The following is a 144,179-nucleotide window of genomic DNA, read 5'->3' as shown; positions in this document are numbered from 1 at the left end:
ACCTAGGATAAACAGTGACGAAAGATGTGGCCCCTCTTCTGAAGATCAAGGATTATAAAAGAAAGAAAAAAATTCAGACCTACATATATTTATGTGTTGTCTTTTTCAGGTATTTATTTAGACTTTACGTGTTTTTTTCAGACTTTATATGTTTTTTCAATGTTTTTAAAAATCAGCCATGATCTAAAACTTTTCATTGAATCTGTGCCTTGTTACCATTTCTAAACCACAGGCTGGACTGTCTTTGACCTTTTCTGAAGGGCATACTCTTTGAATACTGTGTTGATTCTTCTGCATGTAAATAGACACTTTTGATAGCTTATGAATTCTTTCTAATACATATACAAACTAGGAAGGATACAGCTTTGATTTCATTACCCTGTTTTCCTCCACTCTTTATTACATGTATTAAAGAAATAAGAAAATGCTTGACAGGTTACTATATATATAGCTACTTTAGAATGTAGGAATTAGACTTGAAAAGCACCCTTTTAAATTGTTATCAACTGATCATTAGTTTCTCACCATTTCTTCTGGGTGCTCAGAAAAATATGACCAGATGTAGAAGAGGAGTTTCAGCAGCCAGTACTGAGTTTATGTTCTTTATCCCACAATATGATTTTCACCCAGTCACAGAAACACTCCAATTATAGTCCTGGGACTTGGAGGACAAAAGGACTCCTGCCCTAGTGCACCACAGTCCTCATACAGGGAGGCTTCGAGGGGGTACTGTGCCTTCCCCACCCTCAGTTCTCTGCCCAGCCCAAATAAAACCAACCTGGGACATATCCCAAGAGATGGAGAGAGATGGCCTCCCAGAACTCAGGCTTTCGTGATCATCATCACCCAAGATAACACCAGAACATGCTTGAAAGTTGGGGCAAATCAAAGATTAGAATCAAAGCTTTGGAGAAGTGCCCTGGGATAGTGAGCAAGCCGGAAAAAGATGCCACTTACTGAGAGCTTGAAATACACGGCAGGCATCACGTTCCTCACAACAACCCCACATGGTAGATAAGAAAGCAGAGGCTCAGGGATTTACCTGGAGCTAATAAGATATTGGAACTGGAATTTGTACTTGTGTTGGCTGTGAATTCCACAGTTTAGACAGTTAACACAGGTGGTATGAGAACCTACACTCTTAACCACTAAACCACCTTGCCCATCAGATGCCAAAATGTCACATCACACTATCTGAAGCCTACATCCTTCTTTTTTAAAATAAAATTTTAAATCTATTATTTATCTCTTGAGTAACAAGAGAACCCATCCTTATGTGAAAACTAAATAATTGTGGCTACATTTCAATGCTGTTTCTTTTTACTTGGTGATGCCAAGCTACGTTTGACAGACACTATTACCACTGTTGTAAGTATACATTGGAATTGAAGATGCTCTCTAAGATAGCAAAGAGTTTGCCCTGTTTTATTGCAAAACCTGCCTCTATTTTAGAAAAGTAGATTAATTTCACCCCAACTGGATTGTTTCTATTTAAACCATCTTACAACCAGAGGCAATTTTCCATAATTTATGTTTAGCTTTTTTTCTAATAATGTCTCTCAGATCAGAAGGACTTTATAGTTTTGTGTGTGAAATGCAGATTGATTCCATCCAAAACAAATCTAAAAGCAGGTTTGTATGTATTCTGTATTATTTAGTGATGTAAAACTCTAGCTCCTGAAGTAATTAATTAGGGATCATTGGGAATTATCATTTTGGATCATGGTCAGGGAACATTTTAAAAATCAATCAACATTGGAGGCTTCACTTTCTCCACACCCAAAAGAAAGAAAAACGATTAAGAACAAATTTCTCGGGTGTCGTCAGGCATTCTCAGCACACTCACATCTGGCATCTTCTGCAACAGCTCAGTCAATAGGGAAGAGTAATGTAATAATTGCTGCAACATTTTCTGTAATTCCTCATTGTGGTAGCAACAGCATTTCAATAATATGCAGAGAGACTATTTATGGTGCTTAAGGTAAGAGGTTTCTGCCATGTGTAGAATAACAAAAAATTCAGCGCTGATATTTAACCCTTAATGTGAAAAGCTCTTAGTGAGAGCAAAGAAGCAGTTAAGCACTCTTTGTAAACTTATGCTATCAAATACTCTCTATGCCAGACAATAGTCCCAGGACACTAAGCCACAGGGCATTTGAACAGACAAAATAGTATTTGATGACCATTAATTAATAGAGGAGCAGTCAAATTAAAATATGGTAGAGCCACACAATAGATGAGTTTGCAATTGTTAAAAAAAAAATTGTCAAAGCAAAAAATGAGGAAGCTCGCTGTGTGCTGGTATGAGAAATTCTCCAAGATATTTAATTGAGTGGACAAAGCAAAATAAAGGATATTTTGTATATAGGAGTCTACCTTTTACATATACTAGGAAGAAAATGAAGAACCTACATTTGCATGTTTTTCCTAGGTGTATGCATGGTGGGGTGGGGGTTCTGGGGTAGATGGAAGACATTAATGAGTGCAAGATATGGAAATATCTTTATGTATATAAATTATATATATATATATAACTTTTGAACATGTGAATGTATTACTTATTCAGTAAATTAAATTGAAAGTTGCTTAAGTGAGGTATGTACCATCAACAGGAAACTGGTTAAATAATATGGCAAATTCATAGAGTAGAATATTATGTGGCCACAAAACAGAATAAGGAAAAGTCTTTATGTACTGATGTAGAGAGGTCTAAAATGTGTTCCTGTGTTTAAAAGAAAATTCATATGCAGAAAATTCATATGCAGGCTATCATGTTTATGGAAGGAGGAGAAATAAAAATTTGTATTTGCTTGCATACGATTAATTAGCTCTGAAAGGACAGACAGGAAATTAATAACTGCGGGTCGGTTGTGTGGAGGGAAACAACTGTGATGTGGCTTGAGGATAAAAGGGAGACTTTTCATTGAAGAGTCTTTGATGCTTTTTTTAAACCATTTGAATGTATGACCTTTTTATAAAAATAAAATCCAAACATTTGATTTTTCTAAAACAGTATTTAATTATAATTACTCTTTTTCCTAAAGAAAGAAAAGAACAGATCAGTAAATTGATCTCAAAGAGAGGAAAGAAGAAAACCAAGCTCTAATTTATCAAACTATCTAGTTTATCCGATTTATCCAGTTTCAAATCCAGCTACTCGCAAACTCCTAACATTTCTCCTAACTTTTTTCTATACTAGCATAACTGTAGTGTACTGTCTTTGATTCAAACTAGCTTAATAAACTTAACTGGATTCATATTTTCCAGGTGTAAATACTTGTCAAATTTGTCTCTCATCCACCCACCTCCCACTCCAGGAAGGAAAGACTAAATGGATTGAGACGGACGTTAAATTTTACCTGGTTCATTATCACTTTCAAATAATTTATGCATTTGAAGCAGCTGCTTTCCTTCTCCTGTGTGTCAATCATGCAAATTAGCAAGACCTCAAAGAAACTAGCCTATAATAAATCAGTTGTTAAACTGAATCTTTCACAGGGTTATCTTTCCCTGTGCAGATTTTAACAGTTGTAAAGCACCACACTTCCACGCTGGAAACTAGTGGAAAGATCATGCGCTTATAGTTAAACACACTTCAGGCTTAATCTTGCCCTGCCATTTATGAGCTACCTGTCCTGGGACAAAGCATTTAATGTCTTTGAGTTTATCTCTGTTTTCCGTATTTGTAAAGTAGGAATGAGAGTGCCTATTCACAGGGCTGTCATTTAAATAAGGAAATAGATTTAAATGTTTAGTAGAATTTCTGGTACTGGGGTGACCAATAGTCCCAGTTTGCCTGGGACTTTTTCCTCCAGCACCTCATGTCCCACATCCTGGGAAACACTTCAGTCCAGGGCAGATCAGGACCAAATTCCTACTTGGTATAAAAGGAATAGTCAACATGAATTAAAATCTTGAGTGCACAAACTAGAGAGGGTAGTAGTGTCCAGAGTAAATTATTTTTGTTTCTTGAGAGGGTTCAGTGGGGACACAAAAAGTCAGTCCTGAAGCTTTCAGGCAATGGAAGTACAGGATAGGCAGAGGGGGTGAGTCGTGACTTGACTTGGGAGCCATCTGGCTGGGCTCTATTTCTAGTTCTATTGAAGACCAGCTATGCGTCTGGCCTCGATGCCATTGGGCCTTGGGTTCATCATCTGTAGGTGAAAAGTTTAGATCTGCTCTATTTTAGCTCTAAAATTCTATTTTAGGGATAGTCAGAAATCCCCAACTGATGTGAAGAATCTCTGAGCACCACTAAATGGAGATGGAAAAACTCAACATCACTTGTTTTATCAGCACCCCCACCCCCATGCTGTGAGCAGGTATCCAGCACTGTCTACTATGTGGAAAACTTTCTGCTGAGTAGAAGCAAGGTGAATAAGACCTCCCCCCATATAGGACCGAGTGAGAATTATTTTTGCCTGCCGGAATCTGAGAATCTGTGGCAAGAAGTGGGTTACCGGCTGGGCCCAAAGGTTGGGTAAACCGTTTATAGGCAGCAGATGACAAGGCACCGGGGGCAGAGACAGCAGCCTGACCAGAGGGGAGAGTGTAGTTGTCTAGAATCTACTGCATACTGCAAAGAGGTCACAGGGTTTGGTGAGAGTTGATAATAAACATTACAGAGAGCTATTTTACTAGGGTCATAGCAATACCACCCAGACTGCTAAGTGGGGAAGAAAATGTAGGCCATGGATAGTGACAGGGCAGGAAGAGGGAGAGAGAGGTGAGACCTGAATTAGAAGCCGAGAGGCTTGGCCACAGAAAGGTTTCTATGGAAAAGAGGATTCGGACATGTTTGTAAATAATAGGGCAAATTAGCAGCAGAAAGAGAACAATGTAGAAAAATTCACTTTGGGAAGGAACAAAGGGTTTTTTCTTTCCAGACTTTAGCTGTGGGAAGGGAAGAAAACCTGGAGATGAAACGAGTTGATGAAGGGTGGGGAGAGGGGGAATTGGAGGAAGGTGGTCAAAAGTTACAAAGTTCCAGCTGTAAGTGTACACCGTGATGACTATAGTTAGCACTGCTGTACATATGGTACATAGGATTTACTCTCTTAACACTTTCCTAACAGTTTCTCACAAGAAAAACAATTTTTTCTGTTTCTTTAATTCTGTATCTGTATGAGGCGATGGTGGATGCTCACTAAACTTGTGCTGATTGTTTCACAGTATACAGAAGTCAAATCATTTTGCTGTACAGCTTAACCTTATACAGTGCTGTATGCCAATTACATTCCAATAAAACCAAAAAATAAATATATTTAACTATAATACTACGATAAAAGAAAATAGTTGGTGGAATTTGGGTTATATGGTCTCAATCAACAGAGTAAAGTAACAGATGGTCACACTACACCATCCTTTTTAATTGATTTAATTTTCACCTCAATTTGGTGAATTGTTCATGTTTATATAACAAGGACAATAGCACTCAATTAATGGGATAATTCATTTAATGTTTTGGTTAAGTAAAGGTTTATTTCAAAGAGAAATTCTACCTTTGTTCCAACTCCTATTTTTAAATTTTGTAAAAATCCATTGGTCGACACTCCTTTCTTGGCAATTACAGTATAAAAATGGGCTTTACATATTAGGATTTATTGGATTGTTAAAGAATAAAGTACTCTTAATTTAAAAAGTGATAATTATAGAAAATAAGAAAAGTATGAGGAGGAAAAATTCTCGCATAGCCCAAAACCCAAACATTACTAATATTTTGGGGCCAGTATTTTCCTCTTTTTTTTTTTTTCCCCAGGCACTTTTTACTATTTGGTCTTATACAAATAATATGTGTCAAGGTTTCCTCCATTTAACCATAGGAAAAAGAAATTTTCTCATATTACAAACTCTATCAAGAGTTTGCTTACACTCTTTATTTTAATGTCTGAATTCTATGATGAAACTATGCCATGAATTATGTAGTCACTCATCTATTTGAACATTTGGGTTGTTTTTAATTTTTCACTGTTATATATAATGCAGCAGTATGCAAATTAGAAAGGGGTATTCTAATTTATTGTGGATAATTTTCTTTGATTTCTCAGAAATGAAATTCTTTTCTTAACAGCTTTTTTTGAGTATATTTCACATAACATACAATTCATCCATTTAAATTATACAATTCAATTGTTTTTAGTATATTCACAGATATGTGCAACCACCACCACAGTCAATTTTAGAACATTTTAATTCCTCCAAAAGAAATCCTGTAGGTTTTAGTATCACCTCCCCACACCTAAAACTACATCCACCTCCCACCAGCTCTAGGCAATGACTACTCAACTTTCTGTCTACATAGCTTTTCCTGCTCTGGATATTTCATATGAATGGAATCAAGTCATAAGTGGTCTTCTGTAACTGACTTCTTTCACTTAGCATAATGTTTCAAGGTTGATGAATGTTGTAGCATGTATCAGAACTTCATTCCTTTTCATGGCAGAATAATATTCCACTGGGTGGATATACCACATTTTGTTTTTCCATTTGCCAGTTCCTAGGCAGTTGGGTTGTTTCTACCTTTTGGCTGTTGTGAATGATGCTACTATAAACATTTGTGTACATGTTTCTGGGTGGACATTTGCTTTCATTTCCCTTGGGTATACACCTAGGAATGGGATTCCTGAATCACAGGGCTCGAAATGTAAATTCCTGCTTAAAAGAGTTCAAACATGTTTAAGTCTCTTAATATGTCTCTCCAAATTACTTTTCAAAAATGTTTCACATTAAGTTTTAGTTGTGTGATTGAGGCTCTTGCTGTTATTAATGGTCATTTGTTTCTCAGGGAACAATGATGTCCCAAAGTAAAAGCCCAAGACAGTACTGTCCAATAGAAATAAAATGCAAGTCATGTGGCTTCTAGTAGCCACATTATTAAAAAGCAACAACAGGTGAAATTCATTTTAATAATACAATTTTATTGAACTTATCTAAAATATTATCTTTTCAGCCTGTAATCAGTATAAAAATTATTACTAAGATACTTTACCTTCTTTTTTATCCACATTCAGTTTCCAAAATCCAGTATGTATTTTAGACTTTAGCAAGTCTCAGTTTGAACTAGTCACATCTTAAGTGCTTGATAGCCACCTGTGACAGATGCTACCATATTGGATAGTGCTTACAGGTCTAGGAGTTCGGCTGACTACAGCTTCTTTGGAAGGTAACAGGAAGTTGCTTTAAATGTATCCTCATATTTATTTCCCCGTGTTACGTTCTTTTTTTAATTAAAAAAAAAAATGAAGCAGGAGCAAAACTTAGCTAACTGAAAATTCCTCCTAGATAGAGAATGGTTAACTAAGTAGTTACTACTTTCACATACAACTTCATATTCCTACCTGATGAATAGCAATGTATAACATGTGAGAAAAAAACTGATGGTTTTAAAATATCCACTCTTTCATTCCAATTAACTTGGACAGACCCTGGAGCTTTTTTTGTTCCTGGAATCTAGGTGATTGTGCTGAATACTAAACATCAGTGCTAACATTCTCCCAAAATTGGTAAATACTTTTCTTTATTGGCTCTTTAATGATGAAATAAACAGGAAAGAGAAGAAAGCAAGAAATAGAGCTCACTGTTCTATGCAGGTGAAAACCATGCTTTTCAATTTATTCTTTTCACAATAAAAAGTATTAGATCTGAGATCCTCTATAATCCCAGGACACAATCCTTCTCTGTTGTACGACAACTTCCTGCTATGCATAATTATTTTCCAAAAGTGTATCAGGTCAGAGATATAAGAGAGAATGGGGGAAAGAGTCCATGGTGACCTTAGGCAGATTTTTTTACTAGTAGGAATCAGTTGGCTAGTTATTACCACCTGGCGCTGCTAATGAGTCTAGTTGGGAAAAGAAAGCTGCTAAGCATTCCACAGCAGACTGCACTGTGATCCAGGTCTGGGGAGTCCTTGGGGGTCTGGTGAGCATCTGAAGGTACATTTTAAGGTGTTTTTGCTATTAGAGAACTTGAACTCTTAGTTCGTCAGTTTTAAAGGAAACATATTGCTTAGAAAGCATTATCAATTGTTGATTCATTTATGCTTCTGTAATCTAAGTATTTTACTGTGTTCATAAAATACTTGTAAAAGCTTAAATATATCTTCTGCATTAAAAGCCATTTATTTGTAATATTCTCAGAGGAAGTAGACTAGCTCTTCCAAGAAAGTATTTCTACTCCTAATTCAAATTGCCTCCAGCAACCTAAATAAAGAGACAATATAGTGCAGCTATTCAGAGCAGGAGGGCAAATGTCAGAGTCCTGGATTCAAATTTGAGCTCCACTGCTTACCAGCCCCATAACCTGAAGCAAGTTATTTTCCTGTGCATAGGATCCCTCTACTGAAAATAGGAATAGTGAGAGCTATTTGAAGGATCAAATGAGAAAATGCATATATGGTACTTAGCAGAATGCCCATCAACGCTGTCTTTGTTGTAGGGGTTTTTTTTCTGGTTATTATTATTACATACAACTCATGTATTCCAAGCTATCACAGCATAGAGAGTACCAAATAAAATGCCCAAGGAAGAGCAAATAATCAAGCATCAATTATTATGTGACCCAACTGCTGTGCTACGTAAAAGGAAAGCATGGCGATCCCACAAGTTGTGAGAACCAGGGGGGAAGGACTGGAGTGATGGAAAGAAGCAGCAGGAAACATTAAAGTAACTTATTTGCTGAGGAGATGCTTTATTAATATGCTCCACATATTGCTAATTAGTGGATTCAATACATATTTGTTGAGCAGTAACTATATGCAAAACACTGTGCTTGGTATTGAGGTTACCAAGATCAGGTTTGTTACCTGCCTTCAGTAATTTTAAAACCCAGCAGAGTATTGCCTTTATTATTGTATGTACCACCTTGCCTTGTAGTCCTTGGCGTGCTTATCAGCCTTGGCCTCTAGATGACAAGCAGGAATACTGTCTTATTCACATTTTTTCTTCTGCACTCAGTACAGTACCTGGCTCATAATAGATACTCAGTAAGTATTTGCTCAAGTGAATTACTTAGCATGAAGAGGGGAATCAATCAATCAATCAATCACTATTGGATTTCCAACTGTAATATATTAGTTCCTTGAAGGGAAAGACGCATGCTTGTAAATTTCTTGATGCCAAGAAAGGTAGATTTTTGCCATTAGATTAGCAGTTATGCCAATATTAAAATACCATTATTAATATGAGAATTGCTATGTAATATCTAAATCCCGTTACTACAGTCTCAATTTTCAGCATGTTCCTTTAGTCACAGGTGCATAAAATAAACAATTGCATTGCACTGTTCTATCTAATTAAGGGGAATAAAGCAATGAAAATATGCTCTCTGATAAATAGGTTTTTTCTTGAAGTTTGGAAAACCTTTAATTTTTCAGTGAGAAACTGTAAATAAGCTTTTCTATGAATCATAAATGCTGGCCTTCTTGATTTGTTTCCCACTCACATTAGTCTATCCTCCTATTTTAAAAAGTGATCATATGTAGATAATGAAATACATTTAAATGAGGAAAACTGATTACATCATATGTGTGTGTTTTCCAGTTCTCATGTGAAGGTTGTATAGTCAATGAGAGCAATTCGTAATACTGCTGCAGTGTATTTGATAAAACTATGTTTTGAGGGTGTATCCTTTCTGATGTCCAGTGAAGTTGCACCTTGTGATATTATTACTGAACTTTGTTAGATTGTGGAAGTTTGTAGCTGATGCCTTGATAGGATGAATGGAGGCTGGCTATAGATATTCCTAGCCTATTGAAGCTCATTATAATTGGTAGTCGAATCCAGTACTAATCTATAGCCTAATCCAAGAATGATGACTTTCCATTAATCTGTGATGGGTTTTTATTTCTGAATTATGAGCTAAATGTGTAAACACAGAAGAATTAACAAAGCTATCTTGGCACGATTTAATTCTCAGGGCTCCCTCTGCTGGTAGTAAAAGACAACAAATTTGCAGAGAGTTTAAGAATGAGGGTAATACCATTGTTACCACAATTTTGCCATTTATAGCAAAGCTAAATTTATTGTTAGACCTTTATGCAGTAAAACCAAATGTTTTGGTTTACAGCTAGCCAGTTTTCCCACTAAAGATTAAGTGACATTTTTGTGGTTGAATTAGTCTTTTCATCATAGAAATTTGAACTTTTCTGTATCTAAAATAAACATTTGCCAGCAGTATAAAGTATAATTTATAACATCACTTATACAAATGATTACCAACAGCTTACATAAACAGGAACAGGACATTTAAAAGAGAAAGTGAAGATTTAATAGCCACCAAAACTACTTCATCGTCCCCTCTATAATTCCTATACAGCATAAATACACATCCCATGTACCATTCAATAAAAGGATAACTTTCTGAGCTATAATGTCTCAATGTAATACATAAAAATACAATTAAAATGGAAAAAAATTCAACTTGCAATCCTCTGAGACCAAATACTTGTATATATAGTGCTCTTTTAACTGTGAAAAGTACTTTCATATTTATCATCATATTTCATCCTAACATCCCTGAGACAGAGCAGGTAATATTACCTCCGCTTAAAAAGCACAGTAACTGAGATCAGAGAGGTTAAGCAGTTGGCCCAAAGTTACACACTAGTTAGTGGAAAGGAGCCTTGGGCTCTTCTAATAACACCTCAAGGCCTCCTATCTCTCAAGGACTATTTAATAAAAAGTCATCAAGAAAATTATTAAAATTATGTCATTTTTTATGAACCATGTTGTCTTGAATTGTCTGTCCATATTTATGTTTCACATTACCCTATTTAGACCGCCTTTTAATAAACCCAAATCTTCTGAGAGTTCTAGACAATTTTCAACTAAGTGTCCTGGCAATGAATTAGAAGAAAGAGAAGAGAACTGGCAGGTGGGGGTTATATTACCATCATCCACTATGTTGGTACAGAGAAGGGTAGGCTATGTTCTCCTAACTCTGAGTTCCAAGACCATTTGGGAAGTGGTGAGAGTTATGCCTCTGTATGTAACTATAATCTGGGTTCTAATTGGGTCAACCTCAAAATAAAACAAATAAATATTCAAGTTCCCAGGAGTCACCCAGGCCTATAAGCAGAAGATCTTTTAAAACCAAATCACGAACTTAGCTTTTTTTTTCCATGCATAAGTGAACAACCTTTTAGCAAAATTTAATGACAGAGTTGAGACCAAAGATTCTGATCTAACTAACAATCCTCAGTGAAATAGGTTTGATGGTTTCAGTTCAGTGCATATCATGAAAGCACTCTGGCACAATTGATAGGATGTTCATGAGGAGGTAATATACAGATCTACAGATTAAATTACTTTTCACCCCAAGAGATATTTATAGGGGCGATCTATCAAGGTTACAGGGAAGAGCAGTGACATGACAGTAAGAATGCTCAGACTAAGCTTATATGCTGGAACGTGAAGACACCTGCAGTTTTATCCTTGTTAACTATTACAGTTGACAACTTTTCGTTAAGAAGTGTTTTGGTGCAGAAATCAGTTCTAAAGATTTAAACTTGTTTTTCAAGTTGAATAAAAATGCAAAAATGTATCAACCTATTTTATTATAGAAGCGAAACTACCTACAACTTAAGATATATGAAATTACTTTCTCCATAGCAAAAAAAAAGTCAATTTATTTTATTATAGAATAGATGCTACTTATATCTTAAAATAAGGAGTAAAGACCAGAAATATGAAATTACTATGTTTTCACAGTCATAAACCCATTCTATTGCAAAACATTATTTTTCTGAATAGAAATTTTAGCAAACATTTTGCCTTCAGAAAGCCTACCATGAGATCAACTCTATTTCAACTACATTTCTTTTTTTTTTAACATTTTTTTTTATTGAGTTATAGTCATTTTACTCAACTACATTTCAATGTTAGTACAGACAGATGAAATTGTTATCTTCTACCCCACTAACCCTACTCCAGTAATTCTTAATTGGGATGAAATCTGGTCCACTTGACCTATAGACTTCACACACACACACACACACACACACACACACATTGTATTATTTTCTTGAGCTTGTCAACAATTGAGAAAATAGACCCAACTGTGCTTTCCAAAGTATAGTAACACTTAAACACTTAAGCTATATCTCCTGTATCTGTAACTTTATTCTTCAGAATACAACAACCAAGGAACCAGAAGAAAACTGAAGACTTCTAAGAAATAAAAGTAAATTAGGCCCATCCACTTTACTTGTGAGGAAAAAGTTCCTTGGCCCCTCTTTTATAGTCTGTTTACTCTTATTTTACATACATTCTAGTAAGCTTGGTCACCACAGAAAAAAAAAGTATTGCTAGAGGTGGGCAAACTGACATTAAAAGCAGCATTCTATGTGTATCAGATAGAAATCAGACTACCACTCAGGTCCAGAGAAAGGGAGAATTGTAAAACGCACACACACATCCATCTCTAGTCTAATCGTAATATCAGAGAGCAAGATTGAATTGTACATGTTGTAATCCCTAACGCACGATAAGTTGAAGTGTCTACACTGCCTGCTAACTCAAATAAGGAGTATTTACTCCACCTCTTGGCTCAGACTGGGCTGTCACAAACCCAGAAAGAGACCACCAAGAAGATTTACACTAGGGAGGGGAGGACAGGCTTCTTTCTCCATGCCTGAGTGCAAACCTAGCTTCAGAGGCCCAGGCAAGGGCCCAGCCTGGGAGGAGGGCAGCCAGAGTTGGCAGCCCATGTAATAGATATTCACTTATCCGGGTAGGGCCACTTCTGCAGGATGTCCATGAAAGGTTCTTCTGCTCTACCTGTACTTTGGCACAGGAAAGCTGGGTCCCCTCTCCTGGGCAGCCTCAGGCAGAGGTGGGAGCAAAGGAAGATTTTCTCCTTTTGATGTTGAGGCAGTCCGACAAGAGCAAGAAAAGGAGACTCGGGGATACATACATGGTGACCAGTTGTTCCCCCAAAGCGGTATACATCATAGTCAGAACAGAAAGTCATGCCAAGCAGATTTTGCCAATCTACCTTTTCAATACTGAATTGAAGTCCCATTTTTCCCTGCTTAAATAAAACCTTGATTTGAGGAAGTTATAGTTTCTGTATTTCTTTGGTTCTCTCCCAAAATGTAGAGCCCAAAAAGGATGGGAATATTCTACAAAGACTATGGAATTTCTAATTTTGAGTGAATATCTTTGAGACTTGACATTTGAAAATCTCTAGTGATTATTTAGAGAATCTCAAATCCATCATTTGAAACTGGGTTTTGAGCCTTCTTAAGTATGAGGATCACTTGGTGGAAGTCCTTTAACTTTCAGTATCTGCTGATTAGGAAGCTGCATAGTGATGACAAGCTACTGTCAGGTTAACAATTAATTTAATTTTAAATTAACTTGCATTTAATCAATCAGAGCATCTACATATATTTGAAAAGTAGTAGTACATACATACAGGAGTCCAAATTCAGAATCCGTTCACACATCTTTTACAGTAAGTCCAAGGGCTCCTAGAAACTGAGGTCCGTAGGTAGAAACTACTCCTGTAGAATAACTAAACTTATGAAAGTAAGTAACTGAAGGAACATCTGACCATTTTGAATGTGGGCATGTTTTAAGTTGGCAGGAATCTGAAAACAGATCAAACTGAGTACCCTCCCCTTTTTCTAGATCAAGTGCATTTTGACTATGAATAGGAACATGAATATTTGACTGGCACTGAGGCAAAAGAGATTTTGCATTTTAATACAGGAAAGGATGGCAATTGAAAAACAATCCTTGTGTGGGAAAAAAAGTTTAGGTTTTCTTTCCTTTTTCTCCTTTATTCTAGGGGAATAAAGAAAGAGGCAGAAATACATCAGATGATTAGGTAGTAGAATCATGTAGTGGCTAAGCGCCCATTTTGTGTGTGTGTGTGATTGAAGTATAGCCAATTTACAATGTATGTTTCTGGTGTACAGCATAATACTCCAGTCATACATGAACATACATATAAGAACCAGATAAACCTGAGTTTGACATCAGGCTTCAACCTTAAACAACTGTAGGATCTTGAGTCTCTTCACACCTATTTTTCATGTGTAAAATAGGAATTGTACCTACATTAGAGAATGTGAGAAGGGCTGAATGAATTGTCAAGTGCTTGGTGCACAGTAAGAGCTCAAACAGGGGTGGCCATTAGTATTATTAGTGAATTTTGCTTATAAATAGATATTCTAGTTAGGTTTAGCTTTAAGAAACTAAAATTTTTTAGTATACATAGAGAAAGGACTGCCTGCAGACAGATCGGAAAGCTAGATCTCCAAAATGCAAAGAGAGGGCACTTAGGTAGATATCCTCGCTCCACTTAAGTCAACTCCAGGAGATGAGAAAAGGAGAGAAGGAATTTTTATCACTGTTTATTTTGTGCTTGGGCTCTTTGCTGACGCCACAGGTACTAAATGGTCTCTATACTCTTGGTATCATGGGTACCACTTACAGAAGAATTAAACCATTTTCTTAAAAAAAAAAAAAAAAGCCTATAGATTGAACAGAATGTCTGAGACAAGTGTAGATTATGACAGAGACAGAGCTTTCAGACCTTCTTAGTGTTTGAGTGAAATTTACAGGCTTCATTTGTGAGAGGAAGCCAGGTGTCCATGTTTAAGTAGGCATTATGGGGGGAAAGGTATAGCAGAGTGGTAGAGTACACGCTGAGCATGGTTCAATCCCCAATACCTCCATTAAAATAAATAAATAGACTTAACTACCTCCCCCCAAAAAACAAAACAAAAAATAAATAGGCATTATGTATCCCACTGCTAGGTTTGAAGATTGTTTATTGTCTAAAAGGATCTTAGATGGGCCCATATGCTGACACTGCTTTTTTCCTTTAATAAAACATTAATTCCTTGCCATCACCCCTTCAGAACAGTTAAAAAATACAAATCACAAATATGCTGTGGCTTTAAATTGGAAAACCAAATTTCTTCTTCTCATCCTTATATAACTCTGAATATTATGCATTTCTTTTACCTTGACAATAAATAGGTATAAAGATCGATTTCTTCATGTGTGGTGGTAAGGGGCAGAGACTCTCAACCTAGAATTTCCTTTTTTCTTGAAACTTGTTTAAACACTTCAGAGCCAAACATTTAACTTCAGTTGAAATAAGGATTGTAACACCAAGAAAAGTGTCTTTGGCCCTTCAGGGATTTTCTTGAAGTCTGCAGAAAATCATCCTGATAGCACCTGAAGGATCAGGAGGGGATAGTTCAATTACAGTCGGAAAGTGCTGCAAAGAAGATCTGCACATAATTCTCACAGTGCTCATTACCTCTGGCTTTCTGCCTTAGCAACTGCCATGTACTACATCAAGCGTGTAAATGTTCTATGCAGACTGCTTTTTTGTCACAGCCTAGGGGGCCCCTGGGGCACAGACAGAGCTAAGAGAAAGTTAGCATAAGACAATCGGGACCCAGTTCCCCAACTTTTCCAAATATTGAGGTGTTAATCATAAAAAGTATGATGAATAAAAATATCTAGATGTGCTATATAACAGTCAGGTGGTTAAATCGTACAACAATTTTGTAAAGGGTATAAATACTGTTACCATCTTAACCTGGGTTTTTATGGTGGTTTGTTTTCCCCTACAAGGTTTAAGAATTCATTCAGTGTCACCCATCATATTAAGCCCACCTGTCCTTATCCATCTAATCTGGTATGCTTCCTGCAGTCATGTAAGGTAAATTCCACGGCAAGTCAGCACTGTGCTGCTAACCAAACTTTGTGTAACACATGTAAGCTCTGTCCAATTACTTTATTTCCCTGAACGTTGGTTTTTCTGGAGAAAATTGCCAACCTTGAAAAGTTATATTGAGGATTAAATGACAAAATTCATGAATGTGAAGCATCTACTACCATGCCTGGCACAGAGTAGGTACTCAGTGAATTATATTGTTACCATTTCCATAAAGTAGTAACTTCTTATGACCCATAAAATCGCCGTTTTCTAAAATCATCAGTATCTCCATTTCTAAACATAAGACATAGAAATTACCTCTTTTAAATGCTTTTCCATCTTCTTCCTTTTTCTTGTACATCTTGGAGTAGAGGCTGATTTTGCAAGAAAATGAATAATCTATTAAATATATGAAAATCAATCAATTCCTTTAAAATGTTAAAGTATATTTAGTGCTATCCTGGTAATAGTTTTCTTTTAATTTCTGGTTAACATGTAGGACACATTTTATATTCCCATCTCTGTTTATATACAAATGGAGTAAAAAAATTCAAATATGAACTTGTATCCTATTTAAAATTCTGCTTCCTGTTTTAATCAATTGTTCAGTAAATCTGAATTATATATTAAGAGTCAGTATGTCATTTAATGACTGCACTTGAATTTTACATCATGGAATCATAAATCAAATATTAGGAGTCAAGTTCAATTAACATTTTAACTCACTAATATTTATACTTAAAATACTAGTGTGCCCTTGTCAGCAAGTGGTTATCCTTTACAATAGATAATATAAACAGTATTCTGACTAACATTTTCCATAGTCTGTCTTAGTTCTTTAATCCACGTTCAGTTTTTAGCTATATAAACAAAGATATTTAGCCTGATTTCAGAAGAAAAAAAGTAAAATTCTGAATTTGGGAATATTGGATCAGGAATTCCTTGAAGGGTATCCGAAAGAACTCCAAGAGGATTTGTGGCCCAATCATAAGAGAGAGAGTCAGAAGAGCCTGCAGCCACACAGGGCTCGAACCTAACAACATCCAATCCTCAGATTTTTCTCTTCATTTTTCCCCCTCGACTGACCCACATACAAAGAGAAAGGCCAATTCATGGTTGGGCAGATGTTTGAATTTAGTGCCAATTATAGAACCCTTTATAAAGGAATGTGTTATTGATAGAATATAGGTCATATCCAAAGAGGACCTCACAAATATTTCCAGAAAAAAATTGGATTAAAATTGTGTTGGTGAATAGTTGGTGAATAGCAGGTTCTAGTTCTATTCCCCAGCACTATTTGCCCTTTTTAATGAAGAGTCTTGTTTCTAATGTTGACTTGTGAATCATCAGTGTGCCTCAGGTCAGCCACAGAATTCCTTTTAACATCAAATTCAGGTGAAATACAGAATCAAGCACTGCAGAAAATAATCACAGCTTGTCTCAATCTTTCCTGGAAAAGAACTTCAGAAAATAAAGCAGAGATACTGATGATGCATTTTCTCTGGCTGCAGCTCTGGAAGGGAACAGGGGCTCTGTCTTTCCCCTTCTCCTTCCCTGTCAGATAGAAGGGGTTGGGTCTTCCAAGCTCCATTATACAAGCCATAAGCACCCCCGAGGAGTGAATGGCGAGAGGTGATGGAACTCTGAACCACAAGAAGGAGCTAGAAATCTAAGAAGTAGGAATGGGAAAGGGACTCGAGGAGGCAAGAGAAGAGTTCTAGAAAAAGGGAAATGCAAGGAGGTTCCTACTCTAATTTTTAAAAAGTCTTACCCCAACCCCTGAGGAAGCTGGCGAATGATGGCAAGTGGCCCAGTTGTGCCCCAGGTAGAAGCAAGAGCAGGATGAGGACAGGAGTGACACTGATCATCACAGTCAGAGACAGGGCAAGAGGAGAAGAAAAGAGCAAATGCTTAAGGCCAACCATCCAATGAGGTATGTCCCCAGGTGCACATGACAGTAACAATGCAACATAAGAAAAGTAGGAAAAATTGGTGACATCATATTCTTCATGTCAGTTTTAGATGGGATGTTTACTGTTTCCATGCTTCTCAGAGGTTAGAAGCAACACGGATTGATTCTCACTGCTAAAAGTGGTTTTTCTAGACTATGGTAGCCTCATGAAAAAAATAAGGAAAAGCTTATATTTCTATCAGAATTATGTAAATTATCTTTGAGGATATTGAAGGGTTTTTTTTTTTCTTTTTCAAATTTAGGATGCAAACTGTATCTCAGAGTTCCAACAGTGAAGGCTGGGAATTATCCAATGCTCTTTTCCTCTCTTGACCATATGTCTCAGTCCCTTGTAGAGATCTGGCATGTAGAAAACTCTCAATAAATAGTGGCTGAGAAGATGATGATAATTCTTGAAATCAAAAGCTCTAGACTTCACAAGTATGATAATCTTACAATGAGCATAATAGTCACCAACACATTCAGAGAACAAGAAACTTTGAAAGATTAGGTTGGCCATGTCCGGACCACAGGACTACTAATCCAAATCATAAAAGAAAACAGATCACAGAAAATATTTTGTCAAGAGAAAGCCTTTTATAAAGTTTTTAATAAACTTTATTTTTTAGAGCAGTTTTATGTCCACAGCAAAATGGAACAGACTCTGCTAATTCATTGCTGGTGGGAATGCAAAATGGTACAGCCACTTTGGAAGACAGTTTGGCAGATTCCTACAAAACTAAACATACTCTTACCATTCAACCTAGCAATCTCTCTCCTCAGTATTTACCCTAATGAACTGAAAACTTACATCTACACAAATACCCACACATGGATGTTTATAGCAGTTTTATTCATAATTGTCAAAACATGGAAGCAACCAAGATGTCCTTCTGCAGATGAATGGATAATGAATGGTGGTACATCCAGACAATAGAATGTTATTCAGCACTAAAAAGAAATTAGCTATCAAGCCATGAAAAGATATGGAGGAACTTTAAATGCATATTGCTAAGTGAAGAAAGCCAATCTAAAAAGGCTACATTCTCTGTGGTTCCAACTATATGACATTTTGGAAAAGGAAAAACTATCAAGACAGTAAAAAAAAGATCAGTGGTTACCAGGGTTAGGTGGGGAGGGATGAACAGGCAGAATACAGAGGATTTTAAGGGCAGTGAAACTACTCTGTATGATACTATAATGGTGAGTACATGTCACTCACATTTGTCCAAACCCACAGAATGTACAATACCAAGAGTGAGACCTCAGGTAAACCACAGACTTTGGGTCATAGGGACATGTCAATGTAGGTTCATCAATTGTAAAAATGTACCTCTCTGGTGGGGGATGTTGATACTGGGGGAGGCTGTGCAGGGAGTGGATGGGAAATCTCTGTACCTTCTGCTGAATTTTGCTGAGAAAGGCTTTTTATAAGTAGCTTGCTCACCATGTCTTACTATTTGACAGTTGCTAACTTTGCTGAGTTCTTACCACATGTCAGGCACAGTAATAGACCTGGTCACATGTAATCCCGGACTCAACTCTGTAAAGTAGGTACTGTTCTCATCAACATCCCCACTTTATAGAGGAGGGAATGAGACTCAGAAAGACTGAATAACTTGCCAAAGATCACCGTGTCATAATGGACAGTGCCTACACTTGTCATTATGCCAGGCTGTCTCCATCCACAGATGCTAATGGAAGTCAGTGCTTTGTCACAGGAACATTGTAACATGCATGCATGACCAGTATCTGTGGTAGGATAGGAAAGACTGTGGACTGAAATTTTGCATGATGCTCTTTATAAGTAAGTTGTGAAGATCACACAGACTGCCACCAAATGAGAGATATAGGGAAGATGTCTACACGATTCACTTAGCATCCACTGTCTGAGCATCAAGAAGGGTTTTGTGTGTGCGCTGAGGTAAGGTTCGCCATGGTTTTTCTGGCAAAGCAAAGCAATTAAAAGTCTTCTAGTGGCAAGAATTTAAATAGATTCTAACTGTTTAAGCTCTGACTAAGAAAACGTGTTCTGTTCCTTCATTATACCTGAAATAAAGTAAAATATGACTTTTTCACTTTTCAGCGATTTATAGACTGTACCCCACTGTGCCCTCCCGGGGCATGTACAAAGGGAAGACTGAAATCATTAATAATGTAAAGGACGCCCACATCTGGCTGATTCTCCCAGGTGAGTGAAGCCAAAGCCTGATTTAACAGATGGACACTGCACTGTTTCCTGATGGTAAAATCACCAGATGTTTAGAGATTCCAGAAGTACAAAGGCAGAAGGAAGTGCACTAATGATGAGGTTTCTGGCACACCTTTGAATTTTCTTACTTTTAACACTGCATTTTCTTGCACATCGTGTACATGTGCAGGTCATGCCATTACTAGAATTTTAATTAAAATCAAATTTTACTCTAGAATATTTTATTCTAAGAACAAGGAACAAGGGAAATGTTCTTATGGACCATCACCAGACAATATCAAGCATTATTTAGAGCTTGGGGAAAAAAAATCAGTTGTTTTATTTACCATTGATTTTCTTTTGCAAAAGCCCTGGAAGGGGCCTGGATCCTTGTGGTGAGGACCTGCCCAGTCCTCCCTGGCTCTACCTCCCCCGCTGTGCAGGGGCGTCGCAGTAGGTTTACTCCAACTCCTTACTAGGCTGTATCCATTATTTTTAAGCCTCTGACCCTAACGGGAAGTTGAGCCCAATCTCATTCAAGAAGGGGAAAGTATAGAGGCCATAATGCTGGGAAACTGGCATGAGGACTTGGGTTCCAGTAGAGCTGTAGAAGGAGATTATTCCATGTGGGTCAGAGCATAAGAACAATAGCTGTGCAGAGAGTAAGACCTGCATTCGAGTCCCGGCAGCCTCATCCTCTAACCACATGGTCTTATCCTTGGGCCAGTTCTTAACCTCTCTCTGTCTTGGTTCTGTTTTCTCCTCTGTACAGTGGGGATTATAATGCATACCTCATAGGACTGTACTGACAAGCAAATGAGGTAAGGGATAGGAATGCACTTTGCACACTGCCTGGTATAGAGTTAAGTCCTTAAATAGGAAGAATTCAGAGGGAGAAAGCTGTGCATCATGAATTTCTACGTACACATCCCATCTTTCCTATACTGCAGGATATTTCCATTTTGTTGCTTGGGATGGCCCAGCTTCAGCTGGTTTGTTCCAAAGCTGTCTTGATCGTTCCAGTAATCAAAATTCTGGGCCCTATGCACAGTATAGTTTATATGGACAACAATATTGTATTATAATCATCAAATTTGCTAAGAGACTTGATCTTACTTATTCTTACCCAATTATTCCCACAAAAAAGAAATTATGTGACATGATAGAGGGGGCTAGTTATCACTACAATAGCAATCATATTGCAATATATATATGAATGAGGTATCACCTCATACCAGTCAGAATGGCCATCATTAAAAAGTCCACAAATGATAAATGCTAGGGACGGTGTGGAGAAAAGGGAACCCTCCTATACTGTTGATGGGAATGTAACTTGATGCAGTCGTTATGGAAAACACTGTGGAGACTCCTCAAAAAACTAAAGTTAGATTTACCATATGATCCAGCAATCCCACTCCTGGGCGTATATCTGGAGAAAACTATAATTCAAAAAGATGCATGCACCCGATGTTCACAGCAGCACTATTTACAATAGCCAAGACATGGAAGCAACCTAAATGTCCATCAACAGATGACTAGATAAAGATGTGGTGTGTATATATATGTATGTATGTATGTATATACATATATAATGGAATACTACTCAGCCACAAAAAAGAAGGAAATACTGCCATTTGCAGCAACAGAGATGGACCTAGAGATTATCATACTAAGTGAAGTAAGTTGCACAGAGAAAGACAAATATTATATGATATCACTTATATGAGGAATCTAAAAAAATGACACAAATAAACTTATTTACAAAACACAAACAGACTCACAGAAAACAACTTACAGTTGCCAAAGGGGAAAGGAGCAGGGAGGGATAAATTAGAAGTTCAGGATTTGCAGATACTAACTACTATATATAAAATAGATAAAACAACAAGGTCCTACTATGTAGCACAGGGAACTATATTCAATATCTTATAATAACCTATTATGAAAAAGAATATACATGTATGTATATATCATATATTATATATGTGTATAACTGAAGCACTATGCTGTACACCAGAAACTAACACAACATTGTAAATCAACTGTACTTCAACAACATATATATACATATATATATATATATATATATATATATATATACACACGTATCAAATCAATGTGTTGTGCACCTTAAATTTACACAATGCAGTATGTCAAATATATTTCATTAGTAAATAAAAGCTCAGGGCCCTGGGCTTCCCCCAGACAAAGCTCTTACTTCAGCCCTGAGAGGGGGCTAAGGGGCCCACCCAGCACCACTGTCTTGTGGCTCCTCTTTCAGATGCTCAGAAGTTTAGCCTTCTGAGTCCACCCGAATACAGAGACAAATGACAAAAAAAAAAAAAAAAAGGCAAGACAAAACAAGTAGCTTTTTCTAAGAATCCTTTATGTGTGCTTTCCATGGGGTGCAGCTGCTCTAGGGTTCAGTACTGTGCTATCAACCTACAGAAGACAGAGGCGCACCCTGGAAGAGTCAGACCCAGCTTCCCTGTTTCACATTCTATCTCAAACTACCTGCTGGGTGACTTTAATTAGTGGGCAAACAGCGATTCCCAGAAATTATGGCGTCTTCAGTGTTCACAAGGATATAGCTCCTAATGTTTTTTCCCAGCAGTATATATAACCGTTTCCTACTATTAAATAGTAGGCTAATCTGAATATTAACTATCTGCCAATTTCAACACACTTCTCCTATAAACATTTTCTTCCTGGGCAGAGAGGAAGCCCAAACGATGTGGTCCTGTGTAGTTCTTTAACTTTCTTTTTTATGATTGGTGCAGAGCATCTGATTATTTCCAGGTGTATCAGATTTTTCTCATGGTCTCCTTGTTATTTCTCCCCTCTTTGAGCTCCTTTGGCAATGAATGTGACCATGAGGTCCAAAGCTATAAAGGATGTGTTCACCACTTCCCTCTTATGTCTGTCTCTTTATTTAACCACAAGTTCACTGTCTTTATCCATGTTAATTCCCTGAGGTATTCACACTGTATTTGTGTTGACTGCCTTAATTTTGATCTTCTCTAATCATTCCCTGCCAGATGGTAGTTAAAGTTTAATGGCCCCTGTAAAAATAGTTCCCTTTCTTCTTTCATCAGTCATGTGTGTTTACTTAGCTAACTGCTAGATGTTCAGAGTGAACACAAAGTGACCACCAACAAAATGAATTCAACAAACACACCGGCTTAATACTTTCCATGGTAGCTAAAGATGTTGCCTGCCTGCCATTATCCACTCAGCCATTATCCTTAGGTTTTATTGTCTTTCCTTTCCTGTTTTGTTAGTTCTCTTTCCTTTTTATCTCCCTTCTCGGGTCATCTGATGGAAAGCCGCAAGACCATGAGGCCTGGTAGTTATCTTACGCAAGAATTAAATGTGTGGACAGGTCCTGCTCCAGCAGCATTCAGTGCCAGGTAGATGACACTGGGCAGGGCCATAGAGCTTTCCTTGCCACGCCCACGCACGGTGGGGAAGCACCGTTCTTTGCATGCAGATGAAGAAGCTGCGATAACTCTCAGGCCACACAAGAGGCTGGGATGGAAACTTGGCATCCTTGAGAAACAAAACAAAGAAGATAGAAGAAATTCACCTCTAAATAAACAGCATGCCCTCTGTGTCTTTAGTGCATCCTACTGTCATTCCTGAGCCAGCCAGTTCAGAAAAAGTGACTAAATAAGGACGATATGCTTTGCCGCTGTACAGACGAGGTAACTGAGATGATCCACACCATGTGACTCCCGCCAGGCCACACGCGCTTCTCTAGACATATCCTGCCACTTAGATTTACATGGGGCATATTAAAATATGTAGGCGCTATTTTAAAAATAAATAAAACTAACCAAACAAAAGCTTAGCGGCATTTTTAGAGCAAGCATTCTGGGTGACTTTATATACACACACTACTTAAAGCCTATAAAAATCTAGGACTCTAGGGCAGGGGTCTGCAAACTACAGCCTGAAGGCCAAATTCAGCGCAGAGCCTGTTTTTGTAAATAATGTTTTATTGGAACATAGTCGGCCTCATTCTTTTGCATCTTGTTTATGGCCGCTTTCACACTACAATGGCATTGTTGAGTAGTTTTAATAGAGACTCTAGGACCTGCAAAGCCTAAAATATTTACTGTCTGGCCTTTTACAGAAGTTGCCAACCCCTGCTTTGTGTTAGGGCATCACATATTATTTCTACTTAAATGATTAATTTTTTCTTATGATTTAGGAATGTTACTTGGTATTGTTGCTGAACATTGCTTAAAATATGTCCATTTTAAGTAGCATTTCACATGCAAAAGGATCCTAAAATCGTCTACAAAAATGTCTGTCTCAATCTTAGTGACCACCTTGAAGGGTTAGGAAACTATGCAAATATTCAACAATTTCTTGGTAATTTGGGCGGCAGCTGATGGCCACTATACATTCCATAGTTGGTAGTATTTTAGAATGTGGGCAAAAAATATCCCAACTATTAATCAGGGAAAAAATTCGTGTTAATATTTGGCCAGTTTTGTGATTTGGGGCAAGAGCCATCCTATCTCTGGGCTTTCTTTTTTTATCCATGAACTGATGCTGTGTATGAAATGATCTCTAGCACCCCTATGCACACTGCTGTTCTGTTGTTCATATTCTACCCAAAGTGTAAATGACATCCCTCTCCTCCATCCCCCTCTGAAAATAAGTTTCTAGGCTCTCATGGGAATACAGTTAGTCCCAATTTTTTTTAAAAACCTTCCTGCAGGAAGATTTTAATTTTAAGCAACTTTGACCTGAATCTTGTGAAGGAAAAGGCAGGCAGGAAATCTTGTGAAGGAAGGCAGTGAAGGAAAGATTCTACTCTGAAATGAAGAAGGGTAAGTACTTTCATACCAAATAGCATAACTGCTACTATAAAAATGGGAAACCTGTACCCTTGTGGACCTGAGGGAGTGTATCCAGACACAGGACAAATAAGACATCAACTTTCCACAAAGATTTTGAAGGGAGATTTAAGAAATTTAACTGATGGTTTAAAAGATTCTTTTTATGTTAAAAACAAGTGAAGCCATGTTGTGAAGTAGCTTGCAAAAATCAGCAAGAATTTTAAAAATAACATTCAAAGAAATTTTGCTCCTGAGGAAGGAGCTTTACATTTTACACTCAGAACCCTTCTCTCACCTTGTCTGCTCACACAAAGAGCTCGGTCACTGGGGAACTTGAAGGGGAAAGTTGGAGAGGCATTGCCTTATGGAAAGTAAATTCTCATCTTCCAGTGTGAAGAATCACACTCATGCCTTTGAGACAGTGCATCAGAATTTATATTCAGATTTGTTACTGTGTCTCAAAGCTTCTAACTAGCTCTGAGAAGTTTATTCCAACAACAATGTGCGTAAGTGAACATTCAGAGTGGCCCAGATTTATAAATTCCTGGGAGTGTGTGTATTTTGTCCTGATGTTTCAATAAATTACTGTGGGTGGAATTCAAATATCATTCATCAACCAAATTATCTCTCAGTTCCTTTCCAAGTAAGGGAGGCAGTGGTATGAGGGGAGGAATGGAGTGGGAATAAACCAGGAGGCTCTGCCACTAACTCACAGTGTGAACTTTGCCAAGTACAATAACTTTAGGCCATGGTTTGTTTTTTTTTTAATTGAAGTATGGTTGTGTTACAATGTTGTGTTGGTTTCATATGTACAGCAAAGTGATTCAATTATATATCTATATTCTTTGTCAGATTCTTTTCCATTATAGGTTATCACTAGCTGTTGAATATTGTTCCCTGTGCCATACAGTATGTTCTTGTTCATCTGTTTTGTATATAGTAGTGTGTATCTGTTAATCCCAAATTCCTAATTTATCCCATCCCTACTCCGCCCCTTGGTAACCATAAGTTTGTTTTCTATGTCTGTGAGTCTTGTTTCTGTTTTGTAAATAAGTTCATTTGTATCATTTTTTAGATTCCACATATAAGTAATATCATGTGATATTTGTCTTTCTCTGTCTCACTTTTCTTAATATGATAATCTCTAGATCCATCCATGTTGCTGCAAATGGCATTATTTCATTCTTTTTTATGTGGCCATGGTTTCTTCACCTGGGATTGAGAGGTTGGAACTAGAGGTAGGCCCACATGGGCCAAATGTGAAATTCTTAGTAAATTATAACTACTATGAAAATGTTGTTTGTATAATCTTCAACTCACCATCCTATGTCTGGCAGTTTAAAAACTTCTTATTTTTATATTGCCTCAAGAGGAGTGAAAATTACTATTATTTTATATTTACTCCTCATCCCTTAATTTAGTAAAGAAAGTAATAAACACTGTAAACAATGCAGGTATCAGAAAACTAATTTGAAACAAAATAAGGGGGGCAAGAAAGATGATTACATAGCTAAAGGAGCTGCCATAATGAAACTCAACAAACGAAAGGCTTAAGAAACTAAGAAGTTTATATCTGTCTCAGATAACAGTCACAGGTGGCTGGGCAGCTCTGTTCTACACAGCCATTCGGAGACTGGGGCTGATGGCAGCTCTCCCTCTGCCACGTGTGGCCTCCAAGGCCACATTGCTTGTTGCCTTTCCAGCTGCCAGGAGGGTGGAAGCCTGGAAGTCCAGAGCCAGGAATTTGTGAGAGGCAAGTTGCTCACCTCCCTTCTACCCACCTTCCATTGGCAAGAGTTTAGCCACACACCCACTAGTTACAAGAGGGACTGAGAAATGGGAAATCCCACCCAAGCCACAGCTCTATTATTACATAAGAGAAGGACAGAGAATCCTTATGATCATTGGAATGAAGAGGCTGAAGAGGCAGGCTAGTCAGTTACTCAATGTACAAGAGGTATATATTTATAGAGTGTTTTAATATTTTAATACTTCATATTTGATACATAAAATCTAGATGGTGATTAAAAAAAAGTATAATAATAAAGCAAATTAGTGATACTCACTCAAGCTTTAACAAATCTTAGAATGTGTGCAGTTAAAGACCTCCAAGTCTCTCTCCTCTCTTATCAGAGGGAACAAACTCTTGAATTTCACATGAAGCCTTCCCCTCTGTGTTTTTTTTAATTTTACTACATTTTTAAATCAAGAAAGGATACATGTAAGCAGTAGGATTGCTGAGGTTTAGAGTATACTTAGCCTCAATTTTAAGAGACATTGCCAGATTGCTTTCCACATCAGTCAAGATTCTTATAACCAACAAAAAGCCATTATAGGTCATTTAAACAAAAAAAATAATTTTTTAAAGAATGTTGGATAGCTTACAGAATCTCAGGAAGGACTTGAGAACCAACTTGAAGATAAACTACCTAATATACACACCATGGAATTGATCTAATGAGGACAATTCTTCTCTGCTTAAAGGTACAAGTACCGCCCACCCCTTTTATTTCCAAATGACACAAGCTCAATGCTGGTGCTATTTCTAGGACTGTAGTCATTGCTGACTGCAGAAATTGTATGTAGGTGCTGTCTCTGCTTCCACCTTCACTATAGGGGTTCTGCTTGGTCCCTATTTTTTAACATCATTTTCAGATTCAAAGTTTAGAGCTGATGCACCTGTTTGGCAGACTGGGTCAAACACCTGCATCCCATCTTTACAGAAGGCAAGGAAGGCAGTGTCTTGTAATTTTCAATTTCTGGGAGATGTGCAAATTTTCAGACTTACTAGCTATTACCCAGTTGGTCTCCACAGTAGATATAAAATTTTGATTCGTACCATAGCAAGGGACAGTTCCCATTTCTCCACAAAGTTTCCAACATGTGGTGTTATCCAGCATTTTAATGTTTGCCAGACTAATGGTTGTGCAAAGATGTCTCAGTGCGATTTTAATTTGCATTCTCCTGATTAGCGGTAAAGCTGAGCATCTCAATGTGTTTCATAATCATAAACTGCCTATTCATATCCTCTGCCCAGTTTTTGAGTTGGATTTTGGCTTTTTTTCTTATTGATATTAAGAACTTTTTATATATTTGACTTTTTTTAAGTTCTAGGCATTAAATATCTCTTCCCAAGTGGTGGATTGTCTTTTCAGTTTAAAAAATATCTTATTATAGAAACCTTCAATCATATACAAAATAGACAGAATGATGTAATGAGTCCCAGTGTACCCATCACTGAGCTCATCAATTTTGATTCAGCTCCATCACCACCCAACATGCCCCAGCACTAGGTTATTTAGAGGAAAATTCTCAAATATCATATCACTTCCTGCTTAGAATTTCTGAGAGAAAGAACACTTTGTAAAACCAGACCCATAATACCATTATCAACTTCATGTGTAAGAAACCATGCCTTAGTATCATCAAAATTCTCCAGTGAATGTTCACATTTCCTCAGTTTGCTCTGTGTTTTTACAGTTTTTTTGAGTCAATATTCAAATAACCAATTACAATCAATATCCAATGCTCAATATTCAGTAACTGTCACAATTGGTTGATATGTCTCAAGTACATTTTAATCTGTAGGTTACTCCTCCATTCCATACTTCTCTCGCTCTCTGTTTTTTGAAAATGTTTTTCTTATTGTTGAAGAAACCAGATTTTGGTCTTATAGAGTTCCTAAGGTTAGAATTTTGCTGTTTAATTCTGTGTGGTACAGTGTAACATGTTCCTCTGTTCATTATATTTTCTATAAATTGGTGGTTAGATTGAGACACTTGAATAGACTCAACTGTTTTTGGGGGGGCCAGATTGCTTTGTTGATGGTGTAGTGTAATTGAGATGCTAACAGCCATTGACGATCATTGCCCAGGTCCATTAATTTGATGGGGATTGCAAAACAGCAATATTCCAATGATACCAGTCCATCTTCTTTTGTTAGCTGAAATATTTCCATTAAAAAACAAAACACAGAACAGTAAAACAAAAAAAGTTCCCTTTATGAATCCTGAAGTACAGTTCATGTAGAAAAGGCAAGATAAATGTTATTTTCCCTTAGCAGTTTTCAATATCATAAGTTAGTTTCCTAGAATCCTATAAAGAGGAACCGGTTGTGGGTGGACTGTTTCTCACTGAGCAAACCAAGGACCCTTGGAGAAGTGGCTACCTCCTGACCTGGAACAGGAGATGTACAGAATGAGTCTACACATCATAACTGAAAGGGAGGAAGCTATAAAGCCAGTTAGAGTTGCATCAGTAGTGCTAGGAGCCAACTGGAAAGATTTCCACTGATCAAAGATAGGGTAATTTCAGCACTCAGAAGAATAATAACTAACGGATTGAAACACTAAATGTTAAAATTCACAAGTTTATAATGACACCAAACAAAACATTCTTTTTATATTTTGAATGGTGGTCTTTTTTGACCGGATTTTTTTTAACCTGTATATAAGTCAGATTCATTCATATTTTCCTCTAAGTTTGTGTTTTAGTATGTCTTATTTAAGAAATCCTTCCTTACCCCAGTCATAAAAATGTTCTTCCAAAATTAAAAAAATTTTTTAACTTTCACAGTTTTGTGAAATGGTGTGAAATATGACTCAGTGTTTAACTGAAATACCAGCAGGAAAAATTAAAGAGAATCAGAGAAGAAATCTTTGGAGAAATAGTGGCTGGAATTTTTCTGGAATTGAAGTATAAATTAAAAGAAATTCGTGCTAGGACAGATTATGTAAAACTGCAAAAAGCAAAGACAAAGATTTAAAATCATTCCAAGAATAGAGAGAAATAACTTACAAAGGAATGACAATTAAACTAATAGTATATTTCCCAATATCCATAATGAAAGCCAGAAGCCAGTATTTCTCTCAGATACTGAGAGAGAAAAAAAGTCTCACCCTACAATTTTGTACCCTACCGAATTACCTTTCAAGAGTGAAACTGAAATAGTGGCAATTTCATTTAAGCAAAAACTGAAAGAGTTTAATTCCTACAGATCCACCCTGAAAGAACTTCTAAAAGGGATAGTTCACGAACATTGAAAAAGACTCCACACAACCACTCAAAACCTATGGGACACAGCAAAGGCAGTGCTAAGAGGGAAGTTTATAGCGATACAGGCCTTCCTCAAAAAAGAAGAACAATCTCAAATAAACAATTTAACCCACCACCTGAATGAATTAGAAAAAGAAGAACAAAAAGCCCCAAAAAGCAGCAGAAGGAAGGAAATAATAAAGATCAGAGAGGAATTAAATACAATAGAGATTAACAAGACCATAGAAAAAATCAACCAAACCAAAAGCTGGTTTTTTGAAAAAGTAAATAAAATCGACAAACCTCTGGCCAAACTCACAAAGAAGAAAAAAGAGAGAGCACAAATTAGCAAAATAAGAAAGGAAAACGGAGAAATTACAACAAACAAAATAGAAATACAGAATATCATACGAGAATATTATGAAAAACTATATGGAACCAAACTGGATAACCTAGAGGAGACGGACAAGTTTCTGGAAACATACTGTCCACCAAAACTGAATCAAGAAGAATCTGAACACTTGAACAATCCGATCACTAGAAAGGAAATAGAAATAGCAATTAAAAACCTCCCTACAAATAAAAGTCCAGGACCGGACAGCTTCACCGGGGAATTCTACCAAACATACAAAGAAGAACTCATACCAGTCCTTCTCAAACTCTTCCAGACGATTGAAAAGGAGGGAATACTCCCAAACTCATTCTATGAAGCCACCATCACCCTGATACCAAAACCAGGCAAAGACACTACAAAAAAGAGAATTATAGGCCAATATCACTGATGAACATAGACGCCAAAATCCTCACCAAAATTTTAGCAAATAGAATCCAACAACACATAAAAAAGATTATACATCATGACCAAGTGGGGTTCATCCCAGGGACACAAGGCTGGTTCAACATACGCAAATCAATCAGTGTAATACATCACATCAACAAGAGAAAGGACAAAAACCACATGATCATCTCAATCGATGCAGAAAAAGCATTTGATAAAATTCAACACCCATTTATGATAAAAACTCTCGCCAAAGTGGGTATAGAGGGAACATATCTCAACATAATAAAAGCTATATATGACAAACCTACAGCCAGCATAGTACTCAACGGTGAAAAACTCAAAAGCTTCCCACTAAAATCTGGGACAAGACAAGGATGCCCACTATCACCACTCCTATTCAACATAGTCCTGGAAGTCCTAGCCACAGCAGTCAGGCAAGAGAAAGAAATAAAAGGGATCCAAATTGGAAAAGAAGAGGTAAAAGTGTCATTATATGCTGATGACATGCTACTATATATAGAAAACCCTAAAAGGTCCACACAAAAGCTACTAGAGCTGATTGAAGAATTCAGTAAGGTAGCAGGTTACAAAATTAACGTTCAAAAATCAGTTGCATTTCTTTACACTAACGATAAATCAACAGAAGAAGAAAGTAAAGAAACAATCCCCTTTAAAATATCACCCAAAGTAATAAAATATCTGGGAATAAATCTAACCAAGGAGGTGAAAGAATTATACACAGAAAACTATAAACCATTGATGAAGGAAATTAAAGAAGACTTTAAAAAATGGAAAGATATTCCATGCTCTTGGATTGGAAGAATCAATATTGTTAAAATGGTCACACTGCCCAAGGCAATCTACAGATTTAATGCAATCCCTATCCAATTACCCAGGACATATTTCACAGAACTAGAAAAAATCATAATAAAATTCATATGGAACCATCAAAGACCTAGAATTGCCAAAGCATTACTGAAGAGAAAGAAAGAGGCTGGAGGAATAACTCTCCCAGGCTTCAGACAATACTATAGAGCTACAGTCATCAAGACAGCATGGTATTGGTACCAAAACAGACATATAGACCAATGGAACAGAATAGAGAGCCCAGAAATGAACCCACAAACTTTTGATCAACTCATCTTTGACAAAGGAGGCAAGAATATACATTGGAATAAAGACAGTCTCTTCAGCAAATGGTGTTGGGAAAACTGGACAGCAGCATGTAAAACAATGAAGCTAGAACACTCCCTTACACCATATACAAAAATCAACTCAAAATGGATTAAAGACTTAAACATAAGACAAGATACAATAAACCTCCTAGAGGAAAACATAGGCAAAACATTATCTGACATACATTTAAAAAATTTTCTCCTAGAAGAAATAAAAGCAAGAATAAACAAATGGGACCTAATGAAACTTACAAGCTTCTGCACAGCAAAGGAAACCAGAAATAAAACAAGAAGAAAACCTACGGAATGGGAGAAAATTTTTGCAAGTGAAACCGACAAAGGCTTGATCTCCAGAATATATAAGCAGCTCATACGACTCAATAAGAAAAAAATAAACAACCCAATCCAAAAATGGGCAGAAGACCTAAACAAGCAATTCTCCAAGGAAGACATACAAATGATCAAAAAGCACATGAAAAAATGCTCAATATCACTAATTATCAGAGAAATGCAAATCAAAACTACAATGAGGTATCACCTCACACCAGTCAGAATGGCCATCATTCAAAAATCCACAAATGACAAATGCTGAAGAGGCTGTGGGGAAAGGGGAACCCTCCTACACTGCTGGTGGGAATGCAGTTTGGTGCAGCCGCTATGGAAAACAGTGTGGAGATTCCTCAAAAGACTAGGAATAGACTTACCATATGACCCAGGAATCCCACTCCTGGGCTTGTATCCAGAAGGAAATCTACTTCAGGATGACACCTGCACCCCAATGTTCATAGCAGCACTATTTACAATAGACAAAACATGGAAACAGCCTAAATGTCCATCAACAGGTGACTGGATAAAGAAGAGGTGGTGTATTTATACAATGGAATACTACTCAGCCATAAAAACCGACAACATAATGCCATTTGCAGCAACATGGATGCTCCTGGAGAATGTCATTCTAAGTGAAGTAAGCCAGAAAGAGAAAGAAAAATACCATATGAGATCGCTCATATGTGGAATCTAAAAAACAAAAACAAAAACAAACAAACAAACAAAAACAAAGCATAAATAAAGGACAGAAATAGACTCACAGACAGAGAATACAGACTTGTGGTTACCAGGGGGGTGGAGGGTGGGAAGGGATAGACTGGGATTTCAAAATTGTAGAATAGACTACACTGTATAGCACAGGGAAATATACACAAAATATTATGATAGCTCACAGAGAGAGGAATGTGGCGATGGGTGTGTATGTGTCCATGAATGGCTAAGGGATTGTGCTGAACACTGGAATTTGACACAACATTGTGGAATGATTGTAAATCAATAAAAAATGTTTAAAAAAAAAAAAAAAAAACAAGGTCCTGGGTTCAATCCCCAGTATCTCCTCTAAAAATAAGAGTAAATGAAAAAACCTAATTAACTCCCCTCATAAAAAACATCATGTATCCAAAATTGAGTCTTGGAAGGACAGAAAATTCAAACAGACCACTTTCTTAAAAGAAACAGAAAAGTTGGTCACACATCCACCGCGGGGTGGCCTGAGGAGCTGATGCCTTTGAGTTGTTGGAAAGCTTGGCAACTATTTTACAAAGGTAGCTTCTCCCCACCCCAGCATCCACCAACACCCCCAGGATGAAACTGGGGCTTGTTTAAGTTTAAAACATACAAGTAAACATTCCTATAGACACAGAGCTTATTTATTTTATATGTAGTAGTTTGTGTCTCTTAATCCTTTATCCCTTCTTGGCCCTTCCCGCTTCCCTCTCACCGCAAGTAACAACTAGTTTGTTCTCTATATCTGTGAGACTGTTTTGGTTTCATTATATACATTCACTTGTTTTATATTCCAAATGCCACATATAAGTGATAACATCCAGTATTTATCTTCTCTGACTGACCTATTTCTCTAAGCACAATATCCTCTAGATCATTCCATGTCATTTCAAATGGGAACATGTCATTCTTTTTTATGACTGAGTAGTAGCCCATTCTATATATGTATAAATACAAATGAAATAAATTATATACATATTTATTTATTCATCTATTGTTGGACATTTAGATTGCTTACATTTTTTGGCTATTGTAAATAATTCTGTTATATATATATATTAGGATGCAACTATCTTTTTGAATTGGCATTTTTCTTTTCTTCAAATATATATCCAGGTGTGGAATTTCTGGATCATATGAGTTTTATATTTAGGTTTTGAAGAATCTCCAAATGTTTTTCAAAATGGCTGTAACAATTTACATTCCCACCAATGGTGTACAAGGGCTCACTTTTCTCCACTTCCTCACGAACATATGTTATTTGTGAACTTTGTGATGTTGACTATTCTGGCACGTGTGAGATGACATCTCTTTGGGGTTTTGATGTGCATTTCTCAGGTGATTAATGATGTTGAGCATCTTTTCATGTGCTGTGGGCCATCTGTATTTCACCTTTGGAAAAATATCTATTCAGAATTTATACCCATTTCTTTCTTTTTTTTGGCATTTTTTGTTGACTTATAATCATTTTACAATGTGTCAGGTTCCAGTGTGGAGCACAGTTTTTCAGTTATACATGAACATATATGTATTCATTGTCCCATTTTTTCTCTGTGAGCTACCATAAGATCTTGTATAATAGATAAACAAGATTATACTGTATAGCACAGGGAAATATATACAAGATCTTATGTATGCATTTCTTAATGAGACTTTGTGTGCTATTGAGTTGTGTGAGTTTTTATATATTTTGGATGTTACCCCTAAAAAAAAAAAAAAAAAGAAAAAGACTCCAGAATGATGATCTGAAATATGAGAAGGAATAGTAAGGAAATAAAATAGTAATGATGTATGCATTTCCTATCTGTTTAAATAATAACAATAGTAATGTCTAATTTGTGAAGTTGGATAAAAGAAAAGGAAAAAAAGTAAGATATTTGGCAATTGCCCATAAGTCAGAAGAGGAGAGTGTATGATCCAAGTTTAATTGTTCTAAGGACCTGTATTATTCAAAGGGGAATTATGATATTGTGTAACTTTAGGCTTTGTTCAGTTAAGTATGTATAATGAAGTTTTGAGGATAACCAATAGAAATAGATGTTATAAATTCCATATCAGCAGAGGGGGGAAAACAGTGAATAAAAAGGAATACACTTAAGAATAGACATATAAACAAATAGAGTAGAACTGAGAGTCCAGAGATAAATGATTACATTAAAACTGACTATGGTGTTGGTTACACAACTCTGTGAACATACTAAAAACTACTGAATTGTACACTTTGAATGAGTGAGTTGTATGCTTTGTGAATTACATCCCAATAAAGCTGTTAAGAAATAAATAAAACCAAGAAAAGAGAAATACAAAAAGGATGGTTGGAACCAGTGCCATCAGAGCTTATCCTCAGCCTCTTTTCCCTGTTTTCTCATACCTCTGCTGCAGATTGTTTTCAACACAGAGAGAAATGCATGGCTAATCATGACTTCCAGACTTCTGCCTGCTTAACTCCACAATTATACAAGAAGGGGGCTTCACTTTTGAGATCCCGTTTGAAATACCTCAGCCAAAGGCTATGATTGGCCCTGCTGAAGTATTATTCCCACTTTTCAAGCCAATCACAGTGGCCAAAGAGATGAAGAAGTATGATTGGTCAAGTTTTGGTAGGTGGGGTAAGGTGGGGGAAAGGCTATCACCAGAAGGGAAAGTAGAGAACAAAAAATAATAATAAAGAGGAAGAGGTGGAGGGGCATGTGGAAGGGGAGGAGGAGGAGAAGAGGAGGTCTGTTCTGAATATATAGTTTACCTATAGCCTCATCCTTAAATAATGTAAGGATGTATAAATGTAATAATTTAAATAATAATGTAAATAATGACTCACAACCAAGAATCTTACTTAAAGGTTCCTGACCAAAAACACTTGATCCTGAGTGATGATAGACTAGACTCTGGTTTGCAAGTCAACCTGCAGATGCTCAACTTTAAATAAGTCTGGCCAGGTATCTCTTACACGGGCCTGTTATAACCCTTGTGTTCCAATAGGGCTATTCCTGTTGGGTATTACAAGATACAAAAAGGTTACACAATTGCATGATTTTGTCAAACTTTACGATGACATTTATGCGATTGCTTCTTGGCAATGACCAAGGCCAGAGTCCCTCTGATAAATTAATTTCCTTTTATACCATCCTTAATTATTCTCTTCAGAAGCTCATGTACTTCAGAATTTACTTGTATTAATTCACTTCCTTTAAAAAATCCTTTTTTTTAAGCTTCACATTTACTGTGCTTCTTAAAGTCAATTCTATCATCAGAACTTCTGAAATTGCCAAAGTACAAAGATGAATGTCAGGATGTCAAGGGATTTTAAATGAATTCTGACAAGACAGGAAAGGTCAAAGCAGATTTCTTCAACATCTTCAAATGTGGTCCTGATTATAAAGATTTTTAGAAGAGTATTTGGGTTATTCTTTAAAATGACTGTAGAATTCTGCTATACTTGATAGGTCAAAGTTGGTGTGGAACACTCTTCTCTCTAGGGCCCCCAATTTCTGCCCTGCTCACCTCCTCATCCTTCTGCTCTTGGTTGAGATATCAGCTTTTGCAAGAAGTCTTTCCAGGCCAGTTGCCCCTTCTAATATCCTCTTCATACTCAGAGTTTACCTCTATAATAGCACTTATTACACTGTGTTGTGATTACCTGTTAATTTGTGCACCTCTGCTCCTCTTTACTGTAAGACCAGCTTCCTGGTGGCAAACACTGAACTTAGACTGAAGCACCCCAGAAAATAGCACAGCACCTACAAAAACTAAGAATCTACTATGCATTTAGTTCAACTAAAGGACAGTCTTCAAAACAATTGTCCCATATCCTATAAGAGTGTCAAGGTCATGAAAGACTGAGAGACTGTCCCAGACTGGAAGAGATGACGAAGGCATGACTTTGATCCTGAATTGGATCCTGGGCCAGGAAAGGAACATTAATAGGACAGTTGGCAAAATTGAATAAGGCCAGTGAGTTAGTTAATAGTATTTGGTAAGTATTAATTTCCTGGTTTTGGTTATTGCACTGTGGTTTTGTAAAATAACATTTGGGAAGCTGGGTGAAGGGCATAGGAAAATTCTTTGAATGATGTTTGCAGTCTTTTTGGTAAGCCTGCAATTATTTCAAAACGGACAGTTTAAAAAAATTAGTAGGAAAAAAACAAGCATATGTTGACTCATGAATAAAAAGGAAGGAAGGGATAGAAGGAAGGAGAATAGGAGAAAAGAAAGAATGAAAGTTAGAAGGCTAGCTGGCTTTAGGAAGCATAGCTAGGGTAATACAAGGTGGATTTGAGAGCTTTTATAACCATAGGTGCCTCAAATGCCATTTTACCAATTCTTAGCTGTTTAATTAGGAAACGCTGTTCTTGACCACAGCCTATGTAATCCTGTCTCGCTGTTTACTCCTTAGCTTTGTTCCATGTGCTTTCAAAAATTTGATTTAGCAAGCACTTCCTGAGTGCCTGCTGTGTGCAGGCACAGTGATGAGCATTGAGGGTGGATGCAAATGTGGTAAGATATGTTCCTTGTCCTCAGACAGGAGCTCCATCCACAGGAGAAATCGAAGCATAACACAGTGGCCATACAGCGAGAAATGTGCTGCTGTTCCCCCAAATACCAGATCAAGGCAAGACTTTGAGGGCATTATGCTAAGTGAAATAAGTCAGATAAATACAGCATGATCTCACTCATATGTGGAATTTTTTAAAAAAGAATTTATAGATATGGAGACCAAATTGGTGGTTGCCAGAATGCCAGAGGCAGAGGTGGAGGGGTGAGCAAAATCAGAGAAGAGGGTCAAAATGTACAAATTTCCAGTTGTAAGTCCTGGAGATGCAATGTACAACATGGTGACTATAGTAAATAATACTGTACTGCATATTTGAAAGTTACTAAAAAAAAGCAGATTTTCTTTTTTAATGGAAGTACTGGGGATTGAACCCAGGACCTAGAGCATGCTAAGCACACATTCTACCACTGAGCTATACCTTCCCCCTAAGAAAGTAGATCTTAAAAGTTCTCATTGCAAGAAACAAATTTTGTAACTGTGTGGTGATGGATGTTAACTAGACTAACTGTGTTGATCATTTCGCAAGACACAGAAATAGCAAAGCACAGAGAAAGGCAAATATCATATGATATCTCTTATATGTCAGTCGAATCCAAATCATTCTGTTATACACCTGAAACTAATATAATGTTATATGTCAACTATATCTCAATTTTTAAAAAGAGGCAGCACAGAAGAGTGTTTACTTTCCTGGGAGAACAGAGGCCTCACAGAAGAGGTGATGTGTAAATTGGGTTTTCAGAATAAATCAGAATTTACCAGTAGACAAAATCGGGAAGAACATTCTAGGCACAACATGTATAAGATCTCAGAAGTGGGAAACAGCAAAGTAAGTTCAGCACAGCTAAAATAAAAAGCATTCACAGAAGAGTGGATTCCTTTTTATCAGCTTTATTGGGATATAATTCACATCTCATAAAATTTACCCATCTAAAGGGTACACTTCAGTGGTTTTTAGTATAGTCACAAAGTTGTACAACCATCATCACTATCTAATTTTAGAATATTTCATCAGCCCCCAAATGAAATACCATATCCATTAGCAGTCACTCCCCATCCCTCACCCCCAGCCCTAGGAGACCACTAATCTACTTTCTTCCTCCATAGATTTGCCTATTCTGAACATTTCATAGTAAAGGAATCATATAGTATATGGTCTTTTGTGATTCCTTCATTTAGCATAATGTGTTTAAGTTTTATCCATTTTGTAGCCTGGGTCAGAACTTAATTCCTTTTCATTGCCAAATAATATTCCAGTGTATGGATACATCATGTTTTGTTAAATCATTATGCTATACACCTGAAACTAATATAATGTTACATGTCAATTTGGGTTGTTCCCACTTTGGGCTGTTATCAAGAATGCTGCAATAAACATTAATGCACAAGTTTTATCCAGATTTAAGTTTTCATTTCTCATGGATATATATTTAGAAGTTGAATTGCTAGGTTTTATGGTAACTCTGTTTACTTTTTGAGGGATTGTTAAACAGTCTTCCAAAGTGACTGCACCATTTTACATTCCCACCAGCAGTCTAGGAGGGTTCCAATTTCTCCACAACTCCACACTGTTATTGTCTATCTTTTTTACTACAGCCATTCAAGTAGGAGCGAAGTGGTGTACTAGCTTTCTAGGGCTGCTGTAACAAATTACCACAAACTGGGTGATTTAAAACAATAGACATTTGTGCTTTCACAGTTCTGGGGGCTAGATGTCTTCAATCAAAGTGTCAGCAAGGTCATGCTCTCTCTAAAGCCTCTAAAGGAAAAGCTGTCCTATACCCTTCTCTTAGTTTGCTGTGTTGCCCACAATCCTTAGCATTCCTGGGCTTGTAGCGGCATCACCTCCCTCTCTGACTTTGTTACCACACAGAGTTCTCCCCTGTATCTTTCTCTTCTCCAGTCATGTTGGTGTAAGCCCCACCCTAATCCAGTATGACCTCATCTTGAGTTGACTACATCTGCAAAGATTCTATTTCCAAATAAGGTTCATTCACAGGTTTCAGAGTTAGGACTTCTATGTATCTTTTGCTGGGGAGGGATGAATCCCTTTCTTCAGAGTGGATAGCGGGGGCCATGTGCAGAACTCATGGCACCTCCTACAAAGACAGCAGCAGGGAGGAAGATAAACCCCAGGAGTCCCTGTGGAGCCATCGCCACAACCCTTTGCCCTCCTCCTCCAGAGCACCATGTCCCTGGCTCCCACAAGGAGTGCAGCTCTAGAGCCTGTGGGCAGACCAAGTCCTGTTGTTGATTTTTGATTTAATTCCATCGGGGTTTGAGAACCTATTGTACATGGTTTCAATCCTCTTACATTTATTAAGGCAGAAGAATGGACTCTCAATCTCAAAAGTCATGAAAAACTTTCAAAGGGTTTTGATTGAGATGTAAGCGGTTTAACGTGTTATAGAAAGGTCACTCCAGAAGAAGTGCAAAGAGCGGATTGCAAGATGAGGTGGAGGTGGGAAGGCCAGTCAAGAGGCTATTGAAAATCACTTAGACAAGAGATTGAGGTTGTGATAAGGAAAAGAATGAGCAAACCAAAATTAGATTCAGGAAGGAGTATCACTAAAGATGAGAATAATTAGCTAAAAGGAGGAAATCTAAACTGACTGTTGGGATTCTCAGGGCAGTGAAACTACTCTGTATGCTACGATAATGGTGGATACAAGTCATTATATATTTGTCCAAACCCACAGAATTTCTGACACCAAGAGTGAGCTGTAATGTAAATTATGGGCTTTAAATGATAATCCAATGCTGTGTTGATGTAACAAATGGTACAAATGTTCTACTTTGTTGCAGATACTGATAGTGGAGGAGGCTATGAGTGGGAGGGGATGAGGGTATATGGGAACTCTCTGTACTTTCTGTTGAATTTTGCTATGAACTCAAAACTGCTCTGAAAAATAAAGTTTATTTTTAAAACTTTAAATAAAAAATAATAAAATAACTCTTGTATTTGAGACTGGAGCGACCAGGTACATGCTGTGACCCAAACTGGGCCAGTCAGTATCTTGCCTCCTAGAATTTGAATCTTGAGCAGTGAAATTCACAGTAGTGAGGGTTGATCTGCACTTCTGCCATGTCCCAAAGAAACTGTCCTCCTGATAGAACCCAGAGCTGCCCCAGTGTTTATCCAGCCAGAGCCAGGACAAGGATTAGGGTGAGGGGCTGAAGTAAGTGAGGCACTCACCTGGAGGACAAAATTTAAGAGGTGCTCCAAAAAACTCAATAGTCAAGGTAAATAATATTTAATGCAATATTTTTAAAAAGCAAAATTAATGCAAATTTCCACAGTGAACAAAATATCAAAATCTTAAGGACAAGATCACCATTACTGATTTTTCCTTTTGCCTCAGGCTCCAATATGTCTTGAAATAGCACTATAGAGCCCTGGTTGTTCACATTTTTCTTTGTTTCCGTAAGTCGGTCCCTACCTCTCTGTAGTTCCTCCTTTCTGTAAGTTAACCAGAAAATGTTTCCCTTGCTCACAACTCAAAACCCAACTGCCATTATAAGTAAAGGGGACTGGCTGGTGATTCCTTGGCTACCACGGATTACAATTTACAATTGTAATGGATTAGCCTCCTTTTGGATAGACCCTATGTTGTCCTGATGCAAACCTGAAACTCACTTTACCTGAAGACTCCTTGAAATCAGAGATAAAAAGCCACCAGTTGGGAAAGAATCTCAAAATAACTATGCTGAGTGAAAGAATTCAGACAAAAATGAGTACATACTGTGTGGTTCCATTTATATAAAAGTCCAGAAAATACAAACTAATCTTTAGTGACAGAAAGCAGATCATTGGTTTCTTGAGGGTTTGAGGGTGTGGGGTTGGCAGGGAAGAAAAACAAGGAAACTCTGGGGGCTGATGGATGTGTTCACTACCTTGGTTATGGTGTTGGACTCAAGTGTATACATATGTCAAAACCTATCAGAGTATACACCTTAAGTATCTGCAGTTTATTGTATGTCAAATATACCTCAATAAAAATATTTTTAAAAAGTCACCAATTGGCCTCTAGACTTTAGAACTTTACTATAAGTAAACTTCTGAAATTTCAAAAGTTTTACTTGAATACAGTGTTTTAAATTGATGTCTTTGATGTTTGACACATTTGGTTTTTTCCATTTCATCCTTTTTCTATAAGGAGGTAGATTTATTCAGATATTTAGAAATTGTTCCAAGGGAGTGTTTCCCTAAGGTTGCAATGGAATAGTAATTTAGTCTATGAACTGCATACTATCCCAAGAGAATGAAAAGTATACTGTGCTGATTTCCTGCTCAAAAACTCTAATGTGCAGATGATTCTCAACTTTTGAATAGATTGTCTTCCCAAAATTTTCTGTCCATTTCTAAGTTATGTACTCCATTCTTGGGTCATACTTTCTCCAAGGAAAGATGTTGTATAATCTAGATGTGTCCATAAATAATAAGGAATAATAAGGGAATGTTAACTGACTCACTTCTAAATCCACTTTCCTCATTCAATCAAGTAGGGATAGTTGATAAAAATGATTTCCCATAGTCACAATTCATTATTCTGCTTTGCTTTAGGTCTTATGGCCAGAGGTTCCTTTCCCTGGAATTTAGGGTCCATAATGCTTCAGACTCTGACTCCTCTTTCAAGCCCACTTAATCAAATATAAAATCCAAACAATAGTAAAGAGAAAGAGCTGCCTCTTCTCATTTTTCCTTGCCCTCTTCATTCTCCAGGCCCTAGGTTCCTGTGTACAATCCCAGCATAATCTGTATGATTTCTTAAAAGAAAATAGCATTTTTACAGGTCTTATAAATCAGTAGGTTTCTTTTATTTATTTTAAAGAGCTCAAAGAATTTTTCATCTGAACACTAATGTTTAAATCTAAAAATGTTCAAAGATCTTCTCATAGCCCAAGTTTGATTATGAGACAATTGAAATAATAAATATACATTGATTTATAATTAGTGTAATTGATTTACAATGTCCTGGAATTCTGTAGCGGAAACTCCCCTATTCCCAGTCTAACTTTTTTCCTATTTTTTCCCTAGTCTAAATTTTTAATAGGACCCTTCTGTATTTTAAAAGTCAAATCAGAGACTTAAGAAAACTGGCGATAAAAGGGAAAAAAAACTATCTCAGAAAAAGAGTGAAAACCTAATTTAAAATAAAGAAAAGACATAAAGAGAAATAAATTATTTAAATTAATTTTAAAGTTAAGATAAAGAAAAATTTAAATAAATATAAAGAAAGAAAACCCACAATAGTGACATCTACAAACAAAAAAATGCAGCTGATCGAAATCTTGTAGTTTTCAATCATTACATATGTAAAGTCCTTAGGAATGGCTTCCAGCTCACCAATGAGAGTGCTTCTCTACATGCCAAATTACAACGCTAAGGCAGATTGAGGGAGAAATATAATCAACCATTTGTTGATTATTTATTTTTTTAATCATGTCCTGAAGCATCTACAGATGTAAGGAAGCATGTGGCCTCAGACTGGAGCTGTTTGCAAACAGCAGGATTGCCTGGCCCAAGAAACGGCACTAGCTGTGTGATGAAAACCATCCCTCTACAACCGTGTTTGGTTAGCACCTATGCCCCGCTGAAATTGGCATAGCACATTCTCTGTGGGCATGCTGCCAGCCGAACAGATGGGCATGAATGTAACCCTGCCAAAGAACCAATGTGTGCAGTGAGCTCACAACTGTGGTTAGACTTCTTTCCAAGGATGTTGCATCTACTTAAGCTGCCCAGCCAAAGATGTATGACTTAACATGTCTTTGGATGGCAGTAATGAATACGTATATAATTCTCCAAATCAGTGGTTCTCAGAGTGTGGGTCCCTGGACCAGCAGCATTGACACCATGGGGGAGATTGCTAGGTATGCAAATTTTCAGGCCCCACCCCAGACCTATTGTATCAGAAACACTGGGGGTGGGAACCATTAATCTGTGGTTTAACAAGCCCTCCAGGTGATTCTAGTGCAGATCAAGTTTGAGAACCACTGCTCTAAACCGTGTTTTCAAATGTTCAGGTTACTTGAGAAATTTTTTAAAAGACTGGTGCAGAGGGATGGTATAGCTCAGTAGCAGAGTGTGTTCCTAGCATGCACGAGGTCCTGGGTTCAATCCCCAGTACTGACATTTAAATAAATAAATAAATAAACCTGATTACCTCCCCCCACAAAAAAAATATTTTTTTAAGGCTGATGCCTATGTCTCAAGCCCAGAGATTCTGACTTGATGCAGCCTGTGCCTCAGGAGTTTAAAAAATCTCTTCAGGTGATTCTAACATACAGCAAAGCCTGAGAAGCACAGTTCTAACTACCCAGAATACCTCGCACAAACTTCGAGGAGAGATACTTCAGACCTTCACAAATGCAGGTAAGTCTTTATGGAAAGAACATTTGTATAGACCTTTGCTTAAATAATTCTTTGACTTGTTGATCACTTTATTTTAAGCTCTTGGATAAGATAAAGTTGATGTAATCTGTGGCTTTTGGCAAAGTCCTGTGTGCTCTGAGTCACCTTCAAGGTCACCCTTCCCACAGCTCCGTCTCTAACTTTGCTCCCGATTTCACCTCAATGAACTCGACATCTAAGGTAATATCTCCAAACTCTATTCTTTTGGTATCTCACTCCTCTGTGTCTCTCAAATACTGAAACCTTGTCTTCTTCCCAGCCAGGAAAAGGTCTGATATCAGAAAATTAAAACTTCAGGGGGAGGGTACAGCTCAAGTGGTAGAGCCCATGCTTAGCATGCACGAGGTCCTGGGTTCAATCCCCAGTACCTCCATTTAAAAATTAAATAAATAAACCTAATTAGCCCCCCTAAAGAAAATTAAAACTTCAAGCAGTCTAAATGGAGATAATAAAAAGCAATAAGAAAAGCCCCTTTAATCGTCAAACTTACCCTGTGTATTTAGTTTTAGTATAAATATTCAACAAAGAAGGCAAGTGACATACGTGGCAAACAGAAAAAAAAAAGAAGGCAAGAGGAAGAAAACTTGAAATACTTATTAATTTGCTATGCTTTCACTATCAGAGTCACATCAAGACACACGTAGAAGTGATAATATTCACGCATCCCACTGGAGAGAATGGCAGAGGTTGCTGCTAACTGGCAGCTCGGAGGACAAAAGATCAGGAACTCACACAAACCAAATTCATTGTTGGGAAGCTCTGAGCTGATGAGCACTCAGGTTCATGGCTATGTGTAGGTGCTGCTTCTCTCTCCTTTTATCAGTCTTGCTGGAAGGGATGAACAGCAGCCTTCTACACGAATCCCTGTCATAGATACTCAGTTGGAATAAAGGGGCTTTTGACCTCAGATCTGGTTTATTCAATGGTCCAGCTCTGCCTTGAATGTGTTTGCCTGGCTGGGACTCTATCAGTCTACCTAGTCTTGGTCAATCTGTTTTTCTCAGGATTTGGACCATGACCTGATCCCCACAAGCTGTCTAGGATCCTGTTTTCATCACAACGACAATGATGTCAGCCATTGAGTATCACCAGCATTGCTGCTGCTCAGAGGATCTAGCTGCAGGATCTCAGCTCACCTTACCTGATACCTTAATTTGGATTTTGTGATTTGGACTTCTGATCCAGCTTCCTTGGAAATTGGTCAATTCAGTCACCCAAACTATTGTCCCCTAAAGCTTAAACTTATTCTCATCTCTTTATAGACCCACTGTTGAGAGTCCAGGATGACCACTGGCAAATTTTCTATTCTATGACACTTCAAAGCCTCTTTGAAGGATCTTTTCAGAGTACAAACTTCACGAGTCAAATTCTATAATTTTATTCTAGCCATGTAGATTTGACAGACTGACCCACAATTTCCTTGGCCTCCTTTCTTTCCAAATCTCAGTCTTTCCCCCACAAGTAGAGTCATTTTACTTCATATATCAAGGAGTGTTCCTCTAAATATACCAACCCCTTTGCTAGAACATGGTTAAAGACCATAGTTCAACATCTCAGACTCCCTTGGGGCCTCCCACTCAGGTTTGGTTTCCTGTCTGATTTGTATTCCTTCTGTAGCTGATTGACTGCATACAATCAATAGTCTACATTTTCCAGGCTGTTTGGGATAACTCCAGCCCCCACCTCCAAAACTCTGGGTAGTGGCTTTGTCCAAATAAATAATATCTTACCTATTTAAATAGTTTAGATAAATAATATCTTAATCATAAATATGTCTATTGTACATGTATATTATAATAAATATAATATTAAATATGTGTATCTTAACCATTTAATATCAATAATATAAGTAACATCTTAATGATCTAACACCAATATTATAAATAAATCCTAAGCATTTAATAGAAATACAATTTATATAAATTATAAATAATATCTTAACCATTTAGTGCCAATATTATTTGTTCAAAAAAGACTCTACACAGATTTGTACAGACAGAAGGTAGAATAGTCGTTGCCAGGGGCTGTGTGAGGGGACCGGAGGAGTTATTGTTTAATGGGTACAGAGTCTGGGATGATGAAAAAGTTCTAGAGGTGGACAGTGGTGATGGTTACACAACAATGTGAATGTGCTTAATGCTTCTGAATGGTACACTTAAAAATGGTTAAAGTGGCATTTTACGTTATGGGTATCTTACTACGGTTTTTTTTTTAAAGGACTCTGGAAGCAGTAATGTTTTTCTCTAATATTACTCCTATTCTAGTTACTTTGGTTGGAGGGGGACAGATATTCACTCAAGTTTCCACAGTTAATGGCTATTTATTGTAAGAGTCAGGATGGAGCCAGGATCTCCAATCAATGAACAGGGACCAGACTGGACCAGAAACTGCACGGTACCTGAGGACACTGGGGAGCAAGAGCTGTGACTCTCCTCTCAAATGCTCCATCTCAACATGGCTCAGCCTCTCCCTGTCTCTGCCTCCTCACACTTTCTGCTGCTCCTCCCACAGAAGACTGGATTTCTCTTCTCTATCTTTTCTCCTTCTCCTAGCTTCCACCTAATTGTTGTCTCACTTCTTCACAGTTTAGCTTCCTCATCCTTGGCTCTGCTCTTGGCCTCTGTTCTATTAATTATACCGTTCTCTATACACCCTTTCATATCAGTTCCTACTATTACCCACCTCATATTCTGTTTCCCAAATCAGATTCCCATGAGTGAATATATGATGGGTCTTACTTGTCCCTCTGAGCGGTGTTTTTTGAGACAGGTCGCCCCATAAGCTGCTCTCCAGTCGATATTTTGGCTCCCTCTAGTGCAATCAGCCATGTATACAAAAGGCAGACTTACATGGTACAAAACATGATCACCTTTATCTGCCTCTTTAGCAAAGGCAGTAGGTATAAAAGACACCATGATGGCCAAGTCCTATACAGTCTCACTTTCTGTATCTTCTCTCCTTATGCTCTGAAATAATAACCCCTTTTCTGAGCAGTCAAGGCAACTACATCTGGGTCAGTGACATCTTTGACATCAGTCTATTTCAGGAGCATCTCTACTAGCTGATGCAGCTGAAGACCAAATGACTGACTTAGAGATTATGGCAGCAGCAACACCTGCAGAAGCGCTCCTTGCTCTAGTGACCACTAATATATGTCTGTCTCCATCCATCCAACAGCATGCCTCAGGTGAGAACACATGCAAAATCAATTTAAAACTCTTAGCTTGATTTTAGGACACATTTTTACCCCTGCTGATTAATTATTATGTTTCTATTGTTGGCATAGCATAAATCCAAAAACTCCTTTTGACAAATATATCATTTTTAATCAGCAAATTATTTTTAGTTCTTGGTCATTAAATCCTAATAATGTATCTAGTACATTTGGCCTGTAGCAAATGCACTAATTATTAATGTTTTAAATAGCACATAATAGTTTATGGTGTGGGCAACATGCTAAGGAAGGTATTTCCCCTAGTTGGAGATACAGGAGGCTCTTCCTTGAGACATCGGATCTGGCTGTCTGAGTCCTGTAGAGCAGACTGAACTCATCAGCTGGCTCAACTCCAGCCCTGCAAGGCTTGAAGCTTCTAGGCAGGAGAAACAGACAGAAAAGCTGCATTGTGGGTGCCCCCAAGTGGGTACATTTTGACGTGCACGCTGAGGATTTTCTGGCCAGCAGCTCTAGCATTAATTAGGTCATGTCTGTGAAGTGTTTTAAAGACAGGAAAAAAGCTATAAAAGTGTGTATGTTTCTCAGCATGCGTCACTTATTTGTATATCAACTGAAACAATATTACTATCTCACATTATCACAGATCATTTATTTTCTAGCAAACATCTTATGGGAAAGTTTTCAAGGTATGCTGCCATATAAAAGTGTATGGTACTGAACTGAAAAAGGATGGACTTTAGTGTCAGACACAACTTGACTTTGAACATTCAGCCCCGTATTAGTTGTGTGACCTTAGGCAATCCGCTTAATTGCCCTAACCCTCAATTGTCTCATTTTTAAAATGGGATTTAGGAGTATTTGAAAGAGTATTTCTATTATAGGGCTGTGTTTTGGATAAGATAACATTTGTAGTGTAATAATTAGTGACAGTGTCTGGCACATTAAGAGTGCACAATAAATATCATTTATTATTTTTATTTGTAAATGGTATTGTTTGAGATATATATATATATATATATATATATATATATATATATATATGCAAAATAAAATGTATTTATTGAGATACATTGAAGTTCTAGGAGTTCCTCAGCACATTTTCAATAAATTCCCTTCTTGCTCAGTTAGCCATAGGCAACTTCTGTAATTTGTGACTGAAAACTGAGCAATATATACGGTTATGGTAGTGAAAAAGAATGAGGTTGACCTGGATTCCTCAAAAATGTCAATGTCATGACAGACCAAGAAAGGCTAAGGAAATGTTCTAGATAATAACAGATTAAGACACAATGACTAAATGCAGTAAGTGACTTTGGACTAGCTCCTGTATTAGAGAGGAAAAAATTCTATAAAGGACCTATTGGGACAACTGATGAAATCAAATATAAGCTGTAGATTGAATAAAAATATTTTATTAATAAGTTTCCTGAATCGATAAAAGTGCTCAGATTATGTAAGAGGATCCTCTTATTCTTAGGAAATTTGCACAGAAATCTTAAGGGACATGATGCATGAAATCTACACCCAAAAGGTTTAGAAAAAAATAGATTAAAATATGTATAATATCAGTGTGCATATGTGGATGCATATAGAAAGACGCCTATTATATAGACAACACCATACGTACACATACACGTGTGTGTGTGTGTACAGAGGAAATAAGAGAGAGAATATGAAAAAGTGTAGAAAATGGTAAAATTGGTGAATTGGGACAAAGGGTAAAGAGTAGTTCTCTGCACTCTTGCAATTTTTCTTTGTTTAATAGCTAAAGTTTCAAAATCTAGGTTAAAATATTTTTACATAAAAAATAAAAGATAATGAAGTAGCCTCTGAAAAAAATATTAGCTAACTATCCAGTACTTAGAGACAAATCCACAAAATTATTGCAAATTATTTGGCAAATAAACTATGCTATATGTTAAACGAATGTTGTACTCTCTAATGAACCTTGGAATATAGTAACTGATTCTTTTCAAAATTGAGAATTAAAGCATAAATGTTTTTCATAAATAAGAAAAACTATGAGCTGCAAAAACTCAAAAAGACCTTAGAGGTCACTTAGTCAGGCTTCTTTCAAAGACAGAAGTCATCCAAATTTCCTTAAAGATATATCACCCACTCTAAAGCTATGGGATAAATCACTCTGTACTCATTCTCTGATGGTTTAAAATTACATATGACTCATTATTCTGAAAACTGTAATAAAGGGAAAGAATCAACCATTTATTCTGCCTTTTCTGTCCTAACCAATACAAGATAAGAAAAATAGTTGATATGGGAAAGTTCTTCTTTGTAGAATAATTCCAGCTGATAAATGAAGAAGAAATGATAGGAAAAAATATATCGTTGTATTTAAATCCTAATGAAATAGTGGATCTATGAAATAATCATCAATGACCACTAAAATTATTAAGCAAAAAGCTGATGGGGAGCTTTATTTTGGATAAATCAAGCTGAACTCATTGATCAGAATTTTACTGTCAGAAAAAGACAACCAGACATTATGTGCCTCCTAAATGTTGCACATAGGAAGTGCCCAACACAAATGATGAAAGATATTTAAAAAAAAAAAAAAACTGCCCAAGCTTCTAGATCTATCTACCCATTTACAGGAAATACGGAGTTCATATGAACATGTTGGATGATGCCATGAGGATAAAATTAGCAAAATCCAGATTATTGGGAAACTCTACATGACAAACAACTGAATTTCTTCAACTAACAAAGTTGAAAGAAGAGTGAGGGAGAATCTATAGGTTAAAAGTGACTTGAAAGCCATGTAACTAATTATAATGTGTAGAACTTGTACAGATTCTTAACTTCAACAAACCAACTGTTTAAAAAAATGTAAGACAACAGGGATATCTGAATACTGGTTGTATATTTGATGATATTAAATAATAGAATAAGATTAACCACATGTTGATAACTGTTGAAACTGGGTGATGGGTGGACATTTAAAATACTATTCCCTTTGCTTTTTAATATGTTTCAATTTTCCATTATAAAATTTTAAACATTATTTTTAAAAGATTGAGGTTGCTGTGTGTTTCCTGAAATTGAAATACTACTAACACGTATTTGTTGAAAAATCAAGGTCTAATTTTTTGGGGTTGTTTTATTATATTTGTTATTATATATTATATTTGTATTATACCATACTTACTATGGGTAAAATATACATAATGTAAAATTTTATATAAAAAATTATTTCATGTTTAAGAGTACAGTTCAATGGCATTAAGTACATTCACATGTTGTGCAACAATTACCACTATCCATTTCCAGAACGTTTTCAACATCCTAAAGAGAAACTCTGTATCCATTAAATAATAACTCTCCATTTCCCCTCCCCTGGTAGACTCTATTCTACTTTCTGTCTCTATGAGTTTGCCTATTCTAAGTACATTGCATAAGAGGAATCAATCATACAATATTTATCCTTTTGCATCTGGCTTATTTCCCTTAGCATAATGTGTCCAAGTCTCACCCATGTTGTATGTATATACCACACTTTGCTTATCCATTCATTTGTTGATGGACATTTGTGTTGTTTCTATTATCAATAATGCTGCTATGAACACTGGTGTATAAGTATCTAAGTCCTTGCTTTCAATTCTTTTCACTATATACACCTAGAGGTGGAAATGCTGGATCATATGGTAATTCTATGTTTAACTTTTTGAGGAACCATCACACTGTTTTCAACAGGAGCTACACCATTTTCCATTCCTACTTCTAGTGCACCACGGTTCCAATTTCTCTGCATCCTCACTAACAATTGTTAGTTCGGTTTTTTGGATAATGGTCATTCTAATCAATGTGAAGTCGTATCTCATTGCAGTTTTGATTTTCATTTCCCTAATGACTAGTGATGTTATAAATCTTTTTAAGTGTTGATTGGCTGTTTGTATATCTTGTTTGGAGAAATGTCTATTAAATTCCTTTTTCCATTTTTGAATTGGGCTGTTGGGGTTTTTATTGTTTAGTTGTAGGAGATCTTTACATATTCTGCATATTAATCCCTTATTAGATATATGAATTATAAATATTTTGTCCCCATCCTGTGGGTTGTCTTTTCACTCTCTTGATAGTGTCCTTTGATGCATAAAATTTTTAATTTTGATGAAGTCCAATTTATTTTTTTTCTTTTGTTGTCATATTCAAAATATCATCACCAAATCCATTGTCATGCAGATTTTCCCCTATGTTTTCTCCTAAAAGTTTTACAGTTTTAGATGTTCTATTTAGGTCTTCAGTCCTCTTCTATCTGTCCTCTTCCTGCAGGTTTTCTACATAGATAAGTGTTCAGAAGATGAACTCTGCCTGGAAAGAGATGGCTTTGGTAGGTGCTACCATGGAGAGCCTAACAGAGCCAGGAGACACCACAGAGGTACCAAGTGCCCGCAGAGAGTAAGTTGCCTGAGAATGGACCAAAGGCACTGAGAAAAGAAGTGAAAGGGTAACCATAGACAGACATGCCTACCTCACAGCTCAGCCTAGGGCCTACTCTGCTTCAGCTGAAGTCCCATTCCTGCCAATACTCCAGTGTGTCGTAGAATAGATCAAAAGGGCTTTACTATCTAGGTTTTTTAATGAATTCTTTAGGTACATGAGAATACAAACACAGAATCCTTCTTAGGTACACAAAAAATGTTTGTTTGAACAAACTCATGCTACAAATCAAAAAATGTCCCTTGAGTTCTCTAAGTTTGAATCTTCCAGTATCCTCATGGCATCATCCAACGTGTTCACATGAACTCTGCATTTCCTGTAAATGGGTAGATAGATCTAGAGGCCTGGTCAGTTTTTTTTTTTTAAATATCTTTTATCAGTTGTGTTGGGCACTTCCTATGTGCAACATTTAGGAGGCACGTAATGTCTGGTTGTCTTTTTCTGATATTAAAATTCTGATCAATGAGTTCAGCTTGATTTATCCAAAATAAAGCTCCTCATCAGCTTTTTGCTTAATAATTTTAGTGGTCATTGATGATTATTTCATAGATCCACTATTTCATTAGGATTGAAATACAGCGATATTTTTTTTTTATAATTTCTTCTTCATTTATCAGCTGGAATTATTCTACAAAGAAGAACTTTCCCATATCAACTATTTTTCTTATCTTGTATTGGTTAGGACAGAAAAGGCAGAATAAATTGTTGATTCTTTCCCTTTATAAGTTTTGCAATACAGGTAAGAAAAAGAAATTCTAGAGGTCATTTTAATTTGTCCCAAAGCCTAAAATTTTAGCTAAAAAAAGAAGAAAGTTTTTGCAAATTACTTTGAACATATGAAGTACTTTATTTGTTACCGAGCAAACATTTATTGAGTGACTACTATGTTTAATTTTCTGTGTTAGGTGCTGTGGAAGATACAAACGTGAATTAGACCTAATCACTGCCTTTGAAAATCTTACCATCTGTGATAGTTCTCAACTTAGGACTTCTTGGCTACAAATCTATCCTTCTTTGCCTTGTTTGTATTCTAGAACTGGACCTTGTAAGCATTTCTGCTTTGACAACTGGCAACCTGTTAGGCTTGGCCAATAGAGGGTGCTAGAAAGACACTGTGAGGCCAGGCCAGGAGGAAGGACTTTCCTTTCTTCTTCTGGTGCACTCCTTCCTCCAGGAGCCAGGGGATTCTCTTGCCCCAGAGGTATGTCTGAGCTCACCTCAACAGTCCTCATGGTTTACTTGTGGCCTGTGCCTCCAGCAAGTTTCTTCACCACACGTGGATGGCAAGTTCCTGTGACACACCCTCTCCTCTAAATTTCTAAGTTGTTCTTTACCGTTCATTCTTCCTCAGCCCAGGGTAGTAGCTATTCCTACAGTTCATACATCTATCCCCCTTAGAGTGTACTCTACCCCTTTTAGTAGTTAGACACCTTTGACTGGCTATAAATTTATAAAATTTTCCCTGTTCAGGTTACTAATATGGTTTCTGTCTTGTGGTTGGTCCCTAGGAGATATACCTAGCAGATAAGGAAAATAAAAGACAGACGTAAGTTAATATAAATTCTGTGGGAGAAAGGCCACTGTAATCACAGCCCAAAGACCAAAAAGCTTCAGGTGTAAGTCTATAGAATTATGTATCAGTTTAAGTTGTGTTCGGCTGCATATAACAAAACACTGACCTCACTGGCTTAACCAAATAGACATTTATTTTCTCATGTAACATGGACTCCATAAATAGGCAGTTAAGGGCTGCCATAGCTACTCTACAAAAAAAAAAAAAAAAAAGTTAAGAACTCAGGCGCTCTCTCTCTCTCTCTCTTTAAATTGAGGTATAGTTGATGTATAATATTATACAAGTTTCAGCTGTTTCTTGATATGGTGATTGCCTTCCAAGGAGAGAAAGAAAGCTTCAAGACTTTCTAAGGCCTAGTCCAAAAGTCACACAGTGTCACTTCCAATGCATTCTCTTGGTAAAAGCAAGTCGCAGGTTCAGCCCAGATTTAAAGAGAGGACTCTGCTGCTTGATGAGACGAGTGGCAAAGTCACATTACAAAGGGGTGAGTAGGATAGAAGGATTGTTGCAGCTATATTTAGAAACGATTTTTCATACTTGTCTTTGCTGCCCCATTCCTTTCTTTCCCGTGCCATCATCACCCAAGCTTATCAGATACCACCAAATTATGATGTCCCATAACTTAACATGACTGTCCCCACCGTCTTAAGAAAAACTACAGAGAGGATTAAATACTTCACAAGAAGTCCCCTGTTTATCTTTCCAGTCTCACTCTACTCATCTCAAAAGGTGCTTTTTTTCTTCAAGCCTCTTGAGTGCAAACACCCACTGCCTATCAACATGGGTTGGTGTCACTCAAGATCCACTTCCCTCCTTCTATCAGTCTTAGGGTGCAAAATGCAGCAAAATCTGAGTAAATCTACCTAGAAAGCACCTTGGAGACACATGCCATACTCAGAGCCCTGAACAGAACAGCCTACGCTGTGCTTTAGGACCCTAAGTCCAGTTTCTAGCCTCCAGCTTGTGTGATGCAGATGTGCTTTCTCATTCTTCAGTCTTTCTTCCTCTAGTAAATAACTATTGGATCCTTTCTCTTTCTTTATGTCAGTCTTTCTCTGTCCCTGTATCTCTGTCTTTCTGTCCCTCTGTCTGTCTGTATCTCTGTATTTGTCTTTCTCTCCCTCTCTCTGTTTTACACATAGCTCCCCCACATGCACCCTCATTCTCAAAGGTAGAACATCTGTTCTTTGAATACCTAATATTCTTCATAAATATTTAAACTCTAACTCATAGAACCCACAAAGGACCTATTCTCTCCTAGGCCAGTTCATCTGCTTATTGACATGTTGACACGTGTCAGGCAGGGCCTGAACTCAGACTGCACCTCTCCGTGCTATTGACAACTAGCCCATATGTACCCTGGAAGGGAACCTGGTAGGGGTCCTGGCTTCTCCCTTGCCTCTTCCTCAACGGTTACTGCTACTGATGATGTATGGCTGAAGAGACAGGAATTTCCTATAAACAATCTCCATATACAAAATCATTTAGAATGATGTTTTTCCCTTAAGAGGGCCTATTACTGAAGTATAAGGCATGTGACGGTTAATTTTATGTGTCAATTTGACTGGTTGTGGAGGTACATAGTTTAAACATTATTTCTAGATGTGTCTGTGAAAGTGTTTATTGAAGAGATTAGCATTTGAATCTGTGGGCTCGGTAAAGTAGATCGGCCTCCCCTATGAGGGTGGGCATCCTCCAATCCACTGACAGCCTGAATAGAACAAAAGGCAGAGGAAGGAAGAAATCCCACCCTATCCCCTTCCAATCTCATTGTTCAACTGTGACATCCCATCTCATATCTTCTCTGGCCCTCAGATTGAGATTTATGCCATTGGCTTCCCTGCTTCTCAGGCTTTCAGATTCCAGTTGAATTATACCACCAGCTTTCCTGGGCCTCCAGCTTGGATATGGCACATCATGAGACTTCTCAGCTTCTACAGCCACATAAGCCAGTTCCTCATAGTCAGTTTCTCTCTCTCTCTCTCTCTCTCTCAATCTCCCTCTCTCTCTCATGTATGTATGTATAGGTATGTGTGTGTGTATATATATATATATATATATATATAAAATATATCCAACTGGTTCTGTTTCTCTGGAGAACCCTAATACAGAGCATTATTGTTTATTCTACTTTAGATATCACAAGATGTCTTACCACATACTTCAGGTAAGGCTGAGTACTTAAGAAAATATACTAATAATCTCTCTTTGAACTGCACATGTGAATTAACTCTATTTTACAGGCTAAAGATTGAGCCTAAAATGATTAGCTTTCATGTGATTTTAAACCATTTACATTTGAAGCTGGATCAGTGACAAAGTCTTATTATTCTTCAAGTTTTAGTTCTGAGGGCTTCTCCCCAGGATTGCTTCTAGATACTGCACTTTTGCGCTAATTAGAAAAAGAAGTGATCCTCTGGGTCCACTTTGTCCCATGCCACGGGTCTAGGCCCAAGGGGTGGGTTTCAGTCCCCAGCCATCCATTCAGCTGAGCATAGTAGATATTTTATCTTCTATGGTGACTTGCATCACTTCCAGTAGTCACTTATTAGAACACTAAGTCAAATTTACAGAATTCAAGGACCTATCAGAAGCCCAGAAGGAGCCATTTTTTCTGAGATATCTCTGTATTCGTCTGAAGAAAACAACTCGTCCAAAGTTACCAAAAACAAGTGTTAAGGTTGGGCCAGTTTTGAAAATACTGAGACTTTTTTATTCCCTGGCCCTACTTGAAAAAACATTTACAATCCCTTAATTTTTCCAGTCACAGAACTGGAAGAAAACTTGACCTCCCTCATTTTACAAAAGGCAACTTTGTACCCATTTGCTCATTCCTTTGTCCCAGTAGGCCAGACCCACTTTATCCCAAAAGGTTAGCTGACTTTCGGAACCCTTTTCCAGATTCCTTTGAAGAAATGTATGTATGTATGGGAGTGTTGGGGGTGGCGGGATACAGCATAGTGGTGGAGCACAGGCTTAGCAAGCACGAGGTTCTGGGTTCAATCCCTAGTACCTCCATTAAGATAAATAAATACACACACACACACACACCTAATTACTTCCCCCACCCCACAAAAAATTGTTTTAAAAAAGTAAATGTATGTATTCACTTCGCTAGGGACCCTAATTTCTTCTGCCAAGCAGTGAATGAAGCTTTTCCCCACACAGAGTGCTGTTTCAGAGGGGGGCCTCTGTATTAAAGAGACCTAGCAACTGATGAACGGTCAAATCTCATTAGGAAGGTGTCAGCTTAAAGGTAAAGACCCAGGATCCTCCGACCAGCTTAGATCAAAGCCGAAACAACCCGTTCAGTTCTCTCTGCCTGGACTAGTCTTTAATTTCTTTCTCTCCTTCACTACCCTCTGCCCGCCAGTCCATCCCGGGGTGGTTGTTAACTGTCCTTCCCGGCTGGTTACCAATAAAGTTGTTACAAAGTGACCTTGAGCGTCTTCCCGGCTGCGCCCGATTCCCCGCCTTCTCCATCCGGGTGCCGCGGCGCGGATAAGAGGCGGACCGCGCCTGCGCGCCCAGCCCCACTCCTTCGACCTCTGCAGCCTCGGTCGCCGCCACCTCTAGAGAAGGTAAGCGGAGGGCGCGGGAGCCGGGCCGTGCCGGGGTGGAGCCGCGCCCAGGAGGGACCCATTCATTCTGCTGGCGCCTCGCTGGGCGCCGGGCCCAAGCTGACCGCGGGCACAGGAGCCCGCGGGAACTGGGTGGAAGTACAGGCCCTCGGAGGGCACTTGACCTTAAGCCTCTTTGCCTCTGCAGAGAGGAAGCGGGAGAGGAGCCCACCTCGCCTGTCATCCAAGTTCTCCAGCCGCGCCGCCCCCTAGAGTGCAAGATGTTCGCCTGCGCCAAGCTCGCCTGCAGCCCTGCTCTGGTGCGTAGCCCAGGCTGGCCCGGGGGCCCTTGGCCTGGGCATCCACGTTGTTGAACGGGTCACCTCCGGGCGGGGCACACCGCCCTCTTGGGACAGCTCTCCCTCGCCCCTTAACCTTTACGTCTTTTTCGGCCTTTCTTTTCTCATTCTGGGGCTTCTCACGCCGCTCCTCCCCTCCACGAGGGCGGTGGAGAGCCGCCGAGGCCTAGCTGTCAGGCTCCACTCGGTGTAGGTCAGACGCTCCTTGCTCCTCGTCCCGGAGCCGCCCCCTCCCCCCCCCCCGCCTCCGTCACCCTGTTGAGTTGGGGCCACGCGAAGGTTGGGGCGCAGTAGAGGATGGAGGGGGCCGCTGAGGCCTAGTCCATTGCAGCTGTGCTCTGCGTGGCCGATCTGTAGGTCAAACTCGCTGCTGCAGAGGGAGGGACTTTGCCTCACCCTGTGTGAGCGGAAGTAGCTAGTGCAGGAGCCGAGAGGATTTTTTTTCCTGCCTTTGGGTTGTTATTTCCAAAACCATTTTGGACGCTTTGGGTGAGGTGAAGATTTGGGGGATTTGTCTTTGAGAATCAGGTGTTGGTTCTGAAGGGATTTTCTGTGACCTTAGTTTAGTGGACACTCAAGGGCAGAGAAGGTGGACTGGAATGTGTCCTTACGGTCGGAGTGTTTTGACGATTCTTCTTACACTGATGTAGAATTGCTTAAAATGCTTTTTTAAATTTTATGGACATAAAGGAATATCTTAGAAATAGTGGGAGCTTATGTTAACTAACGGGCTGCTTTAAATGACACGGGCTTACAGTGCTGATGTACTTACTTGTTATTTCTCGTAAACTTACCAAAGAATGTAAGGGTGTTTACTGCCAGTTTTCTGATCTGAATTGTGGCACTACAATGATTGAAATTTTAAAAGCAATTTTTATTTTTTTTTAACGAATTGTTCTTAGAAGTTTTGTTCAGAGTGTTAACAAATATATTGTGAAGCAAGCTTTAAAATTGCATTGACAACTTTCTTAAAATTGCTTCATGCATTGAAAATAACCAAACAGCCAAAATAAGAATCAATAGAAGTCATGATCTTTCTGGTTGATTTTTGCTGCTTGCTTTTTTAGAATTCATGGTGCAGGAAGGGTTCTTGACGTCTTATCTGTGTTCTTAACTTAACTAATACATGGAATCTTTTTTCATTAACAGATCCGAGCTGGATCCAGAGTTGCATACAGACCAATTTCTGCATCAGTGTTATCTCGACCAGAGGCCCGGACTGGAGAGGTAAAAGTAGTAATAATAGAAATTAAGTAACACTACCAAGTGAGTCTTATGGTTTTGATTAAAGTGAAGGGGGAAAACCTCATTAATGAATGGTTTTAGTCAGTTCTTTCCACCCTTTCATCCAAAAACCTTGCAGAGAATGAGCCAATGAAAGAAACTTCTGTATCCAAAACTTATCCACCTGAGTTGGCTAAAAAATATAGTCAGTATATATATTTAAGTATTTAGTTTTGAGTTGCCTATATCGAAGATTATGATAGCAGCAGTTACTGAAAAGCCTACTTTATTAAAAAGCATATGCACATATACTGTTTCTTAATTTTCAAAAACCTTATATGGTATAGATGTTGTTGTTCCTGTTCTACAAGATTGGAATTATTCTAAGCCCATGATTTTTCTGTCGTGCCATACCACCTCCTGTCTAAACTCAGCTACAAAATAGAGAAGTAGTTATCATTTTGACAGTACCATGATTAAAATAGCCAACTGTGATTACTGATTTGAACTTTGCCTTTATTTCCTGTTTTTTAGGGCTCTACGGTATTTAATGGGGCCCAGAGTGGTGTGTCTCAGCTAATCCAAAGGGAGTTTCAGACCAGTGCAATCAGCAGAGACATTGATACTGCGGCCAAATTTATTGGTGCAGGTGCTGCGACAGTAGGAGTGGCTGGTTCTGGTGCTGGTATTGGAACAGTCTTTGGCAGCCTCATCATTGGTTATGCCAGGTAATTTTTATTACCAAACAAACTAGTTTAAAAAAAATTCTTGAAATAGTTGGAAACTTAGAACTAACTAGTGAAATAATAATAGCTATTTTGTACTGAGTGCCTGTCTTGTCCTGCGTTATATTTTGAGGACTTTGTGTGCATTAGCTCATTTACTGCTCCCAACACCCCTTAGAGAAACACTCCAGTTTATGTGTGAAGAACTAGAGACACAGAGATTATACTGCTTGCCCAAAGTCATAGCTAGTGTCAGAAAGTAAATTTTAACTCACTTTGACTTCAGAGTCTGCACTAGTTGTTAAGTTATATTGGGAATGTAATTAAGAGAGCTCATGCTTTAAAAATATCAATTTCCATTTTATTATTTAAGACTTTATTTTTAAATTATCAAATCTTATAAAGTATAGAACATACTTTCATGGGGATAAGAAGAATATCAATGCCTCAAAATGGATGAAGACTAACCACTTACATTGACACAGAGAGACAGTGCCCCTCCCCACCTTTTCCCCATATGACTAGGATTGAGGAGAAAGGAATGTCAAAGGCAGAACCAAAAGAGATCTAGGCAAATACTGCTCCAGGACTTTCTAGTTTACAAAGATCCCCTACACTAGTAATTTGATTCTTTAATACTTACCAACTGTGTTAAAATTCAAACAATATTTCAAAATAACAGTGATATGTGTTGTCTCTTTTAGAAACCCTTCGCTGAAGCAGCAGCTGTTCTCATATGCTATCCTGGGATTTGCCTTGTCTGAAGCTATGGGTCTCTTTTGTTTGATGGTTGCTTTCTTGATTTTGTTTGCCATGTAACAGAAATTACTGCTTGAAATGTTGGCATTCATAGTAATTATGGATATAATTCTGTGTATCTTACTGTGACTCCGAAAACTGTAGTGTCGGTGTCATGGAAATGTATGTTATTTCCAAAGTCATTTCATTAAAGATGAAAACTTTACTTTTTGCTGTGATTTGTACTTACCAATTTAAATTTAGATCATCACAAAGAAGAACATGAATTCAGGCAGAGGCTGTACAAGTCAGAAAACTACAGCAGTTGCCTTGGTGATGTAAAAGAGCCTAATGTAATTTTTATGGGAATTCCTTTATATAGTGTTCTGCACATTGTAAATTATAGGGCTTTTGTTTATTCATATAAAGGGGAAATGTTTGAGTGCTTTGAGCTTCTATGAAATATGATTGATTAAACCAAGGTAGTTAATTACTCCAGGTGGTTTTGTATTTTTAAGAGCTAACATGAATTACAATACTTGGAAACAGAATCACCTTCCAAGATTGACATGGCTGGTTTTAAACAGCTGGATCTAACAATAATCATGTCAGCTTTTTAGGAATTGAAGCCTTTTTAAATGGGTGTGGTTAAGAGGTGAATTTTGCTTTTCAGTAAGTCTCACATTAAGCAATTGTGTGTCTGTAATGAATCTTACCTGTTTTCTAAGAAGAAACTCAAACTAGCAGCTAGTTTCTTGCTTAAGCAAGGCTCATAAAAAAGCAGATACCAAAAAGTAAAGTGAATTGGCTATAATTCAAAGCCAAAAGTTGCTAAAGCATTGCTTATCTTTGATACTAACAGATGTTTATAATAGGAGTCTTGAGAATGACAGCTGGTTCAATAGTATTTTGTTTCTAATACCACATGTTGCTTCTTGGTCAAATTTTGCCTATTAAAAGGAATAAAGGGGTGCTACTATAGAAAGACTTGAGTTTTTCCCCTAGTGAAGATACTGTACTGTTACATTATTTGTCATCCCAGTTTCAAGATATCTATAAAAGGTTAGGATGACAGTTAGGAAAACTACCTTTTACTCCTTTAATCCCCTCTACCTAATTTGATTTCAGTTGAGAAAGAGCCATCGGCTACCAGGGTTACTCAGAATGCAGTGGGAAGACCGTCTCCATCAGAATCATCTAGGATGTCTAAAATACAAATCCCTAGGCTCCGGACCTACTGAATTAGAATCTTTGGCCTTGAGACTCAGCCATCTGCATTTTTAAAAAGATTTCCCAGGTAAATTTTGTGCACACTATTTGAGTATCACTAACTTATGTGTATCTTTCCCACTGTCTGTAAAGTATCAAGAAAGCTAAAGAGCTAGAGCTATGACCACTTTTTCTTTGGTTAATCATCCAGTCTATATTACTTAAATTCCTGGAGGCTTCACTGTTTTCTTGAACAGTACTACTCAGTATTTGAATTCAGCAACGTGAATAAAAAGTACTGTATAATATGACCCAGCAATTCCACGCCTTGTTATATAGCCAAAAGAGTTACAAGCATTCAGGGAAAAACTTATGTACAAATGTTCATAGCAGCACTATTCACAATAGCCAAAAGGTGGAAACAACCAAACTAATGTTTGGATAAACAAACAACGGTGTTTTGATAAACTCATGATAAAATGTGGTATATTTATATAATATTAATCAGCCATAGAAAGGAATGAGGTACTGGTATATGCTACAACATCAGTGAACCTTGAAAAGATGCTGAGTGAAAGAAGCTGGACACAGAACTGCACATTGTATGATTCCATTTATATGAAATATCCAGAATAGGCAAATTCACAGAGACAAAGCAGATTAATTGTTACTAAAGGCTAGTGGGTGGAGAGAGTGGGAAGTGACTGCTAATGGGTATGGGGGTTCCTTTTGGGGTAACAAGTGTTCTGGTGATGGTTGCATAACACTGAATGTACTGAATGCCACTGAATTGTATACTTTATAAAATGATTTTAAAAGAAAATATATACATTTTAGACAATTGAAAAAAAGTACTGTACTATTAATATCATAGTGTAAAATCACACCAAATTTTTAAATTCTAGGGAAATACTTTGATTAACTAGTCCTCTGTTACAAGTTTATTTTAAATAAGATCAACTTAGATCAAACAAACAAAACCTGCTCTTAGTGCTAGTTTGGTGGTTAAAGAGGCCTGAAACATTGATTCTGGAGCAGATTTCTTAGGAGACATGCCCTTAGCTGAGGAAATACCCTGAGAATGAAAAGGAAATACCTGCTGTGGCTTGCTGTCTTCCAAGTTACTGAGCAAAAAAAAATAGTTCTTTAGAAAATGAGTATAACTTAGAAGTATAACCACAGGTGATTTTACCTAGAAGGGAAAGGGACATACTGCATCAAAGGATCAACGTCCTGGAGTATATCTCTCTGCTTACTATTTTATTTTTATTTCTAGTAACAAATTTCTGACTTTGAAAGTGTATCACTGTAATACATCTACTTTGACAGCAGAGATGTTTATTGTACATCATTTTTGCAGCAAGTGCTACCAGCCTTACAAGCAAGTAGTAATGATACGTGCTTTTCACTAACTCGTTTCTGAACAGAGGCCAATAAAGATGTTTTCACATCAAAGACCACATGAATTCTACATGTTGATGAGAGTTTGTCCTGTTTAAAAATTCCAACAGACAAGAGCACTCATTGTGCTGAAAGGTTGATACAAGATTGGTAGAGTGCCAAACCAACTATATTTAGAACATTGGTCCTCAAGGTATTTCAGATTTTCAGGCATACTTTTTATTTGGTAACATGTTATCATTCCTCATCACAGAAATGGTAGTATTTTTAATGCCTTTGGGATTAACTCAAAATACAGATTTGAGTATGAAATATATGTTTGAACTAAAGAGAAACTTGTTATTTAGCCACCAAAACTAGGCATGTATGGAAATAACTAAAACTAAAAGTAGAATGGTGAGTCCAAAAGAGTGGCAGGAAGTACTAAGATGTTCAGAGGTGGGTATTTTCCAGTGATGGAATCACAAGAAGAAATGTTATTTTTCTATGAATTAATATAAACCTTGAACTGGTAGAATGAAGAAGGGCCAGAATAAGAGGGTGTATTGGCTAGGGAAGAGCATGAGGTGAGGTCCGTGAGATACAAAGAGCTGCCCAGGTATGAGAGGGAAATACTGTAAGATAATGCTGCAGAGGTAAACTGGGGACAAGCTGTAATTCAGCACATGTGAAAGTGTAGGTTTTATTCATGTGACCACAACCAGCCATTGGAAGACTAGAGCTGTGCTTAAGAAAGGTTAATACAAGAATAGCGTGTAGGATGAACTGGAGCCAGTAATGATCAGTGGTTGCTATACTAGCATTGCTGAGAGGCAATGAGGGCTCAGTCTAGGATGGTGGCAATAAGTATTTTTTAAGAGTCTACAAAAGTTGCATTAGGATTTGATGGAAACCAGTTGGAGGAGAAGAGGATATGCAACAAGTAAGTGCCACTCCCTCTCTTAGGGCTTTATATACTGTGTCATTTAATCCCCATGATAACCCTGCAAAAAGTGGGATTAGGTTCTAAGATGCAGCGTGAAATAGGCTCAGAGGAGCTAAACAGCCCCCCAAATTACACAGCTATTAAGTGGCAAAGTCAGGATCCAAAAGTCATTGTTGTTAGAGAATTTTAATCCAAGATTGAAGCATACTCTTAAAAAAAAAAAAAAAAGGCAAAAAAGACCAAACCCTGGGAAAGGAGGAGAATCTGATTTCAGAGATAATCACATTATTAGATTCAAATGTCCAGTTTTCAAAAACAACAACAAAATCACAAAGCACTCAAAAAGACAGGAAAGTATGGTTCATTCAAAGGAAAAAAACCAACAGAATCTGTCCCTGAAAAAGACCTGATGGCAGATCTACTAGACAAAGATTTTTAAACAACTGTCTTAAAGATGATAAAGAACTACAGGAAGGTGTGGAGAAAGTAAAACACAACAAGATGTATGAACTTCCTCTTTCCAGACTTACAAAAGCTAAAGTAATCAACAGTGTGGTATTGGCATAAAGATGGACATAATAGACCAATGGAATAGAATAGAGATTCCAGAAATAAACCCTTGCACATATGGCCAAATAATTTTTTTCACTCCTTTTTTTTTTTTAAGTATAGTTGATTTACAAGATTGTGTTAGTTTCAGGTGTACATCAAAGTGATTCAATTTTTTTTCAGGTTATAAGATGTTGAATATAATTCCCTGTGATATACAGTGAGTCCTGGTTGCTTATCTATATTATGTACAGTATTTTACATCTCTTAATCCCATACTCCTAATTTGTCCCTCCTCCCCTCCCTCTTCCCTTTGGTAACCGTAAGTTTGTTTTTTCTGTTTGTGACTGTTTCTGTTTTGTATTATTTTTTTAGATTCCACATATAAGTGATACCATATAGTATTTGTCTTTATCTGACTTACTTCACTAACTATAATATTCTCTAGGTCCATCCATGCTGCTGCAAATGGCAATACTTCATTCTTTTTATGGCCAAGTAATATTCCAGTGTGTGTGTATGTATGATGGCCAAATAATTTTTGATGAGAGTGCTAAGACCATTCAATGGGGAAAGGACAGTCTTTAACAAATGATGCTGGGAAAACTGGATATCCACATGCAAAAGAAAAAAGTTGGACCCTTATCTAACACTGTATACAAAAAGTAACTCAATCTAGATTGAAGACTTAAATGTGAGACCTAAAACTATAAAACTCTTGAAAGATTGAAAGAAAACAGGCAAAAGTTGTAGGACATTGGGTTTGGCAATGATTTCTTGGGTATGACACCAGAGGCATAGGCAACAAAAGGAAAAAATAGATAAATTGGACATCATGAAATTTTTTTTTAATTTGTGCAGTAAAAACTATCAACAGAGTGAAAAGGCAACACACAGAATGGGAGAAAATATTTTTTAATCATATACCTAATAAGGGATTAGTATCCAGACATATAGAATGCTCCTAAAACTCAACAGCAAAAACAAACCCCCCCCCAAAAAATTTTTAAATGAACAAAGGACTTGAATAGACATTTCTTCAAAGAAAATTCAAATGGCCAACAAACACATGAAAAGATGCTGAATATCACAGATCATTAGGGAAATGCAAATCAGCTACAATGAGATACCACCTCACACTCACCAGAATACCTACTATCGAAGAAAAAATAACAAATGTTGGCATGGGTATGGAACCCTTGTGCACTGTATGTAGGAGTGTAAAATGGTATAGCTGCTATAGAAACCTGGAGGTTCCTCGAAAAATTAATAATAGAATTACCGTATGACCCAGAAATTCCACTTCTGGGTGTATAATCAAAACAATGAAAGTAAGACCTGGAAGAGGTATCTACACCTGAAATCATAGCAGTATTGTTCACAATAGCTAAAACAGCAACACAAATGTCCATTGATAGATGAATGGGTAAACAAAATGTGATATATACATACAATGGAATACTTTTTAGCCTTAAAAAGGAAATTCTGACACATGCTACGACATGGATGAACCCTGAGGACATTATGTTAAGTGAAATAAGCCTGTCACAAAAAGAAATACTGTATGATTCCACTCATAAGTGGTACATAGAGTAGTCAAAACCATAGAGACAAAAAGTAAAATTGTGGTTGCTAGGGTCTGAGGTACAGGAAATGGGGGGAGAGGCTATAGTTTAACGGGTATAGAGCTTCAGTTTTACAAGATGAAATGAGTTACAGAGATGGTTGGTGGTAATGGTTGCAAGACGTTATGAATGTATTTAGTATCATGAAATGTGCACTTAAAAATAGTTAAGATGGTAAATTTTATGTGTATTTTATCAAAATTTTTTAAAAAGAGGAAGAGATCAAGGGCCCAGAGGTTGTGATAAGGTTCAAAATCCATTTCAGGAAGTACCAAAAAATTTCTTAAATTTTTTAAATTTCAGAGTTCAACATCAGTAGAAATAAGGTAAGTCCAAGGGAATGATCAAATTTTGTGTGTCTCAGTTGCTGAGTGGCTAAAGTTGGGTAGAAATTAATGTCATTGAAGCTAAATTTAAGGAAAGACTAGAGAAATGGGAAGTAACATTTGAGAACCAAATAAACTATACTCATGACATGGTTTGGTTTGCATGTTAAGTAAGGAAAAGTTTGTATTCTTGCAGTACTATCCTCTGCAAAGCCTTTTATAGTATGTGATTTCTATGCATGAAATTATAAATGAATTATTGCATTCTCTACATGCTGAGCATACATAAATTTCATAATTTCATGGTATTACTCTACTGATAATACTGTGGATTTAAGATCCAAACACATAGTCCATCAGTCACTTGCCCAATTATTTACGTTATTAGGGGCAAAAATTATTTTTTCAGATCTAATACCATCCTCCCCTGCTTCAATAAACACGGTGGTTGGATTCTGTCCCTGCCAATAACTATTCTATACCTTAGCTTGCTTTGATGTAGAGATAGTTAAATAAGTAGCAGAGAAAATTTGTCATAGTATAGGATTCATATGAAATAATAACATCTTTATTTTATAGTTTTAAAAGTTGATAGCATGAGTTTATTTATACTTCTCTCTCTCTTTCTCCTATCCATATCCTACCATACACACACACACGCACATACACATGCGTGCTCACTTGTGCATTTTCCCGTAGGTTTTCTGGTGATGTGTATAATTTATTAAAGCATTGCTACTCAAAGTGAGGTCCATTGATCATCACCATTGGCATCACCTGGGAGCTTGTTAGAACTATAGGTTCTGGAGCCTCACAGCAGATCTTCTGAATCAGAATCTGGTTTTTAACAAGGAACCCAGATGATTTGTGTATACTTAAATGCAAAGTTTACAGTGCTTGCTTCTCAAATACTATCAGAATAGTACGATTCCCAGCATGCCATGACTCAGACTCCTTTTCTTTCCAAAAGCTGTCAACTCACTCATTTGGAGACTTCTGCTCCCTTTTGGAATGCACTGCTAATCTAGTGATTCTTAAAACGTGATCTGAGAATTCTGAGGGCTTCAAGAGCCTTTCAGGGAGTTCTTGAGGTCCTTCCTTTTCTATTTACATAGCTGTGTGAGGCTAGATTTCATCATTCACCTCAACCAAAACAACATATTGCAGCAGATCAAGTGCAGAAACAGATAAAAGAATGCAGCTCTCTTCTTTTAAGTGTGACATGATGATTTACAAAAATGAAAAATGTCATTTGATTTTTGTTTTGGAAAGTATAATTATTTTTCCCCCCAAAAAATGTTATTTATGTTAACATGTTATGAGGTGCAGGGTCCCAGAGTCAAAAAGTTTGAGAACCATTGTTCTAATCCATCACTGACAAAACAGGCTCTGATACTCATTTCACTTCCAAATCTATAGAAATGTCAGTTTTGTAAGTTGAGGGTAACCTGTCTCTCTAGGTCTCATCCTTTCAGCTATCAACGTATTTATAATCTCTGAAAATTGGCACAGGTTTCTGATAAAAATCTGTACTTCTATTTCCTGAATGATGTAAGTAATCTGTCTCCTCTTAGATGTTTAGTAACTTAGAGCTTCTTTCTCAAGGGAGCTTACATATTGAAGAGAGGAACTGACCTACGATCAACAGGGATACGTAAATCCAAGGGCTTCTGGTTGTTCCACCTATTAGAATGAGCTAGCATCCTACAACTGATCTTGGCAGAGATTCTTAAGGGGACTCATAGTTATTGAAAGTGGCTGCTTTTTAACAAAAAGCACTAGTCAGTACTCAGGCATGGAGATTCCAGGATCTGCTCCTTTTATGGGAGAGTCCCAGGGTTTGTGCTTTATCAAATAGCTATGTAGGTTGGCCCAGTCTCTCAGATGCTGGACAGCTTAGTATCATTCCTTCAAGACTTGTATCTAAAGGACAGTTCAGAACATTTATCTACTTACTTCTCCAGAGATATCTGAATGTCTGTAGCTCTCAAGTCCTCTAAAGTTGTATGAAAGGAGTAAGCTTATAATACTGCATGTCGTCACACTCCTGCCCTGTTTACTCCATAGCACTTGCCACTATTTAAATTCTTACTTTTTAATATATGTATTGTGTCACCCCTCCTCCCACCATGAGAATCTCCTTACAGGGCTTTGTCCTCTTTATCGTTGTAGTCTCACGGCCAGGAACAGTGCCTGGGATGTTCATGCTCAATAAATATTGATGCTTTATGAATAATAAACTAGAGACAGAGCATTCGGTTGACAGGTAACTTAAGAGGCTGTGTTCAAGGTAAGAAGGTAACTGGAAAGAGCAAGGTATTAGTCTAAGGGCCCAAGAGGGTCTAGCATATAAGGAATTCATGGCTTTGGTATTATTTGGACCTCAGGTTGACGAGTAGACGAGTTATGGGGAGTCATGAAGAGTAGACATGAATGACAGACAAAAATCTATAGTCTAGGAGTGGTTCCGTCTACTTTTAATGGTAACTAAATAGTGTGTGGAAAGCAGACTATGATGATGACAAGCCCTCTTTCTAGGAAGTGGAATGAGAGAGATAAGAGAAGGCACTGAGATGAAGGATGAAAATGAGGCCCTTAAATTCCATTCTCTCTCTTTGGGCTGGTCTCACTGAAGCATAGGCTAATTGGTATGATTTGAAGATAGATACAGCCCTCTAATTTTTCCTCACAATGCCACACACAATTAATTATAAATCCTTTTGAGAAACCAAGGATTGGGGTTGTGATGTGGACAGTGGTCTTCCTTGCACTTGAAATGTTCAGAATGGAAATTTCCATAGTGAGGATGGGTGCTGATAGGTCATTTCATCAATGTGCAAGAAAACCCTGGGCTGTCGTAGGAAAGAAAGGATCTGCCATGAAATGGAAGCTACCCAAAAACTCAACTAAAGGGCCATGCTGTCCTCATCCCATCTCTCAGATACCAGGTGGGCGGATAATCATGTCCTGCTTCCTACACACACACAAACACACACTTCCTGATCCCACTGGCCAAACACACACACACACTTCCTGATCCCACTGGCCAAATCCCAGTTAATCTACTGTAAAGAGCTGCAACTTGAGGATACCTTTGAAAATGCAGAGGCTCTTTTCTCTGAGTCCAGTGCAGACATAAGGGATACCCTGGTGTGCTATGTGTTGTTTAGCTACAAATAGAAACTATGTCTTGTAAGTTATACCTTCCCTTTTCTCTCTCTCTCTCTCTATAGATATAGATATAGATATAGATATACACACACACACACACACACACATTTAGCAGGGTTTTAATAGAATTCTTATGAGCAATAACAGATTGATGGATTAACATTATATAGATCATTATCTATTTGGCAACAGACTGGACAAGTAGGGATGAGAAGAAGAAATTTAAAACGAAACCTACCAGCAATTGAAAATGAATCAAAACCAGAGAAAAGAATTTAAAATTTTTTGATATAAGTGAATAGAAAATGATTTTTTTTAATCTAATTTGAAGTGCCGTAACATCTATAGTTCATTTGCTCACATTAGACCTTTTTAGGGGTGGAGAGAAGCATCATTTTAGTGAATGTATTCTAGACCTAACAATTTGTGATCAGTTAGCTGCACATTTTGTCCGTCACCATGTTCATCATCAGTAATCCGAGCTGCTGAGGTTTTAATAATCAGTGGGGTAGTAGTGCTATGCTACACTAACACTACTACAGTGTTACCAATGTTAGAGATGGCACTTTCATTTTAATTTGAGACTTAAACAGTGTTAATAATTTGGCTTCTTTCAGGTCTCTTGAGTAATGAAATTAGTTTTAAAAGAGGAGTGAGTTGGCTCACATACATGTATACAGGCCAGAAACCTACTAAAAGGTCCAGTGCCATTACAATTTAATTCTTATGCCAGATACCATTATTGAACTGCAGGTTCATTAACTCTCAAATACTATGCCCCACAATCTTCCAACAATTTGTTACACTTGAGTTTGGAAATAATATTTGAGAGTGCATTTTATGTTCATATGTGAACTTAATATTCTTAATTAATATTTCTAGAAATCATCACTTAATAAATGGAAAACAAGGCACTGAAAAAAGTGCTTTAAAAAATTAATGCAATTTTTTGCAGGGGCCCCAATCATACTTCTCAACAGTGAATATGCCTACAGTTAATATTTGAAATATTTAAGTTGTAAAGAGAATCAGAGACAAGAAGTATTTTCAGCACTACTTCTCTCTGTGTTTAGCAGTGTATCTGTGTCAACTGCAGCAGTAAATATGAACTCTTTTTCCTTTATGTTAATCAAGTGATCCCCCCTCCTCTTTAAACAGCTACTTTCAAAGCTTGACAGAATTTTTTTTGGCAGTGCATCGACTTATTAAGCGGTAGTTTAGTATTGTGGAAAGAATGCTATTTCTACACCACATTCGAATTTGGTGTTCTTTGGTCTTCTCTAAAATGTTAATACGGAGTTGTTGTTTTAAAGGTTTAAAATTCTTTCTATTAAAATTGACATTTTTATCTATAACTACTAAGTAAAGGAAAATTGATAAAATAGTATCCACCATAACATGGAGGATTTTTTTTTATAAACAGTCCCGGCATTGCATTATGTTACGGAGATACAGTGGAAGGCATTGTATTTACTTTTAGTAAGTTACTTAGAACATAATTGATGCTAGTATCATGCACTGTACTGGGCGCTTAGAGCCGGAGGAATTAGTTCCAGTTACAGATTAGTAAAATTCGAACAAACGCCACTCATAGTAAAGGGTTTTTCGTTTATTTTCAGAACTGACATCTTGCTTTCCCGCTTTAGGCGTGCCGGGGGCTGGGGGTGGGGTCACTTCTGGCAAACTCCGCCTCTTCTAAACCTCCGCTTAACCGAGGCTCCCCCTCCCAGGCTTCAGGGTAGCGGGAAGGTGGGTTTCAGCGCGGGCCTCCCTACGCTTTAACCTCCTTCCTACCGACGGGCTAGGAAGGGACAGCAAGGGAAATACCAGGCTCCCCGAGCTGGGCTCAGAGGACTCCTCCTCTTTCTCTCCCGCAACTCGCAGCCTTTCCAGAGTCCACCTTTCTTGCCTGCATACCATCAACCTCCATAGGCGACCTCTACATCCACCTGCTCCCGCGCCCCAACTCGCGTCCGCCTCCAGCCGGCTGCCAATCACAGCCTTCCTTAGCTCGCGGGTTACGGAGGCACCACTCCTTTGACTCTCTGGTCCCGCCCCCTCCACCATTGCTTCCCGCCCTCCGGGCTCTTTATCCAATAACCAGCGCCCGGGTAGTCTTTGGTTCCCGCCCCCTCACCCCTCCCTCCTGAAGTCCCGCCCCCTTCCTGAAGCCTGACGGAACCACCTGACCCGGAGGCGCTTGGTCTGAAGGAAGGCAAGAAGGGGCGTGTGCGTGGAGGGGAGGGGCCTGAGAAGAAAGCGGGGATGCCGGGAGTGGGCGGAGAGAAGGGTTGTCAGTCCGATCTCGCGAGAGAGGACGGAAGCCTGTGGGAGCCCGTGGCCTTTAAAGTGCGGTTCAGCCCTTTCCTCCAGGGGTAGTTTGTAAACACCGCTGAGCTCGGGCCTCCCCAGCGACCGAAAGAGGCATGAACTAGTGACCTGGAAAGGTGAGTAGTGATGGGGAGAGGGCCGCAGGACTGGAGACAGTAGGGATACGGAGAAGGAAGGCACTAACATGGCGACGTCTCTCACCATAGTCCCCACCCCCCGCTTACCATCACCTCGGGCGCTCCTGCCTCGGTGCCTAGCTCTTGGGGCGGCTGCGGCTGTGCTGCTACCTCAGCGGCCCGCGCGGCGTGGGCCTCAGGAGCCCGGCTGGCCGGGCCGGACCGTTAGGTAACTGGCATTTGTTGTTCCGGCCCCTCCTTCTCGCGCGCTTTCCTAACGAAGAGGAAAAAGGAATAACGGCTCCTCTTAGACCCCTCCCCCTGATATATCTTCCACTTCTCTGGTCAGTTCAAAGGTCCCTGGGGCACGCGTCGGATCCCCCTAGGGCACAGGGAGACACCCCTCCTCAGTCCTTGGGTTGAACAAGAAGAGGGCCGGCTGTGGTCTCCCACTCAGTGGTTGAGGACTGTCTGTGATGGTGGTGGGGAAGAGGATCAGAGGGGCGGCTGAAAATAGGGTCAGGGTCTCTGGCTGCGGTGGAAGCTGTTGGGACAAATGGTTTGGAGAACCTGGGAGCTGGAAGTCTCAGCCTTTTCTGTCCTTCCTGTCCCTTCTCATTCCCGCCACCCCCTCCCCCTTTTCCCGGTGGGGCGGGGCTGAGGTGCGGGTGCCGATTAATTCTGGTATTTTCCCCAATTTTTCTTGAGTGGACTGCGGAGCTTCTATAGGGAAATAACCTGCACTTTTTATTGATGCTCTGGGGACCAGGGCCGACTGTGTGTGCGTGTGTGTGTGTTGTGTGTTTTGTGTTTGCTGGTTGAACTGACGCTAGAAGGAGGGAGAGGGTGGAGGAGCTGGGGACTATTTTCGTGCCCTTAAGTAGTATAAAATTGTCTTTGCTTAATGAAGAGTCTTAAAACTGGTCAGGCCAAGAGCAGAACTACTGTGAATATGACGGAGTAAAAGGGATTACTCCTGGTGGACCTTACTCCTGTTGACTAATCCCTAAATTACAATGTGAAAGTTATAATTTCTTAGAAATTTTAAATTATGGAGACGGTAACCATAAATAAATGTCATGTATATATTTGAAATCAGAACAAAAACTGTTCCTCTGAGCACACTTTGTCCTATCTGAAGTAATTCATAACCACAGTCAGTAATAGTCATTTTAGGCATAATCTTAAAGCTTATACCCTTGGTCTGTTGTACCAAAACTGAGACGGTGAGAAGCTTGTTAAAAAGTCATCCCTACAGGGTTAAGTGCCCTAAAAGACAAATACAGTAGCTATTATATCTTGTAATTAAATTTAAATTTGTTACAGTAACTTGAAGAATTCACTGTTAACATTTTTTTCAAAACTGCAGGAACATCATTGTAAAGTGTGTTCTAAAATATAGATGCCTTTCTTCAAATCAGAAAGCAGAATTAAGTTCATGAATCTTTAAGGCCATCAATAAGTGAATCCTAATTTTTGTAAAATAATTTGCAAGAATATTCCAAATTTACAGTGCTGTTTATGCTGCTTTCATAAGACATGTTAAATCTTGTTTTGAGAGGATGTTACTACCATTGAGTTTTTAATTATTTAAAATATAATATGTGGTAATTCAAAACATAGGTGTTTGTTTTTTAATTGTCAGTAAGGAAGGAGCTTTCAAGTACTTTTGTGGGTGTGTGTTTAAGGTACATAATGTCTTCTATAGATCTGGTTGTATTTTTTGGAAGTTCTTTTTAAAATACCTTACTAAGAATGTTTATTTCATATTCAATATCTATTAAATATGTAATCCAGAAATTCTTGCATTTACTTTTTTACTTGGAGTATTTGTTTCATATTTTTAAACTAAGATAACAGTAGAAATGATTATGTCAGCTCTTTAGCGAATAATTTGGAGGGATGCTTTTTATTGGTATTAAGGATTTAGAAGCTGAATGAATATCGTTTTTTAAAAAGATATGCTCTACATCAGACATCTACCAATGATTAGCATTAACTCTCAAGAAATCATTTTTATTTTGGAAAACGTGGCTTTTAATGATTTGTATATTCTTTGCTGGGAAATTAAATTGTTAGATCATGTTAGATGTTAGGTCAAGTAAACAATCCCACCATATATGCTGTTTCCACTCATTTTGTCTTCACACTCTCCCTTCTAGTATGAAGTAAGTCTGTAAGCACTTCTTTCTTTTTGATATTCTTACTGTAAAGTCCTAGAGAAGGTAAAGTAGTTGAAGTCTCCCTATTTAAAACCAAATTTTCACCAGAATCTCTCATTTAAAACATAATGAATAACAATAATTGATTTTTAAACATAAATCCATAAAGTACTTGTTAAGCTGTTCTCTGTAATTAAAAGATATTGTAAGTAAAACAACAGATTTGCCTTATTATAGTCAGTAGTTTAACTTAGTTTATTTCTGTGTTTATCCTATACTCACACCTATTTCTTGAGACTGAGAACTTATCTAAAATTCTGCATATTCTCTTAATGTAACTTTTAGTCATGAGGTAGTAGTGATAGTATTCACCTATTCATATTTAGGGGAAGATCCCACAAAATATTTTATTTCTTTTGTTCTGTTTCTTAAGGTTAAAAAGTTAGTGTAAGGTACAGTTTCATAGAAATTTAAGGAAGTTTGTGGATCTTGAAGGCCAACAATAACTGGAGTTATTTTGCATATATTATAACCGTATATCATATAATTATAGATAAATTATTATATATCCTATTTTCATTTTTTTAAACAACCTTGAAACTGGTGTATTCATTTACATTTTTAAGTATGTTAAGTGATTTTTTTTTTCTTTTTGGCATTTTGGCTTTGGTAGTAATTAAACACATTTTTTGCAGCAAGAAGGGATATAAATAAACAAAATGCTTTGAAGGGCTAGGCCTATTCACCCAGGTCTGCATTCTGTATCTTAACAAAGATAGTGATTCTCAATGATTTTTTTCTGTCTTAATACCCAAGGAATAGAAAGCACTTGCAACAGTAATAGTAGCTTATTACTGGAGAGACTCTCAACAAGATTAGTAGGGAAAGACAGGGTGGCAAAAGCCAGCTGGTAAATTGCCAAGTGTGTTTTGGTTATTTTGGTATTATATGATTACCTTCACCTATATATGACTTTAAATTTATAAATATGTTCCCTTACCATTCTTTAATTTGCCTAACTGAATCTAAATCTTTGTCATTCCAATTTTACACCTTTATTTTTTCTAATTCTACTGTTCGGGTTAGTGCGTTTCCTTTTGTTTATTTAATACTTATTGGAATAGTGTTACCAGAAATCAGCTCCAATTTTGCCCTACTAACAGTTGTTTTCATCATTTTTGTTGTCATCTAATCTGTTTATATACATTACAGTTTTTACAGAATTATAATATCATAGATACAATTTTTTATTTTACTTTTATAGCATTTGCATTGTCCCATGTTATCTAATCTTTATAATGTTTAATGATTACATGATAGTTTACCAACTGACTATTAAAATTTTCTCAATTTTAAATGCCCAACAGGAAAGTAATTTTCAGTTTCTGCCTATTTTAACATTGACCTAATTATCTCTAAGCATATATCTTTTTTCTTATTTTGAATTGTTTCTGTAGGATACCAACCTCAAATAAGATTACTAGGTCAAAGGATATAAATGTTTCTACAGTTGCCAAATTTTTGCCTCCCCAAAGAGTTAAGCCATCATCAGAATATGAACACACCAACTTTGTCATAGTTTTACCAACTTTGGAATTGTGCTTATTAAAAAGGAGGCTTACTTAGCTAGGAATTATTAATGGGAGTAAGCTGCATTATTTAGAAGTTTTATTTCGTTGACTATATCAATTTAGTTATTTGCCTACCAGTGATCTGCTGGGACAGATAGTGTATATTTCATATTTTGTCATTTCACTCTACTTCCTTTGCAGATTACTGAAACTTTTGACATTCTAGTAACAATAATCTTTAAATTTTATGCAGTATTACATAGTTTACACATTGGATTCTTATGCTGGTTTGTTTTAATATAAGAGCTACTTTCTGAACTATACATTTATGAATTATTAAAATTCATAATGACATTATTTCCATATAGGTAACCCTTCAAATAAAGAATGTGTATGTTATAGCTAATGATAAATGCTGGAGAGGGTGTGGAGAAAAGGGAACCCTCCTGCACTGTTGGTGGGAATGCAGTTTGGTGCAGCCATTGTGGGAAACAGTATGGAGATTCCTCAAAAGACTAAAAATAGACTTACCATATGACCCAGCAATCCCACTCCTGGGCATATATCCAGGGGGAACTCTAATTCAAAAAGATACCTGCACTCCAATGTTCATAGCAGCACTATTTACAATAACCAAGACATGGAAACAACCTAAATGTCCATCGACAGATGACTGGATAAAGAAGTTACGGTATATTTCTAAAATGGAATACTACTCAGCCATAAAAAATGATAAAATAATGCCATTTGCAGCAACATGGATAGCCCTGGAGAATATCATTCTAAGTGAAGTTATCCAGAAAGAGAAAGAAAAAAAAATATGATATCACTCATGTGGAATCTAAAAAAAAAGACAAATGAACTTATATATAAAAAAGAAATAGACTCACAGACATAGAATACAGACTTGTGGTTGCCAGGGTGGAGGAGGGTGGGAAGGGATAAACTGGGAGTTCAACATTTGCAGATACTGACTGGTATATATAAAATAGATAAACGAGTTTATACTGTATAGCACAGGGAAATATATTCAATATCTTGTAGTAGCTCATGGTGAAAAAGAATATGAAAATGAATACATGCATATTCATGTATGACTGAAGAAGTGTGCTGTACACCAGAAATTGATACAACATTGTAAATTGATTATAACTCAATAAAAAAAAATTACATCTCTAAAAAAAGAATATGTATGTTACAGCCAGATTGACTGAGTTTTTGTTTCCTCAGTATCCTCTTCTGGCACACTCTAAGTTTATAATTAATGTTTTAGGGTAGTTATTCGTTAGGTTTCATGAGTCTGCCACTTATTATCTATGTCACCCTGGGCATATAATATAACTTCTGTGTGCCTCAGTTTCCATATCTTTAAAGATAATACTTAACTCATAGCCTTGTGAACATTCAAATAATACAATACTGGAAACAGTGTTAGGAGCTTAATGAGTACTCAGTGTATGGTATGGTAATTATTACTGTTAAAGTTCATTCAAAAATAATAACCCAGCACAACTCTGACAGGCACGCATGTGATGTGGCTTCAAGGCAGTACAAAGTTTGGTAACTTTCACAATAATGTTGGGTTTTCCCTAGGAACTTAAAATTTGTGGTGGAACTTACTACCTTAGAATTTTCATAAATCCATGTGAGAGAATATCTTATACTTGTAGTTCCATATACATCCCTTCTTCCCAAGGGTTACTTTTTTCTATATAAAACTGTATAAAACACATATCCATATTTTCAGATGATAAAATTGTGATACTATGATTTCCATACAATCCAAATAATCATTTTCTTCTGCTCTAGGAATCCTGCTATAAACATTTCGGTAAGACCTTTCATTTTTTTCTTGTCTGTAGTGGAAAAGATGATTAAATTAAAATATCACACTTCTAATGTTTGCTCTTTTGAATTATTTACTAATTATGTAATATAAGAACAATATTTCTCATTCACATTGTTATCACTGATATTTTTTATCATTTGTAAGGTAGGTTATAATGATCGTTTAAGTATGGATTTTGGATTGAGGGTTATTTCTGAGGTAATATCTCTTTCATTTACTTGAATTTTGACATACTTTGCAAGGGAGGAGAGGTAAGCTTATCAGTATTGTCATGGGGATTGTACATAATCTGTACATTATCTTATTTTTGCTCTCTTCATAATGAGAAATTATTATTGATGTACTCCTGAGCAGTGATGGTTAGAAATTATTGTAGTTCTTGGTGAGCTGTAAATTTCTATTTCTGTTTATTCTTTTTACTTTTACAAATACAAGTTTTTAGTCAGGAAAAGAGCAATGATGGATAAGCACATTTTACACATCTTCCTTTGAGCAAAAGTAATGCTATAGATGTTATTTCATATAACAGATATGATTGCCAGACAAGTCTAAAATGATGTTATTAGAAAAAACTTGCATTAACACTGTTCATATTTGTAACCATTAATCTGTAAGTTGTTTGTATTTATCTATTTCTAATGTCATTCTAATTAATTTTAAACTATAAAACAAGAAGTTGCTTACCTTTTATCACCTAGGAATTAGAGGTCTAGGAATAATTGACTCACTTAAAAAATGAAGTTTGACTTAAGAATTGGTCTACTTGTATTTTTATTAATTGGGCTGATATTACTGTTGGTATCTGTGGGGGATTGGTTCCAGGATTCCCTGCAAATGCCAAAATCCATGGATGCTCAAGTCCCCTATATAAAGTGGCATAGCACTTGTATATAACCTTCAGTATTCTTTAAATCATCTTTACATTATGTATGATACCTAATACAATGTTAATGCTATGTAAGTAGTTAACAGGCAGGAGGCAGATACAAGATTTGTTTTTTGGAACTTTCTGGAATTTCTTCCACCCGAATCTTTTTGATCCGAGGTTGGTTGAATCCAGAGGACCAACTTTTATGAATACAATATTGAGAAAAGTCTGTGGTTCTCTTTGTGTGTCCCATCTGCTTTGAGGAATTTCCTCAAAACTTTGGTATGCTCTTGGGAGTTGTGATATGTGTGAAGAACATCTGTTTTGTCTGCTGTGAGTGGAGAACCATTAAAAACTGCTGCTTTTTTCCATTAATGCTGAGCTTATATTTTTCTCACTGCTGAAAGAGTGATTTCCTTACATTGATGAACTAAACATTATATACCGAATAACCTTATGGGATAAGATCAAATTCATGGATTAAAGATTAATGTAGAAATCTTCTGTCTGAAAGATAAGCTATGTAGCTCTCAGTTTCTGGCTTTAAAAATAAAGAAGGTAGTAAGATTAGAATTAATTATTAGGAAAATGTACATTTGAAATCAAAGAGAAATAAAATAAAACTTCTGATAAACTCAATAGACATGTGAGTGCCATGCAGTATACTTAATGTATCTTAACCAATACAGTGTTATTTTCTTTTATTATTTCTGACAGTCCTGAAACTAGTATATTTTTCTTACTGGTGAGGATAGTGGTGAAATCATACCATTTAAATTTGTTCTGATTTAAAAACTCAACGATATTTTAACCTTGAAAGGGGAATGACATCCTACTAGCTTATTAGCTACGTGTTTTCAACTTCATAGGTTTAAGTTTGCTATTATGACCATATTGCTATTCCTAGTGTGAGCTCTAGGATAGTTTCTTGGCATTTTGTGGTACTTGACCAAGATTTGAGAAGGAAATTAGAGCACAGAGAAGGTGCTGTATCTGTAAGGTTCCTTGAGCCACGGGCCTATATTTCTGAATACCTTAGCATTTTTGCTTACTTTATTAATTTTCTATTCCTGCATCACAAATTACCACATACTTTGCATCATAAAACAACCCGAATTTACCTCAGTTTTTGTATGTATATAAAAGAGGTCTAGGGCTCTGAGCCCTCTGCTTAGGATCTTACAAAGCCAAGCCAAAAATCAGTATGTTGGCAGAGCTGCATTCTTTTTTTTCTTTTCTTCTTTTTGAGGAAGAATGCACTTCTTAGTTCATTCAAATTGTTGACCGAAGTTACAGAACTGAGGTCTCTCTTTCCTTGCTATCAGCCAGGGCTGGTCTTTGCTCATAGAAGCTGAAATGCTTTCAGTGCTGCCCCTTCCAGTGATAGCAAGTAAAGTCTTCTCTCATGCTTGCATATTTCTGTGGCTTCTGCTGCCAAAATCTGACAAAGTTCTCTGCTTTTACTGGCTTATGTGATTAGATTGGGCCATCTGGATAACCCAGGATAATCTTCTTGTTTTAGGATCTGTGATCATTTTTACATCTGCAAAGTCCATTTTGCCATGTAACATAACCTATTCATAGGTTCCAGGGATTAAGGTGTCAACATCTTTGGAGGGCCGTTCTGCCAAGTACACGCATATATACTCCTGAAAAGAAATTTGATAAACTATGTACTGTTGCACATTTCTAAGTTGATTCCTAACATTTTCTTCGTAAGTTTAAATAGTTAAAAAGAAGTACAGTTTCTGGCTTTTCAAGATACGGATACCAATCTCTTATAAGTACAGTTGATCCTTGAACAACATGGGTTTGAACTGTGTGGATCCACTTACGTGGATTTTTTTCAGTAGTAAATACAACAGTGCCATCTGCCAATAGTTGAATCTTTGGAAGCAGAACTGTGAAAACGGAGGATCCACAGATATAAAGTGCTGCCTATAAATTATACTCAGGTTTTCTGCTGTGTAAAGGATCCGTGCCCCGACCTCTGCGTTGTTCAAAGATCAACTGTGATCCTTAGTGACTTAGTACTATTACTAGTTTTAAAAACCAAACTTGAATTAATTCATCTTTAACAATTGGGCATTTTTGTTGTTCCTTTTTCTTATTGAACTTACTTAATTTCTACTTCATCATAATTTTATTTGAATCCAGTGTATTTTAATGTTTTAAACTCTTTTAATCACCTTATCCCACTTCTCTGCAACAAATATAAATAGAACTTTTCAGAGTTTCCTGTTGATTTCCTCTTTGCTTTGTTCTCATGGAGCTCCCTCTCAGGACAATGCATTTTTGGACAGTAGTCTGAGAATAGAAGAGGCAATCATTAAATCAAAGGGGTTTTTTTGTTCCTGTAATCAGTGTACAATTTATCTTAATTCAGAACATTCCTCAACACAGAGCAAAACACCATTATTAAAGCCAGGCTTTGCTTTAACAGCAATATTTATAAGACAGGGAAAGACACAAGGCTGAGGTTAATGTGCCTTGATTAATGGAAGCTTTAAGACACTCTTATTTTAAATTAGTCCCTTATTTTGTTCCATGGAGGTTTTTTTATAACCTGGGCGGTGCATTGTATTAAGATTTAGTATGGCGAAAAGGTATGGGTTTCTTTTGAAATGTGGAAGAATGAGGATTTAGGGAATCTAGGCAGATTATTTTTAGGAAAGCAAACATAAGGATACTGAAGATACAGTAATTGATTTTCTTAAAACTTATCTCACTCAGGTGTCCCTTGGAAAGTCTTAGTCTACCTTCAGTAATACATACACCTGTCTGAACATTGCTGCCCTGAAAGTCTGTCCCCGACCTGCCTAGCTCCTGTCCTCCCACAAGGCCAGAAGGCAATTTCTCTCTACTACCCAGGGTTGCCCTTGAGTGGACTTTACTGAGTCCATGTCCAAGAGAGAATGTTTGCCCCCTTCAGCAGAGATTCTCCCCCTTACCTACTAGTTAGTTATATCCAAATATAAGAAATACGTATACAGTAACTAGGGTAGGGTAGTAATGATAAAAGAGATGTTCCTTACATCTGTGCCCTTCAAGTTACAAACAAAAAACAAAAAGCCCCTCATTTTCAATGTCTTTCAGTCAGGATGGTTAGCTTAACGTTGCATGCATAAAACGTAAGCTGTATATGCCAAATACAGCTGGCTAGCTTATTGCTTTTTGCTTGAAGAGAAGCCCAGAGGTCTATCTTGCTGTTTTCTAGGGTGTAAGTTCCTGGTCTTTTGTGAGCAACTGCTGAACCAAGAACACAAACACTCCACAGAAAAATCTGGAGCCATACTTAAAAATAAACATTTCCCCAAAAGGAACAGTTTGCAGAAATTTATCTCTGCCTGGAAGATGTAAACTTTAACATTATCCTACAGAGCCATTTGTCCTTTGAATTGCTGCTCCATTTATAGTCCCCAATTTACATTTGTATAGCTGAATATCCTTTTCTGGTCCCTTTTCCTTTAAGGAACAGTCTATATATAAAATAGAATTTTATTGCCAGCTTTGAAATGACAGTCCTTATAGCTTTTGGTATTTGCATCAGAAGTTTTAAACATATTAAGGCTGTTTAAGCCAACTTTATTCAGGGTAAAGTGCAACCCTTCTTTCCAACAGTCTGTGCAATAAGGAAATCTCCAAGTTCATACATGTCCCTCGTGTATGGGAGCTCAGCCCTCAAATAATGGAAGAGGAAAGTCAACTTTCCCTTTAACATCTTGCTTCTGGGATCACTATCTTCCTAATGCAATTGGCAAGTGAGCATTCTGCCAAGTCTTACCCAGTCTTACCTTAGACACACCATTACTTACATAATGGTCCTGTGTAATCATTTCTAAGTTTTGTGAACTGCTTAATGAGTTTATCTTCCCAAACTGCAACTATTTAGGTTGTTTCTTTACTCTTGCATTGTTGTTATGGTCTTCAGATTTTTTCTGTCTTATTCTGTCACCTACAGATTGGCCTTGAATATTTAGAAAAGACCTTATGAATATTGGCCTTGCATATTTGGAAAAGACCTTATGAATATTGATCTTGCTCCTTGGCCACTGGCAGGGCTTTCTGCTTTTGAAAGTTCCCTTTAGTAGACTGCTCAGGGCACCTCTACAAGGTACCTAACCATCTTACATTTTGGAATGAGCTGAGTATGATGACAGAAACAATTAGTTGTCCACCAGTATTCATTCTCTTCTTTCTCCTTACTGTAGATGCTCCACTTTTTGGCTGAGCATATGGCGAAATAAAGAATATATTTCCTAGCTTCCTGCTAGCCATGGCCATGTGATTTAAGTTCTAGATTTCTGAAAAGATTCTGAAAAGATTTCTGTAAGATTCTATAAGATAAGTTTCTTTAAAGGAAGTCTATTGCTCATCTCCCCATTCTCCATGCTGTTTGATGTGATGGCTAGACCTTGAGTAGTTATTTTAAACCATGAAGGGGGCGCCACGTGTTTAGGATGGCAAAACAACAAAATGGAAGGAGCCTGGGTTCCTAATGACTGTGGTTCTGTACTGCCTGTGTTCATGTGAGAGAAACAAGCTTCAGAATCATTTAAGCCATTGTTATTTTGAGTTTTCTGTCACACCCAGCTGAATCTAATCCTAACTGATACAGAAATTAAAAAATCAAGTAGTTTCCAGACAAGAAGCACATAAAGTCTTATGTGAAAAGCACTGACACAAGAAAAACTATTAATCTCCACTCAGATCCAGCACTACCATTCCACTGATCAGCTATGACCACCTCTCTTCCATTATATTAAAAAGTATTATTTTTCTTTTCACCAAGATTCCCATGCCATACTTTAATCCCTGAAACTGTTACACCTCTGATAGGTATCCTATGGGAGGCCACAGGATAAACACTTTCATGGAGCACTGAAGATTTTGGAGGGAACCTTAATTTTTATATTAAAAAATAATGAAATGGAAGGCAAAACTCGTGAGCATTTTAAAGTATAAAATAAACATTTGAAAATTTTATTGTGGAATTCTTTAGATCTTGCAGAGTAATGAGTTTGCTCTTTTCTGCCTCTCCTTTGCCCTAGGAATACTTAGATGGAAACTTGAGAAGCACTGCTTACTTGATTAGAGCTGAGGGATTCCTGGCAGCAGAGTAAATAAAGCTCATGGCCCACCAGCTAGAAAGGTAAGAGATTTTAAGCTTTTAGTGCAAAAGTGTTCCTTTATTTTGTGATTATCTCTCAAATATTACAGAATTCGAGAATTTTCCAGACATTAGTCCTCAGAATGCTAGTGTCCTACCATATTAATAGTATTTAGTGAAAAAGAAAAAAAAAAAAAACTTCTGAGGCACAGCAAATTTGGAAATGTCCTTTTGGAGCTACAGTTCATATCAGCATATAAAAAGCGCAGAGAAGACTTACATAAAAATGCGGAATTTTGTATAAACCAGAGGCTCCTAGACTTATCTGACTGTAGAACCTTCTATAGCAAAGGGTCACAATATGAAAATCTCAACTCTCCTAGGATTTTATAAGGACAGTAACAGGAGGTAATCCTTGATATTTTCTGTATTTCAAAAATACTTTGGACAAAAAGTATTACCCACTCTGCGACTGTACAAGCTAACTAAAATGTCAAATTTATTTGCTTTTGGATTGAGTTAGGAAAACTAAGTTTAGTGTTACGATTATTTCATGCTGAGTGGAAACATTAATAGAAAGTTATATAGTACTTCGAACATTCCTTTATTGAACATCTACTATATGCCAGTCACAGTGTGCTAATGTTAAAGATATTAAGTATAATGGTTTCTCTTCTCAAGCCCTTTACAGTTTGCAGATGTAGCTTGTAAAAATGGGAGGCAAATATTGATTTAATAAATGTGATGTGGCATACAAAAGCTTTCAAAATGTGATAGTTTAGTGATAGACTTTGTCAGATGTATCAAGATACAAAAGCAAATTGGCCTGTTCTGTTGTACCTGAATCTGGAGATTCAGATCGAAAATAAAACTGTGTAAATGTACAGTTACTCTGATTTTGACAAAAACTTGGGAAATCATCTAAATGTACATATATTTGAAAAAGTAAAAATGCTTAAACAGGTATAAGGAGGAAAGGGTGGCAATGCTCAATAATTTTGTTACACACTGATACGTACATAAAATACTTTTGATCTACTTAATCAGCTTAAATTTTCAAGTCCACTGATTTTGTTAGAAGTATTTTCCATAAAATGTAAATTCTGTGAGACCAGGATTGTGTCTGCATCGTTGTATCCTGGAATCTAGTATAATTCCTACCCTTTTGCATGTGGTCGATAAATATTTATTGACTGAGTGACTAAGTAAATGAGACATCTGAATTTTAGGGTAGAGGGATAGTGGATGGAGGGAGATCAGAGGTAAGTGGTATTAACTAACAAAGGAACAAATGAGTGGGAGGTAAGAGCACTTTAGGCTGAGAGAGGAAGCTGCCTAAAAGCCTGCATAACTGTTGCCAAGAAATCAAGGTAGCATAAGACTGAGGTGGGAGGCAGAGGTCAGTGCATGCAAGGTTCTGCAGACAATGTTAAGAATTAGAGGCTTTATCTTAAGAGCATTTATTCCATAACTTGTCCTTTCCTCTCATTTTGTCTGGCACTGCTTGAGTATAGCTCTTTCCTAGCAGTAACTTGTTCTGGTTTTCTTATGCGTAGTGAGTGTTACTCTCACTAATCCATCCTCCGCATTTCTATTAGTCATCTTGCAAAAATGCCCCTTTGATTAACTAATTCACCTATTTAAAATTTTTCCATTTTTTACAGCAGGTTAAGCAAACTTTTTCTTTAAAAAGCCAGATAGTAAGCTTTTAGGCTTTATGGGCGTCACATATAGTCTCTGTTGCTGCTTCTCCCCTCCCCCCACTAATACCCCACGACCATTTAAAAAATTGAAAAACTTTCTTAGCTCAATGTTTTGGTGCAGGACACAACATTATAAACTGACTATACTTCAATAAAAATATATATACATTCAAAAAAGTTTTTTGGTGCAGGGCCAGTTTATAACCTTGGGGTAGGGATGAGATGGGGTGACGTTGAACTCCAAATGCCTTGCTGGGATATTAAAGGCCCTTTAAGATTTGCCTCCCTTCTCTTCCCTTCAACCATATATCCCATGCTTTAGCTGTCAGAAATTCTTGGAGATCCTTCAGTATACTCTACTTTATTGTGCTTCTGCATGCTGTCTCTTCTGCCCAAAACATCATCCCTTCTTTCTTTGAGAAGACTTAAGCCCAGGCACTACTTCCTTCAGTACCTTCCCAGACCCTCTCTCCAGGGTTGACTAGGTACTTGTCTTAGTTAGAGGGTGGAAAATCAGATAAATTCAACTTTAAAATAAAAAAAAAAAGGAGCTCATACTCAGTATACAGAAGATTCTTGCATGACCCAATACAGAAAGCATAGTCAGACATCACAAACTAATTTCCTTCTTCTTGGGTACGTAGTATCTTGTCTCTTTTTCTGTGCCTACTCCATTCTGGCTTTCATTAATTTCTTATCAGTATGAATGTGACAGAAAATGTCCACCAGTCCTGAGTATGATTTTGAATGTCTACTGTATACCTCTGTTTGGCTGATTTCTTTTTTCTTTTTACAAATTTTCTGAAGAGGTAGTCTGATTGTTTTAACTTGTTCAGGTGTCTCCCCTGGTTCACCTGAAACAGGTATGTCAGGGCCACAGAAATATAGGATTGCCCTTTGCTGGCAATCAGTTCTAAGAGGGTATTATGGGTGCTGAGGAGAGATGACCAGCTCCAGTATACTCTTTATTCTTCTATGTTCCCATAATGCCTGTGTATATCTTTATTATTATATGTATATCACCTAATTAGTATTACTATTCCCACTTGTTTGTCTTCCTTATTACTAATCTGATTTTGAGGTCAGGGACCATAGCTCTTATTCTTAATATAGTATCTGGTACCATATAGACAGTCAAGTATTTTCCAAATAAATTTCATAAGTTATTTGTATTAGAAATGTTTGGAAATGCTGTATGTTGTATGTAGCGTTTAGTATTATCCATATTTTAAAAATCTGCTTTGAAACTGGAGTATGTGCTTTAAAGGTAAGAGGTTACAGCATTTGTAGTCTATAACCAACTAACTAGAGGATCAGTCAAATTCATTTTAGAATCTAGCAATTTCTGAAATTAGTCACCAGAAATTGACTCATTCCCTCCCGCATCCCCATTTACAAAGATTCATTTGCTCATACTGTTTTCTATGAAGTGAATTGCTTTCTCTCTTGTTTTTGCTAGAGATGTTCTAAGAAAAGCAAATGTTTTAATCAACTGAATCATTTGAATGACAGAATTCAGAATGTCATGGGTATTGATACTGCAACCTAAAGGATTATCTATCTTGCTTAACAGATTTAACCCACATTTCATATTTTAAAGAAGAAAGTTGCTTAATAGGACAAATGATTGTCTAACATCACCGCTCGAGTCTTTATTCAGAAACAGACATTGTTCTACTACAGATGATTGTTTGCTCTTACCCTTGCAGTACAGAACATAGTTTCTCTGTTCTTTGACATCTCATAACATTTAAGTTATAAACCAGCAACAGGCAGAAAATTGTTAGAGAATTTGAATATTTTAGTATTTTTCTCATTACTATTGCTAAAAACATGATGCTAATTACTTAATGGTTATATAAGGAATTATTATAGTGCATGTTATTTATATATAACTTAAACTCCCTCTGTAAGTTTTTCCTTTTTTAATTTTTTTGCTTCAGAACCTTGTAGGAGTAAGTTGCATGATGTCCCCTTCCCCTGAATACTTTATTTTCTACAATAAGACATTCTCCTCCAAAACCACAATACAACCTTGAAAAATCAAGAAATTAACTTTGAAATAGTGCTACCATCTAATCTGCAGATCACATTCAAGTTTTGCCAGTTACTCCAATAATGTCTGTCCTTTATAGTAAAAGGATTCAGTCTAGAATCTCATGTTGCAGTTAGCTGTCATGTCTCATTGGTCTTTTTCAGTCTGAAATAGTTCCTCAGTCTTTCCTTGGCCTTGATGACTTGGACACTTTTGAAGATTATGGGCCAGTTAGTTTGAGGAATTTACCTCAATTTGGGGTTGTATAATATTTCTTCATGATTAGATTCAGGTTATGTATCTTTGGCACGACTATCATGGAGGTGATGCTGTGTCCTCCTCATTGCAAACCGTCCAGTGGCACATGATACTGATTTCCCTTATTTTTAGTGTTGTTAACTTGGACCACTTGAGTAAAGTGATATTTGCCAGACTTTTGTACTGTATATTACTCTTGTCTTTAGTAATTAAAATGTATTTTATAAGGAGATACTTTGAGAGGATGTAAATAACCTGTGTTATTAAACTTCCAGTTTATTCTTCTATATCAGTAGGTATCTCATATCAGGTTAATGAAATCCTGTTTTATTCATGATATGATGATCTATTACTATCATTTATTTTGATCCTCAAATTGTCCACTTTCTGGCCAAATCCGTAAGTTCCTCTTTACTTTCTTGCACAAGATACTCAAGGCCCATCATGCAGTTTTCCTGCTTCAGCCCTGTAATCAGCCAATTCTTCAAGGATCCCAGGTTCCTTTTGGTGGAGAATAGTATTTAGACATCAGATCTGGATGCTAAGTGGGCTTATTTCTATTGGGATATCAGGTGTTCCCAGGCTCTCCCAGTAGACACAGCTCAGGAAGTTTGTGAATTATTTTGCATGTATATACACACATTATCATCTGTATTTCTATATCTGTATATTTATATTGAAAGTTGTGAGTTCACACCAACATCTCCAAATCTCATCTAATTCACTCTGTGTAATTACCATCACCTATAGTGTGAATTTACCTTCATCCACTATATCCTTGATAAATTTACTTGTTCAGTCAATACCTGTGTGTATATGTAGTGAATTGCCTGTAGCCACCAGACCTTCTCCTCATCAAGTAGACATCCTCCTGCTTGGGCCTCGATATCCTTTCCTGGACTGGTGCCATCCCTATTCTTTACGTCATGTGGATACCTCCTTACCCTTCTTGGGCATTGTCATCCCACATCAGCCTACTTCCCCCTTCCGTGCACAGACTGACCTTTCCTTACCCAACTTAGATTCCGCTCCAGACCAACTCCCCCCACCAATGGACACCTTCTCATCCTGCCCAAGCTCCTGCACTTTGCACTTAGACAGGCTGCCCCCCAGTAGCCTGTCTAAGCTGCTTTCCATGAAGATACCCTTATATATGATTTTCCTTGGAGTCTTGGCTTTATATTAATTTTAAGTTATATTAATTTCTCTCATTTCCTTCTATTCTTCTTTTCTTAGAGGGTTTTTCTTTACTATTTTCTTATGAGCATTTTGTATTATGTGATTTTGTCTGATAATGGGTCTGTCAGATAACCTTACAAGTGCCAAAAGAGTCTTTCTGTACTATTTTTTAAAAGATGGTTTACATAAAATTGCTATTTAGTTTGTAGATAAAGAATTGCAAGGCATAACAGTTGATACGTGTAGTATAACAAAGCATACCAGCTGGCAGGCACAATGTAAGAGTAGAAATTTCTTGTATTGTTTTTTACCTGGAAAAAGTCATTTTAACCTTTAGGACCTCATTTGTAGTATGTGTAGTTAGGGCTAGATCAGGAATACAATGAGGTACATGATCAGAAATCTATGTTTTAAGAAAGAGTCTATGATCTATATTCAAGAGAGAGAATTTTGGACTAACTTTTTTTTTAGGAATGGGAAAAGGAGGTGTAAAGTTGATGTTTAAGGGTATACATTTGAAATGAGTAATAAATAAGCCATGATCTAATATAGACAGTATAATAAATATAGACAACAGTATTGTACTATAATTATGTAATATAATAAATATAATACAATGATAATTATATTACAATGTATAAATATATTAAGGTAACATTGTATACCTTGAATTTTCACAATGTTGTATGTCAAATATATTCAATTTTTAAAAAAGAATGGGCAAAGGAAACATTTTACAGATAACCGCAAAGAACCATTATATATGTGAAAAGGTTCAACTTCATCTGTGTGTCAAGATATGTAACTTAAAACTTTTTTTCACTAATTTGTTAACTTAAATGTTAAAAAAATAATATCCACTGTTGGTGTGGGTATTGAGAAATGAGGTCTTTCTGCACACTACTGGTAAAGTAGAAGTCAGTGCTATATATTTGAGGACAGTTTAGCAATATAAATCAAAACCTTTAAAAATATGCCTTCACTTTAAAATAGCAGTTTCACTTCTAGAAATTAATCCTGTGGAAATAATTACAGATATTACACAAAGATTTGTCCTCAAGGATATTCATTGATGATAATAATCCACTAATAGAGAATTAGTTATAAATATGTCATATCTGTATGATGACATACTATATAGCCATTAAAATGACATCTAATATGTATTGATGTTACTATTTAATGATGTGGCAGAATTTAGATAATTATCTTTTAAAGGAAGTTGTAATACTGTTTTTACAATTAAAATTTTTTTATGTATATTTACGCATTAATAAGACAGTATGTACTCTGGAATGTTAAACAGTAGTTATCTCTGAATGGTGGTATTTTGGGTGACTTCTTATTTTGTTGTTCTGTATTTTTCTGGGAGCAAATTTAAAAATTCCCTTAAACATCTTAGTTCAGTAAGTGCAATTTAGTTCATATTATCCAGAAATAACAATGACCTCCTTCTGAATCCCAATTAAAACTTGAGCTTTAAAGTTTCTTCAGAATTATGTAATATTGATCATTTATGTGGGATACCTAGTAGTGGACATTACTGTGGCTATGTTGTAACAAACAAAATTTAAAGTATATCTTTAAGCAAGTTTGGAGTTCTAAAATAAAATGCCTTATAGCAATGACATAGAGAAAATGTGAGGAACATATACATACACATGTTTAAATGTGGAACTGCCTTAAAAACTGGAAAGAAGAGGTCTGAATTGGATGTTTGATTAGCTAGTATAAGCTCCTTCACTATCCTGGAAGAGCAGATACCTACCTTAATTTACCACTACATCCCTAGCATGTAGCATAGTGCCAGGCACCAAGTAGACACTCAAATATTTGTTGGTTGAAAGAAGAAAAGGGGGAACTTTGGCACTAAATCATGAGGGCAGGGAAGATAAAGGAATTTTAGACGAAGAGTTAAGAGAGAGGTTAGAGAAACCAGAGAAACTGACTTCCTTTAAATCTTGCCTTGAATCTTCCTTTGTACTCTTCATGACAGTGATTTTTCTACCAGTATAGGTGTGGATGCTTGCCACAGAGTGGTGTGGTATCGTAACTGTTCTCTTTCTGCAGTCATTGACTTCCCTGACAATTTATAGGTGAGCTAAACCTCCTTTCCATGCTGTCCCAGGAGTATACTTCCATCCTTGCTATAAAATGGAGATAAGCCTGGATTTAGAAGCTTGAGATTCAGTTAGATTAACAAAGAGAGAGCATTTAAGCCTCCCAGAGGAATTACCATCATTTATGTCTCAAGGTGCTTTGACTGTTACATTTATAACTACCCCAGCTAGGTATTAGGAAATAGTATAAGGAATAGGAATTTTTATTGGTCGGCTAGGAAATAGGCTGCTGTGTGGATGAGGAAGTTCTTTTATAGAAGATGGGACAGCAGTAGTCATGACCATGGGTCATGTCCCTCAGAAAGCTTTTCTAGAACTATTGGATTGGTCACTGCACTACCTATATACTTTTAATATTTTACCTCTTATTCTTACCAAACGAAATGAAATTACATTTCTGTATTCTTTCTTCTGCTAGACTGAAAGTTTCTCAAGCGCAGAGACTGTTTTTTCATGTTTGTGTCTTAGCATAAGTTTGATGTTTAAAAGTTTCTTGAACTTTGAGTTTAAATATTGCTTTGATTTTTTCAAAGCAATATGAACTGCATTTTCTTATTAGTTTTAGATGAATTTTTTCAGTTAGATAAAGAAAACTAAACTTATCTGACTTGTTAATATTATACAGCTATTTATTCATTCCTTAATGAGTAAATGCTACTAATAAGCTAGGCACTGTTTTAGATAGTTAACCCAGAGATAAATTTCTTGCCCTCACTGAGCTCACATTCTACTGGTAATGACTGAAGCATCACTTTTACAGGTTTCCTTTGGATTATTCTAGTGTGTGTGGTTCCCCCCCCCCCTTCATAGGCAGCATGGTAAAGGTGGATGTGAATGACAAGATAGAACCTTACCCAATACAAGTTTTGCCTGAGGCCAGGGAAAAAACTTTGTTCTTCCTATCTCCTGTACCAGATCATCCTTGATTCCAAGACTCAGAACTATAGCTATTTACACATTTCCCTAAAGGACATACCCAGTTTTCCTGAGCAAGACATTCTTGACACCACATTTATAAGCAAAATTATGTAAAATGAAAGTTTTCTTTATGTACCATTATTTGGATAAGAATATAGTTAACTCTGTTCACCCCAGTAGCTGGCATTTCAGTGAGTGTAAAATGGAGTATTAGCAGAGTTTAAAAATGGGCCACTGACCTTGGTAGTTTCAGTATGTTGCACTAGTCCATAAGCTAATATCAAATAAGTAAATTATTAAGTTAGGGAATAGGGAGCTCCTTAAATAGATCAACTACATTATGGGACAAATTTTGATGAATTAGGCTGAGAACCAGACCACCATTGACTACATTTTAAAAAATTAATAGCTTTCTGGATAGATATTTTGAAATACTAGGTCTCATCTTTTTTTAATCAGACTTCAAAAGTCAGGATTTTCACTGTTTTAATGACTGCCCTTCGACCACAGTCCTAAAGGCTGAGTTAAATATTTCTCTTTTACTCTCTTTGTGGTAGAGTTGGATATATTAATACCTATGTTTAAGGCATTTATATGGGTGTTCATATTTCAGGAACAGTGCTCTGTTATAAAGACTCTTAATAGTGAATGGATTTTTGATCACAATAGTGTTACAGAGAGTGTAATTATTTGAGTGTTTTTATTTTCTACTGTGTTTCAAGAAATGTTTCAAAACTTTTTAATAGTATGAAACCACTTCGTTTTTCAGTATCCTTGCCATGAAAAAGAGGACGTGATAAGTTATTCAACTTATGAAATTCAAGTTACATGTGAATTCTGCCAGGTGTGTATGCAATATTTGGTATTTTCTACCATTTTTCATATTTTAGATTATAAAATTTTTCATAGGTTGTTTCTGGATAAATATTTCAAGTGTTTTTTTCATAAATAAGAAAACACTTACCTAGTATATAGTTTAACTATTATTCCTATCATGTTTTTAAATTATCAAATAGAGCATCAAAATACACTTACCTGTGACAAATATAAACATATTTTAGGGTTTTGATTTCTTCTAAAATGAATTTCAAATAATACTAGTCCCATGAGATGTTCTGTGAAGAGGGTTCAAATAGCAAATGGATGTGGCAAAAATCCCATATTCTAGGTGCTGCCCTGGTCATTTCCCTTGAACATATTAAGTGTCTGAAAAGTCCTACCAATAAAAAAGTATTCCAGCATTTCCCAAACTTGACCATAATAGCAGTTGTCATCCTTGATGAAAAAGCTTTGGGAAATATATTTCTGAAGGGTTAACAAGCTAGTGTTGAAAAGGAACAATGTTACAGAATTTTTAGTTGAGTCAAATATTGTTATTATATGTAATTTCTAGAAAGAAAGCAAAGACAAAATAAAACCATACAAGTTTATGAGAGGAATAATTAGAAACTTTTAAGTCTAAATCAAAAAGTAGGAAAATAATCATGACTTGGAAATTAGTTTTTGTAGTTGTTTGCTTCAAATCAGGATCCAAAAAAGTCCCCATATTGCATTTGATTTAGTGTGTTTATTAGACAGACCTCTTTTAATCCAAAACAGTTTTCCCCCCAACCTTCTCTTTTCTTTTATTCCCCATGACATTTATTTCTTGAAAAGACCAGGTCTTTCATCCTATAGAATTTGGCTAATTGCATCTTGATTGTGTTGACTTGTTTTGCTGTGTCCTGTATTTCTAGTATTTGGATCTAGAGGGGCTTAATTAGGTTCAGGCTTGACACCCCCACCTCCCAGAATACTTAATGTGCTTTCTATTGCATCATATTGGGGACACATAATGTTTATTTGTCACACTTTTAATGTTAATTTAAGACTCACCTTTGAGTTTAGATGCTGTCAACCTGACCCAACCATTATAAAGTTCCCGTCACCTTTACTTCTGATAGTTTTATCAGACATTGATGATAGTTGCCCAGATCCATTATTTCATTGGGGGTTAAAGTGGTAATCTTCTAATTATTTCATTCTTTCTGCACTTAGGCTATTAAACAGGAAAGATTTAGCTTGATAGATCAGAGTTCTTAATTTTTTTTTCTATAGTGTAAAATCTGCCTGTTATGTGTCTTTATTCATAATAAGATGGAAGATGGAGTGAAAAATGTCAGTAAAAGTGTTTTATTTCACAATCAGAAAAGGTAATAAGCTTGGTGAAAATCAAATAATACTACTTTTTAAATTATTTTTTATTTAAAAATCTGTCCTATAAAACATTTAGCTATCTCTTAATGTTTTATTATAGGCAATACAAGGACCTGTGGAATATGAGTGATGACAAACCCTTTCTATGTACTGCCCCTGGATGTGGCCAGGTAATATATAAATTATTTGTATATTCACATTTATTAAAACACTGATGACACTGTATGTTGTCATTAAAGGAATTCTTTTATAATATTTTTTAGAATTTTGGAGTTAGAATGAAAATAACCCAGAAAAACTTGGGGAAGAAATTCATTTTCCTCAATAGCATATCTGAATTTTAAAGAGTACTATCTAGTATGGGAAAAAAAGAATTAAGTCTTGTAATGGAAAGGTGGAAAACCTGGACAAAATCCAGGGTTTAAAGTTTTTTCGTTTGACCATTATTGGTTGAAAATCATTGTAAACTGCCTAATTGGAAATCAAATATACATTATCTTGTATGAAAATTATTTTACTTGCTGAACTCTTAATGAAATTAACTAATATTTACCCCTAGACTATCACTAATGTATTAATATTCTTAAGTCTAACATCTTTAATACAGAATGTGTGAAAGCATTAAATTATTAATCTATTACTGTTGTAATAATTAATCTTAAAATAACTATAGATACTAAGGAATGAAAGAATAAATTTAATGTCTACTGAAATTACAGAGTAAAATATACAAACTATAAATCATAAATAAGCATTAAAGTATTTCTTTGGTTCTTAATGTTTTCTTTAGTTATTTAAGTTGAGGTATAATTTATATACAATAAACTGCCCATACTTTAAGTGTACAATTTGATACATTTTAACATATGTATATACCCATAAAACCATCACCACAATTAAGATAGTGAACATATTCATTATCCTCCAAAATTTCCTCCTGTTAATTTGTTATCCCTCCCTTCTATCATTCCCACCCCTGTCAATCACTGATCTGCTTTCTGTCACTATAGATTGGTTTGTATTTTCTAGAAATCTATCTAAGTAGAATCATACAGTATGTACTTTTGACTGGCTTCTTTCCTTCCACATAATTAATTTATAATTTCTCCATGTTATGTGATCAGTAGTTAATTCCTTTCAACTGAGGAATAATATTTCCTTATTTCACAGTTAGTTTATTTAGTCATTTGTTTATGGACATTTGGCTTATTTCCAGTTTTCAGTTGTTATAGATAAAACTGTTATGAATATTTATGTACAAGTCTTTGTATGAATACATGCTCTCTTTCATCTTGGGTAAGTACTTTAGGAAGTGTAGTGGTGGGATCATATGTTTTATATATTTACTTTATAAGAAATTGCCAAACTGCTTTCCAAAACAGATGTAATACTTTGCATTCCCACCCACAGTCTATGAGAGGTCTTGTTGTGTCATATCCTTGCCAACATTTGGGGTCAGTCTTTAATTTTAGCCATTTTTATTATGTGTATACTGACATATTGTGTATTAATTTGCATTTCTTTGGTGTCTAATGAAAAGATAAGCACTTTTTCATGTGCTTATTGTCCATTTGTTTATTTTTTGCAAAATATCTTTTCAAATCTTCTACTTGTTTTTAAAAATTGGATTATCTGTCTTTTAATGGATTGAGTTGTATGAGTTCTTTAAATACTCATAATGGATACCAGTCCATTATGAAATATTTCTCCAGGTCTGTGGTTTTCAATTTGATTTTCATAATAATATTGTTTTATGAACAGATGTTTGTAATTTTAATGAAGTCTAATGTAATAATTTTTTCTCTTCTGTGGTTGTTGCTGTCTGTGACTTATCTAAGAAACCTTTTCCCACCCTTAAGTCACAAAGATATTCTACTTTGCTTACCTCTGCAAGCTTGGTTTTGCATTTAGGTCTGTTTTTCATCTTAAATTAATTTTTGTGTATTGTGTAAGGTAGGAGTTGAAGCTCACTTTTTTCCATATGGTTTCCCAGATATTTCAGCATCATTTGTTGAAAAGATTTTTCTTTCTCTGTTAAATTGCTTCAGCCCCTTTATTGAAAATCAGATCTCTGTATTACAGCTAATATAGTGTAATTCTAGAGCCAGCCTTTGGACTATGACCAGTTTTGCTTTGTTGTTCTAGGAATCATTCTTGGAAACTCAGTTTCAAACAAGTTCCCAATTCCTTGTCCTATTCTTTTCTGCTTAAAATAGTTGGAATTGTTATCTTGTGATTAACTCTTTAGTAATATACATGCCATTTTTAATAAAAAGCATTACATTTAAATTTACATAGGAGAGATTCCAAATGAATGCTAACGCCAGCAAAAGGTCAGGGAGAAAGAGAACCCAAGAAGTCAAATTAGTACCATCCATCTTTTCCCCAGTTTTTGGTGCCTCTACCCCAAAGTTATCCTTTCCGTGTCTTGCCTACACCCCCAATTCCCAAGCTCAGGCTGTTTTTCTCTCTATCTGGGAGATAGAACCAGTGGAAAAAAATGAGTCAATAAAATTAGGGGAAATAAGATAAATGTAAATGAGATAACCTTTAGGTCAAGAAAATATTTTAAAATTGCTGAGAAAAATTACACAATTTGTTTAAGCACATACAGTTTGTATGTAGACAGTGTTAATGCTTCTGTACTTGATGAGGTGAGGCAAATGGAACATTTCACAACACACCCCAGGGGAAAGCAAGAGTTTTCACCTCAACACCAGATACAGAAAGTCTGGGAACGTTTTAATATTCATTGTTTTAAATTCTCACAGCAGATTGCCTCACATATGGTATATGCCCAGTCTGTGCTTCGTAATACAAATGGCCAAGAGACAGAGAGGTAGGCTACCTCTCAGCCTGTCAAGAAGAGGAAGGAGACCCTTTGTAGGGCTAAGGTCTTCTGCAGAGATAACAAGGGTGTTCAAGTACTTTATCAGGCCCAAAAGTCATCCATTGTTTTTCCTCATAATATATATCAGCAACCTTTCCATCTAACTTTCCTGTCTATAAATCAATCTGTCTATCATTGTTTTGACATTTTCTACCACAAGAATGTTTATACTTTTGGGAAGGCAGCAACCGTTTTACTTCAGTGATATTAAAAATACTCCTTCTGCACTCTTATTCATTGCTGGTAAGAATGCAAGATGGCACACCCTCTAGAGAGAGTTTGGCAATATCTTGCAAAATTATACATGCATTTACCCTTTGACCCCGCAGTCCCACTTCTGGGAGTCTGTCCCAAAGATGCATAGTCAAACTATGAAAAGACATGCCCAGGATTATTAGATATATGTTCAGTATATTTTATTATCTGGCAGTCTCTGGGCAGCAGTATCCCAGGGGAATAAAAGCAGAAACTCTCAAGCTCCTTGAAGCTTCAATTTGGAAGTGACAGGGCATCACTTCTCTGGCATTCTGTTGAACAATGGAAATCACCAGACCAGACCAGACCCAAGGGATCATGAAATAGGTACCCTCCTCTGGATGGGAGAACCAGCCTTATCACATTGCAAGGGAAGGAGTTGCATATGATAAGGAAGGAATTTATGGTCATATTTTGCAATCTATCACAGACAAATACTGAAATTTTTACAGGTAAAATAATACCTGGGGTTGGCCTCAAAAAAAAAAAAAAATTAGGTGAGTTACAAGTAGAGATGAAATGAGATGGATCCTAGGTTGATAATGGCTAAAGCTGGGTGAAGTGTGCAAGGGGATTTATTACATTACTTTTTAAAAATTTCTTTATTTTCAACAGAATAAAAAGAAACCTATTGTTGAATATAAGAACGTATGTGTGTATGGGTATCATAAGAGAGATTGCTTGAAAAACCTAATTTTCTAAAAAATATGAAAAACAAAAAGTTAGAATTGTTTTCTAGATTCCCTATTATAAAAGGAGTTAACATTCATTCTTCATCCTATTTCTCCTTTCTCCTCCCATGATGTCTGATTATTATTTTTACATTGTCAAGATTTGTAATACATTTTGTCTAATAACCTAAAATCCTCATATTTGTTTAGTTTTACTTCTATATTTAAATAGTATAGATAGGAAGGGTGAGAACTAAGTTATAAGGCACTTCAGTGTTTAGACGGCAGGGAGAGGGGGAGGATGTAGCATAGGAGGCTGAGAAGCAGCAGACAATGAAGAAAATTGTGTTCTTGAAGTCACATAGAAAAAGTATTTCAAAGTGTGGGGGACAATGATAGGATAAGGTGAGAATTCAGTATTTATTATTGGATTTAGAAATATGGGAATTATTAGACAACTTGCTAAGAGCAGCACAGTGACAGCAGTGGGATTGGAGTAAACATGGAGAACCTGAAGTGGAGACATTACAAGATACCTCTTGCTTGGAATTCAGCTTAAAGGGAACAGTAAAATATTGCTGGAGGAGGACTGAAGATGGAGCTTGTTTGTTTTGAATTTTAAGGTGGGAATGTCAAAACATATTTGACACTGCAGAGAGAGAGAGGGACTGTTGCAGGAATGGGGTCCTTAAGAGAGGATGGGATCCAGTGTTCAGGTGAAGGGACTGGCCTTAGGTGGGACCATGGACCATTTATCCATAGTAACTGAGAGTAAAAAGGAGGGATGGAGATGTGGAAGGTTTGAATAGAGAAAAGAAAGCATATCAAAACTTAGACATACAAATATTTTCTTCAATATAGTTACCATAAAAAACTACATTTCTGTGTATTCCATTGCACAAAAGAAATTACCTTTAGAGGCTATGGCACACTTTTAGAGAGGCTTAGTGGTGGTAAATTTTTAGCCCCTTGGCTAAAAGACTCAACCTTAACAGTAGATTGAGCAGTTTGTTTTTTTCTATGATAGCCCAGAAATAGGAGTCTCAGGGCTGGCTGGTTCTGTAATCCTCAACATGCAGCTTCCACTTTTAGGTCCAACATGGCTGTTCCAGCTCCTGACATCAAGTCTGCATTCCAACAGAAAGGGAGGGAGAAGGGGAAGCAGGGCAGAGCACGTGTAGTGAAAGTAATGCGAATAATTTTCACTCATGTTTTGGATCAGAACTCAATCATATGGCCACCTAACTGCAAAGGAAGCTAGAAAACTGTTCTGGGCAGACAAGTGCTCACCCAAAATTCACAAGTTCTTTCACTGAAGGAAAAAGAGTTAATAGATATCTAGGGACAGCTAGCAGTCCCTGTCATAGTTTTCAGAGATGATTTTTAATTTGAAACCTGAGTCTAGTTAAGCTGAGTAATACTTTTAAAGTTTAAAACAAAGTTACTGAAGTCTAGAGTTTAGTTAATAGTAATGTATCAATGTTGGTTTCTTAGTTTTGATAAATGTACCACAGTAAGGTCAGATGAGAATGCTAGAGAAACAAACTGAGTAAGGAATGTGTAGGAACTCTGTACTATCATTGCAACTTTTCTGTAAATTTAAAGGTTTTCCAAAATAAAAAGTATTCAAAACAGTAACAACAAAAAACTCTACCTCAGAAACACACACACAAAATTTGCCTATGAACCACAGACTAGAGCTTTCAAATATTTATCAAGTGTGTATATACCATGTCTATTATTTATTTGTACTCCAACTTGTTTCAAAAAGGATTTGAGGAATTAAAGGTTCATATTATAGTTGTCCTAGTAATAAAAAAAGAATTACAATGATAATAACCTTTTTAATTAAGCCAGTCACTGTGCTAAGAAGCTTATGTGGGTTATATCATTTAATTCTGTAACAACCCTATGAAATGGGTGCTCCTGGCCTCATTTTGCAAGTGAGCAGTCAATCTTAAATATATTACAGTCACAGAACCTGCAGATACTGGAGATAAGATTGAACCTAAGCCTACACCTGTGTTACATTTATAGTGAAACATCTCTAAACAGAATGTTCAAACTTCAAGGTGTATTTGAATACAGGTCTTTTTATATGTGTTTTTTTTCAACTAACAAAAAGTTTTTATTTCCTCTTAATTAAAAAAGTATCATAGAAAATGTTGACAAAAGGGCAAAATAAAAATCCGGAGAGGACTTCTGTTAACATTTGGTGCATTTCCTAAATCTTTCCCCTCTTTGATTTTTCAAACAAAATTGGGATCAAACTGCACATATAGTTTTGTATTCTATTTGTATGCGGATGGCATTGTGTATCATGAGCATTTTGTGTGTTAATTGAAAACATGGATTTGAGTTCCTGTGTAGTATTCTGTTGCCAGAATATGTTCCATAATCTACCCTTTCCTCTTTCATGGACTAAAAATTAAGTATAGCAGCCTAAAAAAACCACAACACTGTGATGACTGTCTTCTGTGTAACCCTTTATATGCACCTCTAATTCCTCAAAATACATTTTTAGAAATTGAATTACTGGGTTAAAATGTATATACATTTTTATGGTTCTTCAAACATTTTGCCATATTGTTTTTAAAAGCTAAAATATTTTTTAATTTTTACTAATAATTTATCTAAGCACTGGTTTCATCATGAACACTCCAATCCTAAATATTATTAACTATTTTTTGGCCTATATTTGTTCTGTAAGATACTTAAAATAATCTCTGTGTTATCACACCTATCACACCTTGTAACTGTTACTGGCCAAAATGATAACCTAATGTCAGCATCATCCATTTGTGAAATCTTGCTTAGAACAGAGATGGTATCCTCTCTCTCTAGATTTAAATAGCATTTCCTAGGAAATCAAAAATTCTAATAAGAATTGATTTTAGAAACACCAGTTTGATGACGGTAGTGCAAATTATTTTTTGTCATTAGTGAATGATAACATTATTCCAAATTTGAATTTTAGCTTTAACACTTTTAATAGACTTAGTTCAATTTAAATTTTCAGATAGACTTTCAAATTTTTAAATATATTTTGTTGATAATGTCATTTCAGAGAGAGACCTATAGAATTCAATGCCAAAAATTTTAACCGTTGACTCTTACTATTAATTTTTTAATATGTCTCAGTCAGTATTAGTTACTTCATAGAAAGAGTTCTGTTAATCTCATTTGTTTTAACATGATGTTCCATTGAAATTAGGTGAAAGAGACAAAGTTGAGATAATTTAGTGAAAGATTCATTTAACATTGAAAGTCTTAAATTTTGTTGATAATATCTTTGCTTTTGGTGATGCTCTCATTGAAAATTTTTTTCTTTGGTAGAATGTTTATACATTATAAGCTTTTTTATAAAGGAAATAAAGATTCTTTTTGTTTAAAGTTTCATTGAAGGTATCGTAGTTGGAGTGTGTGTATGTTTAATCAGTAAGTTCCTAATGTTGAATAGAATGTATCAAATAGTGAAAGAAGTAGTAAATGAGCTATTATTGGCCTGATGACTTTATAACTTAGTTGTACCTATTTAATCTATTTTAAATAAGGATAATAATTATATTATGGTTGTGAATGTGTGTGTTAAATGCAGAATGACTGATTTCTTAAGTAATTAATTCTGGTGAGAGTGTTCAATCCTTGGAAACACAGATTTCTCAGATACCAGAGTTTTAATTTATTATGGAAACAACTATTTTACCTCCCTTCCATTTTTAACCTTTTAAGAGAGATGGTTATCCTATCCTGCCTTTCTTGACTGCTTTTTCCATTATTTATTCAGTTGTATGCTCCAAGTCTTCTTGTTTAAGAAAACACTGCACATCTACAACATTTTACATTGGAGCTGTGCTTTTAATTGCTTGGAAGAAAGAAATTATATAAATTCAATGTATTATTACTAGAAATATCATAATTTTTCTGCAAAACTTATTTTTAGAGTAAATTTTTTAATTTGTGTAGGAAAGCAATTCAAACAGTTCCTGCAAAAATACTAGCTTGTAGTGGCTACTTTATAAGTATTTGTTGAAAAAAGAATGCCTTTCACATTATACATATATATATATATATTTTTTTTTTCTTCGTGGTGACTACCTTTTGACACTGTCTTTTTAAGTTCTTGTTAGAGGTAAATAAGTTTTTTTCAGATGATAGCCAAGGTTAAACTCACCTGTATCAAGTGTCAATTTCAGTGTATTTTACCCATGTATATAAATAATACCATTATGTGATCACCAATTCCTTTATAAATAGCTTTTGGGTAAATTTGGTCTGTATATACTCCATGAGACTTTGTAAATTCATATTCCTTGCATTTCCCTTTTTACTATTCATACAGTTCTAAATGTTTCTTTAGGATCCTTTTGGCTGCTTCTTTTAGCATCAGTCTTGGTGCCATTTTCACATGTTTTGTAGAAAACATAATGTTTATTCTACATGTAGTTGCTGTTTGATTTGGATATTTGTGTTCAAACCAATATCTAAGCAGAGGATACTGTTAGAATAAAATCTCTAGGCGATAACTTTCTAAGCTCTTCTTATCTGTTAATTATGCTGACTTTGCCATTTTTTTAATCTAAGACCTTTACCAAAATGTATTCATTTGCAAATGTTTAATGATTGCCCTCAATGGAGAAACCACATTGTTATGTTCTTTGAACATAAAGCGAATTTTGCTTTAAGATACTTGTAGTGTAGAGTGTAAGACACATACATTCAAAACTATAATGAAAAGTAAAAAGCAGTGAAGTAACTCCAGTAGACATATAGCTATGTTCATTCTCTAAGAGCTTTGATATTCAACAGTCTGTCAAAGGATGACTTATTTCTCCAAATTTGGTAAGGATTCTTATAATAATAAAGCAGTAGGAAAATAGCACTGAGTGGAGAAAAAACTGGATTAAAATCCCAGCGCCTATATTTGGTGCTTAGTAAGCTTTTGAAGAGTAAATAAATGACTAAATCAAGGGGTAGAGGTATTGTTTGCATTTGGACACTCACCTTCAATGGGAATACAAGCAGGTTCTGAAGAGGGGTCATATAATAATAACTTTCCACTGGTGTACAGTAATTTAAAGATTTAGTGGTAAGCATACTTACTATGAGCAAAATACAGCCAAATTAAAGCTAAATGTACTTTAAGGAACAGCCTGTGTTTGGTGGGGTTTTTGTTTTTCCTTTAGACTGGGCTTGAAGATTCAGTTCTTTTATTGTAAAGAGTTCAGTCTTTCAGTTAGCATTTATTGACTACTTACTATATGCTAAATTTGGGGAAGCTCAAACAGTAGGAGCTCAGCCTACTTAAAAGGACATACAAAAATATCAATATAATATTAACAGGTGCTATATAACCAAGGCACTGTGCAGAGCAAAATAGGATACAAATGAGAAGGATTAACTTTTACAGCCTGAGGGGCTTGTGGGCTTAGCTAGGGATGATATAGGTACTAAGTGTCATACTTACAATATTCAGAATACAAAGCATAATGGAAAGAAATATTTCATTCTTTTACATTATTTTAAGGTTACCCTAAAGTTACTATCATTAGTTGCATGAGAGGATATAGTGAATTGGATAGGAAGTAGTAGAACCACAAGAGAAAGAATCCATTTTTAGTGATTAAGGGGGACCAAGTTCGAATATATATATAATTTTTACATCCCCATTTATAAGGATGTAGACTAAAGAGTGAGTTTAGATCTCTTAATTTGTCATCTTATAATAATTGCTCTGAAATAACTAAAAGTGCTCCCTATTTTTAGTTACAAATGTTGCTAAAATAAGAATCATCTTCATAAAGATAGATGTCAAGACACAGGAGATATTTAAACAATGCATATATTATGTTGTAGTCATAAATGTCACTTTAGCATGCAGGGCCTATCCAACTCAAGTGTAGCTTTAAACATAATTTTGCTTCATTTTTTTTATATAAGAACTGTGAGGAAACAAAATAATGAAAAAATCATTAACTTTTAAGTTAAAATTTTATTTTAAGATGAATGGCTTTATTATTTATTTGTTGCTATTTCTTCGCTGGAGGCATTTTCTTTATGTGGTTAACATAAAGAACCTGATTTACTTCTTAATTTGTCCAGGAGTAATATCTTTATAAGAAAGTTCTCATTTTAAAAGTGGTAAGTAACCTGAAATCTAAGTGAAATACAAGCTTTCTTCAAAGGTCATTATACCATGGAGTATTTATTTCTACTAAGAGATGGCAAAAATTAACAGCGGTCTATTTTTAGTGTCCAAATGAAATTTATATAAAGTTTCTTTGCCTCAGGTTTTGTTTTTAAATGCTCTCAGATTGAGTTATGTGACCTAATATTATATCAATATTATTTATCCTTGGGTAATAGGTTTCTCTGTGATTTTTTGAAATCTAATATGTTTATCTATACTAACAATAGATTCTGTAGAGTTAACAAACTGCTATTTCTTTGTTAATGGTGGTTTTACATGTTGTGGAAATGAATTTCCTTATCATTTAACTTATTTGATCAAATTGAAAATCTTAACTATATTTTAAAACTTTTTGCCACAGCGTTTTACCAACGAGGATCATTTGGCTGTCCATAAACATAAACATGAGATGACACTGAAATTTGGTCCAGCACGTAATGACAGTGTCATTGTGGCTGGTTAGTATATGCTTTTATTAATAGCTTATATACATATTTCACCTGGAATGTGCACAGTTTTTGTGTATTCTCTGTAAATAATATAGTCTGGTGATATTCCAATGACTTCATTTACAATAAATGTTGGCAACATGTATTTTACCCATTACATTTCCATGTTTCCTTGTGACCATTCATTTCACTTTTTTGAGTGGTTTTCAAATGTAGATTTCAATGTCATTTTTTATGGAAGTTAATTAGAACCCTAGGAGCGTTCATATCATCTCCAAAATTTATATTTAACTGATAGTTGAACTAATGTGATGTTTAGTCAAGGTTTCTTTTAGCTGTTTACACCTGCTTTACAATGCTGTGTGAAGACAGGAAGTGATCAAGCTCCTCCTGTCGGAGAAGGAGCATTTAGCAGACTTGTTCATTAGGATTTTTGTTTAGTTTTTATTGTTTTGGACTAAACATCTATATGAGTAAAATACTCTCAATAAAGGGGGCTTAAATTTAGTCAGTGCTTTTTTTTTTTTTGTATATTGCTCCTCTAAACATACAGTATTACCTAAGCAGATGATTATCTTTCAGTATACAAAAGGAGAAACCCAGTTCACGCCTTGGTTTATTGTCCTTCCATGCTGTATTAGCTACCCCTTTTTTTGGTATTTAAATATATATATGCACACATCTGTGTACACATACACACACATAACATTTAATTTCATTGCATTTTGTACATAACTATTGTGATAAGTAAACAAGGTTTTATATAAAATTTAAATTTCAGAGTTTTTTGTGTCATAACCACAGATTCACATATTGTAAATATTCAAATTAACTTTTAATTTTTTTCTCTTGTAAAGTTTAGGTTATTATTACTTATAAGTCTGGAATTATACCTGCATACTGAATATTATTAATACTTTTAAATTATTACCAAACATAGAGATCAAATTGCCATGTGCAGTGCTTTGAAGAGATAATGAGGCAAATAGATGGTTCTTCCTGCCATTTCAAGATCAGAATTTTTATATTGAAAAAAACTAGAGGTAACAGAGTTGGTAATTTACCAAAAAAATTTATTTTTAAAAATGTAGGGGAACATTCAACATATCTTCATTTCTGAAAGTAAAAGGAAGCAGACAAGAGTGAGATACGCATTTCTTTAAATTATTGTGCATCAGCTATTAAGAGAACCAACAACACAGTCAAACAATAACAACAACAACCTGGAAGTTTCACTCTCCTAGGCATGAAGGTCTTTGCTTTTCTGGAACTTCTTGCATTAGGGCTGTATCTCTCACTCTAACATTTAACTCAAAAGTGTTTTAAGATTGGTTTCTAGAAATTACTTTCCTGTTTACATTTAATACAACTGAAAAATAGAACACATTCAAACATAGCACTTGACCATTTTTTACAAATACATGTTGATATGAGGTAGTTTAGCATTATTGTATAAATATAATGCATGATGTGTGTGGTATATATTTGATGATAAATAGCCATAAGCCATCTGCATGTTTAAACAATTGTGCTTGTGCTGATGTTTCTCTTCTCAAACCTGATTGTTCCAGTAGTCACTGATGGAAGTGATTTAGGCATATGCATTTTATTTTTAAGACTTCTCTCCCTTTAATACAAAATAGGAGCCTTCTTTTGGGCTTAGATAGACAGCCCCTCGGGCATGAACAGAAGAGTCAAATTTGTGTTCAGTTTACTAAAGTCATGATGGACCTAAGCTGTTAAGTCTTTTTGGGGGTAGAAGTTATGTATGTTGCAGACTATAGGTAAAATGATGACAAAATATTAAGTCCCTTCAGTAATTTTGCTAATACTAATAGTGTCTGAGATAGGCCTACATTGTTTATAATGTGTATGACAAGTAGGTCATTTTGTGTTAAATATATTTATGTGTAGTAAACATATTAGTGTTCTGGGTATATGTTGGGGTGAGGTGAAGATAAAACAGTAAGTAATGCCCACTTTGGGGACTAAATAGTGAACAGATATATCTGAATTTTAATTTCACAAAAGGTTTTATGACTATTTTATCTTAAACCAGGAGTCATCCTTACACTTTTATTTAGCTTAGGCTAGCTCCCAGTTATAACCTATAAAATCGATGCCCTAAAATGTATAAAATGTGAATAGAATTTGAATGTACTGCCAACTCTGATCAATATGAATAAATAGCCTTGAAAATAAGACTAAACAGGCAAAATTTGTAAACTTGCTATTCATTCAGCTTCGACCTTAACTGGCATTTATCGTATAGCTAATACATGCATACATACACTCAGTACATGTATTGTGCGCCTGGTGTGAGTTCATATACAAATATAGATAAAATATTTCAAGTTTTGAGAAAGCAGAGTTGACTCTTCTGCTGTTGCCTAGAAATTAAGCTAGAACATTCCATAAATACGTAACTTTTATATAGCCCCTGATACCAAGCTTGAAAAATGCCAAGCTTGAAATAGAAAATTAGCTTCCAGAGATAGTAATAAGGAGGATTCTGTTTTAGTTTGTTTTTGTTTGGAGGGCTCTTGTTTTAACACTTTTTCTTCCTTGTAGTATTTTGATCTACCTACTTAAAAATTGTTTTATCTTAAGCTTGCTTTCATAGTAGATTATGAACACTAGTGGAAGGGCCAAGTTAAAGCAAATTTATATGCTCTTGTCCTCATTTTTTCCCAAATTGCATGTATTTTAAGCATTTGTAAGTTTCAGTGTAAATTTTTTAAAATTTTTATTGTGTTAGATAATGATAACAGTTGATCTCAGTAGAGGATGCTTATGTCACTCTACTCAGAGAGAAGTTGTGGACTAAAGAACAAGAAGGACTTCTTTTCATACTTTTATGGTTTATAAAGTTGGAGGAAAATACCTTAAACTGCAGTAGAATCTTAACCAAATTTTGTTTGCTTTAAAGGAAGGGGTCTTTCCAAAGAAAAGTAAGAGCTGACTGAACCAGTCCTGCTAATTTGTTAATTTACTAGCTATATTTTAGGGTCCTGTATATTTAAGTCTATGTGATTACTTCTTGACATTTATTTCAGATCAGACCCCAACACCAACAAGATTCTTGAAAAACTGTGAAGAAGTGGGTTTGTTTAATGAGTTGGCAAGTCCATTTGAAAATGAATTCAAGAAAGCCTCAGAAGATGACATTAAAAAAGTATGTTGTTAACTCTGAAATTTAAAAAGAGTACTTCTGACAGAACAATAATCATAGTTTACACTTCCTGCTTTCTCATTTTAGATAAACTGACTGGCTGCTTTTAAACTCCTAATATTTTCTTTAACATTTGCTTTTTAGATGCCGCTAGATTTATCTCCTCTTGCAACACCCATCATAAGAAGCAAAATTGAGGAGCCCTCTGTTGTAGAAACAACTCACCAGGACAGTCCTTTACCTCACCCAGAGTCTACTACCAGTGATGAAAAGGTTAGAAATTTTTATTTATGGTAGAGATACAAACTGAGTCCAAGCTAAGTCCAATATTCGATCCATATAAAGTGTAAATGTAATAAATTACACATAAACCAGTTTCAGATCGTAATTGTCTTATTGTATATGAAAGCCTGTAAATATTCAAACTTCAGGGAAAGAGGACTCCACCTTTATAGATAATTCTTTTTTATTACACACAGAAGAATAACTAGGGAGAATAATAGTCATTTTAGATAAAACTTATTTTTTAAAAGATATATAAATCTATAAATTTAATTTAGGGGGGTTTTGCTGTTTTATTTTTGGTACTTTTATACACTGACAGCTTAATTAAACATCTTTGCAACTAAAACTTGTTTGAACAAAGGTGATTTAATTTAGGCCTTTAAAGGGTTAAAGGAATAGTCACTCATTTTATCAGTGCATCTTAGGTAACAGTGACTAAGATGATGGTAATGATATTATCTTAGCACAGTCTTTTTCTGGGTGGTTTAGGATCTCATTCCTGGATGTGAGTACCCTAGTGACCTGGGACCACCTGGGCTGTATTGTATGTTGAGTAACCATTATTATCAGTACTTCTTGATTATTTTCTTTAATTAGCACATAGAATGAGCACAACTGTTTGGGGCATCATGTGGGGCCCAGCAAAGAGGCAATGAGACACATAAGGAGGCAATGACAGTTTTCTTTGTAGATTATGTTATTATAAAACCATAACTGAACTAATAGACTTCTGCCATGGCGGAGGAGCTAGAAGTAAGGCAGAAAAAGTAACTGTTTACCTAGGGATAAATGCTTTGACCTTAGATGTTTTGTGTTTCTTTCATTTCCTTATTACAAAAGTGCATTCTCATTATAAAAACTTGAAGAATGCAGAAAAATACAAGGAAGAAAAATGAAAACCACCTATTAGCCAATAATTGAATAATAAGAATTACTGATATTTTGAAATGTTTTTTCTAGATACATGTATGCATTTATACATAAAAATATACAAATGTTTGTGAATAGATACATAGAAGGATAAATGGATACAAAGATAAATATAAAAAAGAATCCTAGTTTACTTTTTTATGTCATGCTTTGGGCATTCAGCATTAATGAACATCTTCCCATGTTACTAGAAATTTTCCAAAGTAATAATTTTTTTTTTAAGTTTTCAAGTACAAAGTCATAATTTTTAATGGTTGAACTTTATTCTGTCATTTTCTTAATGTATTTACTTGTTCTTGTTGGACATAAAGATTGTTTCTACATTATCATAATTATTAGAAATGATGTTAAATCTTTGACATAAATATCTTTTCTTTTTTCTAGAGAGTATTCTAGTCCCTTCACACTCAACAATTTTTTTCTGTTCATTGTTGCTTTAACTTCTTTTAGGGGTATTCCTTCTTGTTGCATTCGTCAGTCATTAGTTCACCCTGAGGTCTCCTGGACCTATTTCTTCTTTACATAGTATAATGATGGAGTAGGACTAGGCAGTACCTTGTGGATTTTAAGTTCAGTCCTTCCATGAGAATGGGATTGTATTTTTATTTTTCACTAAAATTCTGACAGAGTTATAGCCACGTTGCCCAGCCTAACTTATCTCTGAATTGATGTTAAGACAAGTTGTACTGAAAAAAAACTCAGATGTTTTTAAATTAAAATGTAAACATTGCATTTGAAATTTTACAGCTGCTTTCTAAATTTTTCTTTTAATTAACTTTCAATATCAATATATTTAGGGGATGTTAAGTATTATATTTGTGGTCTTTAGAAATGTGTTACATTCTGTTCACTGACATACATGAATTGACTTGTTTTTTAAATCCCATTCTTTTTCTGTGTCATTATTAAATAGGAAGTACCATTGGCACAAACTGCACAACCCACATCAGCTATCGTTCGTCCAGCATCATTACAGGTTCCCAATGTGCTGCTTACTAGTTCTGACTCAAGTGTAATTATTCAACAGGCAGTACCTTCACCAACCTCAAGTACTGTAATCACCCAGGCACCGTCCTCCAACAGGCCAATTGTGTAAGTGATTTAGGCCAATCATTGAATTATATGAATTAAGTTTTTCTTGTCATGATTTGTCCTAAGACATTTAATTATTCTAATTGTGGCCTTAGTTTTGTGTGTATGTGTTTGTGTTAATCATATTTTGCATGCTTTGATTTTTGGAAAAAGTACTTCGGTAGTCTCTTTTTAATAAATGTAAGTATTATCTAATAAACTAGAAAATAAATAACTAAAACTTAATTTTAAAAACAAATCAACATAGAATATGATTTTAAGATGGTCTCTTACTTTCATGCTGTTTCACACAAAACACAAAATTATGTTAATCACCAGGTAGCATTTCTTTCAGTTCTTACAGGTAGCTTTCAGGAGCTTTCTGATAAGAATTTTTCTCATCTGACACATTGGAGATTGTCCTGAGTATATCATAACATTTTTTTTTCTTTTTTCTACACTGCTACATATACTATGCATTTAAGATGCAATTAAATTTAAAATAATTAAATTTTACTGTATGCTTTGCAGTCGTTGAAAAATTGTTTTGTTTTTTGTTACTTGAGTGGTGTGTATATATAGCATATAATTTTTTGTGGGCATTTTGTTAATTTTATGAGAAAGATGGTATCGTTTCCTCTGCCACATTGGCATTTTCCTTGGGATGGAGCTGCAGTTCTTTTTTTTTCCTTCCAGTTTTATTGAGATACACAGTAGACCTTTGAACAACACAGGTTTGAACTGTGTGGGCCCACTTAAACGCAGGTTTTTTTCCAACAAATGCATACTACCATACTACACAATCCACAGATGGTTGAATCTGCAGATACAGAGGGCCAACTATAAGTTACTCGGATTTTTGACTGCGCAAAGAGGGTCAGTGCGCCTAACCCCCGTGTAATTTAAGAGTCAGCTGTAATTGACATACAGCACTGTATAAATTTAAGGTGCACAGCATAATGGTTTGACTTACATACATCATAAAATAATTACCACAGTAAATTTAATGAACATCCATCATCTTTACAGAAGCACGAAAATAAAAGAAAAAATATTTTTTTCCTTGTGATGAGAATTCTTAGGATTTACTCTCTTAACAGCTTTGACATACAGCAGTGTTAATTATATTAATCATGTTATAGATTGTATCCCTAGGGCTTATTTATCTTATTAACTGAAAGTTTGCACCTTTTGAACACCTTTGTTACAAAGATGATATTATTGACTATATTCCCCACATTGTGCATTTCATCCCCATGACTCATTTACTTCATAACTGAAAGTTTGTACCTCTTAAATTTCTCTCATCCTTCCACCCCTCTTCCCTCTGGCAACTACCTGTCCTGTTTCTGTTTTGTATCTTTGTTAATTTTTTTTGTTTTTTAGAACCCACATACACATGAAATCATACAGTGTATGTCTTTGGAAATTTTATTTTATAAGTGATACAGTAATAGGAGTATTTTTAGAGATTATTGATATGAATTTCCTTCCTCTAATTGCCCTTATTTTTTTAGTCCTGTACCAGGCCCATTTCCTCTTCTGTTACATCTTCCTAATGGACAAACCATGCCTGTTGCTATTCCTGCATCAATTACAAGTTCTAATGTGCATGTTCCAGCTGCAGTACCAGTAAGTTTGAAATTTAGACTATTTAAATCTTTTCTTTATAGCACAACTGATCTTTGTAATCAGAAAATACACTTGGTGGTGCTTGATTATTTTATGAAACTGAATTCAACAAAACACTAGCAGTGAATAATATTTACTCACTGGTATCCATTATGATAGCATATAACTCTCAAGACAAACTAATTGTATAGAAAACATTTTTCCATCCTCAAAATCATAATTGTTTTCCTTATATGTTTAATATTAAGAATTGTATTTCTTACTCAACTCATTTCAAAAATTTGCTAGATTTGTAAAATTCAAATATTAACACAGATTTCTATTCTTCAAGAAGATATTTATACTGGAACACTTACCAGGTAACTCCACGATATTTTGATTATTATAGGAATTGCTTATATAAACACTCTGAACATTTACGGTCAAGTTGGGTTTACAAAATTCCTTTGTTGTCCCAAGCATGTGAAAATCTAAATGGTCTAGTAGAACGGACAATAGATAGTCCCCCACTTTCCTGATGAAAATACCCAAAAGAAAAGTTTTTTGAGGGGTATATTAAATATATAAATTTTGAAAGATAGATAATAGTTAAATATCTACTTATAATATTTAATAATTTAGTGAATATTTAAAAGCACATTCTTTGGGATAATATAACTTAGAAATAATGCTGTTTTTTCCTATTCTCACATAAAACAGTTTTATTCAGGCTCTTCAAATGTGTCTTGAGCATTCAAGTTTTCATCATTAGAACCACTTTTTAAGAAATGTAGCACAGTTTTTCAAAGCACATTATTTTGATCCTAATCTAAGTAATTTCAGTATAATACTTTTTGAATCTATTATTATAATCTTGGAAATCTTATGCCAAGCCCTAATACTAATTCATGTAATTAGAAAGGTAGTTTCTTATTTTACCTTGTAGTAGGTATTTCTGATTAGTATAATATAATCATTTATTATATAGCTTTTTAAAATTATTTTTGAAAGCCTCCTTACAGTAACATCCAACACTTTGGTGGAATTACATCCTCAGGAATATTACTAAAATCAGTGTTAAATATTTACTTTTTTTAATTGACTAGTTCATCCAAGTGACCTTTCTTAAGTATCTAAAATTAGCGTTCATTGAAATAATTTCAAGATAATGTGTTGTCTTCAAACAGAACTTTGCTGTTCAAAATGCATTATTTGAAAGACTTTATAAGGACTCAAATATAAGGTGACTGCTTCCTCTTTTCTCAGGATATTTTTGAGGGGGAAGCATCCTTGCCATGGATCTGAAATTATATGGTTATCCTGTTAAATGTAATTATGATGAGAGAAACTGAAATGAAAAAAGAGATACACTTTTGTTATACAATAATTAATCATTCAGGGTTGATACTAAATTTTTTTTTAAAAGCCAAAAAAAAAGGAAAATCTGTTCCATACTATCATTATTAGAGATAATCTTTTTCATTATGTGTTATATCAAAGAACTTTCATTTATATATTTAAGAAATTTTATATGTATACATTTAGAAAAGCAAAATGTATCACTGAAATTACTTTTTATGCCTACTTGTCACCAGTTTTGACATTCTTTCCTTTCACATTCAAAATGGAAATGTGACAGATCTGTGAGAAATTTTGCGTCAGTCACTTTGAATATTATGAGTTTCTATAAGAAGGAATCATTAAAAAAAGAAATTATGAAAATTGAAGATTAGGGAAGCAAGTGTCTCAGAAAAATTGACAACTTTTGAAGGATAAATCAGGATTAAGGTCAACAGGGTTCAGATAGAGGTACAGTTTTCTGATTCTGAGGCCTCAATTATATTATTTATATTAATAGTATAAACATTAATATATAAATATAATTTATATTAATGTATAACATTGGAATATAAATATATATTATAATACACAAATTATTATAGCAGCCATTGTGCAATAAAGTACAAATCTTACTTTGAATATGTTCTCTAGCAATTATTTTTCAATATTTTTTGCATAGCTTGTTCGACCAGTCACCATGGTGCCTAGTGTTCCAGGAATTCCAGGTCCTTCCTCTCCTCAACCAGTACAGTCAGAAGCAAAAATGGTAAGCAAGATTTTGTTTGTTCTGTACGTTTCTTGAGCCTATTTTGATTTAGTTTTTTTCCGTTAAGGCCCACTTCAGATGCACGATTTAGATCAAATATTATAAAATTGTGGACTATTACATTATAGAAGAACTAGAAAATTTGGAAAAGGAAAGCTTACATTTGCATAGTGACAAGTTAGTAGGACTTCAAAACACATGACTGGGTTGGGAGTAAAGTTCTAGTTCTTGTCTGGTTTTTGGTGTGGCTTTTTAGACAAACTCTCCTCCTGCTGGAGGCTAGGGATATTGCCACTGAAACTAGATGTAATCATTTGAAGGCAGTGCCGACATAATGAGTGGTTCTGAACAGTGATACAAATTAGTAGAACAGTATTAACAAGAATTCTGAAATAGTATACAAGTTAGTAAACATTGCACATAGTATATAAAGGAAAGCCATATTTTTGAGTTGTGTTTCAGGCACTAAGAAATTGTTGGTAAGGGACGAACTATAGAGTAGGAATCAGGAGACTTTTTTTTCATTTTAATCCTAATTCTGCTATTCACTACCCCTAATCAAGCCACTTTAACTTTTCTGAGACTCATTTTCCTCGTAAAAATAGGGATTAAACTTTGATTTCTGGGGTCCTCAGCCCATCGTACCAACTTGCTAGTTTCTACAAATATGCTGAATTTCTTAGTACTCAAGAAATGCTTGTTAAATAAATAACAATTGATAGAAATAACTGTTAAATGAGGCTGAGGCAAAATATATGAACATGAATTAAACTACTAAACCCAAACTATTTTGGGGTTACTCTCAAAAGTTGTAGAAACTATTAAATTTCCCTGAATAACCTTTTCTTTTAAGTCACTAGAACATTAAATTCATAAGAATAAAAGTGTTTTGTATGCTTGTATGTTAAAAAAAATACCAAAGCTATATTTTATAATATATACAAAAACTATCACTGGTTGAAGGTTCAAAAGACAGCATGGGGAGTCACAGATTGCCCCTCTTAAATTTAACAGTCCAATTAAATTTCTTACTAGAATTTTGCTAATATATAAAATAGCCATATTTAGGTGACTGCCTATTTTAATTGGGATAGTATATAAGATTGTCCTGTTTTTAATTAAATAGAAAGACTCAGAAATTAATCTATTTGCCTTTTTTAAGATTTTCGTTATGGAAGATATCAAACATACACAAAGTAAATAGGATACTATAATGAACCCCATGTACCCATCACTCATCTTCAGTTATTAGCAGTATAACTGCCACTCTTGTTTTATCTATACATCAGGCTACTCCCTACCCTCACCCAATTATTTTTTAATAAGCCTTTCTTAATGTAAAATTTACATAGATTGAAATGGACCAATTTTAACTGCAGTTGCCCCTATTATGGTATAGAACATTAACATCTATGCAGAAAGTTTTTTTATTTCTCTTCCCAATCAGTCCATCTCCCCCAGCTGTTCTGATATTTATCACCAGTAGTTAGTTGTATAACTTCATATAAATGGAATCAATATATACTCTTGTGTTCAGCTAAGTATATGTCTGTGAGATTTATCCTTGTTGTGTGTATGATAGTTTGTTTCTTTTTATTCCTGAGTAGTTTTCCATTGTGTGAGTATACCACAATTCTTTATCCATTCTCCTGTTGGTGGACACTTGAATGGTTTTTAGTATTTAGCTGTTGTGAATAAAGCTAATATGCACATTCTTGTGTAACTCTTTTTGTGGATGTATACTTTCATTTAGTCTATCTACCTAAGGGTGGAATTGCTGAATCAGAGGGTAGGTATACATTTAACTTTATAATAAACTGCCAGACCTTTTGCCAGAGGTTTACATTCCCACCAGCAGTGTATGGGAATTCCAATTGCTCCCACATTTTTGTCAGCATTTGGTTTTGTCTGTTTTCATTGTAGGCATTTTAGCAGTATATAGCAGCATCTTGTGGTTTCAGTTTACATTTCCAATTAGCCAGGTAGTATTTGTGATATTTTTTGCTCATTCTTTAAATTGGGTTACTTGTCTATTACTATTGTATTATAGGACTTCTTTATATATATACTAGATACAAACTTTTATATATATTTACACATACATATATATATCATGAATATTTTCTCATTCTGTAGCTTACATTTTCTTTCTCCTACCTAATTGGGTTTAATTTGCTTATCTTTTTTTAGCTTCTTAAAGTGGAAGCTTAGATTATTGATTTAAATCTTTTTACCTTTCTAACACAGGCACTTAAAGCTATAAATTTGCCTCTGCACAAATTTTGATATGCTGTATTTTTAATATTTATTTTCTAATTTCCCTTATGATTTCTTCTTTGAGCTATGGGTTAAAGTCTAGTATATAATTCCCAAATATTTGGGGACTTTTCATTTTATCTGTTTCTTACTGATTTCTACTTTAATTAAATTACATTGTGGTTTGGTAACATACCATCTTTAGTATATTTGATTGTCCTGTGTATCGGTTTGAGTCAAGAATTTTTAGTATTTGCATGTCTTTATCATCATCAGTTATACTTACATTTTGGTGTAGATACAAAACAAATCTACCAACCTTTGAGAGTAACCCAAAAATAGTTTGGGTTTTGTTGTTTAATTCATGTTCATATATTTTGCCTCAGCCTCATTTAACAATTATTTCTGTTGATTATTATTTATTTAACAAGCATTTCTTGAGTACTAAGAAATTCAGCAGATGTGATCTTAAGCTTTGAGATTTTTCTTGCAAATGTTTCCAATGATCATCAAGAGAGTGAAAAAAGTCTTCTTACCTTTTAAGAAGGCCATTATTGATTTTTTTCCAACATATATGGCAGTTGAATTATATCATAGCAGTGAGGTGTTTGGTTTTCATTTTCAGTTTTTTGATACCCTTAATGGTAACTTTTGGGCTTAAAAACCATTATTCAGAGTCTACTTTAATATAAATAAATCTAATAAAGTAATATTCCTGCATTATTAAGAAGCTTAGTAAGATTATCTTAGCTCTTCCAACCAAAATCACAGAACTAGATCAATATCTTAAACATTTTAAATTCAGATCTAAGGGCAGTCTCTTACTCTATGTGGCAAGTTATTTTAGATACTTTTATAACAGAAGATACCAAATAGTTACAGGTTATTTCTAAATTTGAATTAAAATATCAGTGTCATTGATATTACTTACTTTATTAAGCTTCAAGGGGCTAAAAAAAGATTTAGCAAATAAAGAAATAATTGTATAATTCTAACTGGAGAAAGTTGAGACTAGGTTCATGTCCCAGTGCACAGAACTTTCTTAGTGATCAAATAAATCATCATGGGACTTGATTCTTTTCTCTATCAGTAGTAGAACTTCAAATCCATTCTCTCCAAATGAATGGTCCCTAGCTTACATCCCCTAGATTCACCCTATATGTTAAATAATTTTTCTGACTGTTTACCAGTCTGTAATCCCCAAGTAATAAAACTTACAAATTTTTCTTTTACTGCTTCAGTTGGATTTTGCTTTGTTGTTTTCAACTCTGAAAATATTTAAACATCCTCTGCATCTCTGTTAAGGATTTATTTGACCTTGTGGTCACAGTCTGTTAATGACATGCTAAACAGCATAGCAGTGGTGATTCTGCCAAAATATGGTTAAAAAATAATGTAAGAATAAATGTAAATAGCAGCATTGGAACACAGAAGATTGAGAAGCACATTACAACTGAAGAGAAACTTATTTGTATCCTAAGATAGCCAAGGATGCTTTTGTGGTGCCCTGATTTTCAGATGCCCAGTGCTTACAGGAAGATACATATGCATTGTGTTTGTGTCTACTATAAATATTTAAATACAGTCCTTCTTTTCTGCTAAAGAAATTTGTTCAGGACAAGTTGTGTTTGTTTTGTTTTTTAAGAACCTTAAGTCAAGTAAGAACATAGTTTTGTGTTGTTTTTCTTTAATATATGTTGGGGGTCCACAAATAAAAGATTATCTAGTATTTTTTAATACTCTAGTAAAATTCCTAGGATCTGCTGTTTTCTACAGAATTGCACAGGATCTCACCAAATTTAGGTTTAGGAGTTTTGTTGGTCATTAAGCACAAAAACCATAGATATTTACTATCTGTGTTACTCTTCTAATAAAACAAATTTCCTGTGTAATATTTGTAATCAAAGAATAACTCTTCTGAATAAGAAAATGGTAACCATCTAGGAATTTTGTTTAAGAAGAGTCAGTAAAGTGTTTAAGTAGTATTCTCCAGAATCATTCCTTTAAGACTTGTGTGACAAACTGAGAGATATCTTTGCACACAGTGGGTAGCCAGTAGGTTTTCTGCAGGGGGTTTCTACTGAGAGCTGACAGAGGGCATATTGGCAAATGTTCAGAAACCTACATTAACTTAGTTGGGCCCTGCATGGAACCTCATGTTCAGCAGAATTCTTCTGACCTGCCTCTGCATGCCCAGCTAATCAGCAAACACCTAATGAGCCCACTCCAAAGAAACAGACTCTCTCCCAACCTACTTCATTTTCATATGTTCTCTGGGGGTGGGGAGACAAGACTTCATAAGGACTGATGATGCTGCAAAGACCACAATAATGATAATTAACTTGCTGAATTTAGAAGATTATGCTGTTAATTAGTTGCAAAATAAAGATAAGTAATAGAGCAGCAGATGGTAGGATAACACCCAGGAGAGGGAGGGTTATTACTCTGATGAGCTTTTGTGGCACATATGAAATATGGGTCTGACTTTTTCATAAATTGTTTCTAGAGAACATTATGTTTTTTTCTTTGAACTGTGATAGAGTAGTTTCTTCCTACCAAGTTCTGACAGATGTGATAAAATTTGTTTTCAAGGGTACAACATATAACAGAATTTGAATAGCAAATTATTTTTAGCAGATTACCTCTTTAAATGAATGTCAGATTGGTCAGCACAACAAGCTATTCTCTCTTTAATTAATTGACACAGTCTATGTCTTCCTAAGGAAAAAAGTTTTCAATATAGTAGTTGAGTTTTACGAGGCTAAAATTTCTCTCTAAATATTGAGACACTGGTCTGCTTAGAAATATAGCAATGAAGACTTTCAAACATTCATACCTTTAATTTAAAATTACAGTTATGCCTGGGTTTTATTGTACATGTTAGAAAATATAGACCTGTTAAAGCTTATTTAATTTCTCTGAGTAATCAATTTTTATTTACTTATATTAGATTTCTCTATTGAGAAATTTTGATCTTAGTAATAAATAGACTGACCAATGTCTAATACTTTCCTTAATGATTACTAAAATACACTTAGAATGCTTAATATAAGACAAAAACCCTAGTTTGGCAAAACTTCTGTTTAAAATGTTTGCTCAATGTAGTAGGAGTCAACAGACAGAATTCCTAGTCCTAGCTCTGCTTCTTACTCACTCTTTGATTCTAGGAAGTAACTTCACTTTTTGGGCCTTAGTTTCTTTATCTGTAAGATGATAATTAGACTAATTAATTAGCTCCAAAATTCCATTGTAAAATAAATATCCATTGTATTTATTTATGTTTTCATTAATTTTTTGGACAAAATAGTTGCCCTTCTTTAAAATGTCTCTAACAAATGTATATAGGTGGATTACAGGTATCCTTATATTAGTTGTAAAATTTATATGAACCGTATTTAGTGACTTTTCCACCTAACCCATTGTAATTTTTTTTAGCATACATGTATTTTTGTTGCTATTTAAAAAAAGAAAAATCTGCAGTTCGGAGCTGTGTTAATTAACCCTTGAAAATCTTTTTTTCATTTTGTACCCAGTGGCACACTTTCCAAGTTAGACCCATTGTAATCAATGTAACAGCATGGAGCAAACATTAGAGCTTCCTCACTGGATGAGTACTGTATACCCTAGGGCAGTCAAGAGAGGATAATGAATGAATACTGATGCTGCTTTTAAGTGCTCTGTAAGGTAGTAACTTGCCCTACTAAAGATTATTCAAGAGAGTGATGTTTATGTACTTCAGACTCCCCTATGTGCAGTTACTGTATTTCATTAATTCCAAGAGTTAAGCTCTTCACTATAAAACTTTAAATGCTCTTCAGTTCTATGATGTTTTCTACCTAAGGATTTAAAAATGTTTTACCAACACATAATTTACCAAGCTTCACATCTCAGCTGATACTTATATTATACACATTTCATATTCAGAAATGAAGGCCTTAACCTAACACTATAGACTGGATACTGTTCATTATATGTTGATATCTCACATTCTGTTTTTAAAAGCTATAATTATGCAAACTGACCACCTCTCCAGATTCTCTTCCTTCTATTTATACGACCAACACTTTCAAATTCCTGTCTTTTTTACTTTTGGTTCTTTGACCATTTAGCCTAAGTATTCCTACTTGATTACAGCCAGCTACTACTTTGGTCACCCATCTAATTAGTTTTAATACATTCACTTCCACATTATTCCATCAGTTATGAGTGTCCCAGTTTTGTGTATTAGCTGCTAATATGGTTATTTCTGCTTTAAAAAAGAAGGAAGAAAAAAAGGAAGGAGCCGGGAATCTTATCCAGATCCTGAAAGATGCACTGTATCATGTGGTCTTGAGATCATATTTTCCATAATAAAATATATCTCAGGTTAAACCAATATTTAAGATGACCCCTAAGTACTTTTTTTTTTTCTAAGTATATTTTAAAAATACAAAAGTATAGGAACTTGGTGGGGAGGGTGTATAGCTCAAGTGGTAGAGCACATGCTTAACATGCATGAGATCCTGGGTTCAATCCCCAGTACCTCCTCCAAACATAAAAATAAATGAATAAACCTAATTATACTTCCCCCTCATAAAATTTTTTTTAAGTTCTTAAAAAATATGGGAACTCTCCTGATTCTTTGGTGTCCTCACCCCAACACCCATGCTAAGAAAATAGAGGCCTCAGTAGCTATTTTTGAAAAAAATAGGATAAAGAAGCTGATATTTGAGAAATCCTTTTATGAGTCAGGAAATTTTGCATGTTATATTTAATCTTTACCTCAACCCTGCAAGGAAATTATCATTGTTTCCAGTTTTACAGATAAGGAAATTTAGACTGAAAGATTAAATGATTTGTTCAAAGTCACACAGATAGTTTGAGGCAGAGTTAAATTCTGAATGTAAGGCATCTTCTTAGCTGTGTACATTATATATACTAATCAGTGAAGATATTAGAACTTTACATATTGTGGTGCTATTTGCAATTCATAAAGAAGTACTCTGCCAGAAAGGAGGGGGAAAACATACCTGATCCTGGGGTGATATGGCTTTGGCTTTAGCAGTTGCTGTATCAGACTTGGCATTCTGAATCCTTCGTGGTTGTCTTTTGAATCATCAAGTCATCCAGACTCAGATTATGTTTCTTGATCTTTCCCCTTTGGGGCGGGGGGGCAGGTAGGATAATACATGTAACATGATGCCATGGTAAAATTGTGCGCTTTGAAAACAAGGAGCTCAGGTTCAAATCCAGGATTTGAATTAGCTTAATGGCTCTGTGACTGTGAGCAAATGATCTGTCAAATATTCAGGGTCTGTAAAGTCAGTAAAATAGGAATACTGTCTCTTAGAAACTCATTGAAAAACTACTAGTAACACAACAGGGATGGATAGCAGGTACATTATGCTGAAAGAAAGAAGCCAGGTTCACAAGGCTATACACTGTATGATTCCATTTATATGATATTCTGGAAAAGGAAAAATCTGGGGGATCAGAAAACAGAGTAATGGTTTTCAGGGGCTGTGCGTGGGAGGAGTATGATAGGAAAGGAGCATGAGGGAATTTGGGGGGTAATAGAACTGACTGTAAGGGATAATTGAACAACTGTATGTGCTTGTTAAAACTCAGAACTGTACACTAAAAGAGTTCATTTTACTGTATGTAACTTACACCTCAGTAAAACATTTACACTACTTTGTTTTTAAAATCATACCCAGAATCTACAATGATTAGCAGTAGAAAATGTACACTGACATTTGTCTAGTTATAATTATTGCTTCAGTGGAAATTTTAGTGGTCTTTTAATATATGCTTCAGTTTTTAAGGGATCTGGATCAGTTATAGATAGTAAGATATTCACAGATGAAAATAAAGAAATTACAAATTTTCTAATTTGCTCTTAGTTGGAGTGAATGAAAACAATTGTACTAGAATCATTTGGGGTACTTTTTCTGAAGCTCTTCTCTATTATCTACCCTTTTCTGCTATTTCCAGGGAAAGAAGAGAGGAAAGGTTGCCAAGAATCTATTTTTAACATGTAATACCAAGGCAGTTATTTACTCCTAGGTAGTGTGGGAAGCACTGAGTAGACTGCAACACAGTTCTCATATCAGTATTTGTAACCTCCCTCCCCCGACATATGCACTTGTGTGTGGATCTTAAGAAAATGTCATGACATATCTCTGCATCAAATTTTGTGATAAAACTTCATTTTGAATTGAAAAACTATGTCTGAGTTATTAAGAACAGTATCAACAATAATAACCCCAGGTCTCTCAGGTCCCTGAGGTCCCTTTCATTGCTAAGATACTATAATAGGATTATCTTGTACTAATTATTTCATATTTAGAGATCATAACAATAAGACTACCCCAAAGATCACATGTGCCATTTTCAAAGAAACCAATTTCTGTCAATTAGCAAATATATTTTATTCACCTATGCAGCAAGTCAATGTACCAGTTACTGAAAGGAATGCAAAGAAATATAAGGCAACCTCTGCTCTTAAAGAGCTTACTGTCTAGTTGGGGAGATAAGATAACTCATAATATGACACATTTTTGCTGACAGAATAATAAGCTTTACTCAAATTGTGCTTTTTTTAAAAGAAGTAGCCATAAATTTCTGGGACCTCATTCTAACAGTAGATCTGCCATACTCTGACAGCGGATTAAGTGCAGTTCGTGTAAGTGGCAAAATGGAAGACAGTGGAAGCAATAAACGTGGAACCAGGTCTGCTTCCTGGAAACAGGGAAGACCTAAGGGACGCAAACCCAGCTGTAAGTTCTAGGAGGAGGTTCAGTCTGACAGTCAGTATGGTGGCCTAAAAAATGCAACATCAGGTCATTGTCCAAGTAAGCACTGACATCAAACCTGCAACCAAGAGATCAAATGGGCTCAAATCTGTAAAATAAGATATTTGGTCTAAGACTCTAGGTAGAGCTTGAGAAGACTGGGATATGAGATATAGGACTGGGATGGAAGAAAATAGGTGAAATCTATGTAATTAACTTGTATTGCTTATTTTATCTGAACAAATCTAGTTATTTTCAGGGAACAGTGTTTTTATTTTTCACTCTTCTCTAAATTGATAAAGGAATAACTAAGTATAGAACCCCCTAGTAGTACTAGACAAAAATGACTCAGGCTTTCCAAAGGTCCTGTTATTTGTCTTACTGATATTTATTATGACCTTAGGAATGCAATAGAATATGATAAATGAAAACTAGTTTTTCAAGCCTAATGTATTTATGTATTTCTTAACAAATAGCTCTTTTGGTTAACAAAACAGTATGTTGGGAGTTGGATTTGGGTGAAAAGCAGGGACCTTTTTTTAAATTGATGTTTGCATTTCAGCGATTAAAAGCTGCTTTGACCCAGCAACATCCTCCAGTTACCAATGGTGATACTGTCAAAGGTCATGGTAGTGGATTGGTTAGGACTCAATCAGAGGAATCTCGACCACAGTCATTACAACAGCCAGCCACATCCACTACAGAAACTCCGGTATGTGTGTTGCTTTTTTCATTCAACACTCATTTATCCTTAAAAAAAAAAAAAAAAAACACAATGTAACTTAAATGACTACTTTATATGCTTTGAGAAATTTTTTTCTGGTTATACTGTTATTCAGAAAGTACATCAAAAGCCTTAAGGAAAATGTAGTTCAGTGTAAAAGTATTCATACAAAATAAATAAAAATAGGCAATTGTTACTGCCTGTAAATGTTTCTGTGGATATGTTGGTTTGATATGGCACAATATCATCAATACTTTTTAGAGAAAAGTTTTCTTCCGTTGATTTTTTTTCTGTTGATTCAACAAGTAACGTACATAATGCATTACATTACTAACATAAGTCAAACGATTCTTGTATTAACATTTGTGAAACATCACCAAAGGAGCAGATAAGCTTTATGGCAGCTGTTTATACTAGAGGCCCTTCTCACCTCCAATTTGTGACTGCCTATTAGATGATTGATATTTCTATGTGTCTGCAGTATATTTCTACAGTAAAGGGTTACTGTATTTCTGTTAAATGTTTCAGAGCTCTACTTAGACCTTTTATCTTCTCTACTTAACTAATACGAGCAAGTTTTAGACTGCCTCCTAAGCATTAGTATTTAGATAACCATATTTTATCTTTGTGAAACATAAGATAAAATGGAAGGTAGTTGTGGTTGTCATCCACTGAGCAACTTTACCTAGGGCCAAAAGAGAGGAAAAGTGAACGTGTTCTAATGTCATAATTTAGGGGTTAAGCAAAGTGGCTTATGAGCCAAATGCACCTTATGGCTGTTTCTTTGTATGGTCTGCAAGCTCAGTATGGTTTTTACAATCTTAAAAGTTTTTTTAAAAAGGAAATAAATGAATGTAATTTGTTTTCTTATACTAACTATAGTTTCCCTAGATCTAGTTTTTATTTGTATCTTTATATTCTATTATATTGGAATGAAGCTCTATGAGGGCAGAACTGCTGTATCACAAGAATAGTTCTGTATTTTTTTTAAGTGAAGTGGAATGAATGAATCAATGGAAGTAGGGATAGAAAGATGAATAAATGCTCCTAAGTAGTCTCAAATTCTTGTTAGGGGTAAAAATACACAGAAGTAACTCTGATTTCTACTTACAATACTTGTGATTAGCCTTTGCTGTAATAGTTGTCACTTAAAAACAAAAACAAAAACAAAAACCTGTTCACTCCTATTCAGCCAAATGAGTAAAATTTTAAAACCTGCTATTATCAGTTGGTTAAAGAGGGTAAAGAAAAGAAAATATTTGAAAGTTGCCATTCTTGAAGCAAGCTATAGAAATGTTTTCCTAAAAGATAAACTTGCAATTATGTAGGTAAAAGAAACAATCTAATTTAATAGTTGATCTTAATTATAATTAAAATATAGTATAAATGAAATAACCCTCATAATTTTTAATGCTGATTATTTAGAAAAGGAATAATAACTTTGATTTTTTTGAGTTTGTAGACTGAAAACTAATATTTAAGGTTATTTCCCTGCAGAACTTCTCTTAAGCTTTTAAGATTCTTGCTTATTGTATAGATTAAGAGAAGATAGAAGTTTTTATTTGTTCACATCATTTTAAAATGTCATTAATTAGAGGTAAAAGATTGGTTTTCAGGCTGCTTCTTTGTATCATGTGCCCATGGCCACAAAGTACTGTTTCTTTTGCAATACTTCTAAGGGTTCATTTCCTGTCTCCCTCATTCAGGTGTTCTGTGGCACAGTTTGGGGATTTGTGCAGGGCTTGAAGCTACTTATTGTTCTATAGTCCTAACACTAGACTGAAGATTTCTGTCTCTGGCTGATGTAAGATAACCAGACTGATCTGTTGTAGGGCAGGGAGACCAATTAAAATGAAAATTGTAAATTCCTGTAGGATTCTACCCACCAGGAAAATAATCGTTAATAATTACATGAACCTGATCCCAAATTCAAAAATTGAAGAAAAGCTGAATACACTAAAATATGTACATACTTTCAGCTTCTTCATTTAGAGAAATCAATTTTTAAAGAAAATTTACATATTTAGTGCTATTTTTATTTCAAAAATAGCATAGAAAACATGGTTTCCCATAGTGAATTTAAATAATTTTTTTGTACTTTAATAATTTTCAAAAGATTGAATAATACCATAATGTCTGCTTAACTGTACATGTGGAAAAATACAAGATCTATACATGATCATTTGTATTGCATTTTAATTTCTTCATATTTCTATATAAAAAAATATTATACAAATTTTAAAGAATACATTCACTGTAATACTTGTTTTAACAATGCTCATTTATTTCAGGGGATTTGTTAAACCACAGGGTGATTTTCACTTTGCTCCAAAATGTTGATGTACACAATGAGACTTAGAAAACAAAGTTAATGGCTCTCACCTTTGCCACCCTTTATTGCCTATGTTAATTTAATCACTAGGTACAAATGTAAAAGTCTTTCATTTGTGTTTATTACAGGCTTCTCCAGCTCACACAACTCCACAGACCCAAAATACAACTGGTCGTCGAAGAAGAGCAGCTAATGAAGATCCTGATGAAAAAAGGAGGAAGTTTCTGGAACGAAATAGAGCAGCAGCTTCAAGATGCCGACAGAAAAGGAAAGTCTGGGTTCAGTCTTTAGAAAAGAAAGCAGAAGACTTGAGTTCATTAAACGGTCAACTGCAGGTATGGTCCATATTTGTAAATTGTTTTATTTATTTTTAATAATTGTGAGCAGAGATTTTTCCTGTTTTTTTCTAGTAGCCATCCAGACATTTTAGGACACAGTACTGGGAGTGTATGGAATCTGTAGTAAAACGTAGTTTTATAAACCTATTTGAATACTGAGATGAAGTAATACAAGACTTTCAACACTGATACAATGAAGAAATTTTTAAATATAAGTGTTTACATGTGTACTATAAAAGTACCTAAACTGTCTGGCTTAAACTTTATAAAGTTGTGATAGAGAGTTTGAACAAAGAATCTTAAAATTATAAATATCATTGATATTTTCACTTGTTTATTTTTTGGTTTATATCACAACTATAAAGTTGCTTCAATTGCAGTTTTTGTTTTTAAGTTCTTTTGTTCTTGAATTATAAATTTTGTTTTGTTTTGTTTGTTTTATTTAAAGTGAATATAGTGCTCGTGAAAGGTGCCAGATTGACAGCTTTGGAAACTGAAGGACTCTAATTATCCACAGAACAGGTACAATATGGCCAGTGGCAGTAGAAGTCACTTCATACTGCCCTGCCAGTGTGCCTCAGATACATTTCTTAGGAACCTCATGGGGTATAAATGTTTTAAGGCCCCTTTCCCGTTCAGTCTTTGGTAAGATTTCCAGTGACAGTATCAAGCAGCACTAAGTCTCTTTCCTTCCTTTTTTCTTCCTTTCTTCCTTTTTTTTCCCCTGTTGTTATTGTTGTTTTAATGTTGTGAATATTGAGTAAAATCTTCTAAACTACCAATTATGGTGAACATCAACTAGAAAACTGATGTTAATAAATTATAGTTATTATTGGTCAATCTTCTGAGCTGTCTGTTCCTAGTTAAAAGTGAATCTTCTATATAATCATAATTTACGATGAGACCTGCTCTCTTCTTATATCTTTAAAGATATCATCATTATAAATGTCTTGTTTAAATGCTTAGGAAAAAGTTTTTTAGCACCAGGCATAGCTTTTAACCTAATGTAAATTTTACAACTTAAAATTTTTTATAATTGAGGCAGATATCTTTTAAAACTAAATTGTTTTTTGAATATTGACATAGTTTTAAAACATGTTTGCAAAACTTACTTTCAACCATTTTAACCATTTAGAACAAAATTAGACATGATTTACTATATCAGAGACTTCAAATATGTACTTACATACTAGGATATGTTAAGAAATAACAAATTATCTGATAAATTCTTATTCAAGAACTATTTTCATAAATTTTTAGAAAAAACTTCTGAATTTTTTTCCTCTTGGAGAAAATGAAACAGATTATAGATACCAATTTATTTATATACTATAAAATTGGCAATTATTTTCCAGGTTTTTCTGTTAGAATATTAACTATTATCATTTAAATTTTTAAATATTCACATATCATAACAAATGATTTAGGTGGATCAGTGTTTTTCTTTTCTGTTCTTAACTAACACTCTTGAATGACTTGGCTATTTTACAATTGTTTAACATTAAACATAGCATTCTTTGTTAGTCTCAGTTGTCTTACCTGTAGAATAGAGATAATAATGCCTGTTGGTCCTACTTCTCTGGGTTGTTACATAAATCAGTTACATTAGAATGTTTGTAGATATTTTTAAATATATAAATTTTAATTTTAATAGGACAAAATTATCAATATTTTCCCTTGTAATTCGGCTTATTGTGCCTTTTTAAGAAGTAAAAACGTTTGAAAAATATAAAGTGGTATATAAATATATGATATTGTTTTCAGAGTCTTGGACTTTGGGTTGGACCTGTTTCCTGTTTTGACCCATTATAACAGTATTAATAGCTTTTAATGAGATATTGCTATTTCCTTAATTATACTGCAGCACTGGTCACCATTATGACTAGCAGCAGTGCTTTATTATTTCAGAAAACCTTGGAAAATTAAGTGTTCAAAATAAATGTAATCTTTACTTCATTAATCTCATGTTTTTTCCTCCATACAATTTGACTAAAAATCATTATTGTAAAATATGTTATATTTTTATATTTCCTAATTTGGGTAGAAATTTCTTGATTGGAGGAATAGAGGCAAGATTTAACATCTAGGCAAAAGTTAGCTAACGCTATAGTTTCAAAGCATAAACAGAAATGGAATTCAGGAAATCACTAAGTTAAACTCTATAGTTGAACGTAACTTTAGTTAATACCTCAAATTATAAACAGAACAAGTAAAATCAGTATTTTTTTAAACTGAGGTATAGTTGACATATGATATATGTAAGTTTCAGGTGTACAACATCATGATTCACAATTTTTAAAGGTTATACTCCATTTATAATTATAAAATATTGGCTATATTCCCTGTGGAACAATAGATCCTTGTAGCTTATTTATTTTGTAATAGTAGTTTGTACCTCTTAATCCCCTACCCCTATCTTGCTCCTCCCCACACCTCTCTCCCCATTGATAAGCACTAGTTCTCTGTATGTTTCTTTTTTGTTATATTCACTAGTTTTATTTTTTCGATTCCACATATAGGTGATATCATATGGAATTTGTCTTTCTCTGACTTATTTTAGTAAGCATAAAAATCTATTTTTAATCATTAATAATTGAGTGATGATGGCATCATGGTTAGGTAAGAAAGTGTTCTTAGAGATGCATACCAAAATATGAAGGTAGGTGAAATGATGTGTTATCAGGGATTTAAAAAATACCTTTGCAAAAAAGGGAGAGAGTAAGATCTTTCCGCATGTCCTAACTTGGGAAGGTATCTGTAACATATTGTTGTGGGCAAAAAGAAAGTTGCTGGAGACAGCCCAAATGTCCTTCAATAGGTAAATCGTGGTATTATTCAGCCATAAAAAGGAATGAAAGTACATGCCAAAATGTGCACGAACCTCAAAACGTTATGCTTAAGTAAAAGAAGCCACACACAGAGTCATTTATATGAAATACCTAGAATAGAGACAAAATTCAAACTGGTAGTTGCCTGGGACTAGGTGAGGAGGAAATAGGGAGAAACTGGTTAGTAGGCAAGCGGTTTTACTTTGAAGTGACAGAAGTATCTTTTAAGTAGATAGAAGTATCTTTTAACTAGGGTGGTGGTAGCACAACATTGTAGATGTACTAAACGCTACTGAATTGTTCACTTGAAAATGGGTAATTCTATGTTATGGGAATTTCACCTCAATGAATTACTCAAAAGTTGCATACTAAAATGTATGGCACAATTCTTTCTCATTAATAAAAGGTTTATAGTAAGAAGGATAAATGTGCAGGTGTGAAAGTTGGTATAGAAATGAATCTTTAAATGTAGGTAAAAATTTAAGAATGACATGTACCAGCATGTAACAGTGATGAAGAGGGGGTTGGAAAGCATGAATAGTTTGGGAAGAAAGGTTACTTCATTTATGACTTTCTCTTTTTTGTTTCAAATGGATATGTGATTTTTTATTTTCTGTTGTTTCTCAAGTATTTTTCATATAAAATAAAAACAGTTTTTAAAAAGTGACATTCTAGTTTTCAGAGTATAAAGAGTTAATGTGCTTATAATGGATTCTGGGAAGAAAAAATTTCATTGAGTCGGCCAACAGCAGAACCGTTAACTGTGAAGAACAGGACGACTTGTAAAGAAAATTGCATGTCAAAGAAATAATTAAACTCTATGTGAAAACATTCATCAGTTCTACATTTCCTTAATAATCCTTCACGTGACATATAGGCTTAGCTGATCAGTGTAGTGGGCAGTAATGACCCATGCTTACTTATATATTATATATAATAAAAGATTTAATGAGTGTTGAGGTATGACTGTTCATATTTTTACCAAATATATATTAGGTTTTAAAGAAAATACTAATTATTCAACATTATTGCCCCACTCACTGAATTTAATTATATTTTAGCTTTCTAGAATCATTGCTTAAAAGAGCAGTTTCATTAAACTGTATTTAGAGACATTTATGGTAGGTAATCTAGACCAAGAATTGGATACTGTTGGTTATAAACTATTATATTTTAAAAGGTAATATATGATTTTGTCTTTTACTTGAAATGGTTTTAACCGTGTTATGTCTTTGTCTTTCAGCTATATTCATTTTGGGGGTTAGTTTTCAGTTTACAATTTCAGCGTTACCTTTATGAACAAAAGGCAGGCTCTTCTCTTCACTAACAAGAACTCCTTAACAGTTACTCTGGATAAAACCTGGAGACTTTGTTGTGGATTTTGCTTTCAAAACTTAGGAACTGCAAAATGAGTGTGGAGTGGAAGTTTAATAAATTAATAGAAGCACTCTTACTTAGCAGGATACGTGAGGAGTTTTCACTCATAAGTTAATGATATGGAAAAGGTTTTGTTTATTGGTCCATTGACTTAAAGGGAATAGGGTTCAAATCTTTTATTCCTGGTAACTAAACAATATTTTATTTGAGTATATATCACTTAAAATAGAAAGGAATGATGGCAATTGGGAGATGCTGTACAATACCTGTTTGTTTTAATTCTAGAAAAAAATATTCTGTAACTGTCTTCCTTTTCTCCTCCTGAGTTTTTAACTATATTCTAGAGGGGGAAAAGGGTAATAGTGATGACAGCTATACCTCATGCATTTTATTCTGAGTACTTCTTTTTACTAGCCTTTACTAAAAATCTTCCCAAGCCTTTACTTCCCCATCTGTCAACTCAGAATAAGTGCTATTTTGAAGATCACATGAGAGAGGGTATAGAAAAGTGTGTTGTAACTACACTATGCAAATGCTAGTTATTTATTATTCATTCTGTCATTAAGCATCTATTGTGTGCAGTGCATGTTATTAGACACAGTGAAAAAAGACATTGTCCTTGCACTTACAGAATTTGTGGTCTGGCAGAGAAGACAGACATGAAGTAAGTAATTAAAGTATGAGAATAGGAGAAGAGTCATTCCCATTCATTTTGCAGAGTATTTCCAAAATACTAAAAACCCTGTCATCTTCTTTTCTGTTGTTATAGATAAAAATTAAAGAACTATTTTGTTCTGAAGTGTAAGGTTCTGCATCCATGACAGCACTTGGAACTTGTGGTGAGAAGTTAAGATACTTAACCACTGATTTTTGTGAAGACTAAAAATGAAAACTATCTTTAGCAATGAGAAATTTCCCAAAGAAGAAACTATCCAATATTATTTCTTTAATTTGGTGGATAGTAGCTGAACTAGAAACTCTAAGATCATTAATTCATGGAATCCTGGTCTTCAGTCTGTAGCCAGATATCAGTGAAAAGTTTTGATTGATTAATCAGTTGGCTATCCTGTTATTATTTCATCAGTCTGATCTGCTTCAGACAAACTGTAAAAATAATATATTATTTTTTCACCAGTATGTAATTAACCTTTGAGTAACTACAAATAGAGTCGAGCAATGATACAGACAATGCCAAAATAATTGACATTTTATTTTAGACCATAATAATAATTTTCTTCAGCATCTACTTTATCCTACCAAATACATTTTACTTTGACAAAAAAAAAAAATCAATAATTGCTCACATCTGAATGGGACTTCAGTGTTTTCAAAATGTTTTCATAAAGTCTCAAGTTATTTAACTTCATCTTCAGAATGACCCAGGAAGATAATTAACATATTCTACAAATATACTAATAACAAACAGACCAGAGGGCTTTGGAGGCTGAATCCAATTAAAATCCAGTCTGAAATAAGCCAAATAGATACAAGAGGTATAAATATTTCTTACTCATTTAATATTAAATCTATTTATGACTCAACATTTATCCCCTTCAGATTCACTTTGCCTTAAGCAAACTGGTTTTATATATTTATGTAAATACAGATATATGTGTGTGTGTGTGTGTGTGTGTCTATTTCGGCTTTCTTTTTTTTCCACCCTGAGGTCTCTCCATAGGATCTTCAGGAGTCTTCTCATTATACGTATGTAGGCAGTTCTCTCTGATTCTGTTTCCAGTCTTTCTGTGTCAAAAAATTTCAGAATTAAATTCATGATTTACACAACTACTTTATCTAAATGTTGTCTAGCTCTATGTTTAAGTCCTTTATACATATGGGTATGAGACTATAATTTTGAATATCTAGATTAATTTGTTGAATTTTACTACATTTATCATAAATGACTTAAAAAACGCTGGCCAGGCTTTAGCCTCTTCTGTCGGATTCTGCCTAATGTAAAGGTTATATCCCTGGATGAGCCTCCTATTTTCAGCCTCTCCTTGACCTGATGTTGGCCACCAGCACATGCTCACACTTAGGACTCTACAGCTCAGCTAAATCCACTTCCTTCAAGGTTCAGCCCTCTCTCATACCTAATCAGCACTCCCAACTTGTTTGCTTTGCAGTATTTCTCACAATCCCAATTCTTTCCTAGCAACGATGTCCCATTTGCTGCTTTCAGTCTAGTGCTGATATGAATTTTTAAAGAAATTGAATATTAGGATACAGTAATACAAACTACTAATTTAACCTTTCAATCAAAAATCACTTTTGAGCTTCAGGATCATCATTAGGAAAATCTCTTATCATTGTAAAACATTTTAGATCAGGATGTTGTAAAAGATTGGACTAAATTTCTATTGAGCATACACCTTGAATTTGTTGGGGTTTTTTTCCTTACCATTTCTGTCATTTAGAAGGCATAGCAGGAAAAATTCAACTATTTGAATTTTTGATAAAGAACAGTGTACTTGTGCAGTATTTCACTTAGGTATATATAAATTATATTAAAATGTTAAAAAGTTTTTAATTTCCTCTTCTACTCCAGTTCTTTTTTCAGTTGTTTGTTAAGTGTGACTCCAGTTAAATTCAGTTAACACTAATATAAGTTGTAACAGGAGTCAAATACCTTACCTCTTCAGTCCTTAATGTTCATTACCCATTGTTAGCTAGTGGCGTCTTTTCATTTGTTCACTTATTAATGGACCAGGTAGTCTAATTAGATGAACAACCATAATACCACCAATTGTTAAGTTTGAAATACAGAAATTGATATTCCATTTATTAGTTTCAAACCTGTCTATTTAAAGAGATTTTGAATATGCATATATATTTAATTGAGTGCAAAGGAATATTGTTTTAGTGGTTAATCCTCAGAATTATTTAAATCAGCTGTTTTGTATCAGTTCAGCTCATAACTGCTCAGGAATTTATCTAACACAGCATTTTGTTTTATAGTAAAATGGTTTATGATGAATGCCTATATAGAGTATTTAGGAGAGAAGGCATCTGATTTTTAAAATTCTATAATTGAGATAATGCTATAAAATATGCCAGTTTTTATTTTCTGACTGAGATATGTTGGTGAGATTGTTGACAGTAAATAATGAAATTAGGACCCTGGACCATTTTTATATTATTTAAGCTATTTCATTTCACCTTTGGTATTTTTTACCTCCTGGAAATAGATTTTAGAGAAGACCATGGTAATTCTATGTATTCAGTCTATGCCAGACTATGGGCTATGCTTTTGGAATACAAGAGCAAGATAATCCCTGCCCTTGAAAAATTCCCAATCTGGCAGAGGTGGCAAACAAGTAAACCAAAAATTACAATCTAGTGTGATAAGTACTACGTAAATACACACATACATATATGTATATATGGCTGTGGGAGCACAGAAGTGGACTAACTTCTTTTCCTATGCATATTTATACCATATTGTACTGAGTCGACTCTTTAAAGATAAGTGGAATAATTAGCAAGGCGTTCTAAATGGAGACAGCAGTATATATTTAATTATTATGAAATTTCTTTTTTTATAGGTCAAAATGATTGTGTTGCTTATTTAATAGATTCAAACTAATGCAAAGGGTGGTCACAGGTAACAGATGATAAGAAATTATGTATTTCTCACTAAAAATACACATCTAGCCCTATTTCATATTACAGAAATTGAGAGAAACTTGTAGACATGAGTCTCAAAATCAAGCTGACACAGCAGGAAAAAGAAACTTTTTTGCATAATATATATTCGATTATTCATAATATGGTTTCTCATAAATAGTGCCATTAATAAAGAGCTGTAATTAGCAGTATTGACACTAATGACTTCAGTATTCCATAGAAATTAGTTTTCTAAATAATAGGTTATTTTTTAAAGCAAAACCTCTGACTTTTCCCTTTTGTACTTTAATCACTATACACCCATTTTTGTCTCAGATACAATATTTTAAATATAATTTACTTTTTATTAATGGTTCAGAGTTATTGTGAGCATCAGTTTCTGTTCTGTGCTTAATACATTGTTAGTTTGTTGTTGGGGTGTGAGGAACTATTTGACTCAACAGACTTGCCTTTAGATTGCTTAACTTTTATTCTTTTGATTTGTATTTTTCTGTCAAGGAGGCCTAATGAGTATATTATTTTATATACAGTTTTCTAGTTAAGAGATTTAGGGATAGAAAAAGAAGTGCTTGCACTTTTATGTACACCTGTTTGCTGTTTTTCTTCATTTAATTTTGGGTTCATGGATGAAATCTGAATAAAGTTAATGTAAGTTCAAATAAGTAGAAGTGTTTGTAAGTTAAGATTTTTTAATGTTAATAATTTATTAAATTCATAGTATTTCTAACTCTTGAGTATTTGGTAGTTATCACTAATTTATGTGTTAATATTTTGGGGTGACCCAAGGGAATTAATTGGACTCTCTCAATTTGGAACTTTAATGTAGAATCTACCAGATTAATGCATCCAAAGCAAAGGCTGAACTGCTCATTCTGTAATAAGGGGTAGGACAAATCACCATTGATTTCAGATTTAAATTTAGATGGGTACAAATGGCCTAGGTAAAAGGCAGCTCAGCCATGTAGACATTGACTCTGTGTCCAGCACAGTACCTGGCAATGCAGTGTAGGTATCCATGACTCATTGGTTATTGTGTTTTCCCCTATGGGGCTTTCCCTAGCTTCTAGAAAACTGCTTAGTTTAGTTTCCAAGATAAATTTTTTTATTTCCAAATGAATAGAGTCAGTGAAATTTTATCCTGACTCCCTTGATACTTCTGAGTTTTCAAATAATCAGAGGAGCATGTAATATATGTAAAATAAAAATAGCTCTGATAGGTTAACCTGTAGTATGTAAACAGTCCCAAGGCAAATGATAATGTAAAAAACTTTGAGAAATGCTATCCAGTTGTGGTATTATTTGAATTTTATGAAAGTTGTAGGTTTTATACAAATACTAAAATATAAAAGCTGATATGTGCTGATTAAAGACATTTAAGCAGCATACTATGTTTATTCCATGGTATTTTTTTTTTAAGATGTCCAATTTTCATATCATAATTGTCACTTGTTTTAAACAGTAAAAAATGTTTAGTCTGATGCTGGTAAGGTACAAAAGTTGTTTCTTCTCCAGAGTGAAGTCACCCTGCTGAGAAATGAAGTGGCACAGCTGAAACAGCTTCTTCTGGCTCATAAAGATTGCCCTGTAACCGCCATGCAGAAGAAATCTGGCTATCATAGTGAGTAATGTTCCATTACCTATAGCCTTAGGCTACATCAGTGAAATACTGCCAGAGTGAACCAAGCTACCATTAAAAAATTGGAAACTGCAATTCTAATATTTAATATTAAATATCACAGCTTCTGCAAGGTTATTATGGAATGGGGGATATACTTAGAATCTGGAGTTTTTGAATTTTTCTATTTTTTTCTAGAGATTACTATAGATCAACAAAATGGATTAGTTAATCATTTAAAATATTATAAATATTACATAAGTATAAGTACTGATGATATTTTATCTTTGCAGATTAACACTTTTCTTAGATTGACAGAGTGAAAACACTACTTCTTTTCCAGCCTCCACCTTCACTTGACAATATGTAGCAGATCCTGTTGTTACCGTATCAGATCCTATTGTTCTTTCTTAGATATCAGCACTGTGCAATTTTATTGTTCTGAATCTTCATGTTGAATCTTCTAGTTACTCATAAAAATACTAAAAGAGAACAGTATTTAAATTATCTGCTTGTAAGTTTCCTGTTAAATATTTCCCCCCAAAATGAAATTCTTCTGTTTTCAGCATTTTAGAGGTTAATAGTGTTTTTTCCTTCTTGTAATGTCCTTTTTTGATAAGATGCACGCTGTTGGAACCAGCTGTTACTTTTGAATAAATGGCCAATTTTGTCCACCGTACACAAATTTGTAACAAATAACAGAGCTGGGAATGCATTAGGCAACATTCATAATATATAACCCACAGCTTTCATTTTTATGATTTAGTGATATTTCAGGATATTTGTAAATGTGAAGACTGTTTCAACCATATGTATCCACTTCATTTTAATTTGCCAGTGTCAGTAATTCAAAAGAAAGAAACATTTTGTATTGGATGCAAACAGTTCCTCAGGTGCTCACGATAAAACTTAATGGCCACCATCTTTACTTGTAGTCATTGTAAGCAGTTTCATCAGAATGGGCAATATTTTTTAATTTAAAAGATTCAGTAGATTTAGCAACTCTCTATTGCCATATATATTTAGAACATTGATTTTTGTCAGTTTTGAGCAAATAAATCTCAGTCCTTTGATGTCTAGTCATTTTGACAGAATGGTGAAACACATTGTGGAGTAAATTGGAACCATATAGAAATATGTTTAGGGTTTGTATTAACAATGATTGCTGCAGGGATGAGGCCATTATGGCTCCCATCTGATTTAACAACATAATTTCCTTTAGAAGCTACTGAGTTCAGCATTATGCATACATGATTTTCTTAACAAGAGAGCTCTCTTGAATTTTGATAGTTCAAAAAGAAGAAATACGCAAGTGACTATAAAATAAGAAGGAAAATTAACTCTTAAGTTGCATTCAATTCAAAGTTATCTTCAATTTTTTAATCTTAGTTAATTTATTGGATAGCCCCAACAGTTTTATATCTCTGTTATTCAGGCAATATATGCCCAGCAATGCAAGCCAATTTTTTTTTTATTTTAAGTAATAAAGACTATTTTTAAATGTATTGATGTATGGATTTATATACTGTATCCTCAAACTGACTGAAAAATCTAGGTAACTAAAATTTTTAGTGACAGTATACTAGGTTGTGAAGATCCAATAAATGAAGTTTGAGGTTTCTGAAATTTTTCCACCTTTTTTCCCTGTCTAGTTATCTAGATAATCAAATTGAGATAAGTATAGTTCTTGCATAAAATTAGTTCTCTTCAGCTCCTGGGAGATAATGTGATTTTGTAGAAATTTCTAAGTAACTTGTTTTCAATTTTGAAACCTTTGGGGGAAAAAAAAATCTGACTTCTCTGTTGTTTAATAGTTAAGGTAAATACAGAGATAAAGTTAATATTTAAATATTGGAGAAAATGTGGAGAAATTCACAAATACCTAACACTACTTATCATATTGTACCACACAGCAATTGCTAATGGTGATGAGCTGTAATACTAGTTAATTCTTTCAAAACATTGTGATAGAAAACTAAGATTTAGTAGAAATTAAGGAATATTATAAAATCTTTCAGGTAAAAGTGACAGTATAAAGTCACAGTCATAGGGTCTCTGTTTTAACACTAGAAGTCCCACATCCTAGGAAACTCCTCAGTCATGGGAAAACCATGACAGTTGTTGACCTTAAAAGTCACACTGTATAAAACGTGAATGAAAATATGGAAACATTCTTACTATTTGGGTTCCATGAAGAATAAAACACAAGAGTAATCTTATTGCCATGAATTTGTATTCTCTAGATCTCTGGGCGTAATTAATGGTGCATTATAGTTGTTTCTGTAAACGTAAGTGGGAAGGAAAGCTTCTTGGGCCCTAAATTTAATTGCAAGCTTGTATTTTCATTAACGAATATATATATATACATATATAAAAACATTGGTAGAGAACCTCAAAAGGAATGAATTTTCAAACAGCTGGTTTCTTTTAGCTTAAGTAGGGCTGAAAATGATACTGAGTGCAGTAAGATCTCTTGCATCTTTCTAGTGCTTGTGATTATACTAGTAATTTTTCTCCCCTTACCATCTAGAACTGGACGTAGGTGCAGCTCTATCACATTATAAAGGTATTTATACACAAATTTATAATTCTATAATTTATAAGTGAGTACCTGATTCTTCGTACAGCCTGAAGATCTGCTTTACCTAATTTTGAAAGCCTGAGATAAAAGTATTTGTCCCTTACAACTTACTGTTTCACTTCGAGTAATTGCCTCCACTCTATATTTACATTTCCTTACACCATTCATCACGTATCAGCCTCTTTATTTTTGAAAGCTAGTCTATTCCCTAGAACTTAACATTGAGAGAAAGGTCAGTTTGTTGTCCTGTCGAATAATGGTGAAATAGAGGGCTTTTTACTATTCTCTCCTTTTAAACTGTCATTCTCTAGTGTTTTCTTTGAACATGTAACAATTGTATTGGCTGTTTAACTAAATTGTAAATATTTTATAACATTCATTATTGCTTGATCAGAAAAGTATCCTTTCTGCTTTATATATTTTATAAAGGATTACTGATTGTGATTTTTTTTTATTGTATCTTGAGATCACATTTTTATCCAGTGGTGTAGTTTTGCATTTAAAGCAGATTTATAGAGAGGATGAGATTCTCATTGATGTATTTTAAAACCTGCTTTCCAAAAATGCATGCATTTGAGGCAAATGTGTCAAAATTCCATAAGGGCTACTATATTTTAGAAAACCCTCAAAATGAAGAATTGTATTTGAACTAAAGTTGTGCTTGTCAGGTTCCTCCCCTTCTGTCTTTTACATTATAAATCATAGGGTAAGTCCTGCTTCATAGGGTCCATAGTCTTTTAATAATTGCCTTTCAGAATGAGCACCTGGCCATCAGTAGGCAGGCCAGTATGCATTCTCAGATTTGATAGAGAGCCTGCTTATTGTCACTTCTAAACACTAAATAAAAATTATTTTAATGCCAAGTGCAAAATGTAAGGCTCAAAAGAATACATCCAGTATGATACTATTTTTAGAATTTTCAAAAGTAAAGAAAGCTAAATGATACTGTTTAGGGATACATACCTTTTGGTAAAACTTCAAGGGAAAACAAGTGAACAGTAGAAGAAATATGTATCAGAATGGTGATTACCTTTGGTGAGGAGAGGAGCCTCCAGGAAGCATCCGTGATATTGGCAGTGTTCTCTTTACTGGGGGCTGGGTTCACAGGTGTTCATGCTGTCATTGTGCTCAACCTGCATACACTGTGACTATGTGTGTGTTGTGCATATCAAATGTTTCACTAAATGAAATTACTGGATTTTCTCTTCTGTTAAAATAAGAAACATGTAGATTTGTTGTTCAGGCCTAGAAATTGGTAGATTTATTTTCATAAATATTTAGAACGCCCTTTCCTGAATATCTTCTCAATTACCGTATCTAGAGTTTTATATGGATTTTTATTTGAATCTCAATTAATTCATGCAGCTATAACAGCTGGTGGCATTTAGAGTCTAAATATTGCTTATTCTCATGTGTATGCATCATTAGAATCAGGTGTTGTAATCATCCGTTGCTGCAGTAGATGGAAAGTCAGCCAGAATAAATACTCTGCAGAGGGAATTATTTGAAGATATAATTTGTGTATAAGAATTCATTTTGTTTATGCATATGGTTATACCTTTTTTTTAATCTTTTAATAAGAATCGCATGTAGGCAAACAGACTGTGTTGCTGGATAAGTGTTTGACTATATCTATAGGAGACCTGTCTGCCAAATTCCTACCCAATTTTCTTCAACACAATTTAGCAAATAATTATTCAGCTCCGTTTTATGTGGCACTGGGCACTGAGGTGTTTCCCATGCTCCTGTTGTGCCCTTATTCAGCCTGTTGCAGGCAAAGCTACCTACTTGGTGACTTTCAGCAACCTTTCAATTACTCAGTTCCAACTTCTCTAAATATCTGATTTTGTAAAATGCCTTCTAACTTTTTATTCTGTGTTTTGACTCAACCTTACAGCTATTTTAGGAAACTGAGTAATTTTCCTTTTTCCATTCAGCTGCTGATAAAGATGATAGTTCAGAAGACCTGTCAGTGCCAAGCAGTCCACATACTGAAGCTATCCAGCACAGCTCTGTCAGCACATCCAATGGAGTCAGTTCAACTTCCAAGGCAGAAGCTGTAGCCACCTCAGTCCTCACCCAGATGGCGGACCAGAGTACAGAGCCTGCACTTTCGCAGATTGTTATGGCTCCTTCCTCCCAGTCACAGCCCTCAGGAAGTTGATTAAAAACCTGCAGTGCAGCAGTTTTAGATACTCATTAGTGACTTCAAAGGGAAATCAAGGAAAGACCAGTTTCCATTTATGCGAAATCTGTGGTTGTAAATTTTTTTTTTTTTACTTGAAATTAAATTTGGCTCTAAAGTTGGTGTAGCAGCAGTTAATGATCAGACTGAACAATAGTTTTTAGTCTCTGGAAAAAGACTGATTTTTCTTTTTTTTTATAAATATTGTTAGGTTTATTAATTTTTCTGTGCTCAATGTAAAAATTGTATTATAATTCATTGTGGTTTATTTCACTTTTAATTTGGTGGTGTTTTAATAAATGGGGGTGTTACTGAATCTCTTTTCCCACTTCCATTTCTTTTGACCACCTCTGAACCCTCAGTTGTGATGGTAGTGTTGTTACATCATTTATACCAAAGTTCTGCTTAGTCCCTATTGACTTTGTAATGGTAACAAGGTCATAAAGCACTAGCAAGAGAAAGATAGAAATTTGCTTTTAATCTTTTTGCCTTTTATTTTGCACATTATGCAAAAGGAAGAACAAGTGAGTGAAACATGGTAAAAGACATACAGTGCTTTTATGCACACTCAAATTAAATGAAGATCAATAATAGTGCATTTTCTTTTTAACATTTTAAGTAGGCATGAATTGTGGAATCCTTTATCATTTCAAAAATGACTATTTTTCAAGTCTTAAATTCAGTATTTTTAAACCCTTTGTTTTGAGGCTATCAAAATATGAAATTATATAATGTATGATACAGGGTTATCAGATATCTAATAATTTTTTGAAATTAGGTTTTTGGGTTGGTCTTTTTTTTTTTTGCAGCTTTCAGGTTTCAAACTGAGACGTTTATGCATAATCAAGGTATGGTTGCCAGAAAAGCCTAAAAATTATTACTTAGAAAATTTAAGACTGTTTACCCCCATTGTCTTGTACTTGCAAGCTAACTTGTACTTATTCTTGTGAAAGCACTGTCATCTTTTAGTAGCAAATTTTGATAATGTTTCTTGTGGGAAAAAATCAGTATCTATCTTTAGAACAATGTAATTATAATGTGGGAAACAAGAGTGAGTGAGAGAGAGGGTGTGAGAGAGAGAGAGAGAGAGAGAGAGTGAGTGAGTGAGTGAGTGAGTGTGTGTGTGTGTGTATGTCTTTCAGTAGTTTATGCCAGCAATCTTTGCTTGAATGTTTAACGATGCCTTCAGTGTGATGCTGGCCAATAGATGATTGCAATTTAAAAATGTCATTACTGTGCAGGCTTGGATAACTAACATTCCATGATGTAGTTTGTTTCTGATGAGATGATTGTAGGTACACTTTTCTCATTATCCAATCATCTGTGGGATACTGAGTTTTCTAATGTGCCATTATCTATTTTTATTCTGCAGTTATGTTCAAAATACAGTACAATATTTTAAAATAGATGAAATTGTTAAAAATAAAAAAGTAGTAGACGTGTGTAAGAAAACTCTGTAAAATAGTTATGAGTCCTCCCCAGTAGCAACTTCTGGCGTTCAAACAGGATTCCATTGTGTAAATATCTGTAATGCATTTATAGTAAGTTGTGTAGTTTGTTCTGCATCCCTACTACACTATTTGCTAAAGTCTCAGAGCCATCGCCTAATGAGACTGACATTTAAAAACCTGTATGGAATATCCTTGATAATTCAAGGAAATATCCCACCTGCCTAAGTTCCAAACTGGGAAACATTCAGATTATACAAGTGACATTTCAGGACTTTCAGATATGAAGATAATAGGAATTTAATTGTTTGGCTTATTAAAAATGAGAGCATTTTTAGTTGATAATTCTACTTCTAAATTTTTTTTATTTTTAACTGATTTTATAATTTTCAGGTAATCAATTTCTAATCATGATTTTGCCATATTAATGCTAAGGAGTTGATCTCAAAGGCACAAAATATGAATTCTGCAAGAAGGCTATTTTTATTCTAGCTTGGATGGGTTAGATAAAGCCTCAATTTTTCACTCTCCTAAGTCCTTCAGTGCATTTTTCTTTCATTTTGTTATTTATGCAAGTTAAAGTTCTTTGGTAACAGGAATTCTTGCAACTGTAAAATAAAACTAAATAGATGTAAGAAGTCATGTAAACGGTTAATGAGCTTATTACCAAGGTTAGCAAAACTTTCATTGTAAATCAGTCTGTACTCAACAAATAAAAATCATTATTAGTTGTAAAAACACAAATTCCATTTTGACTTTCAGGGTGTCACACTACTTCTGTACCTAGCATTTCGAGTCCTTATATTTGCAATGTTACACAAACTGTACTATTTTCTTTTATGTGCAGTTTGCATGAGTAAACCATCAGAGAATAAATTCTATCTTTAAATTATGTTTATAATTTGCTTGTTCTTACCTATCTTTCATAAAGTAACATCACCTGATAATGATGCTTTTCTCCTTCAGAGTGTTTATTACCTGAGAAGAACCTGATATTCTTTCTATTTCTGTGGTAAAATTTATTCCTTCTCAAAGATCTTTCAGCTGCAGGGTGCTCAGGTCTCTTTCCTCTTCCCTGCCTTCACTTTAAGCCCCATTCATACACCATGAACCTTTATGTCTCCAGCACTGAGCCTTCCCTTAGCCACACGCAGAGCCACACACAGATTCACCAGCCATTGATGTCTCTTGGTGACTGCCTGACAAAACATCTCAGAATATCTCTGACACTGAACTCTAATCTTCCCTCACCCTGCCTTCAAACACACTCCTCCCATAATGTTTCATAAATCAATTGATGACAACTCCATCCTCCCAGTTGCTTAAGCCAGAACAACCGTGTTCTCATCCTTGATTCCTCTCTCTTCTCATAGTCCGCATCCAACCCACCAAGAAATGCTATTTGCTTTACCTTCCAAATACAGAATTCAACCACTTCTCACCATTTCCAGTGTTATCACCCTGATCTGCACCTTCATCATTCCCCACCCAGGTTACTACTGTATTTACTTTATAATCCTCTCCTCTCTTCCACCCTGCCTATACAGCCCATCCTCAGCACAGCAGCTACAGTGAAGCTTTTCAAATATATATCAGGTTACAGCACTCCCCTGCTCCAAATTCTAGAGCGGCTCCTCATTGCATTCAGAGCTGGAGTCCTTACAGTGGCCTACAAGATGCTCTGTTCCCCCATCCACATCCTGTTATATCTCTGACCTCATCTCCTACCACCTTGTTTTATTCAGTGAATGTTTAAGCGCAACTAGGTGTCAGTCATTGTTCTAGGCACTTGGATTAATTACACCAATAGCCAAAACGCAAAAACCCCTGCCTTTGTAAGGCTTAACATTCTGAGAAAGGAGAGGGGGATGTTGGAAAACAACACAGTAAATTAAGTACATCATCTTAGATGTTAGAAGGGATAGTGCTAAGTGAAGAAACAGACCTACCAGTTTTGCTGGAGAGCGCTGGAGTTTCAGTCTTCTCAGATTGAACCAATCTGAAGAGATGCAAAGAGTCACATGGCTATTTTTTATTTTAAGGTACACATTCCAACAAATGTGCTTAATCTAAATTACGTAATAGTAGGTAAAAGATTTCATGAAGACAAACTATGTCACAAAGTTTGATGAATGATCTATTAAAATATCACACTCATTTGCTTTGACTTATTTCAGAGGACAGAAAAGATAATCTCTTGTTTCTAGCATGTACTTACTGTTAAGTGTAGTTTTGCTAATTCTCCATCTCTGAAACTATAGAATTTGATGCTTGACACTAGTAATTTATTTGTGAGAATATAATTATGGAAGAATCCTATTTACTGCTAGGCCTTCATCTTATAAAAATATACACATACAGACACACACACAAAAATACCTAGAGAACAGTTATCAAAGCCATTCATTCTAAAAGAAAGATATTTAGAAATTTTTAATCTGACATTTCTAGATTATCTTGACCATAGGTACTTTTAAAGCAATTAAAATACCATTTTTGTGCCTGATGTAATTATGAAAAGTCATGTCTTTAAACTTTTTAATAACTGCAAATAAATTTCTGTAATTCTCATATATATATATTTTTAAGTGTAGTAGGTCTTTCTGAACTATACAAATTGAGACTTGGGTGTTCGTTGAGTCAAAGTATTAAGATCCTTCTGTGTAAGAAAAAAATCACAAAATGTAGAATAAAGACCTTTCTGGAGAAATAAATAGCCCTTCCATTTAAGTAAGTGGTGAGTTGCCAATTACCTATTTCCACAGAAAAAGTATGATGGTGAAAATGTTTCCAACACTAAAGGATTTATTAGTTCTGAAATAGCAAAGGCCATGTGACATTGGAACCTACAATAAAAGAAATTATGCATAATTTTATTCTATTGTAGCAGTCTACGGCAACAAATATTAATTACAAAATTATCAATTATGTCAGAGCACTCAAACTAGCAGGGTTCTGTTATTCACCATGGGGCAGTGAGTTGTGTCTATTTTCCTCAAATGGACAGGCAAATTTTTCCAATGGCTTTATGAGAAGAAGATGTCATTTGTACCCTTGTCATGGTCACAGTGCTTCCCTTGCCTCATTTTGCATTAGATTTAACACTTAAAACATCATTCCTTGAGCTAGAATTTTTTTTAACAAAACAGTTGCCATGGTTTTATCATGCATTTCTTCAGTTATTTGGGAAAGTATCTGATTCTGAATTTCATTTTTAACTATCAAATAAGTCAAATAAAGGTAGGTTTACTTTAGTCACTTAATTTTCGTAGGTTTTGCTACCTACAGAAGTAGACAGAAAAGGAGATTGTTCCCCCAAAAGAGCTTTTTAAAATTATTTTTGCTTTAAT

At 35.4% G+C, this 144,179-nt stretch overlaps 2 protein-coding genes across 4 annotated transcripts; both read left to right on the top strand.

Annotated features, from left to right (window-relative positions):
- Positions 1-56,660: 56,660 nt before the first annotated feature.
- On the top strand, positions 56,661-59,718 carry ATP5MC3 (ATP synthase membrane subunit c locus 3). The gene is made up of 4 exons (XM_010990136.3): positions 56,661-56,766; positions 57,955-58,032; positions 58,564-58,757; positions 59,459-59,718. Exons 1-4 carry the CDS (start codon positions 56,728-56,730, stop codon positions 59,571-59,573), a joined length of 426 nt encoding a protein of 141 aa, XP_010988438.1. The 5' UTR covers positions 56,661-56,727; the 3' UTR covers positions 59,574-59,718.
- An 11,265-nt stretch (positions 59,719-70,983) lies between these two features.
- On the top strand, positions 70,984-141,721 carry ATF2 (activating transcription factor 2). 3 transcript variants are annotated; one of them, XR_004136729.2, is made up of 15 exons: positions 70,984-71,145; positions 82,647-82,747; positions 91,688-91,762; positions 93,215-93,284; positions 103,482-103,578; positions 106,626-106,744; positions 106,886-107,014; positions 108,870-109,048; positions 110,545-110,659; positions 112,659-112,745; positions 122,337-122,486; positions 124,959-125,165; positions 125,617-125,690; positions 134,513-134,618; positions 139,134-139,153. XR_004136729.2 is itself a non-coding variant. In XM_064484922.1 (14 exons), exons 3-14 carry the CDS (start codon positions 91,731-91,733, stop codon positions 139,358-139,360), a joined length of 1,404 nt encoding a protein of 467 aa, XP_064340992.1. In that variant the 5' UTR covers positions 70,984-71,145; positions 82,647-82,747; positions 91,688-91,730; the 3' UTR covers positions 139,361-141,721. The 3 variants fall into 3 exon arrangements, 2 of the variants coding, with proteins under 2 accessions (XP_064340992.1, XP_010988437.1); XM_064484922.1 differs by lacking the exon at positions 125,617-125,690 and having other exon boundaries at positions 108,984-109,048; positions 139,134-141,721; XM_010990135.3 differs by lacking the exon at positions 125,617-125,690 and having other exon boundaries at positions 70,985-71,145; positions 139,134-141,721.
- Positions 141,722-144,179: the final 2,458 nt, after the last annotated feature.

Source organism: Camelus dromedarius, chromosome 4, assembly GCF_036321535.1.
Source record: "Camelus dromedarius isolate mCamDro1 chromosome 4, mCamDro1.pat, whole genome shotgun sequence".
NCBI lineage: Eukaryota > Metazoa > Chordata > Mammalia > Artiodactyla > Camelidae > Camelus > Camelus dromedarius.
Note: the sequence above shows the minus strand (reverse complement) of the source record. Positions and strands in the feature narration are given on the sequence as shown.

Coding starts and splice junctions, on each gene's coding strand:
- ATP5MC3 (XM_010990136.3), top strand. CDS start 56,728: ATGTTCGCCTGCGCCAAGCTCGCCTGCAGCCCTGCTCTG. Junction 56,767..57,954: donor TCGCCTGCAGCCCTGCTCTG/GTGCGTAGCCCA, acceptor TTTCATTAACAG/ATCCGAGCTGGATCCAGAGT. Junction 58,033..58,563: donor CAGAGGCCCGGACTGGAGAG/GTAAAAGTAGTA, acceptor CCTGTTTTTTAG/GGCTCTACGGTATTTAATGG.
- ATF2 (XM_010990135.3), top strand. CDS start 91,731: ATGAAATTCAAGTTACATGTGAATTCTGCCAG. Junction 103,579..106,625: donor TGACAGTGTCATTGTGGCTG/GTTAGTATATGC, acceptor CATTTATTTCAG/ATCAGACCCCAACACCAACA. Junction 107,015..108,869: donor CTACTACCAGTGATGAAAAG/GTTAGAAATTTT, acceptor ATTATTAAATAG/GAAGTACCATTGGCACAAAC.